At 45.4% G+C, this 142495-nt stretch overlaps 5 protein-coding genes across 5 annotated transcripts; 3 read left to right on the forward strand and 2 right to left on the reverse strand.

The window, feature by feature from the left end:
* The first annotated feature begins 10568 nt into the window (after window positions 1–10568).
* Window positions 10569–44920, forward strand: BOC (BOC cell adhesion associated, oncogene regulated). Its single transcript, XM_050902714.1, is given in 20 exon segments — window positions 10569–10613; window positions 19527–19694; window positions 20084–20362; window positions 28916–29062; window positions 29672–29815; window positions 30250–30543; window positions 31334–31606; window positions 32311–32609; window positions 35396–35555; window positions 36458–36568; window positions 37800–38006; window positions 38832–39013; window positions 40150–40255; window positions 40448–40570; window positions 41254–41295; window positions 41298–41474; window positions 41885–42111; window positions 42712–42791; window positions 43436–43629; window positions 44216–44920. Coding segments are annotated over 19 exon segments (3315 nt in total). The 5' UTR covers window positions 10569–10613; window positions 19527–19609; the 3' UTR covers window positions 44401–44920.
* A 1302-nt stretch (window positions 44921–46222) lies between these two features.
* On the reverse strand, window positions 46223–94186 carry CFAP44 (cilia and flagella associated protein 44). Its single transcript, XM_050904216.1, is given in 35 exon segments — window positions 46223–46690; window positions 47068–47202; window positions 47980–48203; window positions 48855–49056; window positions 49988–50104; window positions 51258–51388; window positions 52888–52998; window positions 53983–54178; window positions 54599–54802; window positions 56193–56696; window positions 60011–60188; window positions 61138–61303; window positions 61709–61902; window positions 62854–62984; window positions 63316–63478; window positions 64508–64550; window positions 64553–64562; window positions 66534–66804; window positions 67708–67853; window positions 68341–68562; window positions 70434–70586; window positions 72300–72410; window positions 73366–73575; window positions 76111–76205; window positions 77444–77543; window positions 78619–78666; window positions 79328–79483; window positions 80727–80891; window positions 81401–81515; window positions 83742–83958; window positions 84288–84390; window positions 85408–85570; window positions 86618–86795; window positions 87685–87777; window positions 94171–94186. Coding segments are annotated over 35 exon segments (5550 nt in total). The 3' UTR covers window positions 46223–46411.
* A 750-nt stretch (window positions 94187–94936) lies between these two features.
* Window positions 94937–114136, forward strand: ILDR1 (immunoglobulin like domain containing receptor 1). The gene is made up of 8 exons (XM_050903126.1): window positions 94937–94991; window positions 97992–98162; window positions 100381–100530; window positions 101269–101388; window positions 101538–101684; window positions 106076–106207; window positions 107995–108803; window positions 109877–114136. The coding sequence occupies exons 1-8, from the start codon at window positions 94937–94939 to the stop codon at window positions 109916–109918; spliced, it is 1626 nt and encodes a 541-aa protein (XP_050759083.1). The 3' UTR covers window positions 109919–114136.
* A 4308-nt stretch (window positions 114137–118444) lies between these two features.
* LOC127029566 (apovitellenin-1) lies at window positions 118445–119811 on the forward strand. The gene is made up of 3 exons (XM_050915241.1): window positions 118445–118505; window positions 118901–119060; window positions 119712–119811. Exons 1-3 carry the CDS (start codon window positions 118445–118447, stop codon window positions 119809–119811), a joined length of 321 nt encoding a protein of 106 aa, XP_050771198.1.
* Window positions 119812–138692: 18881 nt separating this feature from the next.
* On the reverse strand, window positions 138693–139799 carry GPR15 (G protein-coupled receptor 15). Its single transcript, XM_050913397.1, has one exon. It carries the CDS (start codon window positions 139797–139799, stop codon window positions 138693–138695), a length of 1107 nt encoding a protein of 368 aa, XP_050769354.1.
* Window positions 139800–142495: the final 2696 nt, after the last annotated feature.

Genomic DNA, 142495 nt, shown 5'->3' on the forward strand with positions numbered 1-142495 from the left:
TGAGTCTTTGGAGAAGATGATCTGATCTTTTCTGTGAAACACCTACTAACGCCTCTCAAGCAAAGGTGATTTTTGCATTTAAAAGGCTTTCTAAATTGATAAAGCAATTCACAGCACAAAACCATCTTAGTCCTTTGCAACAGAGGAAGAAGTAGACTTCTTGGCTTAGACTGTTGCTGGGGCTTTTATGAATTTCTTGGGCTGAACAGTATAGGTTAATAGAAGGAGAGTAGATTCACTTCTGTGCTGCTTCTCCTGTTGTCACCCCCCGGGACCCAGGGGCTGGTGTCGCTATTTCTTCCTGGTCTCTTTACTGCTTACAGTTTTCTCCAAAAATGACTAAACATATAAAATAAGGATTGGGTTTGAGGGTTGGGGTTTTTTTTCTTCCCATATTCTAGGACAGAAACTGACCACAGTCATGTATTTGTTTTTCTCCCTTACTTCCAAACGCAGTCACATAACAATAGCCTGGAAGAAAAGTACTGGAAGTGATTTGGTCATGAATTTGTTTCCTTTTTTGGGCTACAAGGAGTGGGTTAGCATTTGGGTGAGGAGACTGGGAGCTCCAAGCCATCTCTTCCAAGGTTGAAGGGGATTCAAATGGGCACCATCCTGGTAAAATGAGAAGTACTGTAGAAAGGCAGCCTTTTGGGGGCAAGCACTTCCATTGCTCCATGTGCTCCTCACTCTTGGGGCCCCTTTTCTCAGTTGGCCCCAAGAGGTTATTTGCTATTTATGTAATAGAGTCTTGTACAGACGCGGCTAAACAGGCTTTGTCTGCCACTGGCAGGCAGGGACGGGCTAGAAGAGAAATGCTGCCTCCCGTATCAGGCTTCTTCAGAAGTGGGTGACTGTTTGCTTTCCTTAACAGATTGGTAATAGAAGGTGGTGGGTGGTGCTGTCTTATTTATTTTATGTGGGATGTCATGAGAGATGGTGATTTTGAATGTTGTCCACAGCTGTAGAAACTGATTGCTTTCTAAACCAAGTTGACTAGGATGGAGGCATGGGAGATGATGAGACACGGCATGATCTGCCAAAGAGGAAAACCGATAAGAGTACCAGTTGGCTGTGTTCTGTCATCTCTCTCCTGAGGAGCAGGAAAAGAAGTATTTTACAGACAGGGTTGGAAGATATGTTTTCAGTGACTGGATCTTTGGGTCTTGGGAGGTGGTATCACCGTTTACAAGGAAAATGACAGGTCATCAGGTGGGACAACAATGAATATGTGATTGCTGCACTGGTCAGGAAGATGGTTGTTAAAATCTCAAACGGTACAGGCAGTGAAATCTTGAACTTTTATCGATGGTTCAATGGATTTGGTCCTTATAGGAGAGAAATCGAAAGCAAGTGGAGCTTATGCATACTGCAGAGAGAATACCATCTGATAAATGCTAGACCAGTAGGTAAAGTTTTCAAATCACAGGAAATTTCCTTAAAGTATTTATTTATTTATGGCTTTGCCAAAAAATTTTTGACCAGCTGTGTTTAAAAATATAACAGTAATGAGATACTTAAAAAAGGAGTTAATCTCTCCCTCTCTTTGACATGCTGCAGAGTGCCAGCTGTAGCACAAGCAAGCCCTGGGGAATCAAAATGGCATAGCCCTGCAGCCTGCGAGCCAAAGTCACACCTTGGGAAGCCAAACCCTGGAGGGAAACACCGGCCTGTGGCAGGTCACAGGGATGCTGGAGGGGTGACGCTTTGGCCATCCTGCAGGGGCAGCAGGTTCAGCCTGCTCAGCTCTTCAGGGCTCCCCAAATCTCCCCGGTACCTGCAGCCCCCCAGCCACTTGTCCTCAGGGCAGCAAGACCCAATTTTGTCTGCGCTGCTGGGAGGCCTTGAACTGTCTCTGACACCCCCGATGGGGAAATGCTGGAATGAGGAGGAGGGGAAACCAAGGACTTTTGTACTGAGGGAACAAAAAATATCCTCTGCATGTCCCTGGGTTCAGCTATTACAGACTCTCCAAATTGGACTGGATTTTTGTTTTGCTTTTAAATGCTTCTTTAGCCAATGTGATTTTTTAAATTTTTTTTTTTTGGCTGGAGGGTGTCTCTTTGGGAGACAGAGCCAGTCTGGGGCTCTTCATTTGGCCCATCCAGCTTATCCACAGAGCATGTACAAGCCACCTCCTCCGGGCTCATTTCCTCTAGGATTCCCTATGGCTTTGCAATGGCCAAGCCTTTGTGTTTGGTATCGAAGGCGGAAAGGCCAGCAAGGGCAGGCCAGCTGTGCTGTGTCCTCCAGCCCTCTGCCAACAGGGGCTCAGTGCGGGGTGGGGGAACGCTGGGAGGGCTACAGCTGTGAGAGTGGTGAAAAATGTGTGTGGTGATTGGCAGGAAACTGTTTTGAGGAAGAAGATGCCTCTTCTGACGATGATGAGGTGGCACATGGTGGACTGGAAAGATAAAGCAAGTTAGGTTTGGTCCTAGGTGGAGGATTGTGTGGAGAAGTCTTGTCTCCTCTGGGCCTACTGGTTTCAGCTTCAAGATGACATATCACAAGAGAAAAATCTCCTCTCCCCACTGTTTCCTTTTTCCACCACTGGTAGCTAATCAAGATTCAATTTTAATGACTTCCCTCTACTCTCTCTGCTTCCTCTCCCCCTGCCCCACACATGCCTTTTTTTTTTAATATATATTTTTTAATGCATTTCTTTTTGGCAGGAGTTGAAACGCAAGAAGCATTTGGACCAAGATGAAACCAGTGGAGGAGCATGTTGGGCAGTGCAGTGCTTTGTTCTGAGTTCAGGGGGAGAACAGGGGGAAGCGAGGAGGGACAGGATGTCATTTCCCAGATGGGGACCCTGCCAAAGATGTTCTTGCTTCGGAAAGCGAAGAGCGATTTTTGAGGTTATACCAGGTTTAACTCTTTGTCGTCCCACTTCTGCTGTGCAGGGTAACACCAAAGTCCTGGACCTAAAATAGGGCTATGTTGTGTTATGTGGCCCAGGTGACCTGAACGGTCTCAAGCCAAAGTCTGCTCTTGCGACTAAATGCTAACGACAGTCCAAGGTTCTTGTTGGAAACTGTAATGAGTGGATGAGAAATCTGCGCTCATTTATCAGTGAGGGTCCAGAACTAGCGTGGTTGCCGTTTGAGAAACAAGATCACCATGTTCCTTACAGGGAGTCAGGACCGCTGTGCTGTTTCCTGCCCTGCCAGAAGCACCTGGTGGGATTTGGGATGCTGCTGAACTCTGCTTCAGCTGTTCCCGTTGCAGAGCAGGGAGCACTTTTGCCTCGTGATGTGCAAGATACTTGGGAAACACCTTGTCCTTTGACCAAAGCAGCCCTGCACTGCTGGGACCAGGGCGGCAGCAAGCCCCAGCCCCGGGCAGCTTGTGGTTGTGCTGGGGACTGCTGGGAGGTTGCAGTGCTGGTTCCTCCTCTCTGTTTTGAGCCAGTCTCCTGTGCGAGAAGATTGTGGTGTTGGAGGGTATGGGCGGGTGGAAAACCTCCGTAGGCATGTTCCGCTGTATTTGTGACTGCCTAGGGCCATAAATATTGCATGGTGTGTAGGCTGCTGACTTAATTGCCCCAGGGCTGTTGCACAGTAGCAAACTGAGGGTGAGGATACAGGAGGGGAGCAGAGAAGGGAAAGTTAAAGCAACTCTATCTCTTCATTAAGATCTCTTCCAGGTTGTAAGTACTTGGAGCACTTGTGTCAGGACTCCAGAGGAGGTCATGTACCTCCTGATTAAAAAAACCCCACGGGTTTTGGTCTGTGGTGCTGGGCTGTTTGTTGGTATGGAGATCCAGCCTCTTCAATCTGGATGGGTTTCTCCTGGGAAGACCACCCTCTTCCCTCAGAGCTGGAGGGGACCAATGCTGTATGCGTAAAATGCATAAAGTCCCTTTGTGTAAACTCAGGCAGAGTCACTATTCACCACAACTAAACCTGCAAGCCCCTTCTTCATGAGGACCAGCAGTCTCTCTGGCCCTCTGATCTTTCACAGTCCCATTTCTCTAGCTAGGGGGATAACAGCTTTCCTAATCCCCCCATGAACCTCCTGAACATAAACACAATCTTCAGCTCCAAAGACGGTGTCAGTAACTTTGGGCTGGAGACCACAAACTTCCTCTTCACAGCAGCTTTGGCTGCAGTGTGTGAATTTTTGATCACTTGCACAGAGTGCAGCTGGCTGTAAACATGCCAAGGGGTGGTTATAGCAGCACCACTGTGTGTGCATTGGTGGCCAGTGACTAATAGAGAAATGATGCATCCAATGCTGGCCTTGAAACATACCTTGTATCTTGCACACTTCTTTCTAGACAGCCAAGAGAGGTCTGATCTGTAGGAAAAGAATGTAACACCACTCTGGTGTCACCCATTGGGATGAGGTGAGGAAGAAGAGGAGCATGTGGACAGAAGATGCATGTGCAGGATTGCCTGTGATGGGTTTCAGCTTTATTTTTTGACATGTGCAATCTTGAATGCTTTCCCATGGAGGTCAGTAGACCTGGTTGGAAATTTCATGTGCACAACTTACTGCACAGCATGTCTGAACTTGCATATTTTTAATCCCTTTTCTTGGACCCCTTAAGTCATCCACATACCCTTTTCAGCAGTCTTGCGAACCATGGGCGGAAAGCACTGACTGATGGATAGGCACTTGAGTGGGAAGCAGAAGACCAATGTTTCCTTTCACTTGCTCAGTGCCACCAAGCACCCCTGGTTTCAGGGCGGGGATCAGCTGACTTTCCCTTAGATCTGTGGTGTGTTTGACTTTGTTCTCTGGCTCCTCATAAGCACAGTAACTACCACCACAGGCTTCTAGGTAAAGTGGGACTAAAAATAAATGCATGATACCAATAGCTGTTGGGTATCGTTCGTTATCTTGGAGGACTCCCTTCAGCCTGGAGTTTGGCTTCATTTCACTTGCCCAGGTGGTTGCATGTGTACGTGTGTGGTGCAGGGAAGTGTCCGTTGAACCCACACAGACCGCTGTACCCACACCTACCCAGGTCTGCAAATCCTGTGCTGGATGAAAATATTTTGAAGGCGTGAATCGCTCCTTGTTCGTCTAACCTGGTGGTGGGTCTTCCTGTAGTAGCTCAGCCCCTTGGCTTCACTAGTGCCTGCTGATGGGCTCGGTTGGCCTGTGACAGCTGATCATGTGGCATTTGCAAATGGTGCCACATTGACTCTGCTGCTTCTCCTTCTCTGTTTACTTAGTTCTTGGCAGCTGCATGTTTGAATGTTTGCTTGACAAACACTTTCCCTGGAGTCTGTGATTACAGAAAGTTTAGTCTGACAAACCCCACTGAATTATCCTGTTCTCTGTTGTCATAATCTCTTGGTTGCTGTCTCCCTTAACCACAATATTTTGTGTGGTGCAAATTCATATTTTTTCCCCTTGTTGTAATCAGCCTGCCCCTCCCTCCTTGGTTCAGTTACTGAGGCTGTATCCCCAGGATGCTGACATCTGTATTTTACTAATCCAGAAATCCTGGGGCTACTAGGAAGCAGCACAGATAATAACACTGCATACCTGTCTAGCACCTTTCATCTGAGAATCTGAAATTGTCTGACTCATGTTCATCTGGTTACTGCTTGTACCAGCTGGGGTTTGCTATTCGTGTTTTTGCAACCTGGGAAGCTGAGACACAAGGTAGGGATATGTTTTGTCCAATAGATGAAGAAGCAATTCCAGAAATATGGCGTCATAACCTCCATGACTATGAGATTCTATCCCTCTTTGTCTTGCCATACCTAATTTGCTCCCAAAAGGAAAGAGATCAGAGTGGGTTGGTTGGTTTTGAGCAACGCTTTATTTGCAGCGATCCATGGCTTTTTTTGGCACTCCGGTAAATTCCACCCAAGAACAAAAAGGCAATTGCAAGATTTCTCCAAGGTAAGTTACCTTCCTTGGCTGCGATCAGGGGTCTATAATGTAGTTCACAGGAAGAGAGATATCCAAATATTGTCTCTTGTTGTCAGTTTAGTGGTTTGGAGTGATGCTGAGGGACAAGTGTTCATGGCGGGCACAGAGAGGGGAAAGATCTTGCTGTGTTTCAGGGGTGGTAACGAGACTGGTGAAAACATGTCTGCAGGTGGTTGGGTGGTCAGCCTGGACGGTTAATCTGTCCAGCTGCTGGCCTGTTTTGGACAAGGTCCAAGACCAGGTAGGACACTGCTGCTTTTCTTACCGCCTCCAAACACAGCTGAGGACCTTCCAAGCAAACCTGGGCTGGTTTATGGTTTTGGGTGGAAACCACAAGCAAACCACGTCAAATTGCTGGATTCTACCCCAAACCAGGCAAAGTGCATGGGCTTCTGTTTCGTTTCACTTGGAGATGACTGGGAGAGGAGGGAGACGGAGGAAAACCTGTGTGGATCCAGTGTTGATGTAAGGCCATAGGTGATCCATTCCTGAAGCCTGCAAGTGCCATTCCTATGGCTAGACCAGACTGGTGAGGGCAGAATAATACCCGAGCTGACGTCCCATGGGAGCTTGGGTGTAAGAGGAGGGATATTTTGTCTGAAACCCTTCCAGAACGGGACAGTTGGGGGGGGGGGGGGGGGGGAGAATAAATAAATAAAAAAAACCACCCAATGCTGAGGAGGAGGATTAGTGTGAATGCATGCCCTCAACATATGTAATCTCAGCCGAGGTGATGGGGAAGTTGGGTCAGGATTTCCTGCGCTGTGGGGCCCTGGATCATAATGTGTATGGGGAATAAGAAACCGTAAGAAAGAAAGGGGGAGAATTGCAAGCACCAGGAGGTAAATGCGTATTTATTTTTCATGTGTTGCATCAGAATACACTAATTTTGCCTAGGAGGGAGGGCAAGCGCATGCAAAAAACAGTCCAGCTCGCTAGGAAAGGGGTGAGGAAGCATGATGCCAAATAGCTCGGGAGATGTTGCTGTAGGCCTGTTTCTCCCGTCCGCATCCACACAGGGCACAAGATCAGCACCCGTACGTACAGACCCTCCTGTGGGCGTGCGCCAGGGCTTTGTAACGGAGCCACGCTCTCCCCTTGAGGCCGGGGCACCCCCGGCTCCCCGCCTTACCGCCCTTCTCCCCTTCCCCCTTCTCCTATGTGCTTTTATGCCTTTTGCAAACAGCGTATGCCAAATCCGACTTCACAGCTGGCTCTGCTCCACGTGTTTGTTTTCTATGCCTGCGCGGCGCTCGCCAGCTCTGCTTGCGCCACGGCTCAGAGGTGGAGGCGGCGGGGGGAGAGCAGGGGTGGTGGGGAGGGAAACAGGAGCAGGCTGCTGCTTTCCAAGCCCTTATTTGTTTAAAGCTTAAGCCTGTTTGAGAGCGCCTTTTTGGAGTGAGGGGTAAGTGGCAGGGGCGGGATGCGGGGGAATTGAGAAAGTAAACTGTGCGTCAGAGAACGCAAACTTTGCAGCTGGAATTGCTGCTGGTGCTTATTGTGTGAAGGGCCTGGGGAGGTGCCTCTGGCTGTGTGCTCGCGCTCACAACGTGGGTGCGAGTGTAAACGGGCAAGGGTAAAAAGTGGGGAGCCGGTGACGGGTCTGTGCTGTGCCCCGTCGGTGCGGGTGCTGCTGCCTGGCAGGCACTGGCCGTGGCTCTCACCAGCGTGTCCTAATGGCTGGCTGGAGCACGGGCAGGTGAGCCTCCCTCCCCAGGCTCTGGGGCAGCACCGTTTTTCCATCCTTTTGTTGTGGAGGACCGCCTTGCCGAGAGGGAGAAACCAGGTGCTGGCCCTGCCCATCTCTGCTGAGCGATGCAAGGTCTTGCTCCATTCCTGCCCATGTTTGGGTTGCTGTCCTCAACTGGACTGTCATTTTTGGAGAGGTGTATTTATTGCTGGGATGATAAACAGGGCAAATGACATGCAGACACAATCTTTAAAAAAGCCCAAGAGATGCGACCATCTCCTCTTCATCTCTGGGGCAGGGGAAATCTGTCACGCGTCCCAAGACCCTGCTGCGAGTGTGTCCCCCATCATTTTTCACCTCCAGGTGGGCCCCGTGGGATTTTGGAGCAGCGCGGCAGCTGCTGGTCACAGCATGAATGAGGGCCGTGGCTCAGCCCATCTGGGTGGTGGCATTCGGTGCCGAGCCCCCACACCCCACCTAGGCGTTTGGCACCGGCCAGAGCATTTTCTATGGGCAGTCATTTCTGTCCCTTTGTTTTGCTGGCCTCGAGCTTCCTCTTGTGTTTTTTGGAGTAGTAACATGTCTTCCAGGGGAAATTTGTCCCAGCACAGAGACCTAGAGGCTTTTGACCTGCTCCCATAACCAAAATGATTATTGTTAGTGAAAAGCATTTAAGTGACAGCTATGGAGAGTAAAATCTCCCATTTATTCCCAAATTTATAAAAGAGAAAAAAAAAACCCAACTTTTAAATACCGTCTTCAAAGGACAAGAAAAATGGACTTGTGCTCTTTTACATTCCAGCAACAAGTCATTGCTGAAAGGAGTGCAAACTAGAAGGCAGTTTCTCTTTATGGTGGTGATGGGGGTGTCTCTAAAGCCAGCCATCTGGGGATTAAACTTTGTATTGACGTTACTGGCGAGTACTTTGTCCTGTCTCTTTTGTATGCTCTTCTGGATTTTGATGTCAACTGTGTTAAACTAGCCTCGTGCTTGTTAATGCAGTTTCTGGGCCTGCTCCCATTGAAGTCATGGCAAAGATCAGGCTGATTTTGGAGGTGGCAGAATCAAGTCCTCTGTTATGATTTTCTGGATGTGTTGTTTTAGCAGGTATTTCTGCTGTGCTGCTGACATATTAAATATAAGCTTGGTCAGTTTTTTACTCCAGCTGCTGTAGGTGCCCCTGCTCCTCAAATACACACTGGAAGAAGGCTCAAAAGCTAGGAAAGCTACCCAAGTTTTTGCTGTGCTCCGGCAGGAAAATTTCCCCATTGCGACTTCCCCCAAAGAAGGCTTAACAGTGCCACCGGCAGTTTCTGTGGGCTTTTCTGGCTTGGTTTTTTTTTGTTGTTTATTTGTTTGTTTCACTCTATTATTTTTCCTAATTGGACATGGACAAGATTTTTCTATTGTTCCTAGACAAAGATGATTTTTTTGTTGTTATTTTTTTTTATTTGATACTTAAAGGTAGGTTCATGTTTAAGCACATAAAGAAGTGGGATGCTCTCAAAAACCATCTGCAGCTGCTGTCTCTCTGGCTTGTGATATGCTCTGAGAGTGAGAACTTCTGAGACCAGGTTCAGAGGTGGCCGTAACCGACGGACACACCAAAACGCTCCCTGCTCCCCGAGCACTCCTGCAGCGCTTCATGCAGATGCTGACTGGTGGTTTTTGTCTGGTATACCTCTCCTCTGTGTTTCGGTTTATATTATACGGATTCTGCTTTCAGAGAGAGGAGTGTTTCATCTGGTGGTTACCAGCATGAATGGACACCGTGATATTTATTGTCTGTCCTGTTGCAAGCCTGACCCCATCACGTGACAGAGACAATAAAATGGAGATTGGTTTTTTCAGGGCAGCTCAGTGTCACACCTTTGCCATGATTCGTGGTCCTTCTTCCCCGAGGCCCGTTCCTGACCACTGATCCAGCTGCAGAGAGGCCATAGGGTGATATTAGGTAGTATAGGATGCGGGATTTATAGCATTGCTGCCACATCAATGGTGAAATGCTTGTTTTGGTCAATGTGGCGGTATCCTGTGGTTGAGGGGGTGAGGGCTGGCTGGATGTATGTGTTCTCTGAGAGCTGCTGGGGGAAGCAACGCAGAGCTGAGCGAAAACATCTTTGGAGGAGAGCGTCCTGCTCTCTCCATGGAAAAATGCTGTTTCACTGGGACCAGAGCACACTATGGAAGTGCATCTGTTGATTAAACTTTTGTCTTGGAGCAGGACGGAGTTTCTGGTGAGAGCAGGAGTGGTTTTCCTGCTATCATGAGTAACCCATGTTTAAATAAAGTGGAAGAGTGGCAGCTGGGGAGAGAGAGATTTGCTTGAGATGTGGTGGTCCAAGGTGACAGCCCCTGCTCTGAGGAAGGCAGGGCAAGGACTTGAGCCTGGGCGCACACGTGGCAGGTGAGCTGTGACATTGCCAGCTCCTTGCCTGCCCAGCTCCTGGAGCAGTGGGGACAAATGCAGCGTAAGGAAATCGGCCAAAATCCCAACTCCCCCGTTTCTCCTTCTTTCTTGACCCCCTCATCTCTATTTAATTTTTCCTGCCTTTTCCTTTCTGCCACCTTTATTCCTCACTTTCCTTTGGTATCTCGCAGAGCTTTTGCCCGGCATCACTTTCCCTGCGTCTGCTGGGCCTGCCTCCTCTCTGACCTCTCCCTAACCCAAGAGGCGATTAGAGCCTCAACCTCAGACTTCAAGTTTTGGGGTTGTTTTTTTTTTTTTGGAAAGGATGAGAAGGGAACAACAAAAGCAGTGCCGTGACTAATGTAAACTAGCCACAGGCACATCTGTGCCTGCGCGATGACGGCTCCTGGCGGGCGCTGCCCATCCCTCCCGGCGCTCTCCTCTGCTGCAGTTGCTGACAGGGAGGGGAACAACCTGACACCTGGCTCGTGTTGGCGTGGGATTCAGCGCGGTGGAGCCCAGACCAGAACCAGCAGCATCGCCTGGCACTCGCTGCCCATCCTGTGGGTCCCACAGCATCAGCCCCCAGTGGAGCCATCCCCTGGGCTTTCCTTGCCCAGGTGCGTGCTCGCCCTCATTCTCAGCTCCTTGCTACATGGTTTGCCTCTCTGTCCAAATAGGAAAAGGTGTAGATAGATAAATTTTGTTACTGCTTGTATCAAACACCCTGAAGTGAGTAACCCTTCTAGCCAGTGGTGTGAACTCTCTAGGACATGGGATGGTTTTCACTCTGTGTTTAGTAGGGCATCTGTCTGCAGCTCTGACTGCATTGACACTGATCTCTGGCTTTAGTTGTGATGTGAATGATAAAGCAGGTATTGTTTTCATATGGCAAGAGATAGGATGCTTCAGGGAAGTAATACAGTGCTTAAATCCCCTGCTTCTAAGACTGAAGGTGTGTTTTCACATCACACTTGTGTCAATGGGTGACCCCTTTCCTTCTGCTTCCTCTGAAGGGTTTCTCACCACGAAGATGCAACGTTGTCCCCAGCCTCAGATAAGTCAGACTTTCTTGCTGCACTGTGAGCTGAGTTTGTAGCAGGTGTGGGGGCAAACTGAAAACACTCCAGAGCGGGTAACTGATCTCCACAACTGTGTGGCTACATTGATGTGGTTTTCTGAGAGGATCCTGACACTTTTTCCTGACACCAACTTTGGCATGAGAGTAGGCTGAGCTGCAACCCTGTGTGCACTTGGTCGGGGTCTCGCGGGACCTCAGTACCAGCAATTCTGCTGATTCTCTGACATTTGGTGTTCAACCCCTCAGATGCACGACCTGCACCCCTCAGTAAGTGCTGCAGATGCGCACTCCCTTTGGGCGTCCTCAGCTCTTTAAATTAAGATGTTAGCTGGGAGGCTGGAGAGTCTACAGGTGGATCAAGGATGAGAAGGATGGGGAATGCAGAGGAAAAGTTGGTCTAAAGCTATGGCAGCTCTCCCACGTTGGGACTGAAGTTGGACTGAAAGATTTTGACCAGAGAGGCACCCTGTCCTAGCCTCAGGGGCAGCCCCGGCGGCTGCTGCGGGGCTGCTTTCCCCCCTCGCGCGCTTGGGAGAAGGAGCCAGAGAGCAGCCAGCAGCTCTGGGCTTGTTGCAGCAACAACATCTGTTTCCTAGGTGCACTTTGTTTCTGAAGAGGCTGCTTAGCACGCTCCATCTGCGCCCTTCTCTCTTTTTTTTTTTTTTTGTTTTTGTTTTTTGTTTTTTGGGTTTTTTTGTTGTTGTTGCTGCTTGTGCCGCGTTCGGCAGACAAGGACGGAGGCTCTTAGGGGAGGCAAGCGCTTCCCCGGGAGGACCCTGCGCCAGCCTCTGTGCCAGCGCTGGCTGTCGGGCTCTTTGCACCCGAAGCAGCATTGTCAGCATCTTGACAGCTGGCTGGCTGCATGCTTATTAGTTGCTACTTTCCTCTTGCCCTCCACCTCTCCTTCGCCTCCCTGACCACCTCCACCCTCTCCCTTCCCCCTTCCCGCTGCTGCCCCGCTGGCCGGCCGGCCCTTCGGGGAGCCCCCAGCCTCTCCAGATTAGAGCTCTCCAGGGACTTGGTCCTTTTGAAAGGAAGAAAGAAAAAAAAAAAAAAAAAGGAGGGGGGGGGGAAGGGAGGGGGAGAAGGAGGGAGGAAAAAAATTTATTAAAAAAAAAAAAAAAGAGAGAGAGAAAAGAAAGAGGGGGAACAGAAGAATGAAAACAGACCCAAGGGGCAATAGTCCCTCGAGCCATTTCACTGCATTACAATGAATATGGACTCTATTAAGCTCCGTTCTGCCTGTTAGTGTTTCCCAGGGCAACACAGCTCCCATATGGCAAGCATGCAGCAGATTAGGGTAGGCCTCCGGGCTTCATTGAGGGCCCGAGGCTTGACTGGCAGTTGAACCCCATCCTTCCCCCCCCCTCCTCACACTTGACACTGCCTGTGTTTATCTAAAGCAAAAAGGGCCGGGGTGGGAGAAGGGGGCATTTGGGGGGTTATTGTCCCGGGCAATGGGAGAGGGCAGGGAGAAGGACGGGGTGTGGGGGGGTGATGAGGGAGGGAGGTGGGATGGAGGAGAAAGGGGGTGGGGGGGCGCAGCCCCTCATACATATTCAGGAGGGGTCTTGAATGGGCAGAGGAGAAATAAAGCAGATGGAATTCATGTTAAAGAACAGCCACAATCGCCCTCCAAAAACAAGGAGAGAAAAGCGGGCAGCCTTAAAGGAGCGTAGGGAGCAGCGTTTATCCAATTAGCAGGGTTGTCAAATTGAATTTACTCAGAATGGAGGGGGAAGCCGGGGGGGAAGGAGGGAAATTAAGTGTCTAGGGCATGGGGGGAGCATGATATTGAAGAAAGGACGCGGGTTTTCTTTCTTTCTTACTCTTTAGCCTTGTCTTTTCAAGGGCTGGAGCTGTTTTTGGGGCGCTCCAAGGGGCAGCGAAAGCCGGTGTGCATACTCTGTTTTACCACAGGGCTCCTCTCCTGGTAGCTGTGGAAAAAGGGAGGCGTATCCTGTGGGGCAAGGCCATCCTCGCATCCCTGGCCCACCTGCACCAGAGCTGTCTCAGGCTGGTGGGTCCAGCCACCCTGGGACCACTGTGCTGCAGGCATTGCCCAAGGCAAGCCGCACTCGCTGTGCTGCCACTGTGGTGACACTGGGGAGCCCGTGGCCGGCATGAGGGTGGCATTTCGTTCTTCAAGTGGCCTCACGCTCACTGGCTGACGAAATGCCAACGTGAAGGGGTTTGCTGGGGCTCAGTGAAGTCAGCCTGATCAATGCCCACTGGAAAGTGGCGCTCATTTCAGAGGAACCATTGGATGGAGAGGTGCCAGAAACTGCAGGTGTTGGGTCTTCAGGGGTGCGAGCAAAAGTCAGACAGGCAATGAGAAGGCTTTGCATCCTGTTGCTAATTTGAAGCCAGCATGCCGAGTCCCCTCCCTGGCGATACCACAGGCTGTTGTGGAAAGGAGCTGCCCAGGACAGTAGCTTCGTCTTGAGCAAGACAGAAAAAAAGTCACAAAGATCACTGCATGTTTTGTTTGGTTTGCACGAGCAGTTCTGTTCAAGGAAAAAGAGCTGTTTCACCTGCGAGTTTAGTTTATTTTTTAGAGAGGTGTCTATTTCCACTGAATTGCTCAGGACTTGCTTAGAGAAAATCTGTGGTTCTTTTTTAGGATCACCCAGCGCCAAAGCGCAATTTGTAGTTCGCAGGCGAACTCGCTCATCTGCACGGTGGTGGTGCCATGCCAGGTTTTGCTCTGGATATTGTCCTTCTCCCAACTATGAGTGTGAATTTATCCCACGCTTGCTCTGTTGTGGCTTCTTGATGGACTCGCTGAGCTCACAAGTAGCCAGTAAGAGAGTCTTTTTTTGCCTAATCACTTTTAAAAAGCCGGGGGGGGGGGGGAACAACTCCTCACACAGTTAGTCAGGGGCTATGTTAACAGAGCTAATGCACTCTGAAGTCAGGAGCTTCAGTGCTACAGAGGGAAGCAGACAAGCTTTTATCCCTGTTTGCACATACACTGTGCTACCTCCTTGACTTTAAACATGGTGGTGTAACGTTGGATGCTGCCTCTCTCTGCACCCTCCTGACACCACCCACTTCCCATTCGGGATCCTGCCTCTCCCTACGGCATCTGCACCCCCATCCCCATTGGACACCCATGCTGTTACATGGGAGGGGGAGCATCTCTCCTGCTGCAAGCCTCTCCTTTTCCAAACCCTTTCAGAGAGAGCGAGTATAACTTAACGGTGTGAAATTAATACTTTGGAGTGGGGATAATTAATTTTGCCCTCTGGGATGTTACTGTTTGATCATTTTGGGAGAAACAGTCGGGGTACCCAGATTGCCGTCCATGCCTAGGAATCATGCGGGGACTTTGCAGCTGACCTGCTCAGATGTGTCACCTGGACAGTATTTTTTCAGCTAGAGGATTATACAGTTGAATGGTGGCTTTTTTCAGATGGGATGTGAAAGATTGGGGATCCAAGAACAACATGCCTGATGGGATGGAGGTCCCAGTCGGAGAGCTTTTGATTTCCAGCCCTGCCACTGCTTTACTGTATAACCTTGGGCCAGGTTGGCTTCCTCTTCCAGCCCTCAGGTTCCTTCATTTCTAAAGCAAAGGGGTACTGTGGCTCTTTTCTCTTTTACATTTTCTTTTTCAGTGCTTTAAGCTCTATGGAACAACAACAAAAATACTGTCTTGTATTAAAAACTAATGATTACAAGTAAAATTGGCACACTGTTCTGTGTAAGACATTGCTTTTTCTGAAGAGCTTAAGTCTCAATGTATAAAATGGAGAACTGGGAGTATCATTGTCCCTACTTGACCTGGTGGAAACGGAGACCAGCTGCAGTGAATTCTACAGAGTCACCCAGGGTGTCCCCAGCTGGTAGCCGGACCTGAGTTGCTGCAGCCTTTGCCTTAGTGCAAAGCAGCCCCTTCCCTTTCCTGCCGTTCCTCCCCTGCACGAAGAGGTGCTCGGGGTCTGGCTGCCTGGCACAACCCCAAACCGCCCTCGTGTGCATCGGTGAGTTTTCCCCATCTCCCAATCTGCCTCTGCATTTCCCCCCTGCCTGCCTGCAGGAACTGGGGTGTGTGGTGCGGGGATGCTGTCCTGGAGCCGGGGCAGAGGCTGGTTCCTATTTGGGAGCCTTGTAAATTACAGACAGTGTGGCAGTAACAAGGGCTGCTTGGCCGGCCCTTGTTAAGCAGGAGGGGGCTTGGGACTGCGAGCAGCATTTCCTCAGTAAAACCTTCAGCTTCTAATCAGCAAACACCTCTCCTGCTGCCTGCGCTTAATTCAGATCCCTTTTTCCTTTCGAGCTTTTTCACCCCCCCCGCACATGCGCGCGCCTTTCTTCCCTTTTATATCTTCACCTCTGGTTTTTCTTTCTTGCCCCGCTCCCTTTGCAGTGCCCTCCATCGCCACGGCACAGCTGGGGCTGCACGCAGGGGCCTCGGTGGGCTTAGGTGTGTGGTGGGAAGCCGAGCCGACAGATTTTACACCCCCACCAGCCCTCCATATCTGATGAAGCTCTCGTTAATTTTGTTCTCCTAATGGCCCCTCCTTTGATTTACTGGGCTGTCTGAAAGGGACTTAGAGCTCCACTGACAGGAAATTGTTATTTTAACCTGGCAGGAAAGAATTAAAAATAAATAAACAAATAATTTTTGTTTTCCCTCCCCCCTTGAAGCTCTTTAAATTACTTTAACTCTTTCTTTTCCCAGATAGCAATTAAGCAGGAGCTGTTGAGGCTGGTAGTGTCGGTGGCTGCAGAAGTGTCGGCAGCCAGGGGTATCTCGTAGTGTACCTGCCTTGGGGAGAGGAGGCAGCAGAGCAGGACGCTGTCACGCAGCAGCCCTGCAGCTCCCGGCACAGCCCCCTGCCTGGGACCACCACCTCTGGGAAGGGAAAGGGAACGCCTGGGGCCTCCTCCGCTCCCCACCTCTGCCGCCTCTCCCGCTGCAGCCCACTCTGGCGGCGCTCGCAGGGACACCGGGCAGATCGAAAGCTGCCTGATTAATAAAGTTCCTTGCTTTGCACTACTGCAGGCTGCTTAAGGGCAGCATTTTCAAAAGAGGTCAGCTCCCATTTAGGCATCGAAATAAGTTGTTTGCCTATTCAGGAGAGCTCAGCATGTCAAGAACTGAATGCTTTTGAAAATCTGGCTTCAATTGTGGAAGCTGAGAATTTCGAAATCTGGCCCTGGATCCTAATAGTTCTTTTGGAATTGATGTTTTCATTCATTTTCCTCATTATTTTTATGCTGGCCATTTACTTTTTGTACTTCACTCAGCTGTGAAAGAAATGGCCACATGTCCCTATTTAGAGCTCATACTCTGCCTGGAGGTTTGGGGAGGTACCATACACTTGTTGCAACACACCTTCTCTCCTCAGTCTCTGCTCAATACTGTTCAATCTGTCCGGTGCTGTGGCCAAATTTTTTGATCTCTCCTTTTTTCTCCCCATCTATTGCCCTTCATCTTTTTACAGACCTGGGGGCAGCCAGTTTAGTCGTTGCATCGATGTGCCTGGGTGGTCCTAGCTCACGAAGGGTCCGTTACACATTTCTGCGCCTTTGGCTTTGCCCTTCTGGCCAGAGGCTCTGTGTGACGCAGAGCTGCAGGGAGGTCTGGTTGGGAATGTCTTTGCCTACCCCCTCCCCTAGCACGGGCTCCAAGGAGCAACTCCCTTCCGTCCAACATTTTTCCATCCTGCTGCCAAACCCATCCAGATAGGGGGAATGAGTCAGCTTTACTCTGTAGCCTTCCAGCACTACGGAACAAGACATTAAGTCCTGCCCCAAAATGTTCTTCTACGTTGGTGGACGGCTTTCTATCTCCAGCAAACCTTATGGTGTGAGGTGTTTTTAAGCCTACACTCCAGATGAGTGTAATTAGTGGCACATCAAATTGCACATCAGCAATGGTCAACAGTGCACGTTCTGGTACAGACAGACCTTGGGCACTTTTACGGCTGTGGTCAGTGGTGGTTTGCCCAAGATGGCTGTGGCATAATGAAGGGTGCTTTGGTGGCTGTCTTACCTGGATAAATGAATTTGAGTAACTCAGATGGTCTCCAAGTCAATAGCTAAAGGATCTCGTACAACAGTATGTGCTGGTTGATGGGGGGAAACTCTTCAAAGACAAATCGTTGATACTCTCTTCTCTCCTCTCCTCGGTGAGGAGAGTGAATACTGGGAAGGATGAGGTGTGTGGGAGGGAAGTTGCTGTCTTGTCGCTTTGGCACTGGAGATTACCCACAGAGGATTTTCACAGGTAACAGGGCTGTGGGCTGCAGTGGCTAGAGTATGAGCCTAGCTGATCTTTCTGGGTGCCTTCAAAGTATGCCTAGCCTGATGCTGAGCTCGGTCCATGCTTCTGGCTGCCTGGAAGCCATGTCGGGCCATGCCAAGCCTGACCTAATTTACCCTGCCTCTCAGCAGGGCTTGTCATCTTGGCCTCGTGGCCACACTAACCATGACTGCGTGACTCCTGGGAGAGAGCTGCCTTGCCTTGAGCCCGCTGGGCAGGCTAGCCAAGTAAGCTCACATCGGCTGCAAAGTGCCACATAAAGATGCTCTTTGTGGCGTTTGCAAAGCTCCAGCTGCAGGTCGCTTTACTTGGTATTGCTTCCTTTTGAAATCGCCAGCTCAGAGAAGGCTTTTCTTTTTCTTATCTCTTCTCAACTTTGTATGAATGTCTCCTCCATGACTTCTCTCCCCCAAGCAGTGCTCTGGGGCATGGTAGGGGGAAAGGGGACAGCTTGTGAGGCTGTCAGAGGGACAGCCCAATTTGCAGAGACACATGCAAGTTGGATTCTTGCTATCGTGATGTGGACCTCAGCACTGCTGGCCATGGACATTGCCCTGTGCTGCGCTCTTGCACCTTTGCTGTCACCAGAGGCCAAGCAAAGTCATCTGAGAGTAGCTTGGTGAGATTTCCCCAAATGCTGTGGTTCCTTGCTAGCAGTAATCAGCCTTGCCTTGAACAACTCACTGAGCTGCTCATGGGGAGTCTGTGGCAGTCCTTGCTTCAGGAGTTAGGATGTTTAATTTTAGAGGTTATGCTTGAAGGGACTTGTCCCCTTTTTTTGACTGAGATGGTTAGGGAAAGGACATGCTCAAACAGGTGATGGCTCGAGCAGTGACCATGGTGGAAGGGAGAAATACGTCTCTGCAGAGTCCAGGTGCTCTTGAGGATGGTGGTTGTGGCTAATGAGCTCATTGTGTATCTGGAGGGGAAGCAGGCAATGTAACTGCTGTTTGGGCTGGCTGCCATGGCTGGTTTGGTCTTGGGCTTCTCCCCTGCCAATGTAGACATGCCACAGGAGCAATTCTGAAATGCCCTTGAGACTCGCAGGTCATCTTCTTAGTGCTGCAGCTGGAGGGAGCTCAAAATCCTGTAGCTGCGTTACAATGTCCATAGAGGGAAGTCTCTTCTTGACTTCAGCCCTTTGCCCTTGGTTGAAGCTGAATTCAGTTTGACATCCGAGGTATCTCTTGGGGCAGCCACTTAGATCTTTAATCCCCCTGACCTGGCTTGTCTGCTTTAGCGTTCGTTCATAACAGTCTCTCCAAAACAGCTGCTGTGGTGTGCAGCTCCTCACAGCAACCTGGGTTGTGGTGCGTGGCCTTAGGCTTCAAGTTTTTTGGAGATTGTTGATGCTTTCGAATATGAACCTGGTGGTTTGTCCAGACAGGGTAGTTCAACTCAAAATAGGTAGTGTGTTTCATGCAGAACAGTTAATCTGAAATCTTTTCATAGATTGGGTCTGTTAGTTTAGAATAAAGGTGTATTATGCCAAATTAGTGTAATCCACCCTCAGCTCACTGCACTGAATTGAAACAAATTTAGAACTGGGCATTTCTTTTCTCCTGAAAAAGTGTCCCCTCCACTTCAGAATAATTCCTTGCAGAGATGCCCTGAAAAACTTTTACATCTCCTAAGGGGTCCTATCTGGATTGGAACATAGATACACCCAGTAGCAACATGGCCAGCGTCTCAGGAAGACTGTGAAACTGCAGGATCACCTCTGTTTTCATGTAGCTTGGAACTTGTACTACTCATTTACTTTTGTGTTCAAGCTAGAATATATTCCAGACACAGCCAAGAAGTGGCAGCAACACTTGGCGAATATCTGCAGTGATACTTTGTTGGAAATGTTTGTGTTTTGCTCCTAAAAATTGCCTGGTGTGCATTGCTGGCACAGTACAGGCATTCACTGCACCAAGTCTGAAATGGGGGAGTATGTGTCTGCACACATGTAGATTTGTACCAAGGGCTGAGGATGGGATGTCTTGGGAGACTCACAACCACGCTTGGGGGAGAGGCTGGAGAAGAGAAGTGCTTGCATCAGTGTCTGTAGCCTCCTCAGGCCACTGGCTTGGTGAATCCCTGGGAGTTTAGGGATGTTGGTAGAGAAGCCAGGCAGGGCTGGAAAGCAGAGGCAAGTCGGAGGGTTTCATCCATTGTGTCCCTTGTCATCCGCAGGAATCCGCTGCCGCACATCCACTGCATCCCCTGAGGCAGCTTATGGGACCCTTCCCTGGGCACCCCAGGACACACCGCATGGGATGGCAATGACACGTGGAAAGCAGGCACCCATGTCCCCCATCCCTTGCCTCATCCTCGCAGCCGCTAGCTGTTTTGCCAAACTGAGTGAGTTTCTGTTCTTACCCATTTGTTCCATTTCATTTATGTTTTGCCTTGATGCTGTTTATCATGGCCATGCCTCAAGCACAAAGTGGTTTCCTCTCTCCGCTGCTTCCTCAATAGCCTTGACCACAGGTCTAGGTTCAAATACTCCTCCAGAGGAGAAGGAGATACAGTCGGAGTTGGACATCTCTGTCTGGTGGTGCCAAGAAGAAATGGGACTGGTGTGCATCTCCAAGCACTAGGGTGGCTGTGTGGGGAGCTAAGGGGAAGGTGCAGCACAAGCGGAAGCGATGGGGAATGCAAAATGTACCAGCACTGCAGTTTTTTCCTCTGTCCTTTCTTTTGCTGAGTCTCACAGAGCTTTCTTATTCCCATTTTTTCCCTCTGTACAGGTGAATCTTTGCAGGTCACAGTGCAACCTGCCTCCATTGTCCAAAAGCTTGGGGGCCCAGTCAGCCTGGGGTGTGTGGTGGACCCCCCCAGAGTGAACCTCACGTGGAGACTGAACGGGAAGGAGCTGGCTGGATTGGACGAGGTGCTGGGTATCCACATTGAGCAAGGGAAACTCATCATCACGGCTCTCAACAACCACACCGTGGGGCGATACCAGTGCATTGCTCGTGTGCCCGAAGGAGTCATTGCCAGTGTCCCTGCAGTGGTCACGTTAGCTAGTGAGTAGCTTTAGTCCTCTGTCATCCCCTGCATTCCTTGGGCCATCACTCACGCATCCTGAGAGGCTCATCCATGCTCGCTTGTTCACACTGGCATCAAGGGAGGGTTCCTTTGGCTTAGGCCATTTTGTAGCATTTTTGATCATGGACTGGCTGTCATGTTGTGGCCCCGCCATGGCCCAAGCAGTTCTCCTGCGTGGTAGGCTGCAGACCTGTCCTGCAGTGACAGTTTTTGCAAGATCACAAAGAGCAGGAAGTACCTGAGTGATGGGGTTTGTGTGCATGGTTGGTTTCTTGACTGTCATGCTGCCTCATTTAGTTGCTGACTCCTTGATTGAGGTTACCAAAAAGTACCTGGTGGTTCTGATGGCCAAACAACTGCCTGGGCTGCTGCAGGGCTGTTGCCAGCGCTAGGTCAGTGTGTGCTACGTTTTACTGCCTTCCTGACCCACAGAAAGTGAAGTCCCTTGCCCTGCTTGTGCTGTGATGGGACCTGCACTTTTTTGTGTTGCCCCTGGGTTCATCGTAAGCAAGGTACCAGCCCCCATGCTCACACTAAGGAAAGGTTAGTCTGGTTGTGGTGAGGAGGCGCTCCTGAGCACCTGCATTAAGTGGCTGGTGATCCTCTGTGCGCCATTGGGAAGATCCCTTGCCAAAAGGCAAGGTGAGGGAGAGGGATGGTGGGAGAACGGTTGCATGGAGATGTTGAAGGCAGAGACTGTGCTGTCCTCATTTGGTGACACAGGCGCAGAAGTCAACAGGGGGCGGATACAGGAGAGCAGAGTATCTGAAAGCACTCGTAACAAGGTTTTTGTCTTTAAGGGGCAGGAGGCTGTATTCATTGCCACTGCTGTGGTCCCAGGGGGGCATGCTTCCCCTTCCCAGGGCTTTGTCCTCTTCCTATGAGGTTGCGGTGGCATGTCAGCAAAGAGCCACCTTGTTTCTGAGCCACAGCTCTGAGCAAGGGACTTTGCTCTTATCTCTGAGCTTACGTGCTCCTCACTGCTGCCCTCTGGCATTGGTGACAGACCAAGGAGACCTGTGCACATGGGAGGGGGTGTCTTAAGAGCGGGGAACTTCTCTTACAGGCGCCTGGTTTTGGCCAGACGTTATGCTTAAATGTGAGAAAGTGCTGTATTTGGATGCATCTGAGACAGTGCAGCCCAGGCCTGCTTGGAGATAGGGGTGCTCTGTGTGTACCATCCTTGTTTAGGCAATGGAGAGTCTGATCTTCTGAGACCCATGCAGTTTTTGGTGGAGCAAGTGCATGCAGAGGAGACCGCCATTCCCTGGTAGCGACAGCCCCCGGGCATGGAAAGGGCTTCGTCTTCCCAGCAAGGGGGAGTTTGGGGCTAAGTCTTAAGAAAATGAAGAAGTGAAGATGTTTGTGCAAAGTAGGGGCTGGCTTTGCTTTAAAGCCAAGAGCTATTGGCTTGTCACTGATACATTAATCAGGAGTGAAATGTTTAGGCCAGGCTGGGTGGGAGGAGGAGGCAAGGGAAAGCGAGGGGAGAGTTGCTGAGCTCTGAAGCAAAGTGGGAGGGGGTTGTCACGGGGCCGAATGTGTCGGGGGATTTGGCCTGAGCCCCGTGCTAAGATTAAGTTTCGGAGAAAGCATTCCAGAGCAGAAAGGGGGCTATGTGCGCTGGTGGCCTGATAGAGGGAAGGAGAGGAGGGGAGAGGTGGATGGGATTACCAAGGGCATGATTTGCATTTAGGAGAGCAGGGTGTGCACAGCTTCTCAGCCTGATCAGTTCCTTCTTAGGCTGATCCCCTTTTCTTTTTTTCCCCTCACGCCAACCCACCACCACCAGCTCTGTCTTCTGGGACAAAGCAAGGCTGTTTGACCTGTCTGTGTGCTTTGGTCTAGCATCATCCCCATGGTGGAGGGGAGACAGGTCCTAAAGCACGAGAAGGTCCCACCATCTCCCTCAGGGCAAATCAAAGCCACAACTGAGTGGTCTGTCAGCCCTCTCCTGGAGCCAAATCACCTTCAGCTACAGGATTGCAACTGGGGATGCAGGTGCAAAGGAGGGGGACTTGCCCATTGCTGTGGTCCCTGCCATGGCAAAGGCACTACTGCTGAGGGGAGGTCAGGAGCACAATTCAGTGGAGCTCACAAAACTGGAGCCAGAGGTTGGATGAACAAGCAACTAATCCATCGTGGAGCAACCCTGTGCTGCGCTGCATAGGTCCCTTGTCCTCGAGGGGAGCTGGGGATGGCAGAGGCTCTGTCCCATGCACCTGGACAGCCTCGGGCGATAGAGAACCCCCAGGTGGGGAAGACTTGGCAGTCAATGAGTGAAGAGAGAGAGGGGACGGCCCAGGAAGGACGTGGGGCTGAAGGTGTAGGAGGGAAACCTTCTGGAGCGGTTCAAATAACCAGTTTCATGTTCGTTAGCTGGAGGCTGCTTGCAACAGTAGCCTTACAGTGGTCTGAAATAACAGGGGGGCACTGATTTGTGGTGGGACTGAGTTTGAAAGCTATGGTAGCAGATGTGCCATGGGCTCTCACTCCTGCTCCAGACCTCCTCTACAGGGCCTTGCTCTGAGCAGGTTCAGTGGGGACCATGGTCCTGGGGGTGGAGAGGGAAGCCCCTGGCAGGTCGGCATTGCGGTTGATACATCTCTTCCAGATCACCTGCTGGGCTGAAAGAAAACCCTCTGAAAGTCTTAGCCTCATCCAAAAATTATTTTGGGGGGACAGGAGGAGAGTGAAACTAGAATGTGAATAAAAGCATTGGGGGGCATGTGGAAATATTTTCAAGGTTTAGGTTTATTTTGGAAGAGGACCTAGAGTCATTGGAAGAAGTGTCTTGCTAGGTTTCGAGTGGTGTAGGTAACATCATCTGGCCAACATTTAGTCTATTTCCACTCCTTTCTCTCCACCTCCTTTTGAGGAAACACCCTCGAGTGCCCCAGGCTGTGCATGTCTGGTCCCTCAGGGCCTCCTTGTGCTTTGCTGACAGTCAGCAAGCAGATAACCATCGCTGCAGTGCTGGCAGCCACAGCGTAGCCTTGGGACCGATACCTCCTTCTCCCATCTGTGGCACGGCGACGCCGAGTCCATCTCTGCTCTCCTTGGCTCAGAGGGCTGGTTGAAACTAGCATTTAATTCCTCCACCGGAGATAAAATAGCTATTGTATAGCCGAGGGGTGGAGAGAGGAGGGATTTGCAGAAAGGGGAAGATTTCTTAAAGCAACAAAAGGAGCAGTACTTTGGGCATTACTTGGGCACTTTTGAGTCCAGTTAGAGTTGACCGGATGCTCGATGATCCCACACTCAACCTTGGCAGCCCACAGCACATTGGTGCAGATAGATACCTGCTGATCACTGCTGGCCTGGCTGTGCTGCGCAAGATCAGCCCTGCGTGGCCCCAGGGCAGCCCTTCAGCCTGGCAGTGATGGGCTGGAGTCTGGGACAGCTTGAATGGATGGGGCAGGGGTATTCCTGGTTTTCCAAGCCAGGCCCTAAGCCTTCATATGGCTGAGAGCCACAAGGAAGAGAAAGGTATTTTCTCTGCCCACTTCCAGTAGCAAAGTTGCCATCATACCAGAAGCCCTACTCCAGCCCCTCTCCTGGGTGGAGGTGCCATATGAAAAAGGTATGGCTGCAGTGGGCGCTGGTGGGGCCAGATAAATCCACCAGGGACATGAACACAGCGCTGTGGGCTGGTCCTGCAACAGCAAAAGGCTCGGAAGGTCGAGAGCCCTTGGTGGAGCTCACAGGGCAGCTGAAGTGTGGGGCTGGAGCAAAGTCGGCGGGCAGAGGTGGTGAAAGACATGCAACTCCCAGCATTCACCTGCGTGCATGGAAACTCAGTGCAGCAAGCACAACAGCAAGCCTGACCTGGATAGACATGACATTTAAAAACAGAACAAAAAAATAGATGAGGGGTGCAGCAAAGGAACTCCACCTGCTCCAGTGTATCCCCTGTGGCCAGGGACAAGAGGAGTGCAGGGCGCCTGTGTCCCAGGCACGCTGTGGGACAAGGGAGGCTCATTGCCCCGTGGCCCTCCATTGGCGCCGCCAGCGGGGCAGCCCTCGGCTTTGTGGCAGCACGTGGGGGAAGCTGGGCCTCAGCACACGGCGCTCGTGGGCAGTGACCCTGCGCCGGGTCGGGCTGGGCATCCCCCAGGAATTTGCAGCTGCTTTCTGAAGACAGCCCCATTCATTTTCCTCTGCTGGGGCCTCTCCTCTGACAGCTCCCCGGAGGCAATGGCAGGAGGGAGGGAGGGAAGAGGGCGGCCGCGTGTTGGAAAAGCATTTGCTGAGCAGGCACGGGGGGCTCTGGCCCCAGGGGCAGAGGTGGCGTGAGGAGGGGAGAGAAGGAAAACACAGGTGGTGTTTCGTGAGCCGGTGGAGCTGTGGCACGAGGGCTGTGAGACAGGCCCAGGGCGACGTGGGGGAGTGGGGCTGGGTCATGGCGTGAGGGGGTGTGCTTGGGGGTGTGTGAGCAAGCAGGAGGCCAGGGGGCTGCGCCTGTCCCAGCAGGACGGGAGGGGGCTGGTGGTAACAGCGCCGGTGTCCAGGCTCCTGCAGTGCTGACCTGACGGACAGGGAGCAAGAGCCGTAACCCCAGGCTGCTCTGATAGCCGAGGGGGGATTAGTGGAAGGTGCCTGCCTCCAGGCTGACGGACCCCCATCCCTGCCCATTCCCCTTCTTGGGGTCCCTCCCTTCCCTCCCTCACCCTTCCCTGCAGCAGGGAGGACTTTCACCTTGAAGGCCAGCATTTTATTTACTACTGCTTCTTCTCTGAAGTTATTTATGGTCTCCCATTCATTTAATCTGGTCTGTCTCGCCTGCCTTGTTGCTTGGCCTCCGGCCCTGGGATTCAGCTGGTTTCCCTCCCTGATGACAGCGGCGCAGCTAGCCGCAGGGCTGACCCTCACGGCGCCCTGGCTTGCCCCATCGCGCCTTGGAGCGGGGCACAGATGGACACAAGCAATGGCCTTTGGTTGCACTCCCTTCTAAACAAAAAGAAAAAAAAAAAAAAAAAAAAAAAAAGAAAAAAAAAAAAAAGAAAAAAAAAAAAAAGAAAGAAAAAAAAAAATCCCAGCACAGCTGGGATTGGCAGTGCTCTTGTCTGTCTGTCTGCAGCACCTCCCGGCCGGTGGCTGGTGGATGAGGACTTGCTGCTTCCCTGTGATCAAGCATGTCTTTTAAGGACAAGGACATGGGCTGGCACGCTGGGCACCGCCATATGAAAAGGAAAACCCAGCCAGTGGAGAGGGGATGTGGTTTCTCCCAGCTGCAGCGGGAGTTAGGCTCGGGGTGCAAATTGCATGTTAGACGTGGGGCACAGCCGCTGCCAACCGGGCAGCTGAAGGGGTGAGTGCCGCATCCCCCCTGGCACTGACCCTCTCCTCCACCCATCCCTGCACTGCACTGCCTGGCGGGGGGAGGTGTGCGTGGCCCCCCACATCTTGGGGGTGGCTCATTTGAAGCCCCCAGGATGAAGCTGGGTGTCCCAGCCCAGCACGGCACCCTCCGTTTTGCTGTGCTGGGGCCAAGTGCAACAGGATGTGTGAGGGGGGCTCATCCCACACACGGAGGGGGCCAGGGATGCCCCCAACCACCCCTCGCCAGCTCTGGCCGACCCATCGGCATTAATGGACGGCTGTATGCACCCGTACCAGCAGGGAGCAGGGCGGTTGAGACAGCCCTTGGCCAAAACCCGCTGGCAAATAAAACAGTCTTTGTCGCTGTGGGGGAGCAGGAATTTAGGGGAGTAGTTTGGCAGGAAGCTCGTACGCTTGCGTATTGGAAAATAGTTTGTCCCAGTGCCCACCTGATGTTTTTTCTCTCTCCCCTGCTGGTTTCACTCCACTTCTCTGGCAGCGCCCAGTTCTTGCTCCCCCAGCCACCCCAGGATCCCCTTTCTCCATCCTTTCCCCCTCCATCCACAGCTTCGCCCCTTGTCCCCAGCAGCCAGGCTGGGAGGGGAAGGCAGGAAGAGCTGGGGGTATTGCTCCCCGCCATGGGGCTGCAGCACTCACAGCTGTGAGAGCAGTGGCTGAGCTGCTCTCCGGGGGGCTGCACGTGAGGGACCCCCACATTCGCCCAGCCCAAGGTCATCCCGGGGGTCCCCCGGTACGGGGACGTCATTTCCCATCTTCGAGAGCATAGTGTTCCCCGGTGGGCTCCACTGTGCCGGGGCCGTGGGCCTGCTCCTCCTCCGGGCTCCTGGGCCCCTTCTCCTCTTCAGGGTCTGTGCGTGCGTGCATGCGTGTGTGTGTGTGTGTGCAGATCCCTGCCAGCATTGCTGGAGCCTATGCCTTGGCTCCAAAATCTTAATTTGGCTGTGATGAATCCAGACCACCAAGGCACACATTAATTTTCCTGATGCTCGTTTATATTTTGTTGATCGGAGAAATATGCGTGATGTGGGCAGGCAGACACTGGGCTCTTGCCTCTTCTCCACCTCTTTCCATTTCTGTGGCTCTTACTATTTTATTCCTTGATCAAATATAAAAAGCAAAGAGGAGGAAATATCCAGCACCCTTCCCCTCCCCAGCAGTAACTTTCGTTGTCGGAGGAGCATGAGGCGCTGCCAGCTTTTCACAAGTTAAGAGTTAACCTTCATCTGGCTTTAATACCCAGTGGAAACATGGCTCCCCTCCTCAGCTTGTCTTAAAGGATTAATCACATTTCTGAAGTTCACCCGTATTCCTTCTTTTTATTATTTTTTTTTTTAATTGAACGATGCCAAGAAATTCCAGAAGTATTAAGCATGTTCACTGCAAATCATTTTTATGACATTGCAAAACCTCCCTTTTTCTTTTCAACCTCCTCCCCCTCTCTCAGATCTGGAACGCTGGCTCCCCCGGCAGCCGCCCGGCAGCCCCTCCGCACCGCACTCGGGGGGCTTTCTTGCCGCCTTGCCAAGAGAGCTGGTTTTTATTTAAACTCCATAAAGGATCTTGCTTTAATCAGAAAGTCTGCTTGAGAAATTTCATGTCACTTTTCCATGACTGTGGGTGGGAGAAGCTTGGAGCCAGAGTTGTCTTTTGCTCTTGGAGCACTGCTGCATTTCCCAGAGAACAAAACCACATTTTTCTGCCGGCCGGGGCTGCCAAGGGAGGCTGCCTGCCGTCCGCCCGCTGCCAGCCCTCCTGCTTCCCCCCGGCTCTCCAAACTACCCGAGGTCGCGGGCGCCACGTCCTGGGATGAGTTTCGAGGGGTGAGGGAGCTGTTGACAGCACGTGGCCATGCTGCGCCGTGGCGACGGATGCGACACACTGCCTTAGCGTGGAGTTTTGAAAAGGAAGTGTGGTCTCGTCCGGATTTAGTGGCGTGCCGCTCGGGAGACATGTGTTAGCACTGGTCCGGGGAAGATGGGCCGGCTTGAGCCTTGATGCAAGCTCGGGAGACATGTGTTAGCACTGGTCCGGGGAAGATGGGCCGGCTTGAGCCTTGATGCAAAAACGTGACTTGCGACCCACTGCGGGATGTGCAGTTGTCACTAGCGGTCACCTGGGCTGGTGCATGGCACTGTAAAAACGTGTGCACGGGACTTTTTTCCTGGCACAAAACCTTCTCCCTCCCAGCACAGGCTGACCGAGAGAAACTTCGAGCTTGCAGTGCCCTGGCAAGATCTGCAATCATGCCCAGGGAGAGCAGGGACTGGTTTCATCTCCGGGAAGCTCAGCGGGGCCAGGCTGGCGTGCTCCCTGCCAGATCTGCGGGTTTCCCCACAGTCCTCTGCTCCTGCTTTGCAAACAGGGAAAAGAAAACAAGAAGTCAAGTGCCCCTTCCCCCCCGCCCCTGTGCTTCCAATCCTGCTGCCCGCATCAGCCCTGCCGGGGGAGCGACCCCCATCACAGCCTCGCAGGGGGACACGTGCTAGGACAGGGTGTTTTCACGGCTGATTTAGGGAGGGGGCAGCTGTGCCGTGTAGAGGAGGAGCTGCTTTTCCTTGCAAGTCCCTGTTCTGTGAACTGGGGCATGGGCTCTGCTTGGGCACACGCGAAGTGTCATGGTTAACCAGCCTTCGGCTGTGAGATATTTGATGGGAGTGAGAGTGCCTGGAGCGGAGATGCCGATTGCTGAGGTGCTGGAGGAGCTCAGGGCAGCTCTGGGAGCATCCAGCATTCAACACACCTTCTCCCACTGTGTCACACGGCGTCTGTACACCCTTGAAGGAGGCTGGGCTCCCGGAGTTGTGACTACAAAGTTAGCTTCTCGGTAGCAGGACGGCAGCCGCATTTGAAATAGCAGGCGGCAGAAGGACCATTTTTGGCCGCCCTTCAGTGCTGCAGTAAGTTGGCTCATTTTTTACTCTCAGGCCAGGATTTTTCGCACCCAGTTTCTCAGCCGTGGAGCAAGCAGTTTCTCCAGAAGCTGTGTTTTAAGTTATCCATTTTGTAGGAAGGAGGAGGAGAAAAAAAATAAAGTTCTGAAACCAGGCCAGTTTCTCTAGCTGCTAGGGATGGAGCGATCCTCTGCCGGCACTGCAATGAAACAGCCCCAGGTCCGCAGGGAGAGGAAGAGCTGACACTGAGATGCTGAGCCAGCCACTGAGATGCCCTGTCGTTTGCTCTCTCTGCAGATCTCAAAGATTTCAAGTTCGACGGCCAGCACGTGATCGAGGTGGATGAAGGGAACACGGCCGTGATCGCCTGTGACCTGCCTGAAAGTCACCCCAAGGCTCAGGTCCGCTACAGCGTGAAGCAGGAGTGGCTAGAGGCCTCCCGAGGTGAGTGCCACAGGGGTCTGTCCCGCTGGGTCCCCTCCCAGGACCCTCAGTTTTACCCTTCCCTACCAGCAGTAGCTTTCTCTGCCTGCTGCCTCCTCATTGTCCCTTCGCCGCCGGTCTGAGCACAGGTTAGTTTAGGGTCTCTGCCAGGTCTCCCTGATGTCCCTGCTGCCTGGGACTGGGGAGCTGCGTGTAACACTAGCTTGCAGTAAGGCAAAAAGAAGCAGAATTAGGTGATGCACAATGTCACTCTTCACTGGGCATCTCCATGTGTCCGTGAAGCATTCTTCTAGCCCAGCCTGGATAAAGGCAACTTTGAATTTGGGGAAATTTTTAAAATTTGGATCTGAATTTTGCAGCTTCATTCCATCTGCTGCATGTACCTATGACAAGCGAGCTTCACCTGGGGCTCTGTTCCTTTCATCATTGCATCACTGCTCCCTCTGATATTTGAACGAAAAGCGGTCATTTCAGTGCTGTCGGTGTTATCGCGTTGTTTTTTTCCCTTCCCATTTGTCCACCTTTTCTTCAGGGCACTGCATATCTTCCAGGAGGCTGGGCGGGAGCATATCTTGTGACCACGTGCCACCTCCTCTTCTCTCTCTACAGACAATTACCTTATCATGCCATCTGGGAACCTTCAGATTGTCAATGCCAGCCAAGAGGATGAGGGGACTTACAAATGTGCTGCCTACAACCCCGTGACGCAGGAGGTGAAAACCTCGGTCTCCAGTGAGAGGCTCCGTGTGAGACGTAAGCCGCTCTCCCTTCACTGCATGTCTTCTCCATAGTGCTTCCAGCCCTGGGAGCAAATACCAGTGCTATCACAGCTGGTTTTCTGTGTGAACCGACATTATCAGTTGCTGGGAAAACTCCTTTCCAGCAGCAGAAGGCCCCAAGGTCTGCTCCTGGGGTATGTGTGTGCAACCCTGGGATTGCCATACCTCTCAGGATTTGTTCTTGGTGATGGGCGAGCAAAGGCCCTTAGCCCTTCGGCAAGACCGCTAGCTGTGTGCACGCATCCCATGAGGAATGTCCCTCTTGGCCTGTGTTGCCGTTTATACACCCCAGCGCAGGGGAGCAGCATGCTAGCCCTACCATTACCCCTACCTACAGTCTGCACAGGGTGCTTTCCCACCGGCCACCTTCCTTCCCACCCAACTCCTTCCTCCTCCTCTCCTCACCAGGCTCCACAGCGGAGGCAGCCCGGATAATCTACCCCCCCGAAGCCCAGACCATCATTGTCACCAAGGGCCAAAGCCTCATCCTGGAGTGCGTGGCCAGTGGGATCCCCCCGCCACGGGTCACCTGGGCCAAAGACGGCTCCAGCGTCTCTGCGTACAACAAGACACGCTTCCTGCTCAGCAACCTCCTGATTGACCCCACGAGTGAGGAGGACTCGGGCACCTACAGCTGCACGGCTGACAATGGGGTTGGGGAGGCCGGAGCCGCGTTCATCTTCTACAACGTGCAGGTGTTTGGTGAGTGCTGCTGTAGCCCTTGTTTCAGGAAGGGCTTGGACTTTCTCCACTGCTTTCAGGGGAAAATACTAGTGCTGCTGTACTCTTCCTCTCCCTGGACAAACCACAACGTAATGCAAACCCCTGTTTGTGGTTCCAGTTTCTAGGAGATGGGACAAATTCTTCCTTGAGGGTGGTAGTTCCTCCTTCCTAGCTCCCACCATCCTCCCTTCCTCTGCAGAAGCTCTTCTCTTGTCATTTGTGGCACTGGGTTTGCTCTAACACTTTCTAGTGGAGGACTGGCTGCTTCTTAGACATATTTGACATTGGCATAGTGAAGGTATCAGAGTGTCTTGCTTTTTGTTCTGTTCTGTAGAGAAGCTCTCTATGGGGTGGGAAATCTAAGGGATACTACACCATGCATTCTTCCCCTTCTCACAAGCATTATGGAGGCTAAGCCTATGTTTTATTGGATTGCATTTCATCCAGGTGCTGATGTGTTGTTTCAGCACAAGCGCAATCTTTGCAGAGTAGCATTTCAGCTCAGAAAAATGGGACGTGTAGGTGGCTGCTGTCGTCTGAGAGGGGCAGATGGCCTTGGGCCACCTCTCCTTGTGGTTCACGTGGATGCTGAAGGGGAGGTGCAATGAAGCAGACCCCTGTGGGCCCCCACAAAGGGAGTGGGTCTTGGGGGTAGGGTAGGGATCCATCACTCTGCCCTCATCCCTGCCAGAGAGGAAAGTGCGAAGCCATGACCGTGCTGTGCTCCCTGCCAGCTGGCACTCAGCAGCCATTTTTTTTCCCCACACAGAGCCCCCGGAGGTCACCATGGAGCTGTCCCAGCAGATCATTCCCTGGGGCCAGAGCGCCAAGTTCACCTGCGAGGTGCGAGGGAACCCCCAGCCCTCCGTCATGTGGCTGCGCAACGCCGTCCCCCTCTCCGCCAGCCACCGGCTCCGGCTCTCCCGCAGGGCGCTGCGGCTGGTCAGCGTGGGGCCCGAGGATGACGGCATATACCAGTGCATGGCGGAGAACGAGGTCGGCAGCGCGCAAGCCATGGTGCAACTGAGGACAGCCCGGCCGGGTAAGCCCCTCTCTCCAAGCTTATGACCATTCAATCCTAGAGCCTAACACACAGGGAAAGGGCAGGGGGAGCAGGAGAATAAAGTTGGTGTGTAACCCTCCCGCTTGTGTTAGAGCTGCCTTGTTCTTCCCTCTCTTTTACCCTACACTTTGAGTGTTTTTTTGACTGGGATCTCCGTATCTCACTGTAGGAACAGATGGTAGCGCTTTTGCTTCTAAGTGCAGTGCCATGTGTGCATACGTGAGCTATCTCTACATGAGAGACATAGGACATCTGGGTGTAGTGCCTTACCCCATGGCTTACTCAGCTCTGCCTCTGAGCTTGCACTGAGCAAGAGCATAAACACTGATGTGGGTGGATTCACCTGGGGTAAGAGAAGTACCACCTGCTTCCTTGGACCCTGCTGAACTTATCCAGGGTAAGAGGGGCTTCAGAGAGGGAGGAAGCCCTATGTGGCCAAGGCCTGTCCTCGGAGAGGCCCCAGTGAGGTGTGTTAGGTTTATAATGGGAGAAGGAGAGATTGTTGCCAACGCTTTTCTGAGTGGCACAGCAGGCAGCACTGCCTGGGACCTGGTACCTCTAAGGTACCTCTGCTGCAATGGGTGTATAGCACTGGTCTTCTGAGAGGTTCAAGGTGCTCATAGCTCTGCCTTCACTGCAGACTGGGACTGGCATTGACCCTGCCTTGACACCTTGTCTTTCAGGAGCTACACTCAACCCTGGACAAGATGCCCAGCTGGGCTCGGCTCAGCCTCCAACACCACCTTCCAGGGACAGCACCTTAAAGCTGCCCCTGGATAAAGCTGGACTGCCAAAGCCTGGGACGACCTCGCTGGCAGCGTCTCCACAGTGTGCAGCCAACAGGGAGCTGGTGTCTCCAGCCGAGGCCCCCATCATCCTCAGTTCTCCCCGGACATCCAAGACGGACAGCTATGATCTGGTGTGGAGACCCCGGCCTGACAGCAGAGCCCCCATCCTCTATTATGTGGTGAAGCATCGCAAGGTATCGCTGTTTCGCCCTGCTCCCATCTTTCCTCTGCGCCGTTCCACAAGCGGGCTGGTGGCCTCACTGCACGTTTTCACACCTTGTGAGCAGGTGCGTTGGGGCAGGGGCACCCATCGCTCACCGGTGGCGCTGGTTGGTGGGACCTCCTCAGCTGCAGCCTCAGCCTGGTGAGGTGTGATGAGTACAGGCTGCGAGAGGAGGTTTGCTGAGCTGCCCAAGAAGAGCCCATAGTGGTGCCTGTCTGCCTAAGGACGCAGAGGGCGTATGCACACACATGTATTTCCAGTCTAAAGAGCTTCCACTTCCAATTCCCAGTTGTTTGCTTACACAAGTAGGAAGTCATGAGGGCAGATTGCGCAGTGACTTGCTCTGTAATGCTTTTGTCTTGGCACAAGCCACGGGCTCACCTCTGCCTTGAAAGGCTTGGGCTGCAGGACACAGAGTAGCAGCCCCTCTCTGCTGCACGTACCTGCCCTGCTGAGCAGCCCTGAAGCACCCATGCTCAGTGACTGTGAGGAGCTGGCAGAGAGCCGTCATAGCCATGCTAAATCCTCTGGGAAGGTCCTCAACCACCGGTTTTATTCCGGAAGCTGAAAGGCAGTGCACTGTTGAGCATGTCTCTTGGCTGGTGGCACAGCGTGAGCATATGGTGCACTGCTGAGCCCTGCTTGAGCCCAAGGGCTCCTGCCCTCTGCGGTGCTTCTCAGCACCAGGGGCAGAGTGCAGGCAGAGCTGTGGCCCAGCAGTTTCTCTAAATAGCAAAGCATTGTTGAGGTAAAAATTCTGCTTTTGAGGTGTAGAGCATCTCTTCCCATTTTGCTGGGGATAAGTGGAAAAAAGGGGCTTGAATTTATCTGTTTGCTGCTTGTATTTCCTTTGGGTAGGCAGGGAGTTGCAGTAAAGAGGCAGATTTTGCTTTGGGGTTTGAGTACATTCCAAATCTGGCATGTTTTGGATTCCCAGCCACTGCAAGGCACCGTTTTCAATTATATGTGAATATATATATCTATTTCCTGGAATTGTTTGATTTTGTGAAAATATGGTATAATAGGAGGCTGTTATAATCCCTACACATCCTTGATTTCTTTCTAAACAAAACTTAAGCTGAGGGTTTCAGCTAACCATCGCTTTAAAAAGCCCTTTAAAACAAAGGCAGAAGATGCCAACACAAGAACACAATAGGGCAAGCTTAAATAAAAAACAAAAGATGCCAAAAGCCTCACCAGACTATTGGCTCCGGTTGTCTGCCAAGAAGAGATTTGTCCCCCAATGGTGTATCATGTAACTACCAATTCTGCATGCGATCTTAACTTGCAGGCTGGAGTTTGTCCATATTTTATTTGTTTTTCAGCGCTTCACCTGGAAGGGGCTGTAGGGCAGTGGAGGTCACCATGGGTCACTGCAGTTTGCAGTAATATGTTTTCAGTGTAGTCCAAATTCTCAGCTGGAGACTCTTTCTTGGGATGCTTAAGGATTGTGTGGAAAGGAATTAGTCCCAATAACCGTTAAACTTGTTTAGAAAGAGTCTCTTTCTATCAGAGATCCTTAGGATCAAGTTATATAATGATCTGGTTTTGACATCTCTGACTGGAAAAGCATATGTGCGGAGAGGGAAGGAATCAATTTAGCAACAAAAGAAAAGGCTCTTTGTGTGAAAGATGGCTATAAGGAAAGTAAAACCTACTGACAGGAGGCTTACATTTGTACTGGGCAAGGATCTGCTTCTCCTCTGAAAAATATCTGTGGATGTCTTTTTCCCTGCTCTTACACTGCCCTTAAAATCTCAGCAGCCTGCAAGCAGTCAGATGCCACACAGCCGTTATCTTTGTTTCTTAAGAATTTCTCTTTTTCTTTCCTGATATTAGCAGTCTTTAGGGCTCCCCTCCCTGGCCTCACAACTCTGCAGGCTGGGGAATAAAAATAAAACGAGGCAGGCATTAATCAGTCAGTGTCAAACGCTTGGAGAAGATGAATGATACGGCAGAGTCTCGGCATTTCCGTTTTGTTGCATTGCCTGCATTGCTAATGCTCCTTTCGGCACCGGGTCACTTGAGTGTCCTGCCTATTTGCCTGCAAAAATATTATCCTTGCGGCTGGGGAGAAGGAGGAAGGTCCCACCTTCCCTCCCCCTCCTCATGGGGCATCGGGGCATCACCAAAAAGCGAACTGTTTTTCCAAGCCTTTCTGGGGGCCACAGCCATACACAGTCTCTTCCCTGCAGAAACCTGTGCTCAAACGTTACAGTTCCTCATTTCAGCCAGAAAGTGCCAGCGGTGAGGCTGGATAAAACTGGACAAAAAGCCGTTAGTCAAATGATTTAGGTCCAGATGACCAAAGTGGTGTCTGGATACCTCATCCCATGGAAATGGCCAGCGTCTAAATGAGCAGCTCAGCGGCTGGGCTGCAGGAGAGATTTGGCTCCTAAAGCAGCTCGAGCGTCTGGCTAATGCTGCCTTTTGTGGGCACGCCTGCTCCAGAGTTTTACATGCATTGAGGGGCAGCGGTATCAGAGGGGACCAGTGGACAGAATGGGGCTGGGTGAACGTCTGGGGTCAAGAAAATACCCTGGTGCTTGGTGACTTGTCCTGCTTATACCTGAATACTTCAGCTTTGCAAAATCAGGCTGGAAACATCTCCCTCTTTTGCAGGCAGGGAACTGGCCTCCAGTCAGGGAAGGTAGCCCTGGCTGATACACAACCTGTCATGAAAGTTTCTGAGCTCAGTGCAGGCAAGAAGCCCAGCCTGCCCCCAGCTTTGCGATGCCTGTGTTGGTCTCTCAGCAGGTCACCAACGCCTCGGACAGCTGGGCGGTGAGGGACGTCCCAGCCTCGCAGCACCGCCTGACCCTCACCAGGCTGGACCCTGGGAGCCTCTACGAGGTGGAGATGGCCGCTCACAACTGTGCCGGCGAGGGACAGACAGCCATGGTGACCTTCCGGACTGGTAAAGGTCAAACCTTTCCCTGGGTGTTTTGCTCTGAGTCAGGGGAGGGCCCCTCCGAGACGTCTCGTCCCAGCCCTGAGGCACAGGCACCAGCCTTAGGACAAAGGGGCTGTTTCTGCTCTGGAAATCCATCTGCCCTCAGCTTAGAGTGACTCTGTCAGAAGGGAAAGTGGAGGGTGGGATTGAAACGGGATGGGGAAAATCAGGTCTTCCCCTCTGCCTGGGTTGGAGTAAGTCCCTTCCTCCCTCAGTGTCTCAGTTGGACACCTGCAGAACCACAGAAAATAGGTCTGGTGGGGATGTCAAGAGGTCGTTTAATCCATCCTCTGCCTGGAGACAGGATCAGCCTGTGGGGGCTGTTCCCAACAGGCGTTTGTCTAATCTGTCCTCAAAAGTTTGTCCTGCACTAAAGGAAGCTCTGAGCCTTCCCACGCAGTCTGCCTGGTGCCGAGCTGTCTTCACCACTAAAAGGATGTTCCAAATGTCTACACTAAGTCCACCTGTCCCCTGGCTGCTTTTCATGTCTCCAGCAGGTGTGGTGAATGCCATTCCCTTTGTAGCAACCTTCCCCATGGTGGTGGGCTTGCTCACATCTCCCCTCAGGCCTCCATCTTGTGCTAATTACTGCCTTCTCAGGCAGAAATCTAGCAACATTTCAAGAAAACCAATTAAAAGTTTTAGAAAATTAAATATGAGGAGGACCTATTAACAGTTTAACAACCTGCCCCTTTAGCTTTAGTTCCTGCCTGCAGGTTGAGTGCTTTGAACCCCTAGGGCCATTTGAGGCCAGAGAGCACTTACCTCAGCATCATGGCTGGGAATATTTTCTTTGCTTATCACAGCAAAAATTAACTCTGAGCCACATCTCTGTGTCACTGATGCCACCTCTCCCTTCTGCACAGGCCGGCGCCCAAAACCAGAGATTGTGGCCAGCAGAGAGCAGCAAATCCAGAGGGATGACCCAGGCACAAGCACTCAGAGCAGTAACCAGTCCGACAACAGCCGTCTGTCCCGTAAGGCCCTTCCTGAACTGGGCAGGGAGGGAGGGCGAGGAAGGGTGCTGGATCTCTTGTGGGTGGCAGTGGCCAGGCCGTGCTCGAGTTGAAGTCTCCACTGGGTAAAGCAAGACTGTGCAAAGCTGGATGGGAGGTCTCTAGCTCCTGACAAGGAGAGGTCCTTCTTAGACACCCCTGCTACTGCACTTGGCAGGCAGTCTGCCTTAGGAGAGCAGGCTGATCCCCCTGCCTGTCCCCACCATTAATGCAAGGACTTGTCAGAAACATCCTGTCTCTTGCTGAGTTTCACATGGAGGGTTCAAAAAGCCCTGCCGTGGAGTCTGTGAGTGTGTGGTGCACAGGACCAACAAGCTGCCGTGCACCATTGGGTGCTGGGGGAATGCGAGAGAGAAAGGGGAACCAAGTCCCTGCAGGTCCTGGCATCCTCATCTCTCAGCCAAGCCCTGACAAGGGGCAGTTAGTGCCCATTCTAGGGGTGCAGGGTGCTCCATTCGGGTATTTTGCTGCTCTGGAGAAACATCAGTTCCTTACTGGTTAATCCAATTCATTGTTTCCCACCTTGTGTCTGCCATTACTATCACTCACCAGTGCCATTATCCTTTCTGTGAAATTCTCTCCTTCAATCCTTATCCTTTCTGTGAAGTCCCCTCCTTCAGTCCCCCACACTCACTCATGTGTTGCCTTTTCTTTCATCTCCACAGCTCCATTCATCTCTTTCCCTCCCATCTTTTGATTGTTTTCCTATCAAATTACATTCTACAGTTCAGAACTTTTCCCTATTTCCTCCTCAGCTGATTCTTCTCAATCTCTCCTGTTTTCATCTCCTACATTCATCTGTCCCCAGTGTCAGTCTCCCCCTGCTCACTGCTTCCACATCAGCAAGGCCTTTTGCTCTATCTCCAGCCCAGTATCCACACCTCTCACTGCTCTCCCTCCCACGGTGGGTGTACACGCCTCAAACCTTGTCTCATCCTACTTGAGTTGGGAGTGGAAAAGGAGCAAGATGCAAGCAAAAGTAAAAGATGTTTGCAGGGCACAAACAGTGAGGATTTGGGGGTGCCAGCTCTAATGAAGAGACAGAAAGAAGAGAGCATTCAGGACTTAAAGAGCATGTGGGTGGGTGCAATCCAGGCAGTCCTTCACCCACATACCTCTGAGCTACAGGATCCTCCAGACAGGGCAAGAGGAATGTGTTCCATGTCCTGATGTCCTTCTGTGCCCCCTGCAGCTCCAGAGGCACCGGACCGTCCAACCATCTCCATGGCGTCAGAGACATCTGTGTACGTGACCTGGATTCCCCGTGGGAATGGCGGGTTCCCCATCCAGTCTTTCCGTGTGGAATATAAGAAATTGAAGAAGTTGGGAGACTGGGTCCTGGCCACCAGTGACATTCCTCCCTCTCGCCTCTCTGTGGAAATCCCAGGCCTGGAGAAAGGTAGGCAGGTGTTCTCCTCCCTGCTTCCTGGAGGTCTGTAGGAAAGCTGTGCAGTCCCTGTAGGATGGTTAGCCGTCTGTCATGTCATGCTTAGCCCCGGCATGTGCAAACAAAACAAAGCCCCCCAGCTCCAGCCGTATATGCATGGGGAAAAGCTGCAAATGCTTCTCCAATTTCTCCAGCTGCAAAGACCAGCATAGATTTGACCTCCCTCAGGGAGGCTTGTGCATACTTTTCTGTATTAGAGGATATAGTTACTAAAGACATTTGGTTTTGCCATTTACTAGACAGGACAGAACTTCCCTTAGCCACAGGCAAGACAGATGGGCACACAATTCCCATTGCACTTCACATGAGAAAAGACGGCATCGCTGAGCTGGACAGCTTAAAAGGGCAACATATCTACCCCAACTTAAAGACCAGTAAAACGATGTTTGGGTAAAAATTACTTAGGCTTTGAGCTTTTAACTGATGTTTATGTGCTTAATTTCCATGTAGTAGAGGAAGGATGCCTTCCCATACCTGCTTTCGGGTCAGGACATCCTTTTCAGGCATCTCTGAATCCACCCACACACCTTCCAGAACTGCTACCTGACCTCTAGACCATCCAGACAGGAATTGGGGAAGGCAAATAAAAGCAGGGTCCATCTAGCACATGGCTGAAATCTGGCCATTCAGTGTTTGTACTTCAATCAAAACCTCTCTGTAGGCTCTCTGCCTTCTGGAGAAGATGTAGCTCCTCTCCAGTGTCAGGCTTGTGCTGACAGTAGAAGTCTTGGAAGACTCCAATTTCTGCAACTCTTTTATTTCCCATTTTTCCCCTAGGCACGTCCTATAAATTCCGTGTCCGGGCACTGAATATCCTGGGAGAGAGTGAGCCCAGTGCGGCGTCTCGGCCATACGTGGTGTCTGGGTACAGCAACCGAGTCTACGAGCGCCCTGTGGCTGGGCCGTACATCACCTTCACCGATGCCATCAATGAGACCACCATCATGCTGAAGTGGATGGTAAAGTTTGTAGGGGTGGAGATCTCTGAATGTGCAGGAAGCAGGTGTGTGGGTGCTTCTTGCCCAGCTTACACATCTTCCAGGTTACCGCACTGGAGCCTGTCGCCAGCACAAATGGATCTGGGATCCAATAGCTCCCTCCATCAAAGGAGGACTGGGCTTGGGCTACACAGAAGTGGGGGAAGTCAGAGAGCCTAGGAAACCCTTTTCGTCTGAATCCAACATTGTACACAGGAGGCATTTCAGCAGATAACCTCAGGGTCTTGACCATTTTGTTCAACAAGCACAGTTCAACAACGCAGGGGGCAGTTGCTTGCTCTCCTGGCCAATTTCCTGGAATCCATTAGCACCTCTGTCTGTCCTAGTAGTTTCCCGCAGATATGTCCTTCACTCTCACTTTCTAGGTAGCAGTCCTGAGTGCTGATAATGGCTTACAGCAGTCCACCCCAGAGGATTTTTAGGACTGGGCAGGATCTTTTGGATCACAAGCCCAGATCCAAGTGTTTCCAACAGCTTAGAGCTTATTCAGAGGGATGCATTGCCCTCTTCTCTCCTAGCTGCTTCTAGCCAGAAATTGCTACAGGGCAGGATGGGCACTGCTGTTCATTTAAACACAAACAGTAGCTGACAAAATACTGGGTGAAAGACAGCAAGAACACACGGAGCTGGGACAGTACTGCCCTGGGCGGGGGGAACAGAGCTGTCTTCAGAAACACAAGACTCCTGCAGTCACCGGTTCGTGGCAAGATGCAGTTTGTCTGGAAGCCATGAGCCTACTGGAGTCAAGGTGAAGGTGTGCTTGCCCTTGCCCAGCTGAGTCACTGTTGTTGAGGAGTTTTTTTCTCTGAAGCATTGGCTGTGGCTGCTGAGAGGGAGCAGAGCACTGGGTGCTGGGAGTGACAGGACCAGACTCATGGCTTGTCTGTTACCTGAGAGAAGCAAGGTGTGAGAGTATAAAATAGCACTGAGCTCTTGGAAGGAAGCCCTTACTGTGCAAACCAGTGGCAACACAAGGAAGATCCCCCTGCTGGGTCTTCCTCCTGTCCCGTCCCATTTATCCCTACTGCTCCTCACCTCGTACAGTATGGAGCACAGACATCTCTGCTAATTTCTGCTCTCCCTCCCATTCTCTGCAGTATATCCCAGCCAGCAACAACAACACTCCCATCCATGGTTTTTACATCTACTACCGCCCCACTGACAGTGACAATGACAGCGACTACAAGAAGGACGTGGTGGAAGGTAGGAGATATTGACAGACTGGTCCCAGCTGCTGGTTCCTCCTGGAAGAGTACACAGCCAGAAGGAGCCCTGGGCACAAAAGGCAGCTGCTGCTGCTGCCCAGGCCTGCTTTACCTAGCACTGCTGCAGAGCTGGGCCAGCTGCCTGCTCCCTGAGGAAGCTAACAGCACTGTGTGTTTGTTCCCTCCTCAGGAGATCGGTACTGGCACTCCATCAGCCACCTGCAGCCAGAGACCTCGTACGACATTAAGATGCAGTGCTTCAACGAGGGTGGCGAAAGCGAATTCAGCAACGTGATGATCTGTGAAACCAAAGGTAACCAGCTTCACAGGGCACCTCTGGGAGCGCAGCCTGCTGCCTTCCCTGCCTGCAGCTGTCAGAGCACAGCAAGGCAGGTACCATCCCTGACTGACGGTGCGTCATCCAAGCTCAGGCAAGGTGATGGAGGCAGCACTGGGGAGAAGAGAGGCATAGGTTTGTTGATGCTGTTGATCAGTATGTGTATATACCCATACCAGTACTCACAGACCCCTTGTGCAGAGTCCATCACCGTTTCCCTCAGAGTAGTAGTTACCTTTTGTTTTCCTAAGTATCACATAGGTGGTGACTGGAACCAGAAGGGCTAACTTTCCCGTGCTGTGCCGAACTCCTGTGTTTGGTTATAAGCAGGTCCCATGTTGTCTTCCAAGCAGCTGCACTGTCATGATAGGAACAGCATTAAGTCCAAGTGTGTGTTTTGGAGAAGCTATTTTCCTTTTTCCGTTTGCTTTAGCAGCCCAAGACCCTGGCAGATGTGTAAGCCAAGCACAGAGGACTCGTCTGTACTGCAATATGCATCAGCCTAGGAAATCCTCTGTCATTCAGGAGCACTTCTTTAAAGCCACTGTAGAAGTCTGTCCACTCCACAGCAGCATAGACATCCCTGGAACGGGCTGCTATTCCACCTGCCATGTCTGTGTCTAACGCTCTCTCTCTCTCTCTCTCTCTTCCCTTCGCAGCTCGGAAGTCTCTTGGTCTGCCAGGTCGTCTTCCACCCTCCACAGTGCCCCCCAGCAGCATCCCCCACTCAGTGGTGGGCACAGTGGCCTGGGGACAGGAGCCATGGTGGCCCGTTCCAGTGACTTGCCGTACTTGATTGTAGGCGTTGTGCTGGGCTCTATCGTACTCCTCATCGTGGCTTTCATCCCCTTTTGCCTTTGGAGAGCCTGGTCCAAGCAGAGTAAGGGTTCTTTCTTGAGGGCTGATTTACATGATGTGCTCTGCCCTGTGGGTTAGATCTGACCCTGGGCGTGGTTGGGTCAGACACCCAAAATGTGAGGGCTGCACATTCTGGGAAGTAGGGAGAGGGTCAGCAGAGGGCAAGTCTCAAATGTCCTATGGAACCCCATAAAGACAAAGGCCACTGTTTGTCCCTTGTCCTGCTTACCTTGTTGAGAAGGAACCCTGGGACTAGAACGGGGGAAGGGGGCACTCCCTTTGCCTTTGTGTAGAGCCCCTTTCCACCATTTGTCTCCAAGGGTGCTTTGGGTGCCAAAATAGCTGCCTGATAGGACAGCCTAACACTATCCCTGCTGAGCTTCAGGAAGCCTCTGATTTTGGCCTCCGACTTCCTTTTTCTTCCCTCTGCAGAGCAAACCATTGACATGGGCTTCCCGGGAGCTGGGCTGCTGGTATCGTCCTGCCAGTACACCATGGTGCCTCTAAGGGGCATCTCTGCTCCTCGTGCCAATGGACATCCCTATGTTAACGGGCAGCCCTACGCCAACGGGGCACATCTGAATGGCATCTGCCCCTCTGCAGGAGTGGGGTATGCAAGCACCAAGCCCCGAGATTACAGTCCAGATGAAGTGCCACCGGTATGTCCACACCTGTGGTTGAAAGTTGGTTTGACATGAGCTGGAGGCCATGGTTGCAGTGAGAGGGCTCCTCCAAACATGGCTGGCACCCTTTGCAGCACGTAGAAGTGGCAAGACTGGCTTCTTAAAAGAGATTTCCCCTTTGCAGTGGAGTCTGAGACATGGGAAGAACAGCAGGGTCTCCAAAACACTGGTGAAGAGGAGGTTTCTTGGAGCAGTGGCTCTAAGTATGGAGGAGGCAGTGAGCAAAGGCTACTCTTATGGGAGTGGTTCCTGTTTCTCCTGAGCAAAGCTCACAGGCCTGACAATCTTGAGGACTCTGTGTGTAAATAGTAACACAGGTCAAGGCAGTGCCACAGCTGAGACTATAAATTGGTTATCGTCCCCCATTGATTCAGCAGTAAGCGTGAAGTGAGTTTTTCCATGCTCAGTTCTACTGTCCTCTGTAGCAAAAGAAACAGTTTCAGCTTTCTCTGCCTTCTGTCGTGAAAGCTTCACCAGTCTGCCCCACGGCTCTGGCTTTGGCTCCCAGATCAGCACCTGCCTTTTAATGCTGCTGTGTGGCATTGCTCTGCTGAGAATCCTTCTCTCTCCTTCCAGTCACATGAGGAGACCAACGCCTTGCTGCAGGCGAGAGTGCTGCAAAACGGGAATGCCCAGCAGGACTACCAGCCCTCCAGGTTAGTCCTGGCTTGTGGAGGGGGAGGGTGGAACAATCCAGTGGGACCCACAAGACTACATGCTCGCAAAAGCTTGCCCTCACCATGCTCCCGTCTGTCCCAGTTCACTTGGGAAACAAATCCATTCTCCAGCACTAGGCCTTCTTGGTCTAAATTCTCTTCGTACAGCTCATTCCTCTTACGGTTTGAGGGAGGGATAATTTAATTGTAGAGACGGCCAAGACCTACTTACCCCTGCCCCCATTTCCTCCCCGTGCTCCTAAGTGGGAGACTGAAAAGTAGGATGAGAGAAGCTGACATCTATGACTGGATGCTGATAAACAGCTGCCCCAGAATCTGGCCAGGGTCCAACTACAGGTGCTTTGTGTCTCGCTGTTCAGATGTCAAGTCATTACTCCCATGCTCCCTGGGAGGCACTACTCCTCCCAGCTCCTGTGGCACTCACTAGATGTTGAATCGTGGATACCAGGTCCCATCACCTCATTCCCACCCCAGAAGTACATCCCAGTTTCTGCTCTTCCCCTCTTTTAGGAATGCTCTGTGTCATTGCGTTGATGCAGCTGGCTGAGATGTTACACAGGTCAATATCTTTCAGGGAGGAAAGATCTGTTAATAGTGCTAAACCTCTTTGTCTGCCTTTCCAGATTGCCCAACTCAAGAACAGAAGACAGCTCTTTCCTCTACAGTCTCCCGGATGACTCCACTCACCAGCTTCTTCAGCCACAGGATGACTGTCCTCACCTTCAAGAGCACTTTGTTGGCCTCCATCATCCAGTGATGGGCAGCAAAGTGGGAGGCCCTAGCCTGGATGCTCGACGGGATCCCCTGTTCCACCAAGGTCAGTGGTCTGGAGAACTCCGTGCTTGCTTCATCTCATCGTTTTAGGCTGATCTTGAAGGGAAATCTCACTGTAGAGCCTTTCTGATGGCTCTGTTCATGCTTGCTTCTGCGGTGCAAGGACAGTTTTAACATTGCATGGAACAACAGCAAGGAAAGGCCATACGAGCAGTTGGGGACCGTAAATTGCCTCAGTCAGTTTTAGACGACACATTTCTCACTTCTCCAAAAGCTTGAGCTGTATGCTGCCAGAAGGGCACATACCCACCTTCAGTTGCAGAGACGCTGTCCTTTAGTCCTTCTTTATTTTGTATCTTCCAGACCGCCAGTAAAACAAGGTCCTTGAAAAATTATGTGAATCCATCTCCCTAGGACCTGATCCATTGATCCACCCCTGTAGTGTGGATCAAACTTGTTGTGTGCAAGTGTGGGATCAAACTCCCATGTAGCCAGGACTTTCAGAATGCAGATCTTCCTCTCTGATCAGAGTACCTATCCTCATAAAGTGGACTGTTGACTAGAAAGCTACCACAGCGTCTCTCATTTCTGTACGCATTGTAATGATTTCTCGCTCCTTTCCCTTGCAGGAAGCCCTTGCTGCCTAGGCCTAGTGCCAGTTGAAGAGGTAGAAAGACTAGATTGCTGCCAGTCCAGAGGAGATCTCCATCCCCAGAATCCAGTGATCACATCTTTGGGTCAGGACCTACCAAGACATCTGAACAGCAGCCCGCCACCACTGAGGCCCTTAGAGACTCATTCTCCCACCAGCTAGGGACCAAGCTGCCTTTTGCAAAAGACTTATTCTAAAGAGAAAAAGAGAATGGGTATTTATTTTTGTATAACACCCCTATTTATATATTTATGCACTTGTATATAAATGTATATGTGCCTTTTATAATGCTATGGAGACAGAAGGCATCCTCAGCAAGGTCACAGGAGGGCCCAAGAAACAAGGCAGCAGCTATCCATGGCACCGGGCTGTTCATCAGAGTACAAGATGGAAACAGCAGCACAAGAGACGTCGCAGGACATGGGTCCAAGCAGAGCTGCTGCCACCAAGATCTAGCACCCTCTTGCAGCGAGGGCTTCACAAAAGATAATGCTGTCAAAAAGGTCTTTTCCTCTCCCCCACAGGAAGGTTTGTCCCAGGAACACGCTCCTGTGAATGGACTGGAGTTATGCACTCTGCCTAATCCACTTAACCCTTCACATACACGCCATCTGCAGCCACGTATCTGTAAAGACAAACCCACGCTTTAACATCTAAAATAAAGGCTTTAGTCTTTTCTGTGGCTGGCTGTATGCTAAATCCTCCCACAGAAAGAACCTGCTCTTTTTTACTTGCAGACATACAGCAAGCAGGACACCTGGGGAAAGGTGACATTTTCCTGCAGTTATAGTTTTCCAAATAGCCACTGACACAAATCTTCTTAATGCTGAGCTCAGGAGAAGAGGGACAAGCTGCTACCTCTGCCAGTTAAGTGACAGAAAACTTCTAGTGATGAGCACAGCTAGAGGAAATTTTCATTTATCTCCAAGGTCAGCTGCATGAGTTTGGTGATGGGGGGGAGGCAGACAAGACACCCAAATCTCTACAAATTTTGTTTCCTTATCCCCCACCTGCCATCCTGTGGTTTTTCAGCTCCAGAAGCTTTCAGCATCCAGGCCTGTGTGGATAAGGGTGGGTTTTTTTCCCCTTAAGGAAACAGGGGATGCTCAGCACCTTCACAGGGACCCACTGAAAAGACAGGCTGCACAAGTACCATTCATTCGGTTGTGCTGGGGCCAGCAGGCCTTGTGCCTGGCTGAGATACGGTTGGATCCTGGCTGAGCGCGCACCTGACAGAGGAACAAAGAGCAGTGGCAAAAGGCAGGGAGTGGGGAGGAAGAGAAAGAGCAGCTGCAGGTTGTTCAATCTATTTAATTAAAAATTAGCAACAAACCCCAAACCTCCCTGTGCACCCTCAGAAACTTTGCAGTGGAAGAACAGTGCAACACAACCCCTCCGCTTTGGTGATGAAGGAAGTTTTCACAGTAAGACAGGGTAAGTGCTGTAAATGATCACGCGCTGCCACCATACCGAATGCCAGAGGCAAAAAAGAATAAAACCTGAAAACATACAGAGCCTGGCTCACTCTCACTCTGATCAGGCAGGTGCAAGCCGGTGGAATTACAGGCTGACTTAGCATTTGCTATACCCTCCTCCTGCCAGGTAAATACCACGTCCTGCACTGCAGTGCAGTTTTCCACTGCTACAGAGCAGAGGCAAGTGGGAAAGTATTTGATTGGCTCCATACCCATCTGAGCACTTGTAGGGCCTGAGGAGAAAGGTCCCTTTGCTTTGTCCAAATAAATAGCACTTCCCTTGATTGGTAACTAGCTCAGTTAGCAGAGAAGTGCCATTGCTGCTAGGATGTTAGGCAAATAACAAAACACACCCTTACGGCAGACCTCTTTTACCATTTTTGAGAACACAGGTCTCAAAGCTGTATTTGCCCATGTGCAACTCATATCCAGCCTTCAACAGCCACTCGTTTGAAGAACAGACATACACAAACGCGCACACACACACACAGGGCATCTGCCCAGTGCAAATCTCTGCCATGGACTGGTAACAGCATTTACTAGTTGTATTTGCACTTTTTTATTCCCTATCTGTCACTACAGTCATATTTTGATAGGGGAAACAAATATAACCCTTTACAACTAAACCCCTATATAGCCAAAGCAATTCATTTCACACTTCCAGGTATAACTACTGCCACAGTTAACCATGTCCATTTTTAAGGGAGACTGAGACCGTTAGTTACTGTTTCTGGTGTAAGAACAGGGAATGATTCAGTTGGTGTCTCAGAGTCCTGTGGTGATGAAGGTTGTAGAAACAGGCACCCATCTTTTCTCCCAAGAAGAGCGAGTTCTTCTCTTAAGCACCCATCTTTACTGCTTAGAAGATTGATTTCTTCTCTTAGGAGGGCTGTGTCACGAGCTGTGTGCTTGAGCCGTGACTCCAGCCTGGCCTTCTCTTTGGTGTCAGTAGTTCGGGTGCCCTGAAATTCTACTCCCTGTAAGCAGAGGAAAAAAATAGCTCCTATAAAACATGGGAGAATGAATGGTGGAAATTTATTTCAAGCGGGAAAGTGAAGCTTTCCAAGAGGCAGGACAGCTTCATGACTTCTCCACTCCTCAGAACTACTTGGAAGTCAGAGTGAGGGACCACCAACTTAGACTCAGACTGTCACAGGTGGCTGCCTTATTCCCTAATACAGAGCAAAGAAAACGCTTTAATTCATTTGGCTGTTTCCATGTAGCAAAGGAATAATTTTGACTTGCTGCAAAACATTTTTTAATTAGACCAGAGAGCTGGTGAGGGCCAGATGATCCCTTACCCATTTCTGAACAGTCCCAAACCTGCATGTAGTACTGTGGCTAAAAGGCTTACCAGATCATTCTTTAGTGAAGCCAGCTTAGTTTCAAGTTGCTGCTTTTCAAGGCAAAACCGGTTCAGCTGCTGCAGCTTGCTGGTGTTTTCCTTTGTCAGCTTCATTAGCTGCTGCTGCAGGTCTAAGATTCTTTCCTAGAAAGATAAAAAAGGTTGAGCTGGGATGAGGGAGGACAAGAAGTGTGAAGTGGGGAAGAAGTGCTAGGCACAACATAAGTGTCGCAGAAGAGAGGTAAACAACAGACTGATCCTGCATACGCCACCTGATCCCACAGTACCTTTAGTGCAATCTGTCGGCATCTTTTTTTTTTTTTTTTACTATTGCAAACGCCTAAGTAGTTAAAGCAGTTAGTTAGGCAAAAGTGTGGGAAAGAGAAAGCCTTTAGGTACACAGTACTTCCGTAAGTGCCCTTCTGTAAGGGCAGCATAAGAGCGTTGCCTGCTTGCACCACAGCAGCTGAGCCTTAGGCCCCCCAGACAGAGACATGAACTTTTCAGATTGCACAGCCCAGCATCCCAGGCATGAGCCAGGGCTGCCCTGTACTCAAATAGTTCGTCACAGAGGCGGTGGGAGGAGGCAGTAGGTGCCGAATGCCAGCTGAAAACCAAAGGAAAGCACTCTGGAAGAACTTCACACAGGGACTGAAGCAGAAGGATGCATTTGAAGAAAGTAAAACAAAAAGATCATCAACTACCTCCATGAGAAAATAGGACGCGCGTCAGCAACTGGAGCAGAGGCAGGAATGATGATGGGAAATGGGAGTTGGACATTATAGTCTATTAATGACAAGTGAAAAAACCCAAACATGAACATGTTTACAAAAGATTTCAATGTAACTATTCGGCCCCAGGAAATGAAGCCTTAACACATCATCATAACACATATGTCTTCCTCCTTTTCCTGCTCCTTACCTCCCACTCCTTGAGCTCCTGGGAGTGCACATATTCTTTCTCCATTATTTGCACTTCCAACTCTTCCATGCGTATGTTAACAGAGTGTGCTTGAACTGCTTCAAAATCAACCAGCCGGCCAAACTTCATCATCATCAGATGATTGCATTTCTCTTCCAGTCCTAACAGAAGGGGCATGGCACAAATGGCAGCACTGTCTTTCATTGGTTAGTAAGAATTTCTGCCTTACCCCCGGCTTTTTGTCTGAGCTCTTTGGTATTTGCCCTGTAATAAATAATTCACGCAAAACCACACAGCGCTCACAACTGCATATTGCCGTTTGTCCTTGCCCGTGACCATGTCTGTGTGGTCGCTAAGCCACACTCTAAGTCAGTCCTAGTAAGCCACTCCCACACCAAAGGCTATATAGGGCCTCTGCAGGTTTGGTAGTGCTAGACACGTCTTTGGGTTTGGTCCCTGGGAAAGTAAGTGTTTCGGATAGGGCTTGTTTTGTTCTTCTTATGTTACACAGAGGACGAAATTGCCAAAAAAGCTCATGTAGCTTTGGGGAAAGTACTTTTTTCCTAGCAGTTCTGGTTTACAGCCAGAAATAGCAATCGTGTGTCCTGACTTCCAGTGTCTCATCTCAGTCAACTCTCCTTATACTAAGTTCCCAAATTATTTCACACAGCTTAATGACTCTACAGTGCTGGAGAACTACCAGTACTTCATCAAAACAGTCCACTTGATCTGCTCTTTCTGTTTTATTTTCTGCAGTAACCAGCTGTGACATCTGTGTGAGTGTAAAGACAGACATCTGGTGAGTTACCCACACCCAGTGAGGGGGACAGAATGAGCATTAGTATGCTGTGCTGTTCAGAGTCTCTGTTACTCACGTTGAATCTTTATCTTCATCTCCTTTTTGTCCTGGACAAGCTGCTTATGTTGCTCCTGGGCCTTCTTATAGATCTCTCTTTGCATTATCTTTTCATTATGTAGGTCCACAATTCTCTTCTGCAGATACTCTAAGGACTGGTTGGTAAATACCAAAGCCTGGGAGAAGTCACTGGGCATCTCCCCATTAACCAAGTACTCCACCTGCAAGAAACAGCCATAAGCAAGGCTGACTTTACTTAAGGGTGCTGGTGATCTCTCTGAATAACAAATGTGTGAGCGTTAGAGAACTAATGAGTGAGGTAATAGTAAGTGTGGGCACAACTCTCACGTTTTGGGCCAGGCAATTACTACCACTCAGCAAAGCTCAAAGACTACTTAGCTTTTTATGTAGGCAGTCATCACAGCTCTATCTACCCTTCTATGGCACTTGGAACAAAGGGGGAGTAAGGGACTCCCTGTCAACTATACTTTTGAATGATCTGGGAGCTGCAGGATTGCATAGTCAGGGCTTAGACTCTTCTGTCTTTATTACCAACCTTTTAATGAAGGCAGATAGAACAAATGGAGAGAGCTGAGCTTGCCTCAGAGGTATATAAGCCAGAACAGGCAGAGGCCTATCTTCTCTCACTGAGGGCAAGATTCAGCCCAGAGGAAATAACAGTATTGTCTTGAGTTTTCCTCTTCATTTTCTACTTATCATCCCTGTGCTAACAGCTGTGTAGATGAATGCATTGCATCCAATCCAGCATTCTTGAATTGGGCAAAACTCCCATTAGTTTCAATAGGTCGGGGGCTTTTTTCGTTTGTTTTTTTGGGGTGGTTTTTTCCCAGCAGAGTATCGGTAGGTATGGACCTAAAGGAAAATCCCATGCCAAACCTATAAAACACTTGAAGACTATGCACATTTCAGCAATGGGCCGACCTGCCTGTCCTTACCTCTTTTCTGTCAGTATAGGAGAAGGAAAAAAAAAAAAAATCTAGAGGAAATAGCAGCATGAAGTTCAATTAATGGCACTTCACTCCCAGGAGACTATGGTGAATCAGGAACTAAGGGCCCCAAAGAACAGTAACACCATTGTTTAGATGTTCATAGGCCATTCTGCACCTGCAGATGCACATCATCTTGAATTACCTGATGGAGTTTCAAAGGCACAACTACATATAGCTCATTCAGTCTCTGCTGCTTTTCCCACTGAAAGGTCTCCAGTTCCCTGTCTGCAGTGTCCAGACTGGTTTCAACTACTTTGGCCTGCAGAAAGACAAATTGTGGACAAACAAAAATCCTGTAGTACTCAAATGCATAAGGCAGCAAGGTTCTGTGTTAGAGTTCCTGATCCAAAGGGAAAGAAGTACAGAAAAAAATGCCCCCCCCCTTTTTTTTAATATACTACGATAGATGAGTTTCATAGGCAAACACAAGGCTCATCTACATATTCAAGCAAGATTCTACCCTGAGTACCTCTGTATACATGTACACTCATAAATGTCTCCTTAGTAGAGAAGCCCTGTATGTATCAAGAGACAGCTGCTTTGTTTAGTGTCTAAAACAATTCTAGATCTACAGAGCCTGCAAGATATTTTTTATTGTGTTATGCCTGGAAATGCTTATTGATTCTGCATGAGAAAGAAACAATTCAGACTCAAATGTCAGACCCCAGGGTGAATAAGTGGCAGCTGGCACTTAGGAAAGCCTTTAAAAACTAAACAAAAAATGTTGTAAGTAAGTTAGGCATATTTGATGGAACATTTTTGAGACACAATAAAAGCAAGACTTGCATAATGTTATTTTGGCAGAACTCTCTCTATCCCGGATAACCCTTCAAATTAAGATATTTTTTAATTCATATAAGTCAAATGTCTTGATGAATGCAGGAGTTCCAAAATCTAAAAGGAAAACTTGCACCAAGAGAGTTTATTCAGTGATTACTGTGACAAAGAGCAAAAGAAAATAACTAAAAGCAAAAGAAACAGATGGAAGAATAGCATTTTTATGCATTTATTTTAACCTGCATTTGTGTTAGGATAAGTATTCTTTAATGTCTCCATCCCCATACACATGCACAGAGGATAGGCCAGGCTACACCAGGTGTTTCATCTGAACCAGATAATCCAGTTTCTGCTGCTGCATGATGGTTAGACAGCTGGCAAGGAACTGGACCTAAAACCTGGATCCAGCCTCATAGCAGCTAAGGTCAAACCTCCTCGATTTACCCTTCTCAGGAGGACAGGTGACCCATGTTGAGCTGCCTCCTGCCTCTGTGCTACCACAGATATCTCTGCCCAAACTGAGGCCTCTCAAAGGGTTAGGATTGTGGTTTTAAATCTTAGCCAAAATCACTAGCACAACATTTTCACTGTAATGGAGCCAGCTGATGCTTGCTGAGAAGAAAACACTGCCATACCTTTTTGGCCAAGGCATTATATTTCTTTCTGAGGTTAGCAGCAACTTTCTTCTCCTCTGTTAAAGCTTTCTCAATGTCTAACCGCTTCTGCCGGAGCTGGATGGTGTTTCGGAAGAGTGCCTCATTGCAGTCTGAGAAGGAAAGGGTCAAAGAATAGCTTAGTTTCATTATGACTGTGCTATAGTTACAGGCTTGAGCTAGTAGCTTCTCCTACTGTGCACGTTGCCCAGCGTTCCCCATAATAAGACCATGCTTTTGGTTCCCTAGAGCTTTCTCAAACATAAACCACATGGGCCACATTCCTCCATGAGGGGGTGAATGTCTTGGATGGGTCTTTTTTTCTTTATGTTCAGTCAAGACAGTTTGTTTCCAGAAGAAAGACTAAACGCATCAAAGCCAACATTAAAGCCAAGTGCTCAAAAGTTAGCTTTTGTAAGTAATGCAGTCCCAGTAATTAATACATGTTACAGTCTAATCTTCAATTATGTGAACACATGGTTGTTTATCCATAGCACTCTTCACTATAAATGATGAACTTGCAGTAGGGATCATTTATAGCTCTATTTGTAAACAAAGCTGTGGTTCATAGGACCTGTTTCATTTGTTTCATGGTATGGAAGATCAGTGAATTTCTAACAAACAACACAGTGATTTCAGTCATACTAATCAAGTGCATAATTACGCCCAAATCAGCGGGCATAATAAAAAAAGAGTCCAATACAGGCAAAGCAAGTGACACAAAGAGACAAATACGAAGAGGCTAATGCAACATGTAATTCCCCTATTAAATTAGTAATTTGGACTTTTTTAATAAAAAGCAAAAATCTTCATTTCTTCCCAACATTTCATTGAAAAAGGAGATGAATGAGGAGTTAACCAAAAATACAATTTGTGGAAATGATGTTAAAATCCAACTAAAAAAATACAATAAGGTAATTTGTTTGTAAGTTCTAGCTGAAAATAAAGCAGTGTTGTTACATGGTCATTGACATATCAAAGATTTTTTTAAAAACCAACACCCTAAACTAGTTAAACTCGTACAAAAGAAAAGAGGGGGGAAGTTGCTCGCCTTTGTTGAATGAATGAATGAAGAGGATTTTGCAAAGTAAAGCTCCTAACTTTTCAGATACCGTTAAGAGAGCAGCCTAGCAACAGGCAATTGCTGCATAAATCCACGAGGTGGTAACAAAGAGCTTAATTTAAGAGCATGGTAGGGTCCTCGCAGAACTTCCCTGAACAGAGGGATCCAGCTAGGCCAGGCATCACATTTCCAGAGAGCAGCTACAGCCTCGCTCCGGCTCCACTCCTGAGAGGAGTCTTTTCTCTCCAGAAAACAGCCATGAAATGGTGAATGGTTCTTTACACAAAATAATTAATTCTTAGTGCTTAGCTAAGTTTCATTTTTCCAAACTTTTTAATTAGGGTACCCTATACTACCAGCAGTTTCATTATCTTCACTGAGACTTCCTGGGGAGAAATGCTGCACTCAGGAGGGGTACACACATTCTGGCCCTTAATGGCAGTAATATGCAGTGAATAGTGAAAAATTCTGTGGGTTTTTTTTTAAATACACAATATTGCCCCTAAAGCTAAACAAGTAGTCAACTCAAGGAAATGATGGCTTAGGTACTCTTTGGGCAAACAGAGTCATCAAAGACTTCATCTTCAGATCCAGAATTTTCTTCATCAATCCCCAAGGTGGACTCTTCATCATTCTCCTCTTCATTCTCATCTTCTTCATCTGGAAGAAAAGGACAGTAGTGCTGGCTTGCAGAACAACCCCAGACCCACTAGCTATGCATTATGCCAATGTGCTGGTGAACACAATCCCAATAATCCATGAAAGGTCATCCTGGTAATATGTGAATCCAGGCACCTTGTGCCTATTGCATTGATCTGATAATTTCACAGACAGAAAAAAAAGAAAAAAAATGAGGGAGAAAGATCACCTAGTAGTGCCAAAGGCACAGACACAGGCACAGTTTGGGGACTTCCTTCAAGAATGTTTCCTCTCTTTATATGTGCTAGGAATTTGAACCTTGTGGGTTTACCACTCTACTACAGAGATTAATCAACCAAGCAACATACGGAGGCACAAAACTGTCACAAAAGCATCACTGTTGTCTGTGCTTTTTGCTAATTGTGTCCCACTTGAAATCAAAAGCCAATTCAGAGAGACCGCACAAGTATTTTAGCTCAGTAAGACTGCCTAGCCTTAACAGTTTAAAACTGAGTCACTAAGATAAATGAAATCCTTTCATAATGTGTTTAGTCCTGTGACTAATAGATGATTGCAGATTAGGTCTATGATCTCTCATTAGTCAATGGACAGATTAAAGGAGTGTGTCATGAATGTGGCAGACTAATCACTTATCCATAGCTCCCATTCGTACAGCATAGGAAATACCTATTTAAAGCTTTGCCTCTTCTTCATACCAATTATCAGTCCTCAGTATTGACTTACAGGAAGTAAATTGCAGGAGCTGTCATCAGACCAAATGTAGTCATGGTAGAGACCGATTTATATCATTATTATCATTCAAGATGGCTGCCACAGACCATGGGTAGGTATATAAACAAATCTGGGTAGGTCTGATCTATGGTTTTTTGAACTGAGTTCAGTGTTGCATGTACTCCGGGCTCCAGCTAGATTGAGAGACATTTACTTGACCACATGGAAGTACGCGTAACAAATCCATAAAACAAAAAGAACAGTATCTCCAACCTGCTTCTCTTCCTACTTCTTTTTTTTCCATGCACTTGATTTTCTTCTTCAGAACCTTGGTCAGAAAATGGGCAAACTCATTGTTTTCTCCAAGGGATGCTTGGAAGTTGGCATAAAGAGCTTTCTCACATTCCTGAAGCTTTACAATCTCACACTTTCTATCCTCCATCTGTGCAAGGTAGCTGTTCAATTTTGACTAAACAAACAAAAAAACTACTTCAGTTAAAAGGTACAACCCACATGTGTGTATATAGGATGTATCTGTGAAGATCTGGAAATGCAAAACTTCTCTTTCTCTCTTTAAACCCATGCTTCACTCAAGCAAAACCTAGAAGCATGTTCTTAAATTTAAGTATATTATTTGTCACTTATTCCACATCATGAAGTACCTATTAAAATAAACTGTTAAGATTATGAAAAGATTAACTATTGGGAGTTAAAAGCGACCATCCTAGATTGATCATCAAGAGTTTCTTGTTTTTCAAAATTTAGCACTAGACACTGGATCAGTGCTAAAATGAAGCAAAAAGATGCCACCATTTACTTTATGGCTTGCTTTTGTTTCAAGCCATGCATTAGTGGTACTGTTAAATCCAGAGGCACATGGCCTACTTACTCGTATGGCCTCCTGCTCACTGATGAGGGTGTTAACACGCCCCTGGAGAAGGTTCTCATGTTTCTCAAGGTTCTTCAGGATAAGCAGCTCTTGATACCACGTGATGTAGCGCAGGTCAGCACTTTTCATCTGCACATCCAGCTTCAGTTTCTTGTGCCGCAGAAAGCGAAGTTCAGCATCAAAGTTGATCACCAGTGCATTGATCTGGAGCATATGAGAGAGTCAAATGAGGAACAGGGAAAGTATTAGGAGTGGAGCTAAACATGTAAAGCTAGAGAAAGTAGCAGAAGGGAAAAATTCTCTCTGCCAAACAAACAACTCGCCCATGCTATTTACTATGGATTACTGAAGTGCTTAGAAAGACAAAGTTAACCCCAAATGTGTCTTTGTTCTCAGCACAATAGTAAAAGAATCACCAGGGCTTCACAGGAACGTTTCACTGCATGCCACTCCACCCCAGAAGTATATGTTTTACAGTAGCCTGAAGTAGTTCATGTAACAATCCCAGATGTAGCAGTAAATACATCTTCTGCCTTGACAGGCTTCTTTCAGAATACCTGCCAGCTCTTCCCTTAGACATTGACAGTTAAATCAGTACTAGCAGCTACCAACATTAACTTACATATATGTGATGGTCACAGCAGCATTTGGATATTCTCTCAAAACCTTCACACACAAGAACACAAGAGTGTCTGTGTTGGGGTAGACCAAAGAGTCAATGGCCAATAGCAGAAGTTAGAGAAAAGACGGCAAGAAACGGAGCAAACAAGTAAACAGTGGTACACCTCTGGCACGCTCCTCCTAAACTCTGACTTAGGGACGTCCTGAGCTTGAAGCAGTACGTTTGTGTTCAACAGCTTTGAATGGATTTTTCTTGCAGACTTTACCAAATTGTAGCTTCCCCCACATCCTAACGCTGAGTTCCAAAGCTTAGTTATTGTTGGATAGGAAAACTATTTCCATTTGCATGTTTCAAGCTTTCTACATGACCATTTTGTTTGATATCTCTCCTTCTTTTAAGAGATGATTCCCACTCTCCTTTTCTATGATATTCATAATTTTATCACCTCTGCTACAACCCTTTCAGTTGCCCCTTTTCCAGGCCAAAGATGCTTTATCCATTTAGATGTGCCTTTTAAAGAAGATTTTCCATGACTAAACATTTTGGCTACTCTCTTTTGTACCTTTTCTAATTCTACAAAATGATTTTTGAGACCAAAGGGTCAGGACTACAGTTATTTAAGAGCTGAGAACATCATGAATCTACAAAGTTGTAGTGATGCTCCTTTTTTTCCTCTTTGTCACTTTTCAAGTAATTTCTAACATTTTACTTGTCTTTTTTGGCCACTAAGGTCATAGTTTCATAGAACAATCAATAAGAAATCTAAGATCTGTTTTTCAAACGATAATAGTCAGCACACAGGTCACAGTTAGGGATTTATACTGATTTACACTGTAAATTTGCACCAGATAGCGTTTTCCTGAACTTTGGAAAGGCAGGAGTAGCTGCAGTCCTGAGATGGAAGGGGTTTTGGTCTTATTTCTGATGCAGTGGGATTGTTCAATCTGACAAAAATAACTTTTGATTTCCTACCTTTTTAATCAAGGTCTCCTGCAAGTATAGATTTTTTATCTTCTCCCTCTTTAAAATTTCCAGTTCCATTTCCGTTGGCTCTGCCTTCTCAATCTCAAAAACCTTTTGCTGCTCTGTGACCACAGATGATGCTATTTTCATTGGGCGTGCTCCTGCAGCCTGTGCCATGGGGTCAATCTCTTTAATGGAAGGAGCTCGAAGAAACCCCTGCCTAAATGCACGAGATGAGGGAGACCCTTCCAATTGTTCCTGAAGCTTTGCTTTGGCCTCCTGCTCCTCTTTGAACTTCAGGAGGATGTCACTGTCATACTCAAATTTTTTTTCAGGAACCTCATCTGGGTGCAACTGAGGGATCAGGGGAAGAGGGAGACGTTCTGATAAATCCAAGGCTGCCTGTATGGATTTCAGTTCTTGCACTAAACACTTGATTTCGTCAATAATAGAAACCTTGAGATCCCGCAAAGACATGATCTCTTTATTCATATTCACTTTCCTCTTATGGATCTGCAAAGGAAAAACAATTTTAGTAGGATTCCCCAGGAACACTTACATAGTATGTAGTCTTCCTCAACACAAGTAATGGCTAAGAGGCTTGTCATACTGACTTTTCTTCTTTCCATACTAGCTTTCTTTTCTGTACCATCTCCATTTGCACCATTAGCATTTTTAAACAGCTGTCTTTCACTCTGTGGTTTTAAAATCTTTGGAACCACCTCTCTTCCTCTCCTTCACAGAAAATAGCAAAGGTATAAGAAGGGAAACGAGGCCCCCCCATTCTCTCAGTTCCTGACTTGATTGTGAGTTTCTTGACATGAGATGTTGAAGCAGTGCAGAAAGCAGACAGAGGCTGTGAAAATGAGCTGTGGGTTTTAGAGGATTAGTCATTTGGTCTGTCTCTCATTAAATACAGAGAGTATCTCAGCTTTGATATATGGCCCTCTTTTCAGGCATATAGTACAAATATTACACTAACAAAAAGAAAATTAGATTTCTTTTAGTATTTTGTAAAGCAAGCTTCCATCCCCAAGACAAAAGAAACATACCTGAGAGGACCTTTACTGTACACACTACCAAATGCACAGCTGTACAGAAATCTAGACTTTGACATAGTCATCGAAACAAAGCCGTTATCTCACATAACCTCAAAGATACTGAAGTGGTCCCTCCATAAATGTAGGTTCTGGAAGGCAGATGAGATTCTTGTCTTTTATATGCGATGGTGAAGCTGAAATCACAGCTACTGCAGGTGGTTAGAAGCGGAACAAAGTTCTGAATTTTCGAAGTATAGTAGATAGCAATATTAAAAGCAAGAAAGTAACATTCTGTCAGATGCTTTTGGATTTCATACAAGCCACTAGATGTCCAAAACAAATTCTCTCCAGGCCTTCCAGCAATTCAGAGTCCCAAAGTCAACTCAGAAAACTTTGGCATCAACTGAATATTTTTTCTGCAACTTAAAATAAAGATCCACTAATCTGAAAAGTGACACTTATATCAGATGTCAGAGGTGGGAATTAAACAGCCAAGTGCAGCAAAACCTATTTGTAACAACTTGTTTGCATCTTGCTTGGCCTGTAGGCAGACCTCAGTAATAATTCTATATTCAGAATTCAGCAATAATAATTCTGTTCAACATCATTAATTATCTGGATGATGGGGCAAAATGTACCCTCAGCAAGCCTGCTGATAATGCAAAACTGGGAGGAGTGGCTGATACACCAGAGGGTTGTGCTGCCATCCAGAGGGGCAGGCTGGAGAGATGGGCTGACAGCAACCTCATGAAGTTCAACAAGTGGAAGTGCAAAGTCCTGCTTCTGGGAAGGAACAACCCCATGCACCGGTACATGCTAGGGGCTGACCAGCTGGAAAGCAATTTTGCAGAAAAGAACCTGGGGGTCTTGGTGGACACCAAGTGGACCATGAGCCAGCCATGTGCCCTTGTGGCAAAGAGGGCTAACATTATCCTGGACTGCATTAGGGAGTGTTGCCACAGGCCGAGAGAGGTGATCCCTCCTCAGCAGTGGTGAGGTCACATCTGGAGTGCTGCGTCCAGTTCTGGGCTCCCCGGTACAAGAGAGAGAAGGCGCTACTGGAGACAGTCCAGTGAAGGGCCACTAAGATGATTAGGGGACTGGAGCATCTCTGATATGAGAGAGCTGAGACTGTTCAGCCTGGAGAAGAGAAGGCTCAGGGCGGGATCTCATCAATGTATGTAAATACCTGAAGGGAGGGTGCAAAGAGGATGGAGCCAGGCTCTTTTCAGTGGTGCCCAGTGACTGGCAAGAGGAGATGGGCACAAAATGAAACACAGGAGGTTCCCCCTGAACATCAGGAAACACTTCTTTTTACTGTGAGGGTGACAGCACTGGCACAGATTGCCCAGTGAGGTTGTGGGGTCTCCATCCTTGGAGATATTTAAAAACCATCTGGACATGGTCCTGGGCAACCTGCTCTGGATGGCCCTGCTTGAGCAGAGGGTTTCGACTAGATTAGCGTCAGAAGTGTCTTCTAACTTCAATCATTCTGTGATTCTGTGAAAAGGAGATGCTGTATTAATTTACTCTTTTCACATGAAATAATAATCGAATGTGATCTAATATTAATATATTTGGCAGAAACTTCTCTGATCTTTATAAAAGAAAACAACCCTATATACCAGCCACCTGAAGCAACTGGAATTCTTCATCTGTAAAAAACCTGGAATTTACAACAAGAACTATTCCCTTTGTTTGTATTGGCTTGTCCTACTGAATTAGGTTAGTCACTGGGTATCTGGTAACATCAGCACTACAATGAAGTACTGGAGCCCAAGCATGACATTAAAATGATCCAACAAATCCCCTGAGAATGTAGCATTGCTTCTGTAATGCTTAGACCTCACTATCAAAGCAACCCAGCCTAGAGGGTGCCTGAGATTAGGCAACGGGTTCATGAGGATAAGACTGGAGAAGATTCAAGGCCACTGAGAGTGTAACTTACACTTTGCCAGACAAAGATAAACCGTGCAGTGAAGAGGCTCCTCTGTCAGTAAGCAGGGCAAGAAATAAGCTTTCCTACCAAAAAGCAACCAGACAGTTCCAAGTTCAATAGATATATTTCTTCATTGTTCTTTTAGCTAAAGAAATTTGTCACTCTTTTGCACTCCAGCCAAATAAAATGAAAAACAGTTCCTATGAGAAGAAGGATGGGGGGAAAGAAGTCACAAGGAAAGCAACAAAGATACTGCACAACATTTGAGCTTCTTGTGTCTTTGTGGTTAAAAGACGTGTGGTAGCTGTAGGGGTCCTATCACAGAAAGGTGGCTCCACAAGACCTGGTTTCTCAGGAAGATTCCAATGCTTAGTACCCAGAAGCAGTGATTGCCAAAGTGCAAATATGCAGAGGCCATACTAGAAACGCCTGTCCTTGCTCACATGCCTGTTTTTGTAAACGTGTTTCATGGCAGGTGTTATTTAGCTCAGTGTTTTAAGGAGAGCATACCAGTTACTAGATGATAAGACTTTTTTGAAGAATTCAAGAGAGACAGATGTTCCTGCTGAAGTACTAGAAAAGGTAAATTCTCTTTCTCATTTAAAAAGAGCCAGCTGAGAGTTATCCTGGATTGATTCAGGTTTGAGTTTGGTGAAGCACTAACAGTTCACAAGAGAAAGGCTGATTTGTAACTAAAGCTGACTCAACACAGTCTGTCCTTCAAGGCCTTTTCCCACATCCACTTTGATTTCCTTTCAAAAAATTTCTTCAGTGACTAATACACTATCCTCCCTCCCCTAAAGGGAGGAAAGGGGGAAATATGCACATCAATGAATCAGTTTACATACCAACACTTCCAGGGATGTAAGCTGCATCACCTTCTTCTCAGCGTTCATATGCTTGTGTTCAGGGACTCTGTAGTTACTGGCAGTCTTCAACTTATAACATCCCATATTTTCCTGTGCTTCTTTGATGTCCCTAACATCTTCGGGATTCTCATAGTCATCACTAGGTTTGCTCTTGTATCTGGAAGGTACAAAACAAAGCTGAACTTTAAGACAGAAAGCATACAGATGAACAAACGGGGTCATTTCATACCTTCTGATTTGTGCAGCAAGGCTTGGGAGGTGAGCTAGAGATCAAGAATCACACGCCTCGTTCAGAAAAGAATGGCTACTTTGGGAAGAATATCCTTGCACATTTGAATGAAAACCTCAGATTAATTTTTTTTTCCCCAAGAACTCTTATAACATAGCTCTGCCATGGGACAGGTTAAACCTTTACACTCGGACTGAGTTCTGGGTTTAGTGAATACATGCTGCTCTCAATCTCAGGGAGCCGTGTGTCAACACTCCACCAGCCTGTAGCACAGAATACCTGATCCTACTTTATATTGTTAAACACTTAATAACCTTAAAAGCCTTGTATTCTGACTCTACATCGGTCCCATTCCCTGTCATTCATCTCCTAATGAAGAACTTCCGTACTTCCATGAGCATTCAAAGATGTCTTGTCCCCCTTTCTTGCCTCTCAAGATAAAGACCAGCATGGAGCATGAAGGCACATCACAAACACTCACATAATGGCCATGATGTTAGCACAACTGACCTAACCCAGCTGTTACAGCATCTGCTCTGTGTGGTGCTGGCAGGGTTAACTGAGAGTTGACCATAATGGTCTAGGTGTCCCTCAGTCATGATTTAGACACCTTTTTACTCCCTATCTGAAGGTGCAGCTACCTAGCTGGATTCAAGGGGTTTTTATATTTTAGAAGAAGCATAGAAACTAACTGAAAGATTTTAATGCTCTCTTGAGACTCAGAGATACATGAAAACTCATCTATTTTAATTACAACCATTAGGAATATAAAAAACTAGGCAGAGAGATTACAGCACCATATGACAGCTAAATAGCATTATTTGACCTCAGACAAGAAGCAGAACTAAAAGGGCACAGAGTCCAGTTGGAGACTCACAATTCATCCCACTCTGCCTTCCTCTTCATGATCTTAGCTTTCACCTTGTCAGATTTCTCAACAATTCTTCTGATTTGCTCACGTTTGCTTTCTATATAATGTGTGATTGGCTTTCGGACCTCTGACGTCTTCAGCTTTTCAGCCTCGCCCTCGAAAATTCTAGCATCTGGACCAAAAAATAACCATGTGAAGATGTAAATACCATGCAGCACAGTGCAGTCCCAACTACTGGAAACCCGCTGGGATGGCTCCTGTAGAGCTGGTGTGGCTCAGTATAGTTCCAGTGTAGTGGATGTCCTGAACGTATTCGGGTTCTTTGACTTGACTCTTAGGCACATTCTACCCACAGGGTTGACAGACAATTGGTGACATTGATCTAAACATGGAAAACTATGTATGTGTGTTACTATGTATGTAGGTACTGAAAAAACATACCACAGTTATACTTCTTTACCTGTACCTAACGAAATTCTAATTTCTTTAGCTTGGACTCAGGAAAACAAACTGAGATGAAAGACAGAAACCACATTACTGGTAAGATTTAAATGGTCATCATTAGCCCTATGCGTACGCCTTGTCTCTGTGACGATCTCCCTTTCTTCTGCTTGTTTCCATGCCTGTTTAAGTACTGTCCTCTTCCACGACGGACGTTCCTTATCTTGGTAGTATTTCTCAGACATTGCTAGAAGTCTGTAGGTGGAAATCTGATGACTGCTTTGAATAGCATGAACAACAACAGTATCAAATTCCAGTGAGTCCCGAAACCTGAAAAGCCAAATTAGACAAAACCGTCTGATGTCAGTAGGCACAACCTACCATTTTGCCTTGACCAAAAGGACATGAATAATGTAGTTTACTTATTGCACATACAATCATTACATGTAAATTCACAAGTCAGTAAGTAACAGCGTGATGACATCCGACACTATCTATTGACTTTTATCCAGTCTAGGAATGGAGATGCTCAAGAATAAACATATTAAGACCTCTCCCAATATTGCAACTTACACCAGGTTCTTCATGAGAATATCTTTCATCTTCTATTAAGGACTGATTAAAAACATGTTCATTCAAGTCTTTTCCCCAGTCACACACTCTGTGTGCCTAAGGTCTTTTTGGTATTGTGTATTACTTCTATTGTGTATTTATTTTTAGGAATTCATCTTTTGCTATATACTTAGATTTAAGAAAACCAACCCAAAATGCACCTCACGCTTAACTTGTATTCTTGAAAGTTAATTTCATAACTTTAAACTGTATAGGGAACATTGTGTTAGCAATGACACTAAAATATCTGACAGACATGCAACATGCCTGAAACACAGGTTCATTTCACAGATTGTTCTTCAAAGTTTCAATAAGAGTTCTTGGTTCTTACTGAACTTACTGGCAAAAACCGAGGCAAACTTAGTCTCAAAAAAACCCCCAGTTTTCTTCATATAGAAGTGAATCAGAATGAAGCTTCTTCCTTGATTTGAATATCTGAATTTTTACCAAAGATTCAAAAGAAGTAAGTACACACAAACATCAATATATACTCTTGTGTATGTTCCAAGTAAAATAAGAACAGAATCATAACAGAACAGAAGAAATATTGATTATATGAGGGGAAAAAAAAAAAAAATCACATTCTTCTTCCTTGTGGCAGGTACAACTTCATAAATGATGAGCCCCATGCAAGGTCAGAGGGAGAAGTAGAAGAAAAGTGGTACTTACTGATTTCGTAGTTTCTGCAGTCCAATCAAGCATTTCTCATGCTCCCAAGCCAGCTCCTTTTGCACTAACTGGATTCTCTGTGCTGTCTGCCTATCCAGCTCCTCAAAGATCCTATGGTCCATCTCATACTGCTGCAGAAAGACAGAAAACCCAGCATCACATTATCTTGGCTACTAGGTTTTGGTAATAAATATTTTTGCCCAGATGCCAGAGTTCCATGCACATCAACACAATCCTTTATTTCAGGAGCTATTCAGATCTCCACAGAGAATCACATTTTTCCCACATGCTTCTTAAATGGCACAAATCATCAGCTGTGATTCAGAAGTCCCAGCAAATTATATATTCATAGAACTACCTTAATGCAAAGGGTTGGACATCTTTGACCCCAACCATTGGGTAGCAACATTTTAGAAGAAGGTGCCTCTAAAGATAAACGACCCTTATAAAAACCAGATGTACCTCTCTGTGCAGCTGCATGTGCTTGGGCAACTCCTGATTCTTTTGAAGAAGAAAAAGAAACTCATGCCTCAGTGCAATTAACTCCTCTCTTTTTTTGTTTTTTTTTTCTTCAGCTTCCTTCATTATCCGTTCATACTCCTTTTTCTGCTTGACTTCCTCAATGCTGAAAATGCGTGAAAAGGAAATGGTGTTGTCTCAATGGAAGAGAGGAAAGATTACAGTTTATGTAACCTTTTAGATTTCCTTGACAGCCTTAAACTCTGTCCTGGTTTCGGCTGGGATAGAGTTAATTTTCTTCTTAGTAGCTGGTATAGTGCAGTGTTTTGGATTTAGTATGAGAATAATGTTGATAACACACTGATGTTTTTAGCTGTTGCTAAGTAGTGTTCATACTAAGTCAAGGATTTTCAGCTTCTCATGCCCAGCCAGCAAGAAGGCTGGAGGGGCACAAGAAGCTGGGAGGGGACACAGCCAGGACAGCTGACCCAAACTGGCCAAAGGGATACTCCGTATCATATGACGTCTTGCCCAGTATAGAACTGGGGGAGTTGGCCGGGAGGGGTGGATCGCTGCTCAGGAACTAACTGGGCATCGGTTAGCGAGTGGTGAGCAGTTGCATTGTGCATCACTTGTTTTGTATATTCCAATTCTTTTAGTATTATTATTGTCATATTATTATTATTATTACCATCATTATTATTATTTTTCTTCCTTTCTGTCCTATTAAATTATCTTTATCTCAACCCACGAGGTTTTTTTTTTTTTTTAGATTCTCTCCCCCATCCCACTGGGTGGGGGGAGTGAGTGAGCAGCTGCATGGTGCTTAGTTGCCGGTTGGGGTTAAACCATGACAAACTCCCAGTGAACTCAATGGCTCTTAAGGTAACTTAGAAGGGAATCATCCTCCTGTATATTTGTACAGTCCTAACATCATGGGCTTTGACCTTGACCTTGTGTTGTCTCTGTAGTCTGAAGTTAAGTAAGTCTCAGAGTACCATATTTGAATTACTACTACAGAAAAGTAGATGAAGTGGAGGGAAAGGCTGAAAAAACTTTGTGTGTAACAAGGAAATGACCCAAATTCAGGGTGATCAACTTCTCCCTCCTCTTAGGAGGCAAAAAGAAATACATAGTCTGAAGAAAGAGCTACCAACACTTGAAAACCTTTCATCATTATCCAAGCATCTCTTACTTGTAGGCATTGGGATCCTCAATGTCTTCAGTAGCCTTCTCTTCTCAAGACCACTCTGGAATAAAAATGTTGTCTTGCCTTTAAACAAGCAATAATAGTTTCAACAGACAATAAAGCCTTTACAAACATTAAGACAGAGCTCCCATTGCCTCTCGTAAAACCAAAAGAAACCTTCATGATCAATATTGCTATACAGGCCTTAAATATCAAGTTTTAATGTTTCAAGAAGAAAAAGCAACTAAGTTGGTTTACATGTAAAGGAACTAATGAAGCATAGTTCTTAGGGACAGAGAACACAAATCCTATATCCTCCCCATCAACATTAACCATTACATCTTTGCTTGTCCTAACTTCACTCTGTTCCATAACATCTTTGGTTCTCTACCCCCCAAACCAATTCTCTTGTCTCCCCTCACTGCCACATTGACAAGAGACAACATATCCTGGGCTAATTCCAAGTTACATGTGTAATTAATCTGGTTTGCTTCTGCTGACTGCATAATGGGTTCACAATTATTAGCTGTGAAGAATGACAGATGGATGGACACTGCAGTCGCACAAGCCTCATTTCCCTAGACAATCGTGCTCTAAAAAAAGAGGGGGGCCTATCACCCTACAGTGAATACAGTCATACTAAATTGATCTGTAATTTAACTCAATTAGTTTCAGAGGATTTGTATTTGATTCTCTAAGAATCTCATTAAGTTTAATGAAGATGGAATTTTTAAAATCTTCCACATGACTTATAACTAGAATAGATACTTAATGAAGATATACTTTGATAAGGGAAAAACTCTATTAGGATGGTCATTAAGCAATGTTGCTAGCCTGAACAATAGAAATTGACCATAAAGATCTTTAAATAGAGCTGCTTACATATCTCAAAATGATAAAACTGTATATATGCTTTATAATTGTATATTAATCACTAGTTGTAGTACTGGAGCTAGCAAGGCTCTGATATCACATGTTCCAATCATTCACTTAGTTTAAGAAAATAATTTTTAGTCTATTCTCAGTACTATATATTCTCGTGATACTGGTAAAGAATTCCAACTAGTCATGAACAATTTAACTAAATGGCCAAAATCACAATTTCTTCTCTGTCTCCCTCGTCAAGCATCTTTCAAAATGTATTTACCAACTAGTATTAAAAATATCTAAAAGTTGAATTTGGTTTATGTTGACACTTTCAAGATTTTTAAACTGTACTGAATGTATATCTACTCGAAAATTCATTGTGCATGATGATAGCACTTCTTTGTTCAACAGGTCTCACTGCTTCTTTCAAGTTATATTTGTTTAATTCAGGCACTCAAGAGAGTTTTTTAAAAATTCAATAAAGTCTGAACATTTTCAGTGGGGGAGTTGACACCTCTCTCTTCTTGTGTATTATCAGTAGAACTGTTATTGAGTTCCAGCATCATCTGTTCAAACATTCTAAAGGTGATGAGCTCTACAGTGATTACAGGACACCTGTAAAATCATTACTGCAAATGCTGTCCAAGAGTGAAAGAGCAACAGGATCAGCATCATGCTGTGCTGTTTTCCAAATTTAAAAAATCCAGTTTGTGAATTGTATATGAATGGTACTAGATGCACTGAGAAACTACACATTTGGTATTCTCCAACATTATTTCTAGAATCCCCATCCAGAGCAGAATCATACTTTACTGGAATTAAATCCAAGAGAGGTATTAAGTATGACAAATCCTTGTGGTTCTTTCATTCTAGGAATGTGCATGATTACACGTTTGAGTGGGAAAGGACTAGTAGAATGTTACATATGAACAACACACACTACGTTTATTTGGAGAAAAACACAAAACATTGAGAAGGAACAATGCAGTCTCAGTGCCTGTTTATTAGGGAATGTTTTGCAAGAGCTATTCTTCCAAATTGTTTGGGAAACCTCAGCTTTTGCTGTGAAAGATCTGTGATGCCAAATAATTGAACTGCATTTTGCCCATCTGCAGTAGTTTCACAGTAAATAGGCCTAATTCAGTGAAAGAGGGTAGCGGCTTACCCTAGGAGAGGGGATTTTGGCTTTTAGCTCTTTGTGAACATCCTCTGGAGACAAGATGTTGAAAGTAAAAATGTTTCCATCTCCACCACTGGTAATCAGAAACCTATCATCATAACTAGAACAGATCCCCTGGATCTGGCCATAATCATTGTCATGTACATTGAAGGACCAGTATTCCTTCAGGGTATTCACTGAGAGGTCTTTATCTTGGAGAGGATAAACACGTAGTGCGCCATTCTGCATCCCACAGAACATCAGTAGTCTGCTGGTACTGTCAAATAAGCAACGAGAAACAGTAATAACAGGCAACTTGTTACAAGTAAGGCCACAGCTCAAAATGTGATACTTTTTCAGAAGAGCTAATCTATCTGAATAAATGTAGCCTTCCCAAGTTTGTAAGCTGGGAGCAAAGTATTTGGACCATTTAAAGTACATGTGATACTAATACAAAAACTTTTTTCCAGCTAATTAGCTGCTCAGGAGAGTTCCAGCACTTGCTGGGTATCATGGAACTGGTCTCAGCCCTGAGTTGTGCAGGGTAGCAGACACCGAGTTCAGAGCTAGAAAAACAGTTTTCCCTCCCTGCTCTCCATCTAGTACGGATGGTGGTGAATGCAGCCAGGTGTAGATTGAAGCCTGAACTAAACCTGCTTCCTTAGATGGAGATCATGCCTAGCCTTACAGGGAACCTAATATTGGGAGTCTGAAAATAGTTTACCCTTTTCATTTGTACAGTTCACAGAATATCCTGAGAAGCCTGTATTCTTTGCACAAGAGGGATGGACTGATCCCTCCATGTTCTCCTCGAGGGCTAACTGTGTCCTCTCTTTGCTAACTACCAAAAAGAACTGCTGTTCTGATGATCACAATTTGCAGATACTTCTAACAGGTCTCCTGGAGATCTGCAATCTAGGATGTTTGAGTCCTAGTCAGTACTTAATTAGGAATCAGCCATTTTCATCTTTGGAGGGCTTTTAAAATTATTGTCAGACACAGTGCCCAACTGTGTCCATTAGGAATTTTAAGTGAAACTCAGTGCCAGGAAAAGCAGAGAGAATTCCTGCATACTACAGTTGACCCACAATTAAAAAGGAACAAAGCAGTGTACGCTCCTCCCTTCCAAGTTCAATTTTATCAAGGTTTATCATGAAGCTGTTACACTACAATGTTTTACCAGAAGGAGATTTGGTGGATGGGATTGTTGTCGGTGTCCTCAATAGGAATCACTTCAAAGGGTTCATCTTGCCTGTTTTCAGGGTCTTCTTGGTGATCATTTGAGGAGAATGCACAATGATACAGGAACCCTGAGTCATACCCACCCTGAAGAGGAGAAGGACCATAAAGAAATGGTAACAAAAGAACACTGAAGCAGCTGACCAGACAAATGCAATTTTCAGAATGATTCTTCCTTTCTTAAGGATCTACTATAGGTTAGAAAATGTTACTTCCAAACACCTAGAGATCCTGTTTACCCACAGAGAAAAAAATCTATCATGATCACTGACATTACAAGTCATCCTACCAATATGTTAAGATTCTACCTTCTGCTTGTGAGGGAACAGCTTAGTCTTTGTGCCCATTCAGGCATCACCAAGAAGTGTACCTATTGGAAATTTACTGAACAACCTGAATTGGAGCGACACTACTGATTTACTTCACAAAGACCACTGAAACTATCAAGTATGAAGGGGATTCCATGTCCTAGAGATAGCAGGTTTCAAATAATCCATTTTCTAAGGCACCCAGATGTGAAGGGAAGGTTGCCACATCTTGCAATCCCATCAACATGAAATAAGAATTGATTTACCAAGGAAAGCCAAAATTTTCCTGGTGCTGAATAAAACCCGCAGAGGATGGGACTGGGCTCCTCTGGTATGTAAAGAGGTGGCAATGGCTCTTCTTTGGGTTCCTCTTCAGGTTCTTCTTCTTCTATCTCCTTTCCCATCTCCTGTTGCTGCTTTATCCATTCAAGCTTTGCTTTCTCCTTCTCCTGCTTTTTTTTCTCTCTCAGTGCAATCTCCTCTTCCAGCTATTACAACAAGCAGAGAAACATGGAGACATGAAACCAAGGCACTCCATGCATTCCTGACTGAAGGAGTCTCATAAATGAAATCCAAGGTGGTCCTGGCATTATATATACAGAATATCTAGAGAAATCTCTCTTCCTTCAACTAAGCAGAGATCAATCAGACAGGAGTCTCCAGTGGAAATGCCTCCATTTCCCTCCTCTGAAGTATTTTAACTCATGGTCCTTTGAAACAGAAACCATTCTGCATGAGAAGCAGACTTCAGCATTTCCTCAGAGAGATTATTCCCAAAATTAACCACTATTAGCATACTACTTGTGCAGAATTCCTAAGCCCTGTCCTCTGCCTGCCCAGAAGAAAGAAAAGCACTGGAAAGCTGAACTCAAATTCCTGAGTTCTAATGCATCATTGATGTACAGTAAAAAGAGAAGCTGTAATGGACTTTACTTCTTCTGAACAATGAAGGGAAGACATTTGCAGATTTATAAAACCTTTAAAACCCCTTTCCATTCAAACCTACTTTAGCATAAACAAATATCAAACATTCTCTAAAACAGTATCTTCCTAAGAAGATAGTAGATAGCAAATCATAGAGAAAGGTCTGGAAAGGATCTCAAAAGAGCATTCTTTTGCACAAAAGCAGAATCAGCTAAACTTTAAATATTATCGGCTGATGTTTGTCTGACCTACCCTTTAAAAGTCTGCTATGGGGACTGTACAGCCTACACAAACTATTTCAGTGCTTCACCATCCTTACTGTTAGAAATCTTTCCTTACATCTATCTAAAACATCCTTTTTGCAACTTATTAATTATTGATCTATTCCTAGAAGAAAAATAGAGCAGTTCATATTCTTTCTCTCTGTAGAAACCTTCTTTATTTTTAAAGATATATAGTGTCTCCCAACAATATTCTTCTCTTTTGACAGACCAAGAAAAAAAACAACCCACAAACAAAAACCAAAACACCTCAACAAAACTCCACACACATTCTTTCAATCTTTCCTTATATATGTATGCTAGCTTTGTGATCATTCTTGTGGTTCTTCCTGTGAGAAAACCACCAAGAAATCTTTCTCCTGAATGCTGACTTCCTGCTAGTTTTAACAAGAAATGAGGCTTTGCCTGGCATTCAGTAATGCACCACTCAGAAGACAGGAGCAGTTAATAGAGAAAGCAGAGAAATCACAGGTTAAGAATAGAATCAGAGAGGCTGTTGGATTGTGGTGGATTGAACATGGGACTGAGAGCCTGCTCACTGGAGCTCTGCTCCTGAGCCTAACATCAGCTTGCTTTTTAATTTCACAAAATTAACTATAGCTGAGAGGTGGCAAAACTCTTGTCCTTTGGCCCTGCATATCTTCTAAAGTGCTAGTTCTCATTCAGAAATAAAACCCATGCCTTTAAAGTTATTACAACATTTTAAAAAAATCAGAAATATATAGCTGCTGAAAAAAAAGATGTTTCACATTTGCCTCAGAGTGACCACAGGGGTGTTTTATGACTGTTCAAAGGGATTTCCTACAGGGCTAACATCAACCACAAGAAACATACTTTTTCTGAAAATTACCAAAATGAAAATACTTTAAGAACTAATGTGCTATACTACCTTTCCCTTTCACTAATGCTATCTTTTAAGTCTAATCAAAATGCACATCATGCTTTCAGTGTGATGTATGTGCTATTTGAATAAACAAACAACAACTGGTAATTTCAAATGTTGAAACCAGCCACAAATGGAATCTACCTGGCCTTACCCTTCAAGAAGCTTAGCAAAAATCCTATGATGCAATATAGGGATTAGAAACCTTTTGGGTAGTTTTGTCCTCTGGCACATGAAGAACATGAAATTTCTCCACAGGAGAGTTCTTTACCTTGATTCGGGATTTAACACTATAAAAATGGAAGTACTGTGTCGGCAGGTTCTTTATTTGATAGGTGGATGCTGTATCCTGTTCCTCAGGGATAGGGGCAGGAACCTGGAGAGCAAAGCCATTCTCACAAAGGATGAGCAGTGTGCTCTTCACCTGTACAAAAACCACAAAAAAACAAACGTATAGGGCAGATGTATACATGGAATTGAGAGAAATGGGAAAAAGTTGGTCAGAAGATGCATAGGCACAAAGCCAAGCTCCAGCCAAGAGGCATTAACTCTAAATGTGCTCTTATGTAAATGGACACTTTTAAATGGACATCAGAAATCAGTGAGCTTCTTTTATACTATGTATGCTAGGCAAAGCTAAGGAATTATAGAAGTCCTTGCCACATACAAAACGGCTATCATTCTGACACTGTCTAGCTTGGAAGCAGCATGATGATATTTTGGGTGTTTGGTTAAATTAAAGGATGGATCTGACCCAAAAGTTAGGAGCTGAGGTTTTGTTTTGATAATTGCTTGAAAGTTCATAAGTTTCTATACTAATAAATCCCTTATACCTTCAAGACTGCATTCAGAATCTTGCCAAATGCTATTTAGCTTTGAGTTTGTTTGTTCTTTGCTGGTACCTGCCAGGTCCTTTAAAATGCACAGTTAGGAAGAATAGGCGAGGTAAGGCTAATAATTATTTAGTGTTTTGAGTTTTTAAAAGGCAAATCTGTATTTAGTTTCAATTTTTTAAGCAATCTGGAGAATAGAGAGAGGCTTATTTTATCTGAACCATCACTAAAAATGTACAAAGGGGGCATATTAGAGTTGCTATGGAAACCCTAACTAGAAATGATATGGTTCTTATGTCTATAAAATCTCAGCCTTACAAATGCATTCATTAAATGTATAGTATTTAATCACCAAGGTGTTGTTTTAAAGAGAAAAAGAGTAGTGTAACACTCAGATGCTTGTACTATGTTTAGTAAGTGTTCATATCTAGCAGTAGAGACCTGATACCAGTAGACAAAATTATTCAGAGGGAACGTAACATATCAAAGACATGATGGGTGCTTTTTTAGTACGTAGGAGTACCTTGTTCTCAAGGAAAGGACTCAAAATGCAACTGTCAGATCAAGATCTGTCATTTCTGCAGTAAGACAGAGATCACACCACCAAGAGTTCTTTTGCCAACGTAGTTTTTATCAATTCCCATGAACAAGCAATAATAGCTACACTTTGCCACTGTGCACCAGTATAACATATGTTGCTGGCCACTTTGTCAGCATCTAAATATAATGAACAATCTCCCTTCTAAATAAGAATACTGGACCAACCAAAATTTCAGATGCTACTCTAACCTTATAAAACTTTTAAAATATTAGGAAGAATCTGTTTGAATATATCAGTGACACACTTCAAACACAGAGTGTGAATTCCAAGAAGCACCCAAAAGCTTTCTTAATGTGGTCCCAAAGCTTTGCAAAAGCCTGTTTTAATATGGGCAAGAGGAACAGGCAATAATGCTCAAATAACTCTTTTATCAAAGAAGATTAAGACCTTCCAAAAGCTAAGGCACAGGCTTGTTTCTTCAAGGCAGGAATTCAAAAAGCTGAGCAAATTTGTGGTTTGCATATGTTTCTGCTCTTTATTATCCAAAGTCCAAAATATGTCCAAAGTGACTGAACCAGAGATACAGCTACAGAGAACCTGTCATTCTGACGTAGCACGAAGAACAAAGTAGCAAAATGTCTTTTGCGTTGTCTATAGAGAACGTGGCTAGGGTCATGGATCATCTATTTTCATTGGAAGTTCTTTTCAAAAATGACACTTTAACACTGTAGGGAAGGAAAGAAAACAAACATGCATTACTCACATGAGAAGGTGGAGACCACTGTAATGCCTGCACAGGCCCAGGGACACAGATGAATCCAATTGGCTCATATTCATCTTCAACAGCAAAAAAGAAAACAGTTTTGTCCTTACTCTGAGAAAAAAAACCAAAGATGATGACTGAATCAAAGCTGACCAAAAATTCAAAAGACTGTAAGTACTTTATGACATAAACTCATACTTCAAATGTTTTGTGGCTCAACAGGGGGACTTACAAGTGCCTTGGAACTTAGAATTGGATTTCCATGATGATTACAGGGAGGAAATAAAAATCCTGCTCCCCTTGCTCCAGGGCCCTCAGTGCACCCATAGCCCTTAATTGCCCTGATGGGCCTCACCGGGCATCCCCAGTCATGTGCTTTCTGCCCATTGCCCCAGGAGCTCCTTTAAAGCTCAGGCTGAGGCCTGATTTTTCAGATAAGACAGGACAAGCTGATTTCCCCAGATAACAAGACAATCCAGAACTGGTGTACAACATGACACATGGCAGCTTAAATCCTGCATGAAGTGAAATGCATGAATCCTTGATTCAGCTCAAGGAACATGTAACTGCAAATGCACTGATAATGGCTGAAGGCTAGGTTTCACAAAGAGAGACCACATGGACTGGAAATCATCTCAAAGACTAGCAGGCATACTTACAAACCAACCAGTCGATCCTGTTGTAAGGCCAAGCAGTGCTGGGTAGCAGCTGGAGTGCTGCCAAGGTGGTGTACAAACGGACTTGCTTTTACTAATTCTAAGATACCACTAAACTAATTCCAAAATGAACCAAATCCATCTTCAAAGGGGATTACAGTATTCACACTAAACAGTCCAGTAATTCACAGAATGAATTGTATGAATTGCATGGTTGCTTTCCTTCAGAAAACAAATGTGAGCACAAACAGATCCTTCTCTTCCCCCAGCACTGCAGAGAACTACAAGAAGCACTCAAGAGCAGTAACAGAAGTATAACTGTGTTGTCAGTAAACAAGCTTTACCTTATCTCTTTAAATAATCTCTATATTTGTGGCTTAATAAAAATAACCAAAAGAAGCGATACATACCCCTGTGGCAAGCACATCTCCATTTCGTTCATATGCCAAGGCTGTAACTGCAGTAGCATGAGGTTTGAAAGCTTGTTTCAGATTTATCTCTGCATTCTCTGTATTGGTCTGTCCTGCAAGAACGGGCAGTCCTTTGGGATCATAAACTTCAATTATGCGGACAACACCATCTTCAAACCCCACAGCAATTACACCTCCTTTAGGATTTACCTTTGAGTGGAAGAATGAAGAAGAAAAATCACAGTGTACATCTGAGAGCTTAGAATAATAATCTGTATGACACATGCTCTGGTGCTAACCTGTAACTCATCTTACATGGAAGTGTTGCTAAAGCACAAAGAATGTTTCATACATGGGAAATGTTGTTTATTCTCTCTAATACACTACCATAAAAGGAGTGGGAGGACTGGGGGTTATTTTTTGGTTTGGATTGTTGTTTTTTTTTTTTTTTTACTGATAACATGCCATTGAGACTGGACATGTTAATGAGGATGTGGTTGTAACATCTGAGGAAGAGGTAATTCATACTGATATACAAATATATCAGTAGCTTCTTCTTAAGGAGAAGAGTTGGAACTCAAAAAAGGAATTATTATATTACCCTGAATATAATATTGGGCATCAAATATGGGTATGATTTTTGAAGAGGTGAGGGCACAGACTTGGGTCTGGCTGACTCCATGTAAAGTACAGTTGTCAACAGGGACAGCTACTTGAGATGGAAAGAGGAGGCTATGGAGTCTTTACCATAGGCCCTGTAGGTAAGCCAATTGCTAACAATGTAGACATGCTTGAAATATGAGAGAAGAGTTAGCAGAAACAGGCCTCTGTTTTAACTGGACTTGCAGATTTAGCTGATATTAGCCATACATGGTAGTGTCTTGAAGTGATATACAAGCTGAGCCAGCTCCAGACATGGCATAGATCAATATTAATGCACATCAGAAATGAGACCAGAAGGAGAACTGGTGTGTGAAGAGATGAGAGTGAACGAATAAGCTCTGTGAGCAACTGGCAAAAATATGATCTTAGCTATGAAAAAGTTCATTGTTCAGAAGGGAGCTGGGGGTAACTGTCTTCCTGTTATCTGGGGAGATCAGCCTGTAATGTCTTGTCTTATCTTAAAAAGCCTCTGCAATAAGCAGGTGTACGATAGCATTGCTCAGTAAATGACCAAGAGGAGTCACTCATGGACAAATTTATGGCTCTGCATTTGACTCCATTAATTCTGTATCTTTCCTCTACTAGGGAGCCAGCACTCCAGATGTGGCCTCCCCAGTGCTGAGTAAAGAGGAAAGATCACCTCCCTCAACCATGGTGGTAGTGCCCTTCCTAATGCAGCCCAGGATGCTGCTGGACTTCTTTGGGTGCATTGCTGGCTCATGGTCAGCTTGGTGTCCCCCAGGATACCAAGATCCTTCTCTGCAGAACTGCTTTCCAGCTGGTGGGCCCCCAGGCGGTACTGGTGCCTGGGATTATTCCTACCCAGATGCAGGACTTCGTGTTTTCCCTAGTTGAATTTCATGAGATTCTCCTCAGCCCAATTCTCCAGCCTGTCCAGGTCCCCCTGAAAGGCAGCACAACTGTCTAGAGTACCACCCACTCCTCTCAGTTTTGTATCATCTGCAAACTTGCTGAGGGTGGACTCTGTTCCAGTGTCCAGGTAATTAATGAAGAATATTGGCACCCATAATGACCCCTAGGGTACACTGCTAGATACTTGCCTCTAACTGGACTTTGTGCTGCTAATCACTATCCCCTGGGGCCCAGCCATTTAGGCAGTTTTAAATCCATGTCACACTTCACTTATCTAACCTTTATGTCGCTAGCTTGCCTATGAGGATATTATGGTATACAGATGCTTCAAAGTATGTTGGATGAAATTTTCTTAGACTAATAGCACAGATTTTCAAATACATTTCAGCACCTTAAGCTATGTGTAAATATCTAATGGGATTTTACATGCAGCTAGATAGACTAAGTACCCTTGATTTTTCAGATTGTGTTCAGTACCAACTTTTGTAAAATTGAACTAAGTCAGTTTTGTAATGCTGTACAATTTATTGTGGCAGTCAGCTTACCTCTTGAATGTATAGGTCATCACCTAACAGCATCCCTGAAAGTCTGCATGGCCAGAATTACAGTTATAAGAGCACTGTCCCAGTGTTACCCTCGCCTTGGAAATTCAAGTAAGCACTTTCCTCCATAAATTTGCTTATTATTAACCCACCAGGCTTGCTATGTTTCCTCAAGAACATAACTAGACACTATTTTAATTAAAATTAGCAAATATGTCTAAAAGTGATAGACCCCACACTCCACAAATGATCAGTTCTGGCAACAGTTTTTTGCGATTTATCTCCAAATGTTTGTGGATTGTCTGGGCTGTTATTTCAAAATGTGTTAACTAACTCATGTTAATTGACAATTACTCTGCGTGGGTTAAATAGAAGCTGTTAGTCTATAAACTAAGACTGCTTCCTGGGATTGCACACTGAGATCTGATTTTAAAATCTCAGGAAGACACAGAGTAGGATACCTGATAATCCACAGTAAAGTCAAACTGTACACATACTATATACACACATACTACTCCACAAACTTATATATACATATTACTACAGTAAATTCCACCACGGCCTAACAGTGACTTCTTTAAGGTCTTGTATAGTGAGCAACTTCCTTGATGCTGGCAGGCTCATAGGCCCCATGTGAATTTTTGTTAACACACTAGCAAAAACTCACAACACGAGGTGCCCACGTCAGTGCTGTTCCCCCTTGTTTAAACTTAATTTCACTCAGTTGACTGTTGCTGATGAAATCATAGATACGCACTGACCCTGTGTGGAAAGGAGACAGTAAGAATTTATTTCTTGCAACGTCACTTACATTTTAAGATTTATGGAGAAATGTCTATTTATTTGAATTAAAAGCTGGATAGAATGTTATTAATTTTTGAGTATCCAACGCCCGCCTGGAAAGACATGACTGATGGTTACAGACTACCACAGCTAGCATGGTGCTCATGAACAAAACATAAGCTTTCTACACTCTAACTTACACACTCCCAAGAGTTGTCAGGGCTGAGGGTTGAATAAGACATCCCATGCTGTCCACCATGTGTAATTTTCAAGTAATCACAGAACTGTGGCATACTGTAAGGAAAATCTGTACTGACAACATAGGAAAAGATGATACGCTACTACTTGGGATTGCCTAGGGAGGAAAATATTTAAATGGATGAAAATGGGAGATTGTCCAAAGAAAAGCCAGTTTCACCAGAGGTGAAATTAACAGATTCATAGACACACATATTGGTCTGCATAAAATTCCGTTCCAGCTGGCATACATCCTAAGTGTCATTTGCTCAACTGGTAGGAGTTTGTCTTCAGGCTAGAAGAGCATGTACGTTGTATAACACAGATAAATGACAAGATACTGTTGACAAGAATTGAGTTAAAGACCTTGTAGCATTTTCTGAAAAGTGTAATTAACATTGTTAATGTTCTGGCCAGTGGTTCTTCTTTCAAGGCATGATAAAGCTAACTGTGAAAGGCCTGAATTGCAATATTTATATAAGTTAAATAAATATGTCTGTAACTAGATCTTAGCTGTTGTTGAGAGCATGATAGCTATTGCATTTTTTAAGAAAGCTACAAATATTAATATTCACAATGACTTACACAATGCTAGAGACGTATGTAATTCCTTACAAAACAAAAATCCCAACACTTATCAATCCAGAGCCTTGAATACAAGTGCTGTTATTCAAACCAAATGCCTCATCTTTTCAGCCGTTCCTTCAGAACAAAAGAAATTTACGAAGTTTCCCATTAAAAACTTCTCTCATTAAAATCCCAAGCTTTTAAGATGAAGCAATCTTAATGCATTATTTCAAAACTGTAATAATTTGTCTTAACTATTAAAGAACTGATCCCAGGAATAACAATTGTCTGTAAAGTGACTTTTCAAGAGCAAATACACAGCTTCAGTTCAAAACAGAATAGTTCCAAACCAAGCATCATTGTTCTTCAAAAACAATTACAGTGGTATGAGAGGAAAGGAATAGTGTACTTACGGTCAAGAGCAGTGGTGGCCATAAGGTATGTAATGGGAGAGACACTCATGGCCTCAATCCTTCCAGAGTGAAAGGTATACAGGCACTCTGGATCACGGGTCTACGGTGCAAAACAGAAGAATAGAAATTCTGCTACATTCTGGAGCTGCACTTACAAGGTATTACCAGCCATACCTACAGCAAACTTGAAAAATCTGGACAGGTGCTGTTTCTGTGGACAAAATTTGTCATGCACGAGGTACCTATATGCAATTGCCTTTTTTTTTTTTTTTAATTTAAATTTTCATAAGAAGATCATGAGCAAAATTAGTGTAGGAACATTAAGTTCATTTAAAATTCCATCATTGTCTATGTGAAAATAAAGGGGAATGCCTTTCATTAAGTGGTTTCAGGGTTGGAATTAGTATTTTTAACAAAGAGCTGTTGCTCTGAAGGCAAAGAAAATGCTCTTAAGCCTAGGGCTTATGCTGCCTGGTAAATCATTTCATCATCCAAGGAATTCTAGGGTTTGCTATACATTTTTTACATTAGTTTTGATAGTATGCTTTGTACATCTTTTATTTACCATAAAATTCTTGGAACATAATTTTACCTGTTGCCATGGAACTTTATTCCACTCAAAGAGATTGTTCCCATTTACTTTAATATGTTCGGGAGCAAAAATTAAATGCCCCCATTTTAACTGTCATCTGTTTCTCCATCAAAAACATCTCCAGCAGTAACACTAGTACAGTAGGATAAACATGTAAAGTGCATTTCATCTTCTCCTTGTTTTTCCTAGTTCTTTATGTCATTTAGAGACGACAGTAAAGATTGTTTCAAACACCTATCAAGATAGGATATATCAATACTCCTTGAACTCATTTCCTGCATCCATGGAACTTTTATTACCAGTTTATGAGAATAAAACTCCTTTAAGGTAACTTGAATTTGGCAGCCAAAATTTCAGGAATCAAAAATTAAATTATTTTTTATAATCCTGCACAATCATTATAATCAATAACATTATGAAAATAAATCTTTAAGGGAAAAAAAAAAATCTGTTTCAATGCTAAAATTTTCAACTGTTCAGCTTCATAAAACACAAACTTCATTGCAGATGCATCCAGTATAGTTAAAGGAAGTTATTGCAAAGGAATTGAAAAAAAATCGGAAGAAAAAGAAAACAAACTTACCATGTTTGAAAAAGTCAAATCCAGCTTCCAGATTGCTCCATTGCTATCCTGAAGAAGAAAAAACAAAACACGTAACTTGAATATTTTCAAACTCAATTTGGAAATAAAACTGCCCACGGTAACTCCTTAAGAATTCCTTAATGATTATCATTGTGAAACTGAAATAACTGAATGTGGTGATGTTGGTCCTATCAGTCCTATCCATCAGTCCAGGATAACAGAACTTGGACAATACCTTTTGACAGTCTCCTATTCTTATGCAGTTCTGGCTCTGAAAGCCAGTCTCACATGTTACTATACGCTAAAAATATAGCATAGCATAGTTCAGTTGGAAGGGACCTACAACAATCATCTAGTTCAACTGCCTGATCACTTCAGGGCTGACCAAAAGTTAAAGCATGTTATTAATGGCATTGTCCAAATGCCTCTTAAACACTGACAGGCTTAGGGCATCAACCACCTCGCTAGGAAGCCTGTTCCAGTGTTTAAAAGATGATGAGTGTGTGTGTGTGTGTGTGTGTGTGTGTGTGTATATATATATATATATATATATGAAAGAAGAAGATTTTTTTTTATATATATCCAGAAGAAGATTGAATTCTACCAAAAAGAAACGTACTGATTTGTAACGGACTCCTGCTGATACTTAACATCACCTCCTTTATTCTGTGTTTCTCCACAGAGACATACGTACTTGAGTGTATCTTACCTGAGCGTACCAAACGGGCTGTCCAGAGTCATGAACTTTTGCCATGAAACTCAGACTGACATTCCTGCCAACATGCAGTTCATTCATAGGCTCCACCTCCAGTAACCCTGTGTCATCCACAGAATCAGCAGCATCTATTGTCTCGAAGTTCCACACCTTCATGGCGTTGGAAGCATTAAAAAAAAAAAAAAGTTCTTTTATAAGGCCAGGTTATGTTTTCATACACAATTAATATGGAAATTCAAAATTACAAGAAACCAGGGGAGTGTAGATTCTACAGGTAGAGTATGAAACCTGTCATATCTGCCTCGCTGCTTTGAATATAACCTAGAACAGTGACAGTCGGCAACTACTATCTGATACGTTTGGGTGCAATGCAAAATACATGTAAAAGTTCTCTGTCCAATTCTGAAACAACAGTAGCTTAAATTCAGCCCTGGCACAAGCAGAGCTATACATGGCAGCCTTAGAACTATGGACAGTAAATGATATCTGGCTGCTCTCAGCGTTGCTCATACTGAGGCACCACAGAAGAAAGAATGGGAAATCTAACACATCCATGTTCTGCTCTGTGGGATAAGGACACGACATCAGTTGGCACCTTTATAACCAAGTGAACTTTCCTAATGGGATAATATCAATTTATAAAACAGAACAACAACAAAAACTCCAGGGTGTTTGAAACCCTCCACTGTCTATAACAGTCAGCTTCCCATTGATTATCTGGGTCTTTCACACATCAGCAGACGACACATCATGTCTTCCATTAAAGAGCAGGCAAACAAGATTGCAAAATCCTTGGTAATTGACAAGTGACATCAGAAACTGGTGGTATGGATAAGGAAAACTTTTTGACCTTAATTTATAGAACTATATGTTAACTTCAGGATGCTTTTTCTTTTAGCTGTTCTTCTATTTCAGTATATGTATCTCTGAGAAGCTAGTTAATTTCTATGTCATTTTAACATTAATAATCTGAGCTTTCAAATACTCAGAAAATTAATTTCAAATATTGCTGTAGTTTATCCTTCGAAATAACACCAAATGCAATAGTCTTGAAAATTATAAAGATTAACCAAAACTACACATGAATAAAAATGTTAGAATGCAGGCAAGAACAAAGCCGTTAGAGAATCACTGAAAATTATTCTGATTTGCTAGAGTAAAAGGTGATTTATTTACTACTATTAAACAGAGATAGTGTTCACACAACGTTCTGATTCAAACATATACACTGTGGAGATGTGCTCTTATTCTGTTTGTTCTAAAAATTCATTCTCAGAAAGAAACTGCACTGCAAAATTGCCTCCATAAATAAGCCCTGGTAAAGAAAATATGTAACATTTACCTGCTGACCACAAATTCGCACACCTAAAGGCAGAGCAGAAGAAAAACTCACCCGAATGAAGCCATCTTTTCCAACAGTGACAAGTTCTCCTTCATCCAGAACTAACTGGCTGACAGGGCCACTGTGACAGGGCTTGTGTCCAGCTTGACAGAGCTCTACTTTAATGAGGCCCCCTTCCCAAAGCAGCAAGTTGCCCCACTCAGTCCCTGAGATAACCTTCAATGCAAATGAAGATAAGCACATAAGCACCTGCACTTAACCACGCAGAAATATTGGCAAGAATCTGGTTAACATGGCTTCCTTCCATGAAAGCATTAAATCGATAGCAACATACAGATATTTGCAAGAGAAGGTGTAAAGGGTGAGAAGATTCAACTTTTTAGCAGCGTGACCTAATTTACATGCACTGAAATGGTTAAAGATTAGGGCTAACAGTCTTTGTATTTCTTTACACTAACATTTTCACTATCCCATTAGAGGAGCCTCAGCTCTAAGCCAACAGAGATCTTTTGTCTGGCAATCACAATACTAACCGTACTTTTCAATTATTACAAAGCAAGCCAGGTTTTTGGCAAATTAATGTCAATATTAGCTTATCTGAGCAGTGCATTGAGGATCTAATTCAAACCACTTTGAAGCAAACAGTAACTGTCCAACTTACTCAATAGACTTTATATCAAAACCTGAGAGGGAATATAAAATCAATTAAACTTTTTCCTACTTACCTTCCCATCAGGCAGCTCCACATAACCTATAATGTCGGTCACTGCTGTTTTTCCAAACCTGCCCAAAGCTCCTTGTAACTTGAGACCAGTGAACGTGAGAGCCATCTTCCAGAACCTGAGTACAGAAAAAACATCATGCTCTGATACAAGATTTCCTAAACACACTCTTCAGTCCCTCTCAGACATTGTAATAATCTCACTAGGGATGCCTCTGAGGTAAGGCCTGTTCATTTGTTATTCTTTTTCACAGGAGACCTTGGGTTTTTCTTTTTAAAATGAGATAAAGCTTTGTAATTACACAAACATTTCCCTATACTACCCCTATGAAAAAGCTAGGAAAAGGATGTGGAATGGGTAGAATGAAGATTAAACTACTGTTCAAAATTACTAAGTGTAAAATGCCTAGCTACATCTTTCCAGCTACAACCACTACAAGTAGTTAGGGATACCTGTTTCACTCTTGCTGTCTTCAGTGTATGATGCTCAACTCTGTAAATCCAAGGCACTAAGGTCTTCACTGAATTTCATCCAAGTACCCCCATGGACTTGAGCTTGACTATAAAATCTCACTGGCTAAAGGTTTTATCCTAGATCTTCATAGCTATTTCTATTTGATCATTATATTTTTAGCAGTATAAAACATAACTTTAAATTACTGCATTACAGAAAAATTAACATCTTCTGCAACTATGGATGGTTTACTGTGTGAGCAGGAGACATTACATTTAAGCCAGGTGTTGCAAATTGGAATTTGAGGCCACATTTGGATGAAAGATTATGTTTATCATGTTACAAAAGCTATGTCAGAGTTTATTCATGGTATTTTAGCTCAAAAGAAAGTTTATAAGAGATTTTGTTTTGTCAGATTTCCATAAATAATGTATTCTAAACCACATTTGTTCTAGGTCTAAATAAGCCATTTGCTATTTCAGACCCACCTTGCAACCAAACTATAGAGCAAATTTTGATCTGATTCTTCTGTTAAAATTCAAAGAAACTTTAGATGTGTTATAATTTTAAAGGTATCATTTCTATTACAATAGCATCCAAGTCATATCTTAAGTCTCTGCTGTATTAACATTGGACACTGGATAAATACAGGACACAAAGCTAATCTCTGTCCCAAAGAGCCTAAAGTTGTGGTTTACTCTTTATTACAAAAAGATCCATGAACTTACCAGAGAAGAGAGTGTATGGAAGCATATCTTTTGTAAGGCTTCCTTGCAGGCTTTTGGTGGTATCAGAGGGTTTCTGATCCATGACTTGGCAACCAGTTCTAATGGCTGCCCAAACAGCAGATAAGTTCAAGAAATCAAAAGTAGAAAGCCCAGAAGGCACAGGAGGCATATATGCTATGTTACCAGCTAGAAGACATGTATATATAAATATTTTTTATTAATTCTCCCCGGTGCTTGTTGAAATTACAAGAGTGGAGCCAGTGGTACCGACATTCAACATCAAGCATCATCCTTTTTGCACAGCAAAGGTCTTTGTCCTGGTTTTGGCTTGGACAGAGTTAACTTTCTTTTCAGTAGCTGGTACAGTGCTGTGTTTTGGATTTAGTGTGAGAATGATGTTGATAACACACTGATGTTTTAGTTGTTGCTAAGTAGCGCTTATTTTAAGCCAAGGACTTCTCAGTCTCCCGTGCTCTGCCAGCAAGCAGGTGTGCGAGAAGCTGGGAGGGAGCATAGCTGGGGCAGCTGACCCCAACTAGCCAAAGGGGTATTCCATACCATGGAACATCATGCCCAGTATATAAACAGGGGGAGCTGGCCGGGAGGCGCGGATCGTGGCTCAGGAACTAACTGGGCATCGGTCAGCGGGTGGTGAGCAATTGCATTGTGCATCACTGGGTTTTTTTTCCCTTCCCCCCTTCCTTTTTTGTTATATTCCTTTTCATTACTATTACTATTATTATATTTCATTATTACTATTGTTAGTATTATATTTTACTTTAGTTATTAAACTGTTCTTATCTCAACCCACGAGTTTTTACTTTTTTTCCTCTTTCCTCCTCCTCACCCCACTGGGAGGGGGAAGGGGGAAGCGGCTGCGTGGTGCTTAGCTGCTGACTGGGGTTAAACCACAACAGCCTTTTTGGCGCCCAACGTGGGGCGTAAAGGGTTGAGATAACAACAGATCTGACCAGAGCGTGTTAAAACCAGGACAGTGTTAAAAGACTTGGCTGACTGGCTGAAGGACTTGAACTTTCTTATTTCTGTGATTGTAATAGCCAGGTAAAATAGGATTCCTCATTGGTCCATATTTGCTAACATGCTTCCTTCTACGTATTATGACTTTAGAGGTGATATGTATTAATCGTAAGTAGTAAACCTACCTGATGTGTCCTGCTCCAGATGTAGTTAGTTGCTCTTCATTATCAGCAGAAAATGTGACCCTGTAAACATCCTGTGAAAAAGCTTTTGACCTCAACACAATCTTTTCTTGTTTCCAGTCCCAGATAGTCAGCATGTAGTCAGGGCTGCTCCCAACACTGGCCAGCAAAGTGCCAGCATTGTTGAAATCACCAGAAACATAGGCTTCCTCTGTTCCACCTGAAGAAACATACAAGCCCCAATACACACACACACACACACACGGAAAAGAGGAAGAAACAATAGGAAAATCTACTTACAAGGAACTCAACTTTCACTGCAATTATTTTTTTCGCTAGGTAATAGCTCTCAGTTGGCTACTTCTACTACATAAAAGTTTCCTCCCATGCAATAATGAAAAAGCTTGAAACCAGTCTTTTTTATTTTGCTTTGAAGGACCGAAAGGTTGTATTTACTTCTAAACTTCTAAAGTGACCCACTACTCCATCTGCTGGGACCTATAAACACTGTCCCATTTGTGTAAAATGAAAAAGAACTTTTTACACTACCTCGTAGTATTCTGTACGGCCTCAGTGAAGGATAATCGTAGATGATGAGGTTTGGCTTCTTTCCTTTTTCTCCTACTGCAAAGTACTGCTTAGCAGGGTGTGCCTTGAAAAAGCAAAAGTCCCGTTGCATGCTGTAATGACACCTTTGTCTCTATCCTGCTAGTTATTGAGTTATTGTATTTACTCACACATTAGTCAAAAGATATTGCTATAAATACTAGGTTGCATTTTTCTGCACATTTATTCTGAACAACTACCAATCTATTGCTCAAAATCAGAATGACACCACTATGCACACAAAATGGTAAAACCATTATGCACACAAAATGGTATATTGCACATATAATGCAGAACCATGACAAACTGTGAAACAATTTGCTTTATCATGCATTCTTTTACTATTCCTACCTCACTCAACCCACTAGCTAATCTTTCTATGAGCAGCATTTGTGTCAGCAGCCATCTACTTAAGCAGACAGCTGCAGAAAAGCCATCCTGAATGACGTTGTTCTGAAGACTAAAGATGTACCATGATTCCCCAGAAAAGGCTGCTTACAATGGAGCAGAACAGTCTGAGGCTGGTATTCTGAAAGCCTTGCTCATGTGGAATACAACTGAGAGATGGTAGAGCCCTTCACAGGGTAAGGTGCTTCAAATCCAGAGGAAGCATTTGAGAGTCCAAGCTCTTGGCAGGAGCTTACTAGAGTGAAATCAGATACTTTTTCTCTTCATTTATCTAGGAACTTGATTTTCTAAATCTTAACTGCAAGCAAAACACTATACTAATATCAGCTGTGACTAGGAGCGATAAGTGTTCCAAAAAAAAAAAAAAAAAGTTGATATGAGCTGAAATAAGAATGTAATAGCTCTAAAAATTAATCCCAGCTGGCACCTGTCAGTCCTTTAAGGTACCTGAGCCTGGGACTTAGGTATGCAGATATTTGTCCTCTGCCAATTATGTTGACGGGCTGAGTAGCCCACACTGCATGGTCCACACATCCCTCTAATCAATACCATGTATATGCACATGCAGCTGTAGAAATCTCCCATCAGGCAACCAAGTGAACATTTTGCTTCTAGAAAGTGACTAACATCCTAAAACACAAAACAAAAGCCATACCGTGATAAACCCAATTCCACCACCACTGGTGCTCCGGAGATAAGTTTGAGATTTAGTTTTCAGGTCCAGGAGGACCACTTGGTTGCCTGCTATATACATCAGCGTTTGGCTATCCATCAGCAGCAGGTTTACACTTCTGGTGCAGTCATATCCAAAAGAATGTCTGAGAACAGTTCAATAAGGAAAAAATTTGACAATGGCTTTCTAGAAAAGTTAACTAATTGGATAGAAACACTTAAACCAAAACTGAAATGGGAATACTGAATCTGGTGACTAAAAGCCTGATGGTAGGAGATAGTTTTGTTCAGTATACAATGAAGGTAAAATATATCAAGCCTCTATAACTGAGAGGAAGGCACAAGTGAAGGCCTTCTAAAGTTCATATTCCATCCTTTCATCCCCACTACAGGGCACACCTCTTGCCTCTGCTGGGTTCTTTGGGGCTGCAAGGAATTCATATTCTATCAGTGTTCTCTTTTCAAACAAAATGTAAGAGATATGCATCAGATTACTAGGAACTGTTCTACAGACAAAAGATCAAACCAAGGAAGTGCTCAAGCTCAGTTCTTAAGTGTTTACAGGCAGATGTAGAGAAGGGAAAATCCAGTCTTCAGTAGCAACTTGACTGTGTCTCCAGAGAAAACCACCAGCACTTGTGAAAGTCACATATCATATCCTACTTGACCATACCTAGCAAAGGACTTATTGTAGCTCTTAATTGATGCGCATCACTTCGTTCATTCTACCAGTTTAGATCTTCTGAGCACCAGGCTACAAATCTACCTGGTTTCTTCCCACTTCTCCCTTAGCAGTCCTGTGAGGAAGTATGAAGTACACAGCTGCTCTTCTCCTGCCCTCCCCTCACCTTCTTGGGGAACACCAGCGTGGCAACACAGGAAGGGAGAGCTTTGCAGGGGATATTCTTACGCTAGTCTTCTGCCTGGTCGCATTAACTTGGCCATGATCTAGTTCTACAAGAGTACTTATAACAGTAAGAATTATGCCCAATAAGAAATGTTTATGAGGTCAAGACAACATTTAAGATTAAATTCACCCAGAATCATAACTGGTCGTGATTCTTATCTGTGTCTCAACCAAAGGTATCCCACTAATGCCACATAGGCTACTCCAAATTAGACTAGTACAATTTTAGAAACATATATTAAATATCCTTAGCTTTAAATTTGCACAGCCTCAACAGAAAGGATACTTAAGAGTGAGAAGGTTAATTGGTATCCCAGAGTCTTCAGTGACAAATGGCCATGAATATATATCTTCATAGTTATAGAAGAAAGTTTCCGAGATTTTCTTTTCTACCTCCTCAGGCCTTTTTTGTGCCTCCAAGGGTACTTCACTATTATCTTGCTCTGCCGAATCTCCTTCTGCATCTCAGAAGTGGAAACATAAAGGAAATTTATATTCACCATAAATTTTAGGCTCCTTGCTGATATTTGCACCTAACTGAAAAAGGGAAGGATTCACACATTCTTTGTCTCCTTCAACAGAGTAATAGCCACTCCATAGCTCAAAACAGGGGTACCATGTCTTAGTAACAACTTGTCCTGGAACAGCCTCCAGTAACAAGCACTCCCTCAGGCTTTTAAAAACTTCACTGTGAATATTCAAAACTGAAGAATTTAAAGAAGAGAAAGTTTGAGAGTGTTTTAAAAACATTGATTTTAAAACTCAAGACCTACCAAAGGAGTTCAGTTTAGCTTCGCTTGGTGTTTAGGTCTCAGCTTTAGAAACCAAATAAAGTTTAAACCGTCTCTTTTCAGTAGCTATTGAATGGACATCATTATACAAAACAATTAGTAAAACCACATACGACAGACCACCATAAGACACCATTGTCCTCAAAAAGGCGTACTGCTAAAGTGTGACCCAGTGTAATTCTTCGCTGGACTGCAATGCAGAATACTGTCAACTTGACTTCCAACTAGTCATAAGCACTTGTTAAAAGTACTTTTCAGTTTGATAGCTCAGATCAAATCCCCATTACCTATTTTGTAAGCTTTTCACCCTGTCTTGATTTTTTTCTCTCCTAGGTGTTCTATGAAAAACAACCAAAGGGGTCAGAGACCAGTCATGGGAAAGAGCAAAATGAAGTACACAAGGTAAGCCAACTGAAAGGGAGCAGAGAAACTCAATAACTGTAACTTGATGGCACTGGTCTGAGATGCTGTTCATAACAATAACAGTGAAAAAATGAAAACTAGAAAGTAGTGGGATTTTTAAGGTTGTGTCAACGTCTCCTCAGTGGAAAGCAGTACTCACCAATGCTCTCAGTGTCTGATTCCACTTGCTCCATTTCTTCCTCCTGTTCCTCTGCAGTTGGTGATTCCTTTGGAAGACTAGTTTTGCTTTCTTCTGCAAAGGACAATTGGGATTAGTCTCTTAGGTATGAATTCCTTTGACTAATTTGCTCAAACATGCCATGTTAAATAAATACATAGTTCTGTAGTAGTAAAAAAAATCCCTTCTGCCCAACAATGGACTTCCTGCTGTTTAACATTAAGTGTAGGGAGAAGTTTGCTTTCAAAAAAACCATATTTTAAAACTTAGGGGATGGAAAGAAACACATCCTATAATAGGAGAAAGGTATAATAGGAAGATCAAACAAATGCCAGAAATAATGCACCAATATAAGCATCAAAAATCCTTCCAAAGTTCCACAAGAGACTCACTAGTGGATTTTGTTATCCATGCTACCTAGATCCAGTGTGTTAGATGACATGCAGAACATCTGAAATAAACACTGGACAGGCATTTGAAGACGAAAATGGTGTTAAAAAGAGAAATACAGGTCTCTGACTGAAAGAGACTGGTGGTGTTAATGAATTGATTGCAGTACTAGCTACAGAGACAGGTCTAAGCAGCAAAAATGTTCAGGGGAGAGACTTTGTGGACTGAGGGACAGCGGGAACTGCAGACACAGTGGTCAGCCCAGAACTCCACTGGAAGGGGTCATCTTTGACCAGAGTCAAAATGAAATTTGGCAACATCAAGAGTAGCAACTGAAGATGAACATGTACTAGTAAGGAAGGGGTGAGTGGTGGGAGAAGCCAGCAGCTACTGTAGGTTCAGTATTGAAATCACTATGTAACAGCAGGAAGTACTCACGGACACCACTGTGATCTGCCTGTGCACCTTCTGCTGGCTTCTCATCGGCTCCCTCCTGTTCCCTTGGAAAAGATGGCATGTCCTCTTTACCTGGTGGTGGTGAAGAGGAACTTCTAGTATTTTTGCCTTCATCTGCCATTTAGACCATTTTCATTTCTTCTCAAATGCTTTGAGATTCCCAAAGATAATATTTGTGTTCTGCCTGTACACTACAAATATGGATAACCCAAAGATATGTCCTAATTTGTAGGGTGAATTAATTGGTTCAGGTTTTAGGACTCCAGGCTCTGTGTACATTGCTATAGAAAGACTAAATATTGCATAACAGGGGAAGCTGAAGACAGATTTACATGTTTTGGGCTTCTCTTTAATATACTGGGGGGAAATATGTTTTTGAGACAAGGCTATTCCTCTGCCTTTCTGGTGGACTTCACAAAAATATCAGGAGATAGACATTCTGAGACCATCTAATATTGTGAATGGAGAAGCAGAAGAGATGAATCTTTAAGAAAAAAAGGACTTTCTTCAAAACATTCTATATTCATGGAAAGTGAATTAATAAAATTAACACAATTTTAAAAAACTTTAAACAGCTTAACTAACACCCCCCAGCAATTTTTCAGCTTTCAGACTATCATTTTCAAAGTGCTACAATTTCACTAGTTACCATTGTCCTCTGGAGTGGGAAAGATCCAAATATTTTCGTATAAAAACCACATTGATCATTTATATAAATGCCTCTGAAAGAGGCAAAAAAGCACAAGCATTGCTCTTATTCTAAATTTATTCTGCCTTTTGATTTCAAACATGGTCTCCATTTCCAAATAAAACACCTTAAAATGAACACTGGAGCAGTTTTGTACAAATACTACAGCTATAAAATACTATAAGAAATCAGAAAATTCAGCAGTTGAATGTAAAGAAACCTAAACATTCAGAATAACAAATATAGGCAGGAGGCAAACGAATCTCTTTTTATGTGTAAGCCTGACTTTGATACCAAGAAAAAGTCCCTAAAAATGCATTTCCTGTTTCTGGCTTTGGGTCAGAATCCATTTGGGAAAAGATCTTTTGAGGCATTTCAGACTTTTCAGGTATTTCAGCAAAGGCAATGTGTCCAAACATAATGTCATCCACCAGGACAGTGAGGGCAAAGAAATATTGTAGATAAGTCATTCTTGTCATTATATAGCCAACCTGCCCTACTCAATCTTCATCCAATGGTTCTGAGTCTCTGCCAGAGCCTGACTTTTCCACATAATTTCATTTAAGAATTAAAATGAGCTTTTACCCCTCAGGAGTGCTGAGAAAAACTTGAAAATAGACATGCAGAAAGTTTTACATTCAGAAAACAAATCAAAACAACTGCAATATCTCCCAATATATTTAAATGAAATTCATGAGTTTTTAATGGGGTAACAGAACTGATATCACTGAAGTTGAAGAAATAGTTACAGACTAGTTGCATAAATATATAGTGGAGTGTTCAGAGACCTGAATTCTAATTCCAAACCTAGTAATGTGTACAATTTGTATCAGCCATTTCACCTCTGGCTGTCTCAGTTATCTCTTGTGAAAAATGAGGTAATAATACTTACCCATCTTAGCAAAGTGTTTTGATATCCATAGAGAAAAGTGCTATAAAATTTCAAATTATTGTAACTAATTAGCAATCATTTATCTTCTAAAAATTAAGACTATCATAGTTTTCATTATAAATTAATTCCTATCTGGAAAATGCTTTAGGCTGAAAGAGGGTATGAACATTTCCGCCTGCGTTGATATCTGGATTCTAGTTAAAGAAAGCTATTGCAATGTTCACTATGCGTATTACTGTGATGGCGTTCAAGCACGGTGCCAACACAAATTTTGAATTTAAAGACTCTGAGGAGGCTCAAGGAGGGGACACGTCTACTTTGGTTGCAGATTCTGGGTTTCATGGGTTGACTCATCCAGAAAACTTTGGTGTAGGTTCACTGCGACAAAGGTATGCATCTCTCTAAATGCTGATTTTCTCTTCCTGTTTGGTTTTTTTTTTTTGAGACAGTTTTCCTAAATAAGCTAGAATTAAGGCTTTTGATACTGAAAACTGAGATAGTGGCAAGTAGAACTGGTGTGAAGTGGGAAAAAAAAACAAGTTGGCAACCAGACATTTTTGCCAACCCTAATTATACACTATGCCTGACCAGGACGGTATTTTTTTTCCCCTAGTCCTAGTAATTCAAGATACTGGCCTGAAACACTATACAGATCCACATCAGTTCCACCATTTAGCTTTCTAAGAACTCACTCAGGAGTCAATTCAGGTTTTCTTTGTTTCAGTGGCCAGTGCTATAAGCTGTGAATTTCAGCTAAGCTCCATTTTCTTTCAAATTGCCTTTCTCTTAGCTATGTTCTCAAAAGCTACTGCTCAGCTCAGAATGGAGAAATGTGTTCATTCAGGTATATTCCTTCAGTTATTTCAAAACTAAGATGTTTCTTGGCAATTTTGCTGCCACACAGAATCCCTATATATAGGAGCTTCTCAAAAATTCTCAGTAAATTTGGACATTAAGAGATTTCTCATCTCAGACAATTGTCTCATTTATTCAAAATACAGGATAATTAAATCAAATGGGTGTTTATTTGGTAACACATAAACAAATTCACTGAGATGACACCACTTTCTTTGTATTTTGTCATCCTACATTTTTCCTCTTTCCAGAAAAAAAAAGGTGTTTAAATATGTAAGCTTCATAAATGCAGTGCTTGCCTTCATAAACCCGTGACTGACACTTCAACTGCATAAAATGCATCAAATTAAATAATGATCAAAATGTGGCCTACAGTTTTACTTTAGAAACTGAACATATCTAGTAGTTATTATTTTAAGCTGTCTCTGCCCCACCATGAACTGTGCGACTGTGCTTAAAAGACATCACGTATCTCACCTCAGCTTTTACATCTACAGAAGAGTGATAATCAGTTTTGTCCACTAATTCAGGATATGTAGAAATAGGGAACTATTACTGCAGAACGTAACTGCAGTGCTATTAGTACCAGTAATAGGCGAGAGATTAAAAATTCATCTCTACGCTGTGCTACTTCTGCAGGATTTCATTTTTTGGTTCACTCCAAAAAGTGCAATATTTTGTAGAAAAGCTTTGGCCACCGGTGGACTTTGAAAAAAAAGTCAGTTGTTCTTTCCTTCAGGAGAGATTGACTTGTGTGTTATTCCTTTACTTGTCTTTATTCCACATGAAGGAACTCAGTTCATCCCAGGACTTCGTTTTGCTTTATTGCTTCCAATCCTGACTCCTTTAGCACCGTACTATGAGCCTTAGGGGCTACACAGCTATCTTTCTGGCCTGGGGGTAACACTGGTCTAAAATAATGGCTGCAACGTTTGGCTATCACGAGGGGTGTCTGCCACAAGGAATTACATACTAATCATCTGTTCCAGGCTGAGACATCTTCTTCAAGTCTAGCTCTGCTTTGGATGTGTTGGATTTCTTCCATCTGCCAAGTCCTGCTTGCCTAACTCATCTTCAGATACAGTCCCCTCAGCAGTTTTTTCTGAGTCTTCCATTTCTTTATGAAAAGCAGCACACCATCGAACAACTCTCTCAGTGTTCCTTTTAGCCTTCAGACCACATCAGAGTACATCAGCAATTTACTGGGCTGCTGCTGAGCGTAACATGTGCAAGCAGCAGAGTTTTGCAAAACTTACTTTCATTCAAAAAAATCTAAAGTCTTTTAGTGCTTATATACACAAAGAAAAATATCCAAGTGTAATCAGGCATAGCTATCCAGTGCTGTCTGGGTATCATTATCAGTCACCATTACTACAAAATTAGTAATAAAAGTCAATTTTAGGCAATCAACCCAAAATCCCAAGGTAAAAATTTTTTGTACTAGAGAACATTGCTGTCTCTCTTACAATAGTTAGAAGACTTGAGAGCAAGGAGAAGAACAGAAGATATCAATTCTCACAGCAGTTAAGGTGAAGTATGTAAAATATTTACCAGTCAGAGACTGAGACAGCAAGGGTAAAGCTACAAAGCAGAATCTAGACACATCATCTTTATCATAGCCCCATTGTCTCTTCCCCCCCCCATCAGAGAGAGAAAAGAAGTGGACAGGAAAGCCCTGCTTAGAACCTCACTATTGCTATGTTGCACACATTCAAAATATTTTCCTATAAAATTAGCAGAAATTATACCTAGCTCTAATTTCCAACCTTACAACTAAAGTAGTCCTCTGTATGATCCAGATGTTCTAGCTCTGTCTCATACAAGCAAAAGTTTCAAGTCTCTTAAAGTCTGCCTTGTGAATAAAGGTTACCAGGCTTTTATTAAGCAGGAACAGGAACAGGTGACATCACCACAGTTACTTATTAACTTACAGTGTCCTTGTTTCAGCTGAGATAGAGTTAATTTTCTTCCTAGTAGCTGGTATAGTGCAGTGTTTTGGATTTAGTATGAGAATAATGTTGGTAACACACTGATGTTTTTAGCTGTTGCTAAGTAGTGTTCATACTAAGTCAAGGATTTTTCAGCTTCTCATGCCCAGCCAGCAAGAAGGCTGGAGGGGCACAAGAAGCTGGGAGGGGACACAGCCAGGACAGCTGACCCAAACTGGCCAAAGGGATATTCCATACCATATGACATCATGCCCAGTATAGAAACCGGGGGGAGTTGGCCGGGAGGGGCGGATCGCTGCTCAGGAACTAACTGGGCATCAGTCAGTGAGTGGTGAGCAATTGCATTGTGCATCACTTGTTTTGTATATTCTAATTCTTTTAGTATTATTATTGTCATATTATTATCATCATTATCATAATTTGTCCTTCCTTTCTGTGCTATTAAACTGTCTTTATCTCAACCCACAAGGTTTTTTGGTTTTTTTTTTTTTTATTCTCTCCCCCATCCCACTGGGTGGGGGGAGCGAGTGAGCAGCTGCATGGTGCTTAGTTGCCAGCTGGGGTTAAACCATGACATACAGTATAGGGAAAAATCATAAAAATGAACATGAGAACAGTGCCACAAATGCAACAGGTAATAAAATTAACTGCCTCACACATGGTAAAGCAAAACCAACAAGTCCCACGTTTCACATGAAGTACAGGATGGTCTATCTCAGCTGCAGAACATTCATTCCTGTTTCACTTTTCCAAAGCTAAGCATCTACATGAGAATAAAGGCTTTTCTTTTCCAAAAGCCTCTGCTTAGGAAGACTGGTCCCACACAGTCTTCAGCATGCAAAGGTGATGGCACCAGCCTTGCACAGAGGTGCAGGCCCAGCACTGCCTCAGCCTGACACTCTTCCAAGGCCACCTTCCACCTGGACACCAGGAAAAGGCCATGGTGAGGCAGAAGCACCCCATGACAGGCTGTTTTGCGGGGGACAGCAAAAGGGCAGGCAGGGGACACCTGGAGCTCCTCAGGGAGAGCAGGGGAGGGAGCCTCTGAGGAGCCATGGGGAGGGTGCCACAGAGGAGACCCAGGGGGTCGCAGTGAGGAGATGTCCCGGCAGCAGGCAGCGACGGGTGCCAGGGGGACCGAGGCCCCGGTAGGACCGGGGACAGGTCCATGGGACGCGGGGACAGACGGGGGCCCGCGGACCCCCCGAGGGGCCCTGACCCTCCCCACCACCCCGTACCTGGGGCCGCCTCCATCGCGGCGTTCCCGGTTTCCAGGCAACCGATCCCGCGGCGCGCAGAGCGCTCCGGGAGCTGTAGTTCGGCGGGGGCGGTGCGCGCATGCGCCGACTCGTCGGGCGTGGCGGGGGGGCGGTCCGTCAGGCAGCGGCGGGGGCTGGCACCTGCCGGCGGCCGTTACCTGGTGTAACGGCCGGGGCCGAGGGGGACACACCGCACCTCCGATTCCGCCAAAAATTAGAGGGGCTGGTGGTTTTTTTGGTTGTTTGTTTTTTTTTTAAAGTAACATCCTTTCGGGCCGCCGTTGCGGTCTTTTCAAAACTCAGCGGGAAAATGAAATTAATTCCCTAAACTTTCTGCCCACAAGACGAAGCAAGCGCTCCCGCGCGCCGGTCAGCTACGGTGTATTTCCCCAGACGGCAGAGCTCAGGCGAAACTTCTTATCCGTGTCCGTATCTTCACACACACCTGTGTGCACATTTTATATATATTTTTTTTTTTTTTTTAAAAAGCAGTTTTTGAAGCCGGCGGCTGGTTTCTGAAGCATTTTGTCTGGCTTTGCGGCGGAGGGTGCAGGTGCGGAGGCGGGAGGAAGGGAGGCGTACCTGCCGCCGGGCGGGCGGTGCCGAGGGGCCGCGGAGGGAGGGGACTGCAGCCGGCGGCAGCGCCCGGCCCTGGGACAGGTGCCACGGGAAGGGGAGGGCCTTGTGGGCGCGGCGGGGTGACCCGGCGCGACGGCCCCGGGCGGGCGGAGGAGGAGGCCGCGCCATGGCCCCGCGCGGGCGCTGCCGGTGGGCGCTGCTGCTGGCCTGGCTGCCGGCCGGTGAGTGGGGCCGCGCCGAGGCGGCGGTGGCGGGGTCCCGGCCCCCTCCGGGGCCCTTCCCCACGCCGGGACACCCCTGTGGCACAGGGGGCCGGGGCCCGGGAGGTGCCCTCGGGTTTTGCCCGGGGTTAACGTGGTGCGGCGTGGGGGGAGCGGCGGCGGCCCCGCGGCGAGGGGAAGGGGTAGCCTGGCCCGGACGAGCGTTGTTCCCCTCCTTGGTGTCCTTTTCCGCCGGGCGGAAGAGCGGGGCTCTCCCGAGCTCGGTACGAAAGCCGTGCGGAGAGGAGTTTCGTTACTCCAAAGGTGCGGCTAGCTGCTCTCCTAGGAGGAAGTGGCCGCCTGCTTCCTTGGCAGCCTCCAGTATCGCTCGTGTGCGGGCCAGCTTGGTTTGGACCTGAGCACAGGATACAAACATGGAGGGGTTCTCCTTTGGCTTGTCACAGGCACCCACCCCAGCCTTTGCTGCTAGCTCAGCAGCCCCAGCCTCTCTGGGGATCTGGTGTAGCTGCAGTGCTTCCGTACCCACTAGATACATGCTTGTATGGAGAACAGGAGCTCACCTCCATGTTCACAGGCGGCCTTCAGCGAGCAGAGTCCTTTCTGCCGAGCTTTGCAGGTTGCCTGACAGCTTCTGATCTCCTGTAGGAAATATAATGATCATTTTGCTTCTTGGATGCCTGGGTCTTTGCTGATGATTTAGCTTTAAATACCAAAGTTCAGTTTTTCACAGAGAACCAGTAGAAGAAGCAAAAAAATACGGAGATATGCTTGTTGATTGTCTTGCTTGACAGCCGCGTTCCTACATGATGTTCCAGCTAAAACTTGGCTTCACTGGCTCTGAAGGTTAGTGTCTTCAAGGCGAAGCCATAGGCCTGAGGTAGCTATAACTTACTAGGTTGGTAGTGTCCAGATTTGTCCTTTCTAACCAGGATAAGAAGGATAGCAGCATGCAGTGGAGTAATGCAGTCCAAGTTTAGGAACTGGCCTTAATTTCACAACTTTTCCGTTTTCTTGGAGCTGGTTAGTATGAAACATCAGACGTGCAGAGACGTCCGACTGTCCTCTGGTGGGAACAGCAGGTTTTTAACCTCTTTAGAAAATAAGGAACTTCGCTTTCAACTCTGCCTCTTCTGCAGAACAGAGGTAATGAGAAAGGATCCCTTTCGTAAAGAGCTTTGGTTTCTGTAAGTGAAAAGCACGTAGTGATTTTGAGTATTTTATTCTTGCTGAAGAGATGCTGCTGTAGGAAATTCATGGAAAAATCTGTTCTGTTTCCATGAGCCTCGACAGGTCAGAATTCATATGGGAATTCATTTGATTGACAATGAGATCAAGGTTTTGCCAATCTTGAGAGTTTGGATTTTGGGTTGGTTTCTTGTGATTTCCTGCAGTAAGATCATGTGGGTCAGCTATTTCACAATGAAAGCTGAAACAAGATGTGTTGAAGTACAACGCTCTTAAATAAGAGCAACTGTAACTACCTGTCACCGGTCTGGACCTTGCTTTGCTACAGCATTGTAAAAACTAGAGATCCTTGGTTTTGCTAGAGGTTTGCACAGCTGCTGGTATTTCTGTGTTTAAGCGCATGTGTGTATATCCTATTTTTCAGAAAAGCCTCGGACTCAGAGTTTACCCTGGTCCTCTGTGTGTTTGTGTGGTATTTTTAAGGCAAATGAGTTCGCTCTGCCTGTGCTTTGAGTTGGCTGACCAGGAGTCTGTTTCAAACCAGAAACTGAGCAAGTACTGCACTGACAATATCCTACTGCAGAATTACTTGTTGAGGCAGCATCGCACCTCCGCAGCATGTTTTCCACCGGGTGGAAACTGAGTGAGCTCATATTTGCCTGGAACGTACTGTGGAGGTGCAGCCTAAGAGGACACTGAAAGAATGATGCTTGCAGTTGTGATCCAGATGTTACTACATAGTCCCTTGTTCCCTTGCTCTCATCCCGAAAACATGGAGTAGAGGGAAAGTCTTTGAATATGTGATAAAAATAGAGTGTTGGTTCATGGAGACCCTTTCAGTTGGTACCTTCCAAGCCTCTCCCTTTCCTTGCCTCCTTTCCTGCTGTCGTGCTCCCCGGTTAAGAAGCAATTAGCACTGCAACCCCTGCCCTGTTCTCTGGAGTGTATTCCAGACAGGGCATCCCACACTTGCTCCGCACTGTTTGTATTCCCTTATCGAAGGCAACTGGTGATAACTTCGCTATTGTTAATGGCAAGCACAACTTACTGTATTATCAAAGTTTAAATAAGATAGAGATGTCTCTGGAGTGTGGCTAAAATAAAGCATAGCTTATGAGAAACTTTGTAAGACTTTCCTTAGTGGGTGCAGCTGCCTGGATAGAAAATGCTGCAGAGGTTGTTATGGATGAGTTCTAAACATACATAAAAATGGCTTCATTAAAAAGGAAAAAAAGGGTAATTGATGTGTGCTGTTCTGAAGTAGTGATAAACAGATTAAGTTTAACTATGATGCTACAGCCCAAAAGTTGTGTTGTCTTAATCCTGGTCACCACTAGATAACATTCTGATGACTGTCTTAGCGAGACCTTGATAAAATTCATTTGGTGTTTATATGAGTGGATGGCGCTGCAGAACTTTTCTGGTTAGGATGACAAGCCAAGGCAATCCCATCCTCTGTGCTTCTGGGCCCAATGAATTATCTCCCTCAGCTTGGAGGGACAGTTTTCCCCACGCAGAAGGAGAACACAGAGTAATGTGCTACATAATGGCTACTGATAGTTGCTTTGGAGAAAATAATTCAGTCCGTAAGGCAGGCCAATGCAGCTGGCTTAAGCTGCCTTCTGTCAGGGAAAGATGGGCCTCACGTTCTAACCAGGGTTTGTAACTCTGGACGGCTTCACCGGAGGGTGAAGGTCCTGGATAAGGCCAAGGGAGATGTACGATGTACTTCGGTTGTTGGTCTGATGCAGAGTGAAAGTTGTGATGTGAGGTCTGTTCCTGCAGGCTGACTGCCTTCTGTGTTCTTGTTTGCAGGTTGCCTCTCCCTCCTGGTGACAGTGCAGGATGTTGAGCGTTATACCACCTTATTTGCCACTGTCATCCTCAAGTGTGACTATAGCACCTCAGCTCAGCTGCAGGACGTAGTGGTGACCTGGCGGTTCAAATCCTTCTGCAAGGACCCCATCTTTGACTACTACTCAGTCTGTAAGTGTCAGGTTTGTCCTCCAAGGAATCCCTCTTCGAATGGAAAGGAAGGGGAAGGTAGACTTACTGGGTAATACAGGCTTTTGACCTCTTCCTGCCCATGAACCAGGTGGGGTGGTGGTATTTCCCTGCAGTCCAAGAAAAAATAGGTCATGTCTGTGATTTTCTTTGCAATGTCAAGGCTTTATGATATGATGTTGTAGAAATCCCAGCCAAAGCGGCTCATTTGTCCTCCTTGTCATGAACTCAGAAGGCAGAGAGGCTCAGCCATGTTTGACATGTCAATCTTGGCAGCCCCATCTTATGCTTCAGCATGTTTGAAAGCAAGGGCCCTGCAACAGGTGGACTTTATGATTCCATGGGGGACCCCATGATTGGAGCTAGATACCTGTGACCAGGTGTTACTGATTTTAGGAAGCAGAAGAAACACGTGCATTTTGGAGGGCAGAAAGACTTCTAAGTAATAATATTTAGTACTGGTGGCAGCACTTCATGTGCAGACATTCTGGTGTGTGCACCCTTAATTCAGGAGTTTTTAAGATGGTTCTTAAGATGGTATGCAAACTGCATCCTGGGGCGCATCAAACACAGTATAACCAGCGAGTCAAAAGAGGTGATGATCCCACTATATTTAGGATAGGTGCAGCCTCACCTTGAGTATTGTGTGCAGTTCTGGGGCCCACAATTTAAGAAGGATGTTAAGGTACTTGAATGCATCCAGAGGAGGGCAACAAAGCTGGTGAAAGGGCTGGAAGGAATGTCCTGTGAGGAGCGGCTAAGGACTTTGGGCTTGTCTAGTTTGGAAAAAAGGAGGCTGAGGGGCAACCTCATGCTTGCTCCAGCTTCCTGGGGAGGGGAAGTGGAGAGGGAGGTGCTGATCTCTTCTCCCTGGTATCCAGTGATAGGACATGTGGGAATGGTTCAAAGCTGTGTCAGGGGAGGCTCAGACTTGACCTTAGGAAATATTTCTTTACAGAGAGGGTGGTCAAACACTGGAACAGCCTTCCTAGAGAGGTGGTCGATGCCCCAAGCCTGTCACTGTTTAAGAGGCATTTGGACAATGCCCTTATTAACATGCTTTAACTTTTGGTCAGCCCTGCAGTGGTCAGGCAGTTGGACTAGATGACCATTGTAGGTCCCTTCCAACTGAAATAGTCTATTCTATTCTCTATAAACCCTGCAGTATGTTTAAGCTGGCCAACCTTAGCTCAACTGCACACTTAAGACTGAGCTCAGAGTGGGGAGTCTGGATTTGTTGGGTGTCTTGGTGCCCAAACTCTCCTTTATGCTGCCTGGATGGGTTGGGTAGGCATGTTACCAAGTGCTCTATGGCCTGGTCCACAAGCAGGTGGGTCCCTGGCTCTGCTGATCCCAGCTTAATGTGAGTGCTTTGAGCACAGGTTGAAGCTAATAGCCCCCAACAGGGACAGAAAGCATGAAGGTCACAGTGTTTGCTTAGTTGGGTCTTCTCTTCATGATCCATTGTAGATACAGCAATGGAGGAGCCTTTGACAAGCTTTGTCATCTCCTCTCTTCATTGCAAGCCCTTTGCAGACATTGCTGACTGTATCAGTTGTCTCCCCAGATCTCAGCTCCCAAATACCTGGCGATTCAATGTTAGTTTATATTGTGAGTCTGTCATAGGAGTATTGCACAGAAATTGCTTCTAGTCCTCCATTAATTCTGTTAGGTGTCTCTACACATAATCCTTAGGTGGAATCAGATGATGGATTCTTTTCTGTCTTTGAGCTCCACAACATCTAACGGGATACAGGAGGGAAAGGGAGACAATCCCTACAGTAGTTCATGTATGTCTGGAGATTTTGTTTGGTAAATAAGCACACTTTTGTTTTAGTTCCAGTACTCCTGGGAGTTTTATGACGTTTTTCCTTGCAGTTTATCTTCCCACTGGGAGCTGCCCTCCAGGCTACCACCATTAGCTTCTTTCTACTGTTGTTCTTTCAGTTGTGAGTACAGGAGGCATCCCCTCTGCAGCTCCAGCATTCTCAAAATCTCTGCCATTCCTGTGGCTCTACCTCTGTTTGCTTTTGAGTACTCCGAAGCAACTTGTCCTTGCTGGTTTGAAGCCATGCTTTGTATTACTAAACCAAAGCAAGTGCACACATGCATTCAAGAGTTTCTGTGCTGCTCACAAGGGGATAGAAATTGGTCCTTTGAAATAACTTTTAGCATCTTATTTGATGATGTGTGTTTGTAGCATACCAGGCTGGCTTAGCTCTTGGCCAAGACCCATCTGACGACTGCAATGACAGCCAGCGAAAGGTGCGCATCGTCATCCAGAAATATGGGCAGAAGGAGCCTGTGCTGGGTATCGACTACCAGCAACGAAAGATCACCATTCAGAACCGTAAGTGACTTACACCTCCCAGGCAGGCAGTGAACTCAGTAACTATCCAATATCTGGGCCTACTAAGTGAAGAGAAGCATAAACATGGCTAATGTCATCTGTAGCTTACATATTCTGTGAGGTGGCAATGGAATAAGAGCTGTGAAGGGCCCTGTCCCCAGCTGGTCTGAGGGTGTTGGAGGCACTACAAGCTAAGGCTGAGCTGAGGATGCCTGAGCGTTTTGCTGAAGAGCACAAAAGTAAGCTGAGGAGCCCAGAGGCTAGAAAACAGTTCTTTCTTCTAAGAAATACTGCATAATGGTCCACCTGTATTATATGTTCCCTGCTACCCCTGGAGCAATAGCTGTTGCTCCTGCCAGAAGAGTTATTGGGATGGCTGGCCTAACAGGGACAATGATCTGTGTTCCAAAACCAGTAGGGTTGGCAATAGCCGGTATCTGTTAGCATCCATCACCCAGCAGCATGCTGGTTATTTCACTCCACACAGCACTAGTCCTGCTTCTAAGTAGTGTTGCCTTCCACCAACATGAAGAAAAAAGGGAGTGGCAGTTAATGCTGTTTACAGGAGTTCTCAGTGAACTCAAATGGGATTGTTTGAAGGTGATGGCTATGCTTGGGAAGAGGGGAGATGCAGTACTGTATGTCACCTGCAGGCACAGGGCCCTCTTAGAGTGGGGCCTGAAAGTAGCGTCTGTCAGTCCCAAATAGCCCGCTGACCTCTCAGTCCCTCTCCCACAGGGGCAGACCTTGTCATCAGTGAGGTCATGTGGTGGGACCACGGCGTGTACTACTGCACTGTGGAAGCACCAGGAGATACCTCAGGTGATGCGGACAAAGAAGTTAAGCTGATTGTTCTCCGTAAGTGCCTGTGGTTTGTTGCCTGGGTGGCAGATGTCTCCTCCTGTTCTCTTCCTCCCCACTCCAAGATGTCTCCAGCAGTGGAGAGGTGCTCAGTAACTATGCCCAGGTACATCAGGATCCTCTTTCTCTCTCTGTTTTTCCCCTAGACTGGCTCACAGTACTCCTCATCGTTCTCGGTGGCCTCCTCCTCCTTCTGCTGATGGGAGTATGCTGGTGCCAGTGCTGCCCCCAGTATTGCTGCTGCCACATCCCATGTGTCTGCTGCCCAACCCGGTGCTGCTGTAATGAGGAAGGTGAGGTTCAAGCAAATGTGCATCCATTCATGGCTTGTCAAGACAAAAACTTGACTGGGAACTTGCTGAGCTCCACTTTCTCCCTCCAGTTCAGCATCCGTATAGACTGAGACATTTCTTTGGCCAGTGTGACCTCTGTGACCAGCTTATCTGAGTTTAGAGGAGGGGAGCTAGGATACATGGAGCCCATCTTGCTCCTCTGTGTCCTACTTTCAGAAGTTCCTCCTCACTCACACCTTGCTACCAACTTCTCTCATGTCATCCAGGGCACGATCAGCTCCCTTGTATGAGTAGCTCAGGACTTTTCTTCCCTTTCTTGTGGTTCATATGCCTGTGTATGTGAGGAAGGCAAGCAAATGCCTTGGTACTACTCTCTAAACTGGCCTAACCTTCAAGTGTGTTGCTCTGAGAGGTAATTATGTAAAAATTGGAATTTTCTATCTTCATGTTATTTTCAGAGCTGCTCCTTCCACAAGAAAAAGGTTTTGTTTGTTTTTCTTTGGGGAAGGAAGTGAGGAGAAAGGAAGGAGGAATATGGTCTTTCTTGGTGGTCAACCGTGCAAATGCATTGTGAGGTTTTGAGGGTCAAGAGAAACTGTTGTGTGTCCTTTTGTAACAGTAATAAAGATTCTGCAGCCAGACCCTCTTCTCTTAATAAGGCCACCGTTTGAATTTTGGCTGCTAAGGCCATATAACCTCTGTGTTCCTGTAACTGCAACTTAGTAGCAACACAAGGTGGACTAGCCCCCTGCAGCTTACACACTCGGACAGGAACAAAATGCAACAAATACATTTATTACTGAAATCACCAGATTCTTCCCCAGATGCTACAAGGAGAGTATTTATGAACAAGGAGCTGTGTTTCTGGTTTCCCTTTACCTGCAAAAGAGCTATTTGGTACACCCTGGGTGTTAGTAAGCTGTGAGAGTTTTAGATTTAAGCTTAATTTGCTTAATCCTTGCAAAGCGCGAACAGAGCATCCCTCTTATTGCTAAAAACAAAACAAAACACTTTCTGGGGGTGTTGTCACCCAGCTGTCAAGTAAAATGTGTGGTGTTGAGGAGGCTATGGAAATTTGGCAGAAAAATTAGTTTCCATGAAGGGAGAGAGAGGTGATGGAGGTGAAAGACTCACACCTCCAGACTTCCTAGTTCTCGTCAAAAAAGGGATTCAGAATATGTGTGAGCTGCTTTTTGTTTTTCTGTGCTGTAGGAGATGATAGCACTCTCCAGACTGCTGCTGTTGTCTTTCCTGCCTCCTGTTGAGGATAGGTAGGAAGGATTCTTGCAGGATTCCCAAAACCTGTCCCTGCTCATGAGAGAAGGTACAGACAAGTCCAGCCTCCTTGACTGGCTGCTGGATTCTGTGGCTGTAATTTCCATCCCAGCTGCCTGCCCTCTTTATCCACTTTGCAAGGGATCCTTGTGCCTGCTCCCCTCCTTTAGCACACCTTCTCTTCACTTCATCCTGCCTCTGACTTACTTTTTTCACTCCAAGAAATGAACTGGAGGCCTTAAAAACCACGAGAAGACAGATACAGGGGGCATCTTAAAAAACAGTCCTGAGGAATAACAGTTCCATACAGCTGAAGAGAAGGCAGAAATCCTCAACTAAGCATTGCAAGTTACAGTGCGAGCCAAGTACGGGTGATTTCTTCCCAATTATTGGCCACCAGAGGGTAGCCTAGATCTGCTGAACAGTCATAGATGCCATTGAGGCAAGGTAAGTCTGGGTGTTTTAAGTCAGGTCAATAACTAACATGATTTTGAACCTAGTAATAAAAGAAGTGCATTGTTTGAGTAATTCAGAATTGGTGTACAGAAATATTAAACGTGCCCCAGGAGCAAGCCAATTACATTCCCCATGGAAAGCTCTGAGAAAAGCCCACCAGGGTAAATATACGTATGACCTCCTTCTGTTCCTGTTACTTCCTTTTCTACTATGGACTTCTTCCACTAATGAATTGGTGCAAAATAGGATATACTTGCACCTGGGTCTGACTAGGTTGGAAAATATTCTTTTTTATAATTGGATAATTGCCCAGCAGCCGTATAGTCTGTCAAAGGTGAAGAACAACCTTTCTCGGCAGGGAGTAAGTGGAGGGAACAACATAACATTCTGCCAAAGTTTTATAGCAGGTATGAATTTTGAAATTAGGGTGAATCTGAGCTTCCTCAGATAAATACGTTCACTTTAAGAAGAGATCTGTAACTTTACTTCCATTTTGCAGGTGGGGAACCAGAGTATATATCAGGTTCCAACTGGAACTCAAAGTATCTGGGGGAGAAAGAGAGGATGAAGGTAGTGAATGAAGTCCAAGGGTAATTCTGCATTTGTTCAGCTGTAGGGAGAGATCAGAGAATTACCGTGACAGGATGACTTTGGTCCTCCTGACTGCCTTCATACCCTAAGGAGGGGAACCCTAAGTAGGTATGCCCACAGCTGCTGGGCCTTTCACTGCTCAGGCAAAGACTGTGGTCAAAACCCAGGGACATGCACTCAGCAGGTTCTAGGACATTCACAAGGTGATAACTGGAGGAACAGGAGAGGAAGAGGTAAGGCCTTTCCCTTCTTTTTATCCTTTTTAGTTTTCCTCTTTCTTTCTTCCTCTAAGTTTGAAACCTAAACTGGAGGAAAATCCCTTGGGAGAAAAAAATAACGAAGCAAGTTTGACATAAAATGCTTGAAAGCTGCTACCTCAGGCCAAACAGCTTTGAAGAAAAATCAGAGTACTAAGTTTAAAAACCCTGAAGTTTCTAGCTTTGTAGTTCACTCTGGTTGGACCCAGGCTGGGGAGGGGGAGGGAGTCTGGAGTGGAGAAAGAAGTGGAGCTGCATGAACTGTGGGGAAAGGGAAGGATATGTTGAGAGGCATGGTCAGTCCGTTTTGCTGCAAGTGGTGCTCTGTATAAATTCAGTGAAAAAGCTAAAGGAGGACATGTTTAATAACTGGAGTGCTACCTGAAATGGAGAGCTCAGTCCCAAAGAGCGTGCAGTCTAAATGCTGCCTGCTGGAGATGAACCCAGGGGACAGAGTTAATTGGAGCTTAGCTGTAGCCTGGTTTCTTAAAGAAGCAAGGCTTATGCAGTCAATCTGTCTGTCTATCCCCTATCTCTTTCTCTCCAATAGCTTTTAATTTCATCAGCCAACTTCAGCCAGATTTATCAGAGGGGTAAAAGTCTCAAAGGCAATTACTATCTCCTGAACTGTATAGCCAGGAATGTTCTGTTCATGCCTGACCAGGGAAGAGGCTGCAGTAAAAGCCTGCCACTTCTGAAACTCCAGAGAAGCCATATAAGAGAAATTTTGCAAAGGCCCTGTTGCAGAAAAGCTTCACCCAGTAATGACAGACAAACCATGCAGAGTCAGGCTTTGTGAGCTCTGGGGCTTGCACAATTTACTTGCTCATAAACTTAAGTTTTGATTGTCTGTGGCAGAAGGAGTAAGTTTCTGTAAGATGTTTTTAGGTATTCCCAAAAAATAAGCAGCAATGAGCGATGGTTTTGAAGACAGGGATGGTGAGGTTGTCTGTGTAGAGGAGGTGAGATGGAAGCGCTGAAAAAAGTGAAGTGGAACTGGAGCCTGACCCCACAAGTAGGGGTCTGCAGTTAGCAGTGGTGGAAAAACAGTGAGGGTGAGAAATTTCCACTGACTTTGCCCTTTTGGCACACTGGACATTGCTGTTGAGAACAGGAAATTTAGTTTGTTCACCAGTTTGACCACACTGTCCTAAGGGATTTAATTTTAGCAGTCATGCTGATGTAAATTACAGAGAGACAACAAGAGTGGTTGAAAGACTAGAAAGAGAGAAGCTGGACAGTGCATCTCTGAGTGCCCTATTTGCGGAACAGAGAGGAAATGATGGAGTATGGTGTGGAAAATATGATCTGGACAGAGCCTACATGAAGGTGGCAAAAAAAGGTCTCGTTTAGCTGTAAATCAAAGCCAAAAAGGGAAAGGACCAATGATGAACTGAAAGAGTTTTAAGAGAGAGAAAACAGTGTGGTATGTCTTGCTGTATGAAACATTATTTCCCACCTTTCTGCAACTGTACTCATAATGACAGGGCAGGTAGAAGTCTTGCATTTGGTTATATGCTGTGTACTTAATCATAGTGCCATGTGTTCCCAGTTGCTGGAACTGTATCCTGAATGTCAGGCAGTAACCCTTTTCTTCTGTTTTAGGTATCTTTTTGAAGCTGTACAACTTTGTACTGGAATTTCCTGTGCTCTGTTCTACCTTTGTCATAGGGTGGAGAGAGCTTTTCATTCTGTGAATTTTCTATATCTGATCACATCCAAAGGCTACAGTCTATCAAGCAAAATGGTATGTGGTCTGCAAGCTGTGCTCTCTGGATAGCTGCTGTAAGCCGCCGCCTTCTTCTTTTACAGTACTGGAACGGCATCGGTTCATGAAGCAGGCTCAGGCACTTGCACCTTGGATGTCACCCAACATGTTCTACGGAGGTGGCGACAGGAACTCGCAACTGTCCTCTTACCAGCTGAACCCTCTACTGCAAAAAGGTGAGACCATTGGCATCATTTCAGAGGGAAATCAGGATGAGAAACTTCTCAGGGAGGTTCAGCAGTGAGACTTTAGCCTCTCTACTACAAAAGAGAGAAAGATGTTCCTAGCATGACTGCATGTCCTAGCATGACAGCTCTGCTATATCTGCAGCATACTATAGACTTGCCCAGGTGGATAAATACGGTCTATCCATCTTAAGTGTCTTGCTAGGCTCAGTGCTGGGTGAAGTAGTTTAATGCTAACTAAGGTATATCTGTGCTACACCCCAGCGACTGCACGGTAAATATACCCAGCTTATCTTGCTTCATGTGGTAGAGGAGGGTACTGTCTCTTTGTTCTGCTGTGCTGGTCACGGTCAACTCCTTATAGCCAAAATTGACAGGACAAGTGAGGTGCAATTTGTTTGAGTTCTTATCAAATGTCTAGTCTTCAAATGATTAAGGGCAAACTGCCTTCTGTGCAATAGATCTAGCCTTCATGCAGCAAAAAATGAAGGACTCTTTAATGAACCAGGAAGAATTTTCCAGTTGTTCTGCCGCAAAATCACTTGTATTAGTGGTATTTATTTGTAATTTTAATGGAGGAGGGAAGATGGTGTCTCTGAAGTCCTAGAGAAATAAGTAATAAAATAACTTATTACCAGTAATATTATTTAATCGCCCAAGGAAAATAGGGGAATTCAACATAATGAATTCCCAAATAAATATAACATATTTTTCATCTGAAATTAGCTTTTCATCACTATACAGGAGTCACAGATTTACTCTGTGTCTGATGAGTCTTAACTGTTGTTTGAAGAAATAGTTTGCAAACATCTTAAATGCTAGATTCAAGATGTTTGAGTATATACTTTTTTAGCCCACTAGTTCTACAGTTACCATTTTTCCTAGCCAGGGCACCAGTTTTCCTTAGGAAGATCTGGTGACTGAGCCACCATGATTTAAGACAGAATACACTGAGTCTTCTCAGACAGAATACACTGAGTCTTCTCAAGGAAATCCATGTGTATGCTGGCAGAAAATGGGCAAGTAAGTTCCTCAGGCAGTTTCTTAGCCTGTGTTTTCACAGTCCTTGAATCTCCTGTGCTTAAGTTTCCCTTAAATTTGTTTCAGGTCAGCTTTTTAGAGATGTTGGGTAGAAGGGACCTCTAAGGTCATCTAGTCCTGCCTCTTGCTCAAAGCAGGACTGTCACCAACCTCAGTCACATTAGCTGTGGCTTTGTCCAGCCAAGTCTTGGAAACCTGCAGGGATGGAGATTCCATGACTTCTTTGGGTAACTGTTCCAGAGGTGGACCAGTCTCCTAGTGAAGAAACTTCTCCATTTGCTGCTTATATCTATACATACATGTGTATGTGTGCTTATATATAAAATTTTCTTTTTCTTTTGCAGTAGTGTTTCATAATTCTTCCAGTTCAATGAGATATAAGAGGAAACACTATGAACTTTCTCTGATTTTTTTTAAAATAAAATTGGTATCAGTGCTGTAGGAAAAAAATGTTCCTCTAAATACACCCAGGTGTGCTGGATGACTTTGATTTCTTACCTCTGTGCTGCTCAAAACACAGATCATGCTGCAACTTACTAGTTACTACTCTTTGCACCTTACCTTGTGTGGTCTGGATGTGCTGGTTGTGGTGCTTGAGACTCACGCAGCTCTTGCAGTGAGGAGGAGCAGGAGAAGAGAGGCTCAAAAGGGACTCAGCCAGCATCATTACTGCAAAAGGGCCCTCTCTTTATTGTTTCCCCTTGACTTGCTGCATTCTCCTGTGCTTTTATCCTTAGATGTGTCTCTGCAGAACAGTCTTCCACTGATGCAGGCACAAGCTCAGCTTTCCGCTAACAAGGGTGTTTTGGACTATCTGGAGTCTGAAATCCAAAACATTAACATGTCACAGCTCCGGCCACCCTCCCACCAGCGGCAGGCTCTGCAGCCCAGCTTGCTGTCCTCCCTGGGCTCCGAGATCATGCCACCCCCTCTCGCTGATCACGTCTCCTCCATCCATGGGAGCAGCAACTCCTCACGACCACAGAGAGCTGCCCGCACCCCCAGACCCTGGGACTCTGCAGCAGAGGACAGGAGGGAAAACCAGAGGTGGCCCTTGCCTTCCAGTGGGGATTCCCATTCCAGCTACAGTCGGGAGCCCTGGGAGAGGCAGCGACAGGACCATCCTCAGAGGCAGAGGACAGGCGGCTACAATGGCAGGCCCCAGCACTCCAGATGGGATGTGTCACCCCCACGCCAGGCTGAGAGGGGCAAGAGCAGCAGCAGCAGCTGCAGTTTCTATCCAGAGGAGGCCAAGGAGCGCTCCAGCCACCATCATGGTTGGAGACAGGAGCCTGCAGGGAGGCGAGACTACCAGCACCACACCAGGAAGAGCAATAACTCAGGTCAGCGGCGGCACAGCTACTCTCCCCCTTCTCGCCGGGGGTCGTGGAGCTCCTCAGAAGAGCAAGTCCGTCTCCCAGTGACAAACCGCAGACGGCGGCACCGGTCTCGGGAATGGCCAGAAGATAAACCCCCCAGTTATCGCTCATTAGATATCATCCCAGGTCAGGACAAGAAGCACAAAGGCAGTGCAGGGCCACGCTCGGTGAGTCAGCTGCCTTTTTGCTTTCTCATCTAAGGGAAGAGGTGGGTTTTGGGAAGTGAGAGTGAATGTTTGTTACTTTCTGCAGCCTGTTGTCTTTCAAACGGAGGGCAAGGAGCACTGGCTGCCCTGCACAGCTTGGTTATGAGGAGGCTGCCGAGTTCCCTGCCTTCAGACATGTGTCGTATGGCTATAGTGTGTTCAGGGGCAAAGTGAGCAGTCAAATAAAGTAGGTCCCCTATCACGTCCCACACTGGGTGACATGTTATACCCTCTCACTCAGGTCCCCATCTAGAGGCATTTGGGGCTCTATGTATGTGTTGGTGTTAGAATAGCTGTTGTCCTGGCACTGCCTGGGGAGAACGCACTTCCAGAGTAGGCATCAGGACTGAGTATCCCTCTGCAACGCTCTCTGGTGTTGGTTTACTTCTGATTTCTTTTAAGATGTGCATGATTCTTCTATTATCGATCTCCAACATTTAATTTTTATAGTATCTTGGTGATATTTTTGAAATGGTTCATATGGGAAAGCATCCAGGTAAGATGCCTAAAGCTACATGAAATAGGCTTTAAGATCATGGGTGGCTATAGTGGTGAGAAATGTGTGATCCTCCAGGCCAGGTGGAAGAGGATGGCTTGCGTGTTGGGACTCCGGAGAACTGAACATGCATTATATGGGCAGTGAACAGCTATTGTTCACAGCTCATCTTGTCAGTTTACACTGGGACTAGATTTCAGGTAGCAACCTAAGTGTGAAAAGCTTCATATCCAATTGCTAGTTTCCAAGTTAGACAATGTATTCCCCCTTAAAAAATGAAGGTTTTTTTAAAATAAAAAAAATGTTAAGTGTCCCTTATCATATCTAGGCAGAATTTTACCAGGTGGGAGTCTTCTCAAAGGGCTGTATTTTGCATGTTACCATTTTCTCCTCTGAGTTTTGGAAGGAAGTGCAGTTCTAGTCCCAGCTGGGATGTGTGTATGTATGAATGGTTTTGTTATGGTGCTCAGAGCAGGTGGGAAGACATATGATTTCCATTCATCCTTCCTTGTTCCTGAATCTTTATTTTTTCTTGCAGGAGAGAGGAAGTTCCCACAGTGGAAGAAGCATAGTCATTTAATGCCAGTACTGAAAGAACTAAGATTCCCATCGGACTCCTCTTAGTTTTTCTACTGTGTAGGTTGGGATGGCTGCCTTTGATTGAACAGACAACCAGCAAAAAAACACATGAAGCAGCTTCCTCTTAGACTTACAACTCTAAAGAATCTATGTCTAGTGCCCATGAAAGCAATACATAACCCATTTTTATTCTTGCTGTGATTTGGAAACTTAGGTTGGCAATGGGCTGTGGTCCGTTGAAAACATTCTATTGGAAACAGATTTTTTCAGTACATGGTATATTCCCAATCTTTAAAGAAAGATACAAGTTTTCTTTGTTAGGTGCCCTGGCACCGCAAGGAGCCCAGTCTGTAGAATGCTGGTCCTTTACGCACCAGTTACTGGAGAAGGGCTCCAATGACCACAGAGTTGTAAAGTCACAGGACAGTAGGATAATTTAGGTTGGAAGAGGCCTCTGGAGGTCATCTGATCTGGTCTCCTGGGAGTTTGGTGTAGGGAGGCACAGCATCTCCTTTCTAAGGCCCTCTGTTGTGCTTCAGAATGTGTAATGTTTGCTGCTTCTTTCTGGCTGCTCAGCATAGTTGGGGCAGTTGCTTCCTTTTGTCCCCAGTAAGCCTCTCTCCCAAACAGAAGGATCACAGTGTTGGAAGGATGTTTCACTGCCTTAATAAGGGCTCGCTAGCATGTCTGCAAATTGCCAGCTTATCCGCCCTACACTGACTGAAACAACCTGCCCTACTTTAAGCTTAGATCTTAGTGCCTTAAAAGATACTTGTTCTAGCCTTTAACTCACACTTGAATTTCTTTGTAAACTTAAAGGGCTAAATTTACCAATGTTTGGCCATCTCTACAGGGACTGAGCAAGGTATGACTACTGTCCCTCACACCATGGACCAGAATTTCCTTCAACTCTAGGAAGTATGGCTTTGGTGGATATATCTTTCCTAAGCCATGTACTCTTTTCCATGCATTTTATATTCTCCCTTTGCTCTCTGTGCCAGGTATTGTATACATGGGGTGGGATAAATGGGTCTGAAGAAGTCTTACAGTCACCATTTTTACTATTGTCCTTGATCTTTACCCTGACACTTATACTAACTCTGCATATGTGGTGCATCTGATCTGTAGCTAGATTGCAGGGTTTTCTCATCTCTCACCTTGCAACTAGAACACAGAATTTCTCTGTGCTCTGAGACCAGTTGTGAAGGAGTACAACTTGCCATTTCTCCTTGATATGATTCATCCACTGTTTTCATTTAAAATGTGCTGGAAAAAGAGAGGTTCTCTGGATGCTGGCTGCTTCCACGGGAACCTGGCTTGCCAAAGGCACTTCTTGGATTCAAGAGACTCAACCGTTGGCAAGGAGCTTTTGGAGCATCTTGTGAATTATTTTGTAACCCAGAGGCACTAGAGATTGGCCAGTATCAATGACTGTATTGCCTAGCTTATTTCCCAGCCAGTGCCGCATGGGACACTTGCTACTATTTGTTCTTTAATGTCCTAATTACTGATGTGCTTATGCTTTCCCTTGGAAGACTGACTTGGAGAGGATTTCACTTTGCCCACCTCCTTTTTTTCTTTTCTTTGGACAATGATGGGAAACATCATGCTTGGAGCAAATGCTCCTAGCTGGATATCTGATGCAGTTGCTGGTCGACCAAAGGCTACTACAGAGAGTGCTGATTTTCCTACAGTTTCTTGGCTGACAGTGCTTATTTCTGATTCCTGTGTATGGAGAAAAAGCAGGAGGACCCACTAGCTTCTCTGGTTGACTTCGTTTCAGAACCGGAGGCTCAGTTTTTGAAGACAGAGGGGCTGTTTGCCAGCAGTTGATGGCTAGCACAAAAAAGAGCTGAAAGACTAACTCCAAAGTTTGAATTCAAGAAAGGAAGGCTGTATTAAGCGTAGTCCTTGTCTGCATTAGACCCAAACTGTGAATAATGTGAACTGACCCATGAGTTACATCTGAAATATAGGGAATTAAGTGTGTTCACAGAACTTGCAAAGCCAGTATCACTCTTCAGTCAGGTTCTCAGCCACTGGCTGTGAATCATTTTTATTCTTATTTAATGACATGCTGAAGATTTTATGCACCCCCTCTTCTATGATGGGCTAGTATTTTTATTAGCTAAGAGGAGTTTATGGTGACTGCAATGACAGAAAATAATATGGGCCTCCTTCTTCCATAACTAGCATCCTGTTCTGACTTTAGCGTTGCCCTCTGGCAACTTTTAGCAGATACCCAGGGCCCTGCAGATTCTACCCTTGGAAGCTGAATTGGTGGCTTGGAATTTGACTCTCCTTATGCTTCCAATAGGTCCGTACATCATGCAGGACAACTTCTTCCTGTCATCTCAACCCAACCCAAATGTCCAGGTTTCAGGGAAGGGCTGCCCCTTTCTCCATCAAGAGTAGAGGCTATTGAGATATCAGGTGGGAGCCCAAGATGGTAGCATGGGAAAGAGTTCACTCTCCTTCGCGTTCAAGTGTGTATAAGCCAGCATGTGTCCAGCAAGTTTTCCCAAGAGCAAGAACCCCCTCGCACAGCAAGAAAACCCAGATGACTCTGTGTAACAGTAGCAGCTGCTGAAGCTTCCTGCTGTAGTATGAGCACACTAACTGTAGAGGTTGTGCTTTTTTATCTAAATCTTATGAAGGAGCCCTCCATCTTTATTTGTTCCTCTAGTCCTCATAATTGAGCTAGGGTGACTAATTGTAGATTGTGTGAACACAATTTGTGCTGTGTGAAGTCTGAAGAGTTTTATCTTTATCATACTTGAGCTCATCTTCAGTCACTTTGTTCGTGTTTGTAGAAACATTAAACAAAACTCTTCAGGGAAGATTGATTGTATCTCAGTCTTAATTCTGTAACTTTTTAAATTGCAACAGAAGTAGATTAGGTTATCCAGCAGGGGAGCAGAAATGGTACCAGGTTTACTGGTCCACAGACCACTGCAGTTCATAAAACCCTAGTTAGTGGGCTGTGAAATAATGACAAAGGAAATCTATATATGCAAGCAGACAGAAAAGTGGGAAGAAAATAGGCTCTGCTTTCAATGCTTATTTCTATTTTTAATTGGCTATAAAATAAAGCCGTTGTGACAGCATACATCTATAACGCTATAAAGCCGTTGTGACAGCACTGCACAATACTATGTGGACTCTTTTTCTCCAGTAACATTACAGGGTCTTTGACTTTGTAAAAGAGAGAATTGAGCAGCTCAAATACTGCACACTGAAAGAAATAGCAGTAGGAAATAGCCTAGCCTCATTCTTTCTATGTTGCAATTTATTCATGCTTAATTTTTCAGCCATTCCAAAGAGTTGATGTTTGTATGTCAGCCCATTTGTGACGAAAAAAGTTGAATATGTTTCACATATGGGAGTTATTGCCATTCTAGACTTTTGTTCTTCCTGTCATGCAGTTGAAAGAATATACCTTACCCCCAAGAATGAGTTTTCTGTCTCAGATAAGGTGTCTTGATAGCCACTCGAGTTACCCTAGTTTAAAATAATAATGTAATGAGTAAGTGACCATGCCACATGGGGCAGATAAGGACACCCATGCTGCTGTCAGCTGCCTTCCACCTCAGACCAGAGATTCATAAGAGAGAGAAAAAAATCATGTAATTTTTCTTTGATTAAGAAAGGACTTGCAATATCTGGCTTTCTTGCTTATTTGCAGAGCGCCCTGCCATTCCGGAATGCCATTCCAGGAATGGAGGGCAAGGGCTGCTTCTTGTGCAATCATTGATCTGGTCTTGGCAAGTGCCTGTTTGGCAGTAGAAAGTGCTGAAATGCCCAGTTGCTATCTCTGGGATTGTATTCATGATAGCACTAGCTAAAGTTAGGCTAACTTCGGGCAAGGGGAAGTCACCTTGTGTGATAACAACCACAATGCAAAGCTCTTCAGTGGTACGTATTACTACATAGGGTAGCTAAGTCCTCTCTGTGTTACCACCTCCAGCAGCACATCAGTTTAAAACACCCCCTTAATATGGTTAGAGCCTTCCATTTGTTGACCTGACATAGGAGAGAGATGACGCTTGAGGTTACATTAAATTAACCCCCACAAATAATGACTGCTCGTTGCTATTTCTGCTAAGTTTAATGCCTAGAATGTCCCTTGTGCTGGTCTTCTGAATATTATTCCAGCTGTAAAAGCAGATGGTAAATGTGTAGATTCTTTTCAATGACTGTCAAATGTTTAATTAAAATACAAGAGAACTTTCAACCAGTTGCTCTTGTGTGTTCTTCCTAGACCATAAATTGCTTTTTAGTGTTTTCACCAGAAGTGGAACTGAAAATTCTCTGTTCTTCTCTCTGGAATTAATCTTGTTATACGTTAGTAAGAATTTTCTGTTGTTATTTTTTGGATAAAAATGCAAAACGGTTTGCTTATATGGGGGGTTTTTTTGTTCTCCTTTTGGGAGACTTTTTTCTTTGTTTTTCTAAGAAAGAAGATAATTTTAATAAATACTCACCAAGAGAGTGAAAAAATTTCTGGGAAACCATTGGCAGCCCTCTTTAATGATGTGACCCACTGTAGCAATCGCTGACTTGGCTGCCATGTCTGTAAAACAAGAACGCTTACTGTTTGGTTCTAAAGTACTTTGAGCTCCATGAGAAAAAAAGTCTTCTAGAAATTTTGTTTGGTTGATAAATGAAGATACCGGTTGAGCTTTTCACACTTTCCACATGTGACAGTCACCTAATAAATAAGTGGCTGTTATAAGAATGGGGATCTGTTGGGTCTCACACAGTAGGCTTAATTTATGCCTCATGTCCTCCCCCTTCCCCTGAGCTAATGCCCTTTGCAGCTCAGTGTTGCAGCCTTTCTGTCTCTTCCCCCTACTGTTCAGTGGCTGCATGTGCCAGATACAGATGGTTGGCCTGACTGAAGACCCAACGGGCACTTGGAACTTGAGCTGCGGGAAAACACGCCGTACAGCAGCAATGCAGCCACTTTCTGAGTGGGACCCGGTCCCCAGGGAGCATGGGGAGAAGTTATAGAATCATAGAATGGTTTGGGTTGGAAGGGACCTTAAAGATCATCTAGTTCCAAACCCCTGCCGTGGGCAGGGACACCTTCCACTAGACCAGGTTGCTCAAAGCCCCATCCAGCCTGGCCTTGAACACTTCCAGGGATGGGACATCCACAACCTCTCTGGGCAACCTGTTCCAGTGCCTCACCACCCTCACAGTAAAGAACTTCTTCCTTACATCTAATCTAAATCTACCGTCTTTCAGTTTAAAGCCATTACCCTTTATCCTATCACTACATGCCCTTGTAAAAAGTCCCTCTCCAGCTTTCTTATAAGCCCTCTTTAAGTATTGAGAGGCCACTATAAGGTCTCCCCAGAGCCTTCTCTTCTCCAGGCTGAACAACCCCAACTCTCTCAGTGTGTCTTCATAGCAGAGGTGCTCCAGCCCTCTGATCATCTTCATGGCCCTCCTCTGGACTCGCTCCAACAGGTCCATGTCCTTCTTATGTTGGAGGCCCCAGAGCTGAATGCAGTACTCCAGGTGGGATCTCATGAGAGTGGAGTAGAGGGGGAGAATCACCTCCCTTGACCTGCTGGTCACGCTTCTTTTGATGCAGCCCAGGATATGGTTGGCTTTCTGGGCTGCAAACGCACATTGCCAGGTCATGTTGAGCTTCTCATCAGCCAACACCCCCAAGTCCTTCTCCTCAGGGCTGCTCTCAATCCATTCTCTGCTCAGCCTGTATTTGTGCTTGGGATTGCCGCGACCCGTGTGCAGGACCTTGCACTTGGCCTTGTTGAACTTCATGAGGTTTGCACGGGCCCACCTCTCAAGCCTGGCATCCCTTCCCTCCAGCATGTCGACCACACCACACAGCTTGACGTTGTCAGCAAACTTGCTGAGGGTGCACTCAATCCCACTGTCCATGTTGCCGACAAAGATGTTAAACAGCACCAGTTCCAACACTGACCCCTGAGGAATGCCACTCGTCACTGATCTCCACTTGGACATCGAGCCGTTGACCGCAACTCTTTGAGTGTGACCATCCAGCCTATTCCTTATCCACTGAGTGATCCATCCATCAAATCCACGTCTCTCCAATTTAGAGACAAGGATGTCATGCAGGACAGTGTCAAATGCTTTGCACAAGTCCAGGTAGAGGACGTCCGTTGCTCTTCCCTTATCCACCAATGCTGTAACCCTGTCGTAGAAGGCCACCAAATTTGTCAGGCGCTATTTGCCCTTAGTGAAGCCATATTGAAAGGCTGCTATAAGGTCTCCCTGGAACCTTATCTTCTTCAGGCTGAACAACCCCAATTCTTTCAGCCTTTCTTCACAGGAGAGGTGTTCCAGCCCTCTGATCATTTTTTGTGGCCCTATGGACCCACTCTAACAGGCCCATGTCTTTCTTGGACTGGGGGCCTCGGAGCTGGATGTTTCCCCCGGGTAAGTTTTGACAGCTGGCTTAGATGTATGCCCGTATTGTCAGCCTGTGCAAAAAGACTTGGTCATGAGGAAAGAAGCAATGTGAGAGGGATGCATACTTACCCCTGTGCACCATTTGGTTAGTGCATTTGTTGGAAATGGAGGGTAAAACACCCATGGGTGTAATCGCTGCAAGTAAGTTCCAACTGTCAGAGCAGTGAGGTTACGGCACAGGCCTTCCCACAGGAACAGTGTGAGCAAAATTCACCCCAGCTCTAGCTACTGTTAATGTGGAATTTGGTCAACTTATGAAAGGGGCCTCTATGACATGGTTGCCTGCAAAAGTAGGGGACTCAATGACCCAGGAGCTGCCTTCCATGTCTCTTAGGCTCAGGTCAGACTGACCCTCCATTACCAAATCTCAATAACAGGTCCAGAGTCCTCCACAGCTTCTTGCCTGTCCCACTGAGCTGGATGTGCTTGCAAAAGAGCAAATGGGGAAACAAAGCAGGACCTTTGACCCCTTGCTATCGCTATATTAGCTATGCATAAATGCCAGTGTCTCAGATGAGCATCTACCTCAGCTTCGGCTTGAGAAAGAAAGGGGGACAGGTAAGAGCTGAACTCTCTGTTTTGGGTGCTATGGACTTTGTGACTGGTGTATCTAGGACATAGAGAAGTGAGTGGAGGTGGTCTTCTGTTTTGCCTCATTTCTTATTGCAAGCCAAAGTGTGAGCCCTTCTCACGCTCCATAGCCAGGAATACTGCTGAAATGGAGGAGGGTGGGAGTGCTTGATGAGACCTGAATTGAAGCTGAGTGATGGGTGCTCCATAAGACACTCATAGGAGGGTCAAGCCCATGGTAGGGATTGCAGAGTTTCAGCGTTGGAAGATACATAACCTTTTCCCAGCTGCCTCCACCACAGGGACTGCAGGCTCTAAAGTGCGTAAGATCACCTCTTTATGCTCTTGGGAAGAAAATTTATACCTTTTGTCTACAGAGGGAGAAACTGGCTCTAGGATTAAAAATCAAGGAAGGGTGGTAACAGAGCAACTGCTGCTGCTGGTCAGCAAATGTCTAGTGAACGGAGTGGTAGCTTTTGGAGGTAATCTGTGCACAGAAGGAAATAAAAATGGATGGAAATTTCCTTACTGTGGGATAAGAAGGAGCATTGACTTGTAGCTACCTGGCACAGGATTTAGCAAAGCATTCACATGTAATAGACTTGCAGCCTTTTTTGCCATTGCAATTCCTAACACTGCAATGTTTTCTTCATGTTGCTCTGAGTGATGCAGCCCTCTAATTCAGGGCATAAATAATTTTTAACTTCTAAACACCTTTTTAAGTGCAGCATGTTTGAAATGCTTGTTTAGATGTAATGTCATCTTTTCAATGTACCAAGTACTAAATTTTCAAGAGTTCCTCCAATTCTGAATTTTTTAACAGACAAAATAAAGGACATTGGATTAAGCTAAAGTTTGCACTTACTCCCTTTTGAGAACTTGTTCTGCCTGGACTACTATCTGCTTCATTAATCCCAGTGTGGAAAAGACAAGAGAACCTAGTTGTGTAGTTGGGTCTTTCCTCAACTACAGCAAGACAAAATACTCAGATCACCGGGTCACTAAGATGATCATTGTATGTGATGCACTCACTAGCACAATGTTCTTTAGAGCAATTTACCAAAAAAAATCAATCAAAAAAATCCCACATTATGAATTTTTCAGTTGTACTTATGCGTGGAGGAAACCTATTCTGACCTCTGCCAGATTTAGTGGTTTGCTTATGTGCTGAAACAAGGAATTTTAGCTCTTGTATAAAAGAAGTAGCTTTAACTGTCACATATTTCTTGGAGCTCTGAAAGCTGTCATTCATTGTGGACATCTGTGATTATACAAATAAAAGCACACTTTCATTTTTATACTATCTTTTCCTCACTTCTTCAGAGGAAATGCACTGTGATCTTTCCTGTTCTCTTCTTCATTTATTGGTTAGGTTTGTTGCAAAAATCTGGTGTTTAACTGACATGTTTTACTTCTCTGAAAACAAACAAAAAATTGTACGCTGATTCCAGCAGGTCTCTTGGTGTAGAGAGTGGAACTGGTACGGCAAACCATGCTACAATCCAGGGCATTGGTGATAGCCCTGATTCTGCTCCTTAGCACCACTCTCCCCGGTAAGTCTGAAAAGCTTTTCTGTCTGCCTGAGACAAGGCTCAGCTCTACGGGTTCTCACTTGCCTTAGAGAAGTCTAACCCATCCATAAAGTAGGACTGAAGCCAAATAACACAGTTCAAGACCATGAATATATAGTGCTTGGCACTGTGAAACAAGTCGGTAGGAGCCTGGCATGAAAATTGGCCGTACCTGGTGCAAATGGTCTGCCATGTAAGGCCTATGACCTAGATGCCCAAAAATGAGTGATGAGGTGCTGCTGGATGCTGCTAGAGCGAATTCTGGGGGAGGCTTTGAATCTCAGAATTTCAAGTCTCTTCCCACTGTGCCTGGGGGAAGATATCAGAGACACAAGTGACTGGAGAAGCTTCATGGTTTTTTGCCTCCTCTTTCTCAGAAGTGCACTCAAAGTCCATCTTTGAGAAAGACCGTCGTGACTGGTTGGTCATCCCCGATGCAATTGCAGCTTACATCTATGAAACTGTGAACAAGATGTCTCCTAAAGTCGGTCAGTTCTTGGTGGATGCTGCCCAGACTCCAGTAGTTGTTGTAACCAGGTATGGAAAGATCCTCTGCATGAACGCCATGGATGAAAAGGGAGAGGGAGGAGTGGGAGAAAGAACAGATTAATCAAGTTCTGTATGGGGACACCCAAAGGGAAATGAATCAGCAACCAAAGCCTGATGTAACTACAATGGGAGCAGAGTGCTGGAAGGTGGGGTGGAACAATATGGTTTCACGTGAAAGTGCAAGCTCTTCCCAGGGATGCACATTGAACACGACAATGCTCATGGGGATTGCTCTTTATACATGGGCAGTGAGGGAGGGGGCCACTGGCTGATGGGGGATCAGCCCCCCTGGAAGGGTGCTGCGGTGCTGTCTGTGAGGGGCCGAGTACTGAAGGTGCCAGGAAACACTGCCGTCACTCGATGCAAATCACAGAAATGGCTCTAGCTGTGAATACATATTCCTCAAAGAAGGGGAACGAGTTTCCTCCCAAAAGGAAAAGCGTGATGACCCTGGAGATACAGTTTCATGTAACTCATGGCAAACACATACTGCCTATTCTTGTCTTCTGAGGAAAGCCCCTCTAGGACTGTTGAGGAGCTTTGCAGTCAGTGACAGTCAGTGTGATAACTACAGCAGATAGAGATTACCCTCACGTATTTGTGTATCTATCTTACCACATACACTGTCGTCTCCTGCAGGAACTTCCTCATCAGAGAAACAACTAAACTCAGTATACTGGCTGAACAGCTGATGGAAAAAATAAAGAACCTGTGGTACACAAAAGTCCTAGGCTACTAGCCAGATGAAGACAAGTCAGTGTTTCCTAATGTGAGTTGGTAACACCCTGCAGTGTCCTCTTTTCCCCTGCCCCTACTACGGACCAAGATCAGTCAGTAAGACAGAATCGATGCTCCTCTTAATGCCACTAGAGGGAACCCAGCTTCAAAGACCAAAGGATGGAAGGCATCTGCTGAAGTCTCCCCCGAAAAAAAACCCGCAGCTGGGCATGGGGAAGGCAATGAGATTGTAGAGCTCTTCTGTAGCCAAATCCTGAAAATTAATTCCTGCTGAATGGCTTGGCCATTGCCCCTCTAATAAAAAAATGTTGGTTGTTACACTTCCTTAAGTTTCCTGTTTGTATTGACTGTTACAAAATCACAGCCACCTCGGCATCCCATTCTGCTGAGAATGTAGCTGTGATTCACAAGAAGTTGTTGCAGGCAATGCTAACCAACCCTGACCATTCAGGCACTTTTAACTAAGCTCAGGTTCTTCTCAGGTAGAGAGGGCACTACTTGAGCATCTTTCAGGGCAGCCACAACATGGCAACTGTAACCTCACACCAGGAAAGACGATGAAATTTAAGTCATATTGATTGTGCTCCTTGGTTAGGTAAGAAGCAAGCAGGTACACCTGTATCCAGTGTCTGAAGATTTCAGATCACTTGAGAAAACAAGTGCCAGTAGACTGAACTGTCCATCAGTCTGAGCAGGACTTTGAAAGTATGTTTCATCAGCCAACCAGTAAGGCTACTGAATAGCCTTTCCAAAGGACAAATGAGGGGAAAATTTCTCACTTTCTTCAAGATGGAGGGTGACCAGTTTATGAGAGGGGCACCTATGCCCAGGACTGTCTATGAAGACCTGGCAGGTCTTTGTCAGCCCTGTGTAACTGCCTCATCTCAGATGCCCACATTGGATAAAGAAATCCATCTACTTTATCATTAAGCAAGCAGAAACAAGTAGGCAATTTGTCTGAAATCACAATGGGAGACTGCAGCCAGAGGCTAAAACAAAACCCTGCTAGCCTGAGATCTAGGAGTCACGTGCACATGGGCAGAGCTACTGCTTAGGAAGCAGAGCATCGCTACAACTGGCACAAGGAGATTTGCCTAATAACTGCAAAGCAACGCTACTGTCTTTTAAGGTGCATCTCCATTTACTTTCCCCTCATTGGGGTATTGAACCTAAAACTTTGTTCTGCTTCAGCATTACCCTTAACTATTTGTCAGGGCTTGCGAGCACCAGTAATGGCCCTCACCTGGGAGCCTCATCCACACATCCTGCCTATGGACCCAGGAGCCACATCTAAGCTCAGGCTCTGGGCACCCAGACCTGTGGCTGCTCCCTGCTGTCTTGGCTTAGTGGTGGGTTTTCTTGCATGGATGCTGGACCTATATTGTAGGTAGCCTCATTCTATCCTTGGTTGTGCTTCCTGGATGAACCTTGGACCTGTGCTGTAGCCTTGCCTCCAGCTCTGCCTCCTGCCGTCCTGAGTGGGCTCGCTGGTATGGCTGAAGGACGCTGTCACAGTTACTACCTCACCTCTGCTTGGGTACAGTGGGACTGTGCCCTGGCTGGGGGCATCACTACCTGTGCTGTGGTCTCTGCCGGCTCCTGGCTTGTCCTCCCTCTTGGAACATCCCAGCTCTTGCTGCTCCCTGACACTTATTTCTACATTTTCAGGTAATCAACAATTGAGTAGGGGAAGCAGGAAAAGCAAAGAAGCCCAAGGAGGAATTGGGAGACGTCAGTGTTTGGCCCTTCCCGTAGAAGTACACAAGAGAGCAAAGGGAGAGATGGGGGGTAACAGGGAGAAGCAACAGAGATTGAAGGAAGTAAAAGAATCAGCAGCGATTGCTCTAAAAGCTGAATGTATTTCCTCAAGGCTATCCCTTCCCTCCTGCTGGGTTTGACTATGGAAATTAACTCAAATAGCTGACAAAAGGCTAATTAATAGATGAAGGCTATATTTCATCCGGTATCTCTGTGCCAACCTCCACTAGCACTGGTGGGAGAACTGCCCTGACCCCACGTACACAGTTCCAGGCCTTTATTTTAACCCGTTCTCCACATTTTAAAACAGTATTTGACCATCTCAAGAGAGCAGGCTTTGCCGTTGTTGAGCTTCAATACTCCTATTGCTTGGGCAGCGTTGGGGGTGGGGGAAGAATGCCCTAAGCTAACAGTAAGGCTCTTCTCCAACCTGAAGTGCTGGATACTGAAAATGTGTGTGCCTACTTTCTTTCTCAATGATCAGAAACACTTACTGCCAGCAGTACTTGATTCTCCAGAGCTTCCTATTGCCCAGTCTGAATTTCATCTCCCAAGATCTTTGCTTCTGAGAAGAGTTTGCTTCAGCACAAACCTGAACATGTTGTAGCTGTTGTCCTGTTGGAGCAATTAGGTAGGCTATTGATAATACAGGACAAATGAGTCCCCTATGTTTTGGGGTTGGTTATTTTGTTGTTTTGTTTCATTTTTGTAATTATCAGTTGGATCAGCTATCAATATAAAATTGTGCTTAACAATTTGCCTGGAATAAAAAATCTCATTTCGCATTTTCTATGTCTCAGCAGCTGCTTGGTACCATGCGCAATCAGAATGAAATCAGTGTCGTCATGCAGAGCAGCAAGTTCTTCCATCTCCAGTTGCTCCACCACTTCTGCAGAGCTCTTTTGCAGATTTCTTTATTGCTGCCTGTTTTGCTTAGACTGTCTGTGCTTCCCTGGTCACACATGAATGTGTACATGTATATGTATTATGTAAATGCACCGGTATTTAGAAGAAGGTTTAGAAAAGTGCAGTTTGGGCTGATAAGTGTTTACCACATGAAAAAGCCAGAAACTTCAGCTCTTTCTGCTACAGAGATGATTTCCTACCTGCTTGTTTTGCATGTGTCTGCTCAGTCTTTCTCTCTTTTTTCCCAAATATAACCCTTGTACGAGAAGCCCTGCAGCTTAAATGCCCTCTCACCCCAGGGAACAACTCAGCATTCCGAGTTTTCTCAGGATAGAGCTTTTTCTTTTGGCACTTCAAAAGTATTTCTTTCTGAAAGAGTGAAAGTCATGAGTCATATGAAAAAGCCTGAATGTGCCCTTAAGAGTTTGGTGTTTTGGAAATCATTGCTTCAGCCTTTTCAATCTATTTGTATGCACTGCCAAAAAGGGTAGGAAAAAGTCTAGAAAGTATAGGGGGCTCCTGTTGCATTTTGAGCCTGTTGGGTGACTTCATCAATGCAACCCAGCGGCATTTCTGGATTGATCACTGCACAGATGGAGCAGAGCAGTACCTGGTATGAATTCCATGCTAAAACTTAAGAGAGTTTTGATATTTTGTTAAATGCACTTAATTATAACCCTTTTGTTCTTCTGCAACGTAACCTCCAGAAAATCCAAGCCAGCCACAAGCTGATTAGCTGTTTGATATCTAACTGATTTTAGTATACGGGCAAAACTGAATCAGCCCATAGATCTCTGTATTTGTTTGTATCGAATCTCCTGATCAGGTAGTTATCTATGCATTTTATGCTTTAAAAGAAGTAAACAGAAAACATTCCAGATGGTTAATCTGCTGTACAATCTACAATGTAGGGCAACCTACGAAGAGCACAGTAGACAATCTCCCACTGCCACTTCTGACCCTGACGTTACCGGCATCACCCTTTGGTGAGTTCCTTAAAGGCAGAAACTAGCAGCTGAGACAGCATTCAGGCTGGGATCAGGTAGGAAAAAAAAGCATTTTATCCCAAAAGGGATCCTGGGGCAAATTCATAGGACAGGTAATGAGTAAAACAAGAAAAATATGTTTTACTCTCAGAGTTAAAATATTTCACATCTACTCCCACTTTTCAGTAGGAATAAACAGCTTAATCTGTAATTTCTTTGTAAAATAGGGATGGAAATCACTTCCCAACTGATGTCTGTGCAAGTTCACTGAGTGCTTCAAGATTCTTGGAGAGGCTTCATAAATGAAGCATTCATTTCAGTGAAATTCATGTCACAGAAACTTTCTTTGTGAGTAATCATCACTCACTTAGCAGCTTTGGGAAAGCTTGTGGTGTAACTGGTTCAACTGAGTCCATTGAAATGAAATCTTAAGAAATGTCAGTTTTCTGTTGTTTCCGAGATGGATGAATAACATCTAATGTGTTCCTGATTTCTGCAAAAACACCCTTTCTCGAAAAGTATTTATTATGGTGAATGCTTTACACCATTTTCAGTGGCTCAGAGCGTTGATGGCACAGAACTGTTTCGCTTTTACACTTCTTAGTTCCCCTCACCTCTTACTTTAACACTTGGAAAAATCACGAATTAATGCTAACAAACGCACGCCTCGGGCTCTGCGCTGCTGTGAGCAGTGGCGGCTGTCCTTGTCAACAAACAGCCCAAGTCCTTCAGTAGCAGAAACCCCAACGCGAGGTCTTTCCTCCTTCCAAGGAGAGATGACGAGGACTGGAAAAAGTCATGTAAAATACTTGAAATTTATGGCTGGTAGTCACACTTGAAGAGCGATGTGGTGATTTCCCCTACACGCACACACACCACGCACACACATTGCCATCTAAAGGTATTGTGTTTTTTGTCCTCTGGTGATGGCAGCACACGGCTGTGCGGGCAGGGACAGAGAGGCGCGGCTGCCGCCGTGAGGGAGCGGACAAAGACGGCGGACGTCCGGCGAGGCTCAGAGCTGACACAGCCCTCTTTCAGATGGTTCTGCGCTTTCCCGACTTTTGGCAGAGAAGCTTTTTCAAATTTTAAAAGTAAACACCAAAATCACAAACGGGTGTGTGTGTGTGTGTGATGTCAATAACGAAAACTGGCACCCAGAAAAAGCAGGTGGCTCCAGGTGAGGCCCCGCGGCAGCCAAAGGAGGAAGGTGGCGGCCAGCTCCGCGGGAGGCGGCTGCCGCTCTCCAGCATTGCGGAGGCAGGGGGGTACGGGCCGCCGCCCGCGGAGGTGCCCGGCGGGAGCAGGAGAAGCGCCTCAGGCGGGGCCGCGGGGAGGCCTCGGGGCGAGGGGACTAAACGTGGCGGGCCGGAGGGCAGCGGCGTCCCGGCGAGGCGCGGGCGGGTGACAGAAAGCCTTGCGTGCCAGGCAGCCCGGCGGCGGGCGGCAGAGATCAGTCAGCGTCTGTCTCCGTTTCGCTCACAGCCCGCGGTCTCCAGCCGCCGCGGCGAGCACTGACTCAGAGCGGCATCGCCGCCGCGACCCGCTTCGCACGCGATGCCGCCGGCCTCCCCCCCCCCCACGCACACACCCCCCCGCCTCGCTCCTGGCCCCGCTCCCGGCCGCGCCGCCGCCGCCGCCGCGCCCGCTGCACTCCCGTCCCGCTCGGGGCTGGAGCGGCGGCACGGGCGGGAGCGGCCCGGGCGCGCAGGTAGGCTCGGGCAGCGGGAGCGCCGGGGCGCGGGGAGAGGCGTCCTGCTGCCACGGCGCCTCCTCCCCCGCGCAGACACACGCATTTACTTCAGTATTTGGGGAGGGGGGAGCTGTTAGTTTTTTGGGAAGCTGAGGTACCCCAAGCCCCCCGCCGCCAGGCCCGCACCGGGGAGCTCGGGCAGCCGCCGTGCGGCTGGGCCGGCCCCGACGTCCTGCTGCAGGCCCCGGGCAGCGGGCCGGGGAGTCTCCCGGCAGCCGGGTGCTACAAGGCCCGCCAGGGAAGGCCAAGGGGGTCCTCAGCCCCCAGTTGGGGCTGCTCGAGGGGGAGGGAGTCGGGCAGAGGTGCCTGGGGGAAGGAAGGAGCAATTTTATAGCAATAAAACCACTTTTTGATGTGGCTGGGACAAGTAAATCGCTCCCTCACGGCCGGCAAGGGCCCAGCCATGGAGCCCGTGGAAGGGGAAGGGCGTTTTGGCATGGGCTGAGTTGGGGTTGAGAGGCTGCAGCTGGGACGGTGTTGGGTGGGGAGGGTTTGAATGTTGTTTCCGTAATATGTAGAAAGACGGTTTTTCACATACGTTTGCCCGCTTACCTGCATGCTTACCAGTGAGGTGGGAGTTCCTGTCGCTTGGGTGTATAACGACTGTGCTGTGCTTTTCAGACCCTAATTTTTTGGGGGGGGGAGTTGAGGGTGTGCCAAACCAAGTGATCCCATATTACAGAATTTCTCTTTACGCTTACATTTGGGGGTGATATGGGACTACGTCACTTCTCAAAAAGTGCTTTAAGAAACAGTTCTGGTTTTGCTATTCAAAAACCTAGAAAACTGCAGCACAAGTGCAAGCTAACTGTCTTGACAGTAGCTGTGACAAAACTGCTTTATTAAAGTTTCCCAGTGCCATAAAAGCAGCGGCATTCGAATGTGCACCACAGCATCAGGTACCGTCCATGTCTCGCACTAACCTCCTCACTGCTGCACCGGGAGTGTATCTGGAAAGGGTTTATAAGAGAAGTTGCTATCAGCCCCGAGTTGCACTGATTGCTGAAGATCTTAACAGCAGAAAAATATTTGCAAGTACAGCTGTGATATATGTCAGTGAAGAGCGCAGATCTTTTATTTTCACAGCTTCCTATCTCCAGGTTTACAGTAGCGTCCTTGTTAAATGGGTTCAGATATTGGGTCTGAGGCTGCTTTATTCGGAGTACACTTAGGAGGCGAAAGCTGCAGGTGCAAGAGAAAATGTGTAACTCAGTGTTTGAAAACAAGTGGATTAAGTTCACTGCTTAGAACAACCACTTCAAGATCATCATTTTTTTCCTAATTGTAACATTTTCTCTTCTCTCCAAAGGCTCCGTTGTCTCTTGCCTTTCTCTGGGGTGATGATGTTGAAAGTCCTGCCAGTGGAGGATCACTCCCTTTGGAGTGGGATATGGACCCTCCCAGGTAACCTGCCCCACAGAGACGTCTTCAAAATGGCGTGCTCAGGTCGGCTTTGCCACTTGGAGAGTGCAGAACAGCCAGCGCGGCTGTGTGTTCTGCAGGACTAATCTGTTTTCAGTTATAGTCAGTAAAATGCAAAGTTATTTTTAAAAAAAGAAAAAAACCCACACAAATCAAACCTTGTTAATAGTTACAGGCTGTTGTATCCTTAGTTTAATGCTGTCTTTTGTCAGTTAAACTGCCGCTGTAGCTGTTAGCTATTCAGCATTTTAGGTTTCCCGTGCTTCTGAGCTGCTTTGCTTGGCATGAAAGTGGGAAGTCTCGTATTTCTCCTTTTTGGGTGTCAAAAATTGTTGGAGTTACATACCTATACAGTTATTTCAGCAATTTAAGTAACTCATTAAGTCTTTTTTGGCAGGTAAAAGCTTGCGGTGATTTTTAGATTTAAAAGGAGCTTTTAGTATTCTAATAATAAGGTTGACTTGATAGAAGTCATATTTTGTAAAAATAACTCTGGTAGACATTGCTGGAGGGAGAGAATGCTAATTTTATTTGGAGTTATCCATTTTCCCAAATAGTACTTTGATACCTCAGAAGAATAAAGATCTACTATATCAAATCAGTACACACATACATGACATGTAATACTTTATTGATAAGCAATGCTTCATCCAAAATAGTCATTCATCTGATTAACTTCTCTATTTGTAAAAACGTCCTTTGTCCATATAAACTCTGTCCTCCTTGTGAGGACTTCTTATTAGCGGTTAGGTTTAAAAATTTTCGACTTCAATCGTAAGCACCTTTTGCTCCGTCATGTATTATTGTGGAGGGTGCACTGGGTGGCTGAATGAGGAAGAAAAAGAAATATTTCTGTATTGAATTGACTCAATGTAGGTCAGTAATTTTTGCCAGCTCATGTGCAGTGTTAGAAATACACTGCAGGCAATTGTCATCTGTCAACCTGGAGAAAAATGCTTGTGGCGAAAGACAAAAGACAAGAATACTGGGCACTGTTACAAGTCTTTCGGGCAACTCATTGGCAGCCAGCCACCACAGAGGGCTGGCAGGTAATGCAGACATTGCTAACTCATGTTATGTCATAACACATAAAATACAGAGCATGAATGCAGAAAGTTCTTCAGTACTCCACAAGCACTTGCTCCCACAGGGTACCAGGGTTTATGATTGTCTCCTCTGACTGAGTAAACCACAGGCCTGACTTAAATAACTGAGTAAATCAAAAACCTGTTTTTGAAGCATCTAAACTGGTATGTGGGAGCATGTCCGTTCCCTGAGTGAACTGATAATTTGGTGATGCTAATAGGTGGTTATATCCTCAAAGCCTATCAGCTTTCTTTTTAAATGAAGGTTTGTTTCCCCTCCTGTTTGCAAAGAGCATGTGGTTAAAGGGTAAACCTACGAGTTCAAAAGCAATTAAAAGGATCCTCTGAATATATTTGCATGGCATCTCATGATTTTCAGTGAATTTTGTGAATTCTGAGGATAAATGATCGCCTACCCTTGCATTTTTTGACAGATATATGTCAAGGATAATCTATGTGTCTTTACTCTTAGTGAACTAGATGATTGCCTGAGGTCTCCTCCAGCTGGGCTGCACTGGTAATGCCACTTGTGTTAAAGCATGAGTCAGAATATAAGTTTGCTTTCTTAAAATAAAAAAGGAAGAAGGTTGCATGTCACCATTTGTCCTTTCTGTGAACATGAGACACACTGTGTCAAAAACCAGTAGTAGTCTACACTTGTTAGCAGACACCTCAGCCTTTGTGTTTTTACACTACTATTTATCACCTTCACTCTATGTGTGTTTCACACGCTAATCGAATCATGCCCATTGTGTGGCAGGAGCCCTTGGTTTGTTTTTCTGTCTGATAAAAATGTGGACACTTCCATGCAAAGGCTGAATTCAGCATAAGATGAACTGACAATTTTATTTTGTTGTTGTTTTAGTTTAAGACTGAAAATGTATAGTTTGGTCCTTGTTCACTATGTGCAGCGTTTCGGAAATCCTGTTTTTATTGTAATCGTCCTTTTTCACTTCCTCTGGACCCCTTCACAAGACTTGATTTGGGGCACCTGCTTTCCTATCTGGTGTTAAGGCAAATACAGATTTTTTTATTTTTTTTTTTTAATTCTTTTTTTTGAGCCACTTAGCCTCACTCTCCACCTCTGACTTTCAAGTATGGCTGAAGTGGGCATTGTCTGCGTGTGTGGCCTACGGCGACATCCAGGAGTAGAGCAGTACATTAGCTGTAGCCCTGCTGCCTGTTTTGCCTGTGCCAGAGGTCTGGAGAGCCAGGCTGGTGGCTGACTGCTGCAGGAGGCCTGGATGTGCAGGGATGGACGTGCTGCTGGGGAAGGACGGCCTTCTGGTGAGCAGAGTGGGAAGCTTGCCTTCCTGGGGCTCGCTGCCTCCAGCACCCCCCCAGCTGGGTCCCTTTCCATGGCAGAAACCTTGTCCCATCCTGAACCCCACGCTTGAGGGTGGTAGGCTTGGTTTTGCCTCATCTTTAGGGACGTTGCCCAGTGATGCTTTGTGTCCAGCTGCTGGGCGCTGAAGGCAGGCGCTAGCTTTGCCTGTTACAGAACGGAGAGGCGACTCGGCCTTCAAACCCACAAACCACTGGTGTTCCGCTGTGTAACGCACTGGCCTACAGTGCAGCCAGAGCTATGGTAGCCACATGGGTTAGGACAGCTGAGCTACTTTCATTTGACTAGTTCATAGCTTTGGTATAGATGAAGAAATGCCAGCATGCACTTCGGTGTCAGCTTGCAACCCAGATGTACAGTCCCAGTCCCCTGAGGCTTATTCATCCATATTGATATTCCTATCACTGCATCTTTGCTGCCCTTGCCTGTGATCGCTGCATTTGAGTGAGCAGGTTCACAGGTTCTGGTGTTGCAGTTGCCAGTTCAAGCTGTGGTACAAATGAAGTCTAAACCAGGCACAAACTGCAGAAGGACCTACAGGGAAGTCCTTGCCCAGGGGAAGTCCCTGTGTCTGGCATTGCTCCCTGACAGTGCTGGCTCACCTTGCAACCATGAGAAGAGCATGCAAGCCTTAGCAGAGAACACAGGTGCCTAAATCAGCATGATCTTGCCCTACACTTTATCCAAGTTGTTTAAAGGCCATTTAAGGAAGGTGCAGCTAATAGTATCAGGAAACCTAGTCCAGCAGCACAGCTGGGAGCATCTATACAGATGGCTCCTTTCTATATGGATGAGTGAGGCCATATAATTATCAGTTTCATGGGTCTTCAGACCTTTTGGAGATGAATCATTAGCATGAACTCTGAAATAGGGCACACTAATCCAGCTGGGTTCACTACTGGGTCGGTAGTCTGTGGGTTAGGCTGTCGGTCTTGTCATTCAGCCAAACCCCAACTCTCTTGAAGTTAATAGTATAAAACTCCAGTTGATTTCAACGAAAACAGCAGTTTTCCCACTGACTTTAATGGGTATTTATTTGGGTGACAGTGGAGGTAAGGACCTATAAGCATCATTACTCTAGTTGCACAAGTTCTTAAAAATTAGAGTAGTTGGAGGGTTACATCTCCTTCCATGAATCAGCAGGGATTTCAGAAATTTTTAATAGCCTCAGGATGGTTGTAGTCTCTAAAGTGGCTATGCAAATGTGAGCATGCCACAGCACCATCGATTCATGCTGCCAAAACGTTAGCTCTAGAAGCTATTGGATTACAAGGGTTGTTCAAGGTTTCTTCTCTCCCTTTCTCTAGCTAGATATAGTCCTTTTTCTGTGCAGCAGCTCTGCTCTGAAATGTTCTCTCTTCTCAAGTGCTAGCTTAGCTTCTCATGGGTACCTTGTTCTAGCACATTTCATATTCACCATATACTCCTTGTTGTATTCTTGCCAAAAAAAAAAAAAAAAAAAAAAAAGGGGGGTGCTCTCCAGGTCTCTCCTCACCTTTATTCTCTTGATTTTTCCTGAGCCTTTCTCTCTCTCCTGGCGAGCTACTCACAAGGGTTTTTCAGTTACTTGAGTGTTCCTAAGTGGTCTGAAGTACCATGTTCTTTGACTAGAAATCACAATATCTGGCACCTTATCTACAGCTGAGCTGCTGTGAGATCTTGGGCATGCCATTGCACTTTTCAGTGCATTTGTCTGCCCTCTCTTTGCTTGTTAGCACCCCTCCATCCATAATGTCCTGGTTGGTTATGAGGAAAGTGGAAGTTTATATAAATATATGCGTTTCTTGAAAGCTATCAAGCTTCTACTCTTACCTGCAACATTTCCGTAGGTGGCGTGATTGTACCCGTGGCGGGTAACTCCCACAGGTTCAAAGCTATGCAAAACCGAATATGCATCTCTCTCTGTCTTTTTTTTTTTTTTTATCTTTTTGTAAGGGTTTGAATGTTTTGCTGTGTGTGAGGCGTGGGTAGATGTTTCTGTGGTTCCCAGAGGAGGGAGGGTGAGGAGTGGGTGACGGGGGAAATGGGTGGTGTGGTCATGCAGGTGTTTAGGCAGTGCATAGAGGGAAGTCAAGTGAGTGGTCAAGTCAGGTGCATGGTACTATACAGCGTGAATATTTGCTGTGTATTTGTTTATACATGGTGTTCCTCAGTGGAAAAACTGCTCTTTCCATTTTAAGTCTGACTTTGTGGTCGTTTTGCGTACCAGTTTTAAAGCTAGACTGAAAATTTAGATTGATTTAAAAACCACTGACCAAGTTTCATTCTCTGAGCAGACTGCCACACAGTTTCTCAGTCTGGTTTTCTTTGCCTCAAATTGAGGGTAAAAGAAGGGGCATCCTTTGGGGAACACCTGTTCTTTTATATTCATATTAACTAGTTTTATCAGTTTAGAAAGAAAGAGGGCATCAGATTCTGGGATCTCTGTTGCACAGTAAAAAACAGAGGTGTTTTTTTTTCCAGAATTGACTAGTGACTTTTGGATGCATCCAGTTATTTCCTGATATAATCTAATTCATTTAATTTTGAAGGACCTGCTGTTTAGAAAGTGAGTACTCAGCCCTTTCTGGAAATCAGTGCTTTGCAAAGGATCTGAAGCTAGGCATTTACAAATGAAAGCCTCTGAACTTAGTAATCACTTTGTGGGAAGCATTTTCTTTGAACACAGATTCTTACCTTACCTCCACTGTGCCCTACCCTAGTCCCTAGAGCAGCAAAATGCAGTCCAAATTTCAAGAGAAACATTGGTCTTGTCTTTTCTGAGATCTGTTGTTGAGGTGCCTCTTGTAAAATCCCATGTGCTCTAGAAAATGTGAAAAGTAAACAGTAGAGGAAGTATGTTCACTAACTAGACTTAGTGGGAGCTTCTGACTAAGAATATGCTCTCTTACTAATAAGGAAACTGTTTTGAAGTTTGAAAATACGTATTTTGGTCACAATGCATTATTTAGATTATTGATACTGATTATGTTGCGTGCTCTCAAACCATAACACATGGCCTCTATTTCCAAAGCTGCTGCAATCTGTTACGAAAACATAGGAGAGGTGAATTGGGAAAATAAAACCTACAGTTCAATTCATACTTAAAAATAAGTATCAACCCAAGCAGCCTGACCTCTGGCAGGGCTTTTTTACCGAGTCACATGTGGAAGGCTACCTTTCTTCTTGAAGGCTGTTGGTTTCCAATCCACTTGCTTTCTCATCTCCCATATTTTGCATTCTTTTACTTTATTATGAACTCCAGTCTTAGCTGCCTGGGTATCTGGGGCCAAACTCCCTCTGGCTGTTACTGAGAGTGGAGTACTCCAAAACCTCCTATCACTTGCAGCAAGACTCCAGCAGGATACTGAACACCCGCACCTGCAAACTGAGCAGGTGCTTGGGTTGTTATTGAAACCTAGAGTGCACTAATTGCAGGCTTTGTGGTAGAGTATTAAAATGTTATATGAGATAATATGGGCTTTTTCTGGTTTTCTAGGGCTACCCAGCCACCTCTGTGTGTGACATTCAGTAGCATCATAATTACTTCTGAGTCCACTTAATGCATCATTAGTGCATGTTTCCATCAGTTATGAATTTAGGTAGCTCTTTCTTTGTTCCTGTTCATGAACTGATCTCCCTTTCTCTGATGACATGCAGAACGCTGACGTATTTGGTAAATAGCCTGAGTGGATGGATTTCCCATTGCAGGATTGTCTTTAGGCCATTTGTGGTCACTGCTTCCTGTTCTTCACTTGCCATGAAATGTGCTCCTTAACTGGGTGAAGCCTTTTAAAAAAGATAAGAACTGGAACTGTTTTTCAGTTAGAAATGTTGGGACATGTAATGATTTGTGCTCACAGCTTGCAGATCTACTCACAAGTCCCTGATAACCTCATGAATATAAGTGATCATACAGGGATAACAAATTAGTATTCCAGTAGTGTGTAACTGCTAAAAGTGCATGTAGGTGTCCCCACCCATGAGCTGACATCTCTTTGTACTGTATGCCTTACAAGCACCTGAAAAAACCCCTTCTTTTGTCAACGACCTTACTGTTCCTGTGCAGCAGTCAACAAATGTATCGTTGCAATATCTTTGCAAAGTCAGGAAGTGTTCTTACTGTAATTCAGCCTGTTTGAAACCTGAGGCACAGACATGCTGTGAGGGGCTTTTCATCCCACCAGGCTGACAGAGCCAGGACAGGAAGCTGCAGATGAAATCCTGATGCACCTTAGTCAGTGGAAGTTTTCCTCGTAGCTTCTAGGAGCCAGCCTTTACTGCAGTACTTGTGGAGGGTCAGTCCAGTGCAGTGACTACACCACTTGTCTTACTTGTTTGAGGGCAGTAAGTTGGCCCTGCTCATTTTGGGTCTGAAGCTATTTCCTGTGTGACTTTCTCCTCAGTGCTCTGCAACTCAAAGTACCATTTAGCAGTTGTCAGTGTTAGCACATCTGGTGAAGAAATGAAGGTTGCAAAAATTCTTTGCCCATTGTCGTGGTTTAACCCCAGCAAGCAACTAAGCACCATGCAGCCGCTTCCCCCTCCCCACTCCCAGCAGGGTGGGGAGGAGGGAAAAAAGAAAAAAGGTAAAGCTCATGGGTTGAGATAAGAACAGTTTAATAATAAAGTAAAATAAAATACTCTACTAACTAATAATTATATAATAATAATAATAATTGTAATGAAAAGGAATATAACAAAAAAAAGAAATAACACCCAAGAAAAGACAAGTGATGCACAATGCAATTGCTCACCACCCGCTGACCGATGCCCGAGCAGCGATCCGCCCCTCCCGGCCAGCTACCCCCTGTTTATATACTGGGCATGACATTCTATGGTATGGAATACCCCTTTGGCTAGTTCAGGTCAGCTGTCCTGGCCATGCTCCCTCCCAGCTTCTTGTACACCTGCTTGCTGGCAGAGCATGGGAAACTGAAAAATCCTTGGCTTAAGATAAGCGCTACTTAGCAACAACTAAAACATCGGAGTGTTATCAACATTATTCTCACAGTAAATCCAAAACACAGCACTGTACCAGCTACTAAGAAGAAAATCAACTCTATCCCAGCTGAAACCAGGACACCCATTTAAGGAAGCATCAGATCTCAGTACAATTTTTCTTTGTGTTGAGATGAAATACTTTATTTCTGAAAAATGCTGATTCATTGAAGCCAAAATGGAGACCAAGAGATGCATCTAACCAGGTCCTGATTTATATCAAGAAGCAGAGGCACTTCAACTTTGCTTGTGCACATCTCAGGAAAGTGCACCAACCTCTAGATTGTTGGGGGTGGTGCTGGTGGTATAGTTGTTTTCATGAAAAACCTCAAAAGGTCTTGATTTCGTTCAAAGGCAGTACAAAAGCATCTCTGAAATCATGAAAAGGTTTGTGGGATGGGCAGATGAATGTTCCCATCCAGATCTGCTGACAGATTTTCTAGTAATGTTTTGCTACCTTTTCATGACAATGAAAGGAGAAGTTAGATTACAAAAAACCAAACCATATTTCTTAGCTGCAATCATATTGGATTTATTTTAAAATAATAAAAGTGGGGGAAAAAAACAGTCCAAATTACTCACCAAGATCTTTGGCAGGTGTCATACCAGAATTGCACCATTTCCCTTTCACATAGCAAACCACTTTACAGTCATTAAGTTCTTTTAACATGGATTAAATAGACATCCTGTTGCATCACTCAAGTCTACCAGGTTAAATACTTAAAATCACAATAATTTTGGTATCATCCTAAGCTGTATTAGTGCTAACAAATGAATAATGAATATTAACATGGAATAGTTAAAATTCCACAAGTAAGTTTGTTCAAGCATAGGTTGCCTTTTCTTTGAGAAATAATTGAAAATAATGTTTACACTGTCGTGAAAATGTCAAATAGATCTGCAGTTTGCACGAGTAAAATAAGCACCTTCATAGGGTATGGTCTTTTGGATGAAAGCCTAAAAGAATCCAGAGAGTTTTGCTTTGTTGAATTAGTTGCCTCTTTTGTATTTTTCTCCGCTCATGTGGAGCATTTGCTGTGGCATTTATATGTGATTCTCTTCAAGTCTGGAAATATTTAGCAAGCTTATTTGTTTTTTTCCAGATGCCAGTACTAAAGCTTTAGGCAATGGAAGGAGATCTTGGTAGATTTCCTTAGTCATTGTTCCAATTTGATCTGGTATTTTGAAGTATTTAAAAAAAAAAAAATGGCAGCCCTAACTTAAAATTATTTAAAGTCTTGTAGATTGATTATATTCCAAAGATACTGTTCTGCTTTGGATGGGGATTGAGGAAATAATGAATGAGTCTGACTTACTAAGATGTGAATTTTTTCTGGAATAAAAATCATAGGTTAGTTGAAATGCAAGTCTTTCTTAGGCTTCTTTGGTAATGAAAAAAATAAGTCTCTTGTTATGTAAAGGTAGAGGGAGGATAAGAGATGGAGAAGAGAATATTGAGACAGTAGTTTTTGAGGGTAACTGCAAATAAGATTAAAATTTGAAGTGACACTGTTCTGATTTTCAAACACTGGAAGGTCTGAAAACACAGTTGATGCTGTTCATGCATTTGTAAGCCTGAAAAAGGAGTTTGGCCGTTAGGTGTGGGGAGAAAAGTGTCACGTGGAGGAAGAAAAAATCTTTTAGAAGAGGTAGTGGGGGAGAAAAAAAATGCATGCAGCGAAGGGAAAGGAGAGCAAAAAGCTAGTGTGTGTCTCTGATGCCCCCCTTGTAGCCCAGGCACATATCCCAGTATCTTACTGTGTGCCAGAGAGCACACAGTGTCACCACACTTTTGCCTCCGCTGACCCTGTAGTGCCAGCTCTCCACCTGCTCCAGTGAGGGCTTGCTCTGTGAGTACAATAGGGAACTGGCTGGGGAGTTGGGCAAGACGTCCATGCCTTCGTTTCTAGGTTTGCGCTGCCCTTGGGTGAGGTATGTTTTCATTTCTCTGCCTACATTAAACAGCATGACTGCAAGGTTCAATAAAAAATGCAAATACCAGGATTTATTTGTAACACCCAAAATAGTCATCCCCATTTACAGATGTTTGGAAAATACAGAGGTGTGAAAAGAAAAGCTATAGTGAATGTACTTGTGCTGCAGTTACATCAGAGGGATACCTCTTCCATTGTTCAGTTTACAATTTTTTTTGCCCTGCTGTCCAGACAGTAGTCAGGTCTTCAGGCTTTGCCCATTTCTCTCTGTTTTTCATGAATTATGTTAGCTGATATAGCTGTCTTCTGTTTGAAGCCTTTTAGCAGGTCTGCATGGGTGTAACCGTTCACCCCAGAACTCACTGTGTCCTCTTCTTAAGTAGGAGGCAGTGACTCTTTTTAGTTAGACTACTCCCTAATTAGAATAAAAGTAACTTTCCATAGATTTGTAAAATGCCTCATTGTTATTCTAGGAGTAATCTCTTGCATCTGATTGCCTAGAAGACAATTCTTAGCTTCAACGAAATGTAAAAGTCTCTTCTATGGTGATCAAAGCGATCCAGGGACTATTGCCGCAAGTCTTTTTGTTTATGAGAGACTTGTTTCCGGGTCCCTCTGGTCAGTGAGAGTATGGATTCGTGTGCCAGCTTATTCCTTCCCTGGCAAAGATGGCAGAAGGGAACACAGAACCAAACTTTTAAAACTTAACTTGGAACACTGCTGGCCAGTAAAATGATAACGAGGTTTGCTGTACAATAGACTGTATGCAAGTTGTTACCAGCTTATTTTACTTCTTAAAAAGTAGACTGAAAGATGTATATTTGCTGACTCTTTCTTTTGTTGGCAGAGTTGAATTTGCTTTATCTTACAGGGCTGTAAGTACCATTAAAATCTTTTACTTATTTGTTTCCATGTACTTTATCACTTAGTGATGACTTCTGCCTCTAGTAAACACCTTTGTGGGTTTCATGAAAGCTAGTTCCAAAGCTTCAAAGGCTAAGTGCAAAGAGAAGAGAGATAAAAATCTTTAAAAATCAGGAAGTATAAAAGGAAAGTTTCTAACAGTCTTTTGACTTAGTCTCATTATACATCCTGGATGCTTTATGATACTGATTTATTAATTTATGACAAGCAGTGTTACATTAAGCTAAACATTTAACAAGAGAGACAACAGAATATAAGATACTGCAGCACAGCCAAGGTATCCTAGTGCTGTTGGAAGTTTAATACTTTAACTGTGCACTTTAAAACATTGTACCCTGGTTTCTTTGTTTTAAGCAAACATTTCTATCAATCATTGGCATTTAGAAGTATATGAAAGATTTAATAAAATAAACGTAGTCAACTTTATAAAAGTCCAGTACCAGTTTTCTGATGAGCTGCTTAACTCCCTGCTCCATGTTTGTTCAGCTTGTAAATCTAGGAGGTACTACAGCTGTTAAAAATATGGAGCTTTCTCTGTTTCCTCACCCCATTTGCTGTCAGACTTGATACCAGTTGGGCAAGTGATATCTTCCCCACAGCATATTAAATGGAAGACCTCTGCATTTCCCAAAGATTGCTGGATAGGAATGAGCCAACTTTATAGAGCTGTTTTATTTATAGAGTTCAACTCTGTAAATGAACTAAAACATTGGTCCTTTTGAATTCCTTTTCTGTGAGCTTCCCTGCACTCAGGTTTTCTCAGCATTCTCTGTGATTCTCTGTGCTTCTCAGGGAGAATCACTCAAATGTTTGTGAAACTCTGGCTAATTTTCCTTTTCAGGCACATTTGCATTTGACTGACTCCAGTGGGAGAAACTAGCCCTAGTGCATATGTCTTTACATAAACGGGTTGCAGCTCAACAAAGCAGACCTGGACTTTAAGTGGCACACAATGTCGTACCATAATACAACCACCCAAGCAGTCAGAAATTGTGTCAAATCCTCAAAAAAGTCTTAAAAAGCACGAGTGTTTTTTTGTTGTTTTTTTTTCCTTTAAGAAGAAGGTTAAATGCAGGATTTCTTTTGCTTATCTTCTGGTTTCTCTGCCTTCAAGGTATCTTTTTTCTGAAATCACAGGGGCTAGAAACTTACTTTAATTATTGTGATTAAAACTAAGATTTAATGCCATAATAAGAAGCTGAGACTTGAAGAAAAATACACAAGACTCAAGTTACAAGTACTGGTAACACACAAATTCATTAAAACATTGGATTTCTAAATTCAGAAAACCTCCAAAAAACCAGAATTGATCAGGTTGGTTTGAGGACATTGCAACATGTTTGTGGGTAAGCTAGGAACCAAAGAGAAGAAACACTTCTGTTGTGTTGTTTTTCTTGCTCTGCGCGGAATAAAAACCTATGTACATTTAAGTTCAAAGTGTGCCTCAGAGCGGCTTTGACTGAATCACGTGATTCTTTTCTGTAGTTCGTAGCACTTGTACTGGAGTTCCAGTGTAAGCATTTGTGGATATTTCTCGTTACAATGGTTTCAGATTTACACCGTGCAGTGACACAGCGATCACTGTGAACCATAATTCTGTGGTTAAGGTTTCCTATTCCATTTATCTACATTTAAAGGGAAGCAGCGTTCCTCCCACCTGAAGTGCCGGCTGCATTATACTTGCATCTCTGTCTCTGTCACTCGTTTCTTTTTTCAGCTTCTCTCGCTTTATTCTTTTCCTGCCATCTTTGGAGAGAGAAGTTCCTTCCTCCGCAGTCCTCGGTCCCAGTCAGAGGGACACAGAGCGCTTCCTCTTCCTAGTGGCATACTCCCCCGCAACAAAATTGGATAAGGAGTGGCTCAGGCGAGTGTCCAGAGTATCAGAGTTGCTGCTGCTGCTGCTGATTTTCACCCATGGGCACAGGCACCGGAGCATGGCTCTGCGGATGTAGTTGTCAAAGCAATAGTAAATGAAAGGGTTGGCACAGCTGTTGGCAAAAGCAAAAGGGCTGCTCACCTTCATGCCCAGCTGGGCAACCATGTCGGGAAAGCAGTCAGGCTGCTTCAGGAGTCCCAAAAGGATGGCCGTAAGCTTGAAAAGATTGAAGGGAACCCAGGAGATAACAAAAGCCGCCACTACAATGAAGACGATCTTGATGGATTTTCTCAGTTTCTTATCATGTTTCCCAGCTCTCTGATAATGCACACAGAGTCTCCTGGTGATGGAGCAGTAAAAGGTTAAGATACTCAATAGTGGGAAGAAGAAGGCCAGGATTAAAAGCATCAGTGACATGATCTGTTTCGCTTCTGTCACGGCTTTGTCTGTGCAGTAAGTCTTTCCATACTGCTTCTTCAGTTCTCTGGACAAAAGGGTTGGCATCCCTAAGCAGCAGGATAATAACCAGACACAGATGCAGAGTCCACTGGTGTAGGATCTTGTTCTGACCCGTCTAGCGATAGAGGGATGCATGATAGCAAGGTACCGGTCAGCACTCATACAAGTGAGGAGGAGGATGCTGCAGTACATGTTGACTGAGATGACATAGGAACTAGCTTTACAGAGGAAAGATCCTACCCTCCAGCTCCCGTCTGACGCCTCCTTGTCCACCCAGAATGGCAGCGTGATGAGGAAGATGAAGTCAGATGCAGCGAGGTTGATGATAAAGACGTCGATCAGCCTCTGGACCCGTCGCTTGAAGACCAAGGCTACTATCAGGATGGAGTTGCCGACGATGCCCACCAGGAATACAGCAGTGTACAGGATAGGGAGGAAAGTAGACATATGTTGCAGATGCTGATACTGGCAGTTGTCATCATAGTAGTAGTCATAGTTGAAAGTGACTGTAGTCACGGGCGAAAGCTGGGTGAGTTCCATTTCTGGCCAAGCTGTCCTCATCCCCGCTCTGAGGAAGGCTCTGAGCTCCCCCTACCCTTCCCCTCAAGGTCGTCTTTCAAAACACGTTAGCGAGTGAGGGGGGAGGAGTGGAGGGAGGGAGGAGAAGAAAAGTGGTTTTGGGGGGGTAATTTGTATACTTTTAGCCAATCACATAGGCAACGGACAAGTGACGAGAGTCTCTGATTAGTCAAAACCCTGTCTTCAGAATAAACACTTGCTTCTTTTTTTAAATCAGGTTTAGTTTTACTGATTTTATCTTCATTTTGCATTTGCCTGTATAAGCGAACCAAGTTTGGGTTTTGCTTTTATTTTGGGGGAGGGAAGGTAGTTTTCAAGATTCTGAACTTTTTATTTTTTAGGACAGGATATTGCTAGTTTGCAGAGGTTTGAGATTATACCAGCTCAGAAGAAGTCAGAGAACAGTGAATTCAGATGCCACATTCTTTATCGTTACTCGAAATGTTTTGTATAAATTGCTTTTTGGTGCAAGTTCAACTTTTCTGAGGCTTGGAGGTTTTTACTTTCTTTGTCCAATTATGATTGTTGTTTTCTGTTGAGAGTAATTCTCTCATATGAAAATATTTAGGGAAAAACAATTAAAACTACCATCTCCATTCTGCCCTGTAGTTAGTTGTTCTGTATCAGTCCCAGGCTCTCCACTGCTCTGCCAGTGCCCCCCTCCTGGTCTACAGGCCCTCCAGTTCCCCTCGCCCTGGGCTCCCCACACCCAGCTTTATGAATGTATTAGAAACTTAGAGGACAGTTTTCCAGTGTGTCATATATTCTTCTGCAATTTGAAACTTGACTTGATGTTCCCATCCCCGCACAGGGTTTCTTACTGGCCGGAGTCCTGGTCTCCAGAGCAGTGGTTAGTTCCTTCTCCTTCTGACTGTGCAGCCTGCATGGCTCTTGAGCCGTTGTTACGCACAGTGCTCGCTTCTCTTAAAGAGCTCTGATTTCCTTCATCTCTCATTCGCAATATTGTTCCAGCTGTGGCTTACCTTACAGATGGCCCTTTCAGCGTTGCATAAATCAAATGAAAATTCTCACTTGTTAAAGTACTGAATTCATTACAGCTTTGTCAGTGCATACTAATTTGAAACTTCTACTACTGGTCTTCATCATCCTTCCTCTCTTCTGCAGATAAATTCATTTTCTCCTTCCCCTCTCTCCCACCTGGGTTCACAGACCAGGCGCATCTTCAGGATTCTCAAAGCTTTGAGCAAATTGCTTACCGGAGCGTGCTCGAGCCCTGGGCAGATAGATCGCATCTATGTATGTCTCCACAGGCAAAGAGCAACTCCAAATTGCATGGGCAGCAAATTAGTCCCTCCAGTGCACTCTGGATGCACTCAGATTCACTCTGCCAGTGCTCGGGTTATGTGCTCCTGTGCAGCAGGTACCTGGTAGACTTCCAGGCACCTAGAAAAGCAGAGAGCTGCTATTAAACGACTGGCTGCTGGATCAAGTGAACTAGCGAACTCAGCTGACTAGTTTTCATGGAATGTGTAAGGATTTAATTGTCTTAGTGAGTATAATTCAGCCATCACAAACTCTGAAAAAAGATCAAGGTGTATAAAACCACCCTGGCCTAGATTACCAATTTGTATGCCACAGATGTAAGTGTGAACCTGTAAGGAAGCACAGGCTAAAAATCATCTTCTCACCATCTGAAGATTACAAAAGATATACCTACTTTTCGGCTAAGAGTTATGTAAAAATGCCCAAGTACGTTACAGTTTACAGAAATTATTTTTGATGGATTCAGCACAGAGGTGAGTTTTGTGTCATCTTTGCTTATTTCTGCTTCAAGGAATGTGTTTCAGTTTTTTTCTTCCAAGAAGCACTAGGAAATAGAGGCATTCTCTTTCCATCAGCACTAGAGCAGAAGATCAGCTGAACCCTACAGTCTCCGGTATAATAGTTCTCCCTCTCTTGCAAAGATGGACCTACATGTTATTTTACTCTGCACTTAGATTCTAACAGCTTACATGAAGTTGCAAGCTTTAGAAATCAGGCACCAACTTCTCTCCCTCCATCTCACACTACTGCATACTCCTTCTTGAAATTCACTCCCTCCCTCTCCCCATCCCAGAGCAGCCAAAAAAGTGAGTAACTTTTTTAAAAGCTTAATGAAACCATAAAGATAAGCATATGTCCATGTATTCTTGTATTTGCAGTTCCTCACTTCGTTGTCTCCCTGTAGTTTAACAGCCTAACTTACTAAAATAAAAAATTAGATAGTAAACCTTTTCCAACAAGGATCAACTCTGTTCCCTTGAATTTGCTCTGTATTTCTTGAATGCTCTAAATAGACTTGTGGATGTTACTGTGTGTTGCCATATTACAGATGTGATACTTCCTTATCTGGACACAAGATTTGCAAAGATAATATGAAGCATTGTCATCAATAATGAAGCGATCTGTAATTATCGAAGTGAAGCAGCAGCAGGCGTATTTGTCGGTAGTCTGTAAGCCTTGTGGGTTTTTTATGTGGTATTGATCCACTTAGGGCGTCATGTAGGGTCTTACTCTTCCCAGAGCTCATTTCCCTGAGGTAGAGGCAAGCTCTCAAAAATACTCAGCACATGGAAATTCCCCTCATAACACTTCTGCATAGATATTCCAGAAAGCTGAGCACATGATGTACTAAGATCCAAGAGATGAGGTGAGATGTTTTGTCACCAGGAGGACAG

Source organism: Gymnogyps californianus, chromosome 1 (genome assembly GCF_018139145.2).
Source record: "Gymnogyps californianus isolate 813 chromosome 1, ASM1813914v2, whole genome shotgun sequence".
NCBI lineage: Eukaryota > Metazoa > Chordata > Aves > Accipitriformes > Cathartidae > Gymnogyps > Gymnogyps californianus.

Coding starts and splice junctions, on each gene's coding strand:
- ILDR1 (XM_050903126.1), top strand. CDS start 94,937: ATGGCCCCGCGCGGGCGCTGCCGGTGGGCGCTGCTGCTGGCCTGGCTG. Junction 100,531..101,268: donor AAAGATCACCATTCAGAACC/GTAAGTGACTTA, acceptor CCTCTCCCACAG/GGGCAGACCTTGTCATCAGT. Junction 106,208..107,994: donor GAACCCTCTACTGCAAAAAG/GTGAGACCATTG, acceptor TTTTATCCTTAG/ATGTGTCTCTGCAGAACAGT.
- LOC127029566 (XM_050915241.1), top strand. CDS start 118,445: ATGCTACAATCCAGGGCATTGGTGATAGCCCTGATTCTGCTCCTTAGC. Junction 118,506..118,900: donor CCTTAGCACCACTCTCCCCG/GTAAGTCTGAAA, acceptor CCTCTTTCTCAG/AAGTGCACTCAAAGTCCATC. Junction 119,061..119,711: donor CCAGTAGTTGTTGTAACCAG/GTATGGAAAGAT, acceptor CGTCTCCTGCAG/GAACTTCCTCATCAGAGAAA.
- GPR15 (XM_050913397.1), bottom strand. CDS start 139,799: ATGAGGACAGCTTGGCCAGAAATGGAACTCACCCAGCTTTCGCCCGTG.